The sequence below is a fragment of the Orcinus orca genome, chromosome 1 (genome assembly GCF_937001465.1).
Source record: "Orcinus orca chromosome 1, mOrcOrc1.1, whole genome shotgun sequence".
Lineage (NCBI taxonomy): Eukaryota > Metazoa > Chordata > Mammalia > Artiodactyla > Delphinidae > Orcinus > Orcinus orca.
In genome coordinates, this window is record NC_064559.1 from 192,472,366 (window position 1) to 192,612,489 (window position 140,124).

The 140,124-nt window shown below is 48.3% G+C and overlaps 4 protein-coding genes, 1 long non-coding RNA gene and 1 other non-coding gene across 22 annotated transcripts; 4 read left to right on the forward strand and 2 right to left on the reverse strand.

The window, feature by feature from the left end:
* Positions 1–432: 432 nt before the first annotated feature.
* Positions 433–12,665, forward strand: TRIM63 (tripartite motif containing 63). 2 transcript variants are annotated; one of them, XM_049703705.1, is made up of 9 exons: positions 433–734; positions 1,640–1,815; positions 4,630–4,798; positions 5,588–5,683; positions 7,080–7,313; positions 8,077–8,099; positions 8,421–8,545; positions 10,960–11,031; positions 12,083–12,665. In XM_049703705.1, the coding sequence occupies exons 1-9, from the start codon at positions 576–578 to the stop codon at positions 12,091–12,093; spliced, it is 1,065 nt and encodes a 354-aa protein (XP_049559662.1). In that variant the 5' UTR covers positions 433–575; the 3' UTR covers positions 12,094–12,665. The 2 variants fall into 2 exon arrangements, with proteins under 2 accessions (XP_049559662.1, XP_049559664.1); XM_049703707.1 differs by having other exon boundaries at positions 434–734; positions 1,643–1,815.
* Positions 12,666–15,857: 3,192 nt separating this feature from the next.
* On the reverse strand, positions 15,858–18,750 carry LOC117200196 (uncharacterized). The gene is made up of 2 exons (XR_004481676.2): positions 18,558–18,750; positions 15,858–16,295 (listed from the first exon to the last, which is right to left on the reverse strand). It is a non-coding gene; the product is annotated as an uncharacterized LOC117200196 (long non-coding RNA).
* Positions 17,963–99,239, forward strand: LOC101281308 (zinc transporter 2). Of its 14 annotated transcripts, none has more exons than XM_049703664.1 (21): positions 17,963–18,506; positions 18,991–19,102; positions 19,175–19,392; positions 20,112–20,258; positions 20,930–21,083; positions 21,827–22,001; positions 22,732–22,837; positions 23,260–23,413; positions 24,907–25,041; positions 44,002–44,100; positions 44,337–44,402; positions 62,269–62,410; positions 63,379–63,532; positions 64,310–64,406; positions 68,989–69,057; positions 69,439–69,580; positions 70,524–70,637; positions 74,566–74,657; positions 76,076–76,246; positions 78,950–79,104; positions 99,018–99,239. In XM_049703664.1, the coding sequence occupies exons 2-21, from the start codon at positions 19,068–19,070 to the stop codon at positions 99,149–99,151; spliced, it is 2,559 nt and encodes an 852-aa protein (XP_049559621.1). In that variant the 5' UTR covers positions 17,963–18,506; positions 18,991–19,067; the 3' UTR covers positions 99,152–99,239. The 14 variants fall into 14 exon arrangements, 12 of the variants coding, with proteins under 12 accessions (XP_049559621.1, XP_049559636.1, XP_033278410.1 ...); XR_007474395.1 differs by lacking the exons at positions 18,991–19,102; positions 99,018–99,239 and adding exons at positions 86,518–86,762; positions 87,791–89,046 and having other exon boundaries at positions 17,976–18,506; XM_033422519.2 differs by lacking the exon at positions 18,991–19,102 and having other exon boundaries at positions 17,969–18,506; positions 99,018–99,227.
* On the reverse strand, positions 28,024–41,993 carry EXTL1 (exostosin like glycosyltransferase 1). 2 transcript variants are annotated; one of them, XM_004266658.3, is made up of 12 exons: positions 41,746–41,993; positions 40,314–41,225; positions 35,369–35,459; positions 34,961–35,068; positions 34,008–34,127; positions 33,351–33,483; positions 33,045–33,151; positions 32,110–32,199; positions 31,311–31,397; positions 30,861–31,021; positions 29,520–29,694; positions 28,024–29,364 (listed from the first exon to the last, which is right to left on the reverse strand). In XM_004266658.3, exons 2-12 carry the CDS (start codon positions 41,084–41,086, stop codon positions 29,182–29,184), a joined length of 2,028 nt encoding a protein of 675 aa, XP_004266706.1. In that variant the 5' UTR covers positions 41,087–41,225; positions 41,746–41,993; the 3' UTR covers positions 28,024–29,181. The 2 variants fall into 2 exon arrangements, with proteins under 2 accessions (XP_004266706.1, XP_049559655.1); XM_049703698.1 differs by having other exon boundaries at positions 40,314–41,993.
* A 21,002-nt stretch (positions 99,240–120,241) lies between the features above and the next one.
* TRNAG-GCC (transfer RNA glycine (anticodon GCC)) lies at positions 120,242–120,314 on the forward strand. Its single transcript has one exon. It is a non-coding gene; the product is annotated as a tRNA-Gly (tRNA).
* Positions 120,315–133,412: 13,098 nt separating this feature from the next.
* Positions 133,413–138,962, forward strand: STMN1 (stathmin 1). Of its 2 annotated transcripts, none has more exons than XM_004266660.3 (5): positions 133,413–133,520; positions 135,131–135,203; positions 135,705–135,877; positions 137,826–138,017; positions 138,447–138,962. In XM_004266660.3, exons 2-5 carry the CDS (start codon positions 135,191–135,193, stop codon positions 138,516–138,518), a joined length of 450 nt encoding a protein of 149 aa, XP_004266708.1. In that variant the 5' UTR covers positions 133,413–133,520; positions 135,131–135,190; the 3' UTR covers positions 138,519–138,962. The 2 variants fall into 2 exon arrangements, with proteins under 2 accessions (XP_004266708.1, XP_049568320.1); XM_049712363.1 differs by lacking the exon at positions 133,413–133,520 and adding an exon at positions 134,397–134,482.
* The last annotated feature ends 1,162 nt before the right edge of the window (positions 138,963–140,124 follow it).

Genomic DNA, 140,124 nt, shown 5'->3' on the forward strand with positions numbered 1-140,124 from the left:
GGGGTTGGGGGTGGGGGTGGGGGGCGGGGATGGGGCGGGACCAAGGTCTTTAGCAACATGCTGTGCTGGGGATGGGCCTCATCTGGGGACAGACCTGATTTAGGTCAGTGAGAGGGCACCGGCTATTAACCCCACAAATCCCAGTGGCCCACTCCCTCCTTACCAGCCTACCGTGGGAGGAGACTAATTTTTGGAGGAAACTCTGGGTACCCAGTCCTGCCCCAAGCCTGTCCATGAACAAGCTGTTCTTGTTTACGACCCCCGTCCCAAGGGAACAGCGATTGCTCATCCTTACATGTGATTTGAGAGGCTGGTCTTTCGGGCCTGGAGGAAACTCAAGCCTCGCCAGCCGCTTGGCGTTGGAATTCTCAGCTGGTCCCTTCCTGGGGCTCATGTGACCAGGGTCCAGCTATAAATATCAGAGGGGCCACAGACCAAGGCAGAATTTGGGCTCCAGGAGAAGAAGGCAAAGAGGCTCCAGGCGGGTATTCTGTGACAAAGGCAAGACCCCAGATCTGCTTAGAGCGAGGCAGGTGAAGGAGACAGCCAGGTGGGTCCCCACGTCTCCTGACAGTATGGATTATAAGTCAAGCCTGATCCAGGATGGGAACCCCATGGAGAACCTGGAGAAGCAGCTGATCTGCCCCATCTGCCTGGAGATGTTTACCAAGCCAGTGGTCATCTTGCCATGTCAACACAACCTCTGCCGGAAGTGTGCCTGTGACATCTTCCAGGTCAGTGCTGGGCATGGCCTAGAACTGGGGCCTCAGGCAGCTACTCAGTTTTCCTGCAGTGAAAACTAAAAGAAAACTTCTCTCTTAGCCCAGGACCCTTCCAAACTGGGGCTGTTTTACCCCCCTCTGAAGTGAACCCCTGCAGAGGCCTCTGGAAGGGGCCGAGGCGGGTAGGGAAGCAGCTCTGGCTGCCCCATTCCTTCTCCATGACGTACATTTCCCCTCCCCACCCTGCCTGTAGCTACTCCACCCCTGTCCTGAGCACCGCAGTTGACTCTCCAATCAGGATTCCAAAAGCCTCAAGTGATAAGTGGGAGAGACAGGCGGAGAGGGGAGAGAAACCAGACCCTGGGGGCTGGAGCCAGCTCCAAAGTGGCAGGGTGCCCAGAGTTTTAGGAGGAGGGTGGCCGAGAGGCACTGAGCCATAGAGGCATCTTCCCCTTTGACGCTGTTCCCTCTATAATGTGGTGCAGGAGGGACTTCATCTCTCTAAGAAAAGAATGGGAGCGATGTGCATCCTGGTTGGGAGGCAGGCCTCAAAGTTCCCCAGAAGCACCTTACAGAATGATCTCTCACTGTTTTTTCTTTAAAGTAGCAGCCCTAGGAGCTGGCTCTAATTATATGCCCATTTCATAAATAGGCAAACTGAGGCTTGGAGAGAAAATGTTGCTCGCCTGAAGTCATTCAGAGAATTACTGTGACTTGAGCCTAGGTCTGCTGACCTCCAAACCTGTTGATTGCTTGGTTACTTCTCAGGTGCTCCCTGTGTAAGGAGGCTGGTTCTCTCATTTCAGGATAGGGGGCTTTAAGTCATCTTGGGGTGAGCAGGGGGAAGGATAGTCGGAGGTCAGAAAGGGAAGGAGTTGAGGAGGGAGCCCAGGCGTCACCTCTGCCCTTGTCACCAGCAGGCTGCAAATCCCTACTGGGCCAACCGGGGTGGCTCAGTGTCCATGTCTGGAAGCCGTTTCCGATGCCCCTCCTGCCGCCATGAAGTGATCATGGACCGTCATGGAGTGTACGGCCTGCAGAGGAATCTGCTGGTGGAGAACATCATTGATATCTACAAGCAGGAGTGCTGCAGGTCAGTTCACCCTGCAGCTGGGAGGCCATCCCCTCTCCCCAGCTCATCCTCTGAGCCCAGCTCTCCAAGGCCCCATCCTCCTTCATCTGCTCAGGATCCAGTCCCCTAGCTGGAAGAGCTATGCTAGCCAATCCAGAGAGCCATCTCCCTCTTCCCCAGGCAGGAACGGAGGCTCACCTTATCCCGCAGCCCTGGCTTTTAGTGTCACCCAGTGAATGGGAGGGGATGCAGACGTTAGGCTGTCCTCCTGGAAGATACTGAGACAGAAACCAGGGGAAAGATGAGATGTAAGAGGGAGAGAGAGGCACTGGAGCCAGCTAAGTGGCCCTGATAAGCAGAGAAGTCACCCAGTGAGAACATAGCCAGTTTCTCTATAGTGATAACACCAGCGCGAGACACTGGGAATTCTTCCTGCTGCTGCTTCATGACAATCCTGTGGATCAGCACGGCTTTCATCATCCCTGTTTCATGGATGAGGAAGCTGAGGCTCAAAGAGGTGAAGTCAATTACCCAAGGTTTCCCAGCTGACAAGTAGAATTGCTGAGACTGGGCCCAGTCCATCTAGCTCCAAGTCTCCCTATTTGTGAAATAGCCACTCATTCTCAGGCAGAATTTGTGCATGGTCGAAGTTGTACAGTGTTGGGCCTCAAACTGGGGAGAGACACAGCTACCAGGGAGATCTCTACAAATCAGGACATCCTGACAAGACTTCCAGGCTGCTGACCTCATGGCCCTTGTGGTCCCAAACCTTCACCAAGTGCCTGCCTACAGGCAGTGTCTGGCCCCCCAAAAAGGTGACAGACCAGTCCTTGCCTGAGAAAGCTCTGACCTGAGAACTGTGTTTGCTACTCTGACTCTGTTACTCATGCAGTGTAGAATACTGGGTAAGTCTTTGGGCCTCCTTTTCCCCTGTGTCCAGAAAGGGACAGTAAGATTTGTTATTGTGACTGTCATGTAGGATTTTGATGGGAAATGTTAAAGATATCAAATATTTATTGAGCAGCTACTGTGTGCAGGCACTGCACTAAGTATTTTCCGTGCATTATCCCTGTTTAATTCTCACAGTAATCCTGTAAACCATTCTTACCCTCATTTTCTGATGAGGAAATGGAGGCTCTGAAAGGTTTGTCCTAGGCCACTCAGCTAGCAAGTGGTGAAGCTGAGAGGGAGCCTGTCTGACTGACTGCCCAGCGAACATTCTTAACTGCTACTGCCTCTTATGTAGCTAGAGTTCAACACTACAAAAATGCAATGATATCGTTGATCATGATAATAATAATAATAAAATCAATATTGCACTAGAATAGTAGCCCACCCAGTGTCGACCTAGGAAGAGCATGTTGTCAAGGCCTTTCCACAGAGTTGAATGATGATGATAGTTATTGAGGGTCTGCTCTGTGCCAGGCACTGCACATTCAGTACAGACAATTCCTGCCATGATCCCAGTAGCTCTGGGATGAAACCAAGGCTCAGAGAGGTGAAATCATTTGTCCAAGGTCACAATGAGTAAGTGGCAGAACAATCTGGATTTGAACCCCGATGTTGGCGCCTGGGGCTGGGAGGATAGGCAACTGGGATGACAGAGGACACAAGTACCAGACCCTCAGGATCTTGCCTCACCTCCGCACCTACTGCCACCCCAGAGCTCCCTTCCCAGGGGATAGAGACAGGTGGCAAAGGGAGAGCCCTGCCATCATGGGGGGACCCTGGGCTAAAAGATGCAAAAAGGTAAGTCTGGAAAGGGGCCTATTTAAGACCCTGAGGGGACAAAAATGCCAAGGGTGTGATTGGCCATGCAAGGTTCTTTGGAGGGGAGGCACCGACATGATGGGGGACAGTCATTCTGAGCTGCCTGCTGTGTTAGGGGCTGGGAAAGCAGAGGTGTGTAGATGTGCTCTTGGCTCTAAATGAGTGTATAGTTAGCTGGGGCAGTAAGACCTAGACCCAAAAAATGGAATCTCGGGGAGGAAGTGACCCTGAGAGAAACACAGAAAACATGCCAGAGGCCCTAAAAGGAGAGAGAGAGACAAAGGGAGAAAGTCATCCTAAGAGTGTGTGTTTGGGGGGAAACAGAAAGAAGCGATTCTGGATCCTGGAAAGAATCTCGGACTGGAAATCAAGGCTTGTGCTGGGCCATTGGATGGCCCTGCGTTGCCCATGTTCTAGTTGTGTGACTTGGGGCACACATAATGCCTCTGTCTCAGAGCCTCGGGGCGCCTTCATGGCATGCTTAAGGATTTATTCTTTCTACCTGTATTTAATTACCACCTTCTCCATGCCAGGCACTGTACACTGCAGATTCAGGGGGTGAAGGGACTAGGCAAGTTTCCTGGCTTTGATGGAGACTACAGTCTGGTGGATTAAATATAGAATTCAATGAGGCCATGAATATAAATTGCTTTGCTCAGAGCCCAGCCTGCTGTACCCAAGAGCATGGGGACTATAATTAGAGCAAATGAACTCTAGCCTCCCATGCCCTGACTTGCTGGGTGACCTTGGGCAAGTCAATTCACCTTTCTGGGGCCCAGTTTCCTCTTCTTGAAAATGTCTCAAAATGACTCTGGGATTCTGCAATCCTTCCCATGTCCTGTACTGGCAAGGCCTAGGGCCAACTCCATCACTGGACTTTGAATCCTAGTCTTGGTGTCATTGGCTTCCCTGGTCCTGGGTCCTCAGAGGATGGAAAGAAAAGGGTTTGGGACAGCCCACCACTGAGAGCTTGGGTCATGGATCTGGGGTGGCCTCCTGGGGCTGGGGGAGGAGACAGGGACTCGAGACTCCCACCTCGTGACTTATGACTCTTCTCCACTTCAGTCGGCCCCTGCAGAAAGGCAACCACCCCATGTGCAAGGAGCACGAAGATGAGAAAATCAACATCTACTGCCTCACGTGTGAGGTGCCCACGTGCTCCATGTGCAAGGTGTTTGGGGTCCACAAGGCCTGCGAGGTGGCCCCACTGCAGAGTGTCTTCCAGGGACAAAAGGTGCTGACCCGAGCTACTTCCACCCCCAGCCCGAGCCTGCTGGACATATGATTCAGGATGTGGATTTGATCCCTATAGATCTGCTGAGCTGGCCTTTCGGGAATAGTCACCCTGGAGGGACTTCCTGCCCGCAGGGCCAGCAGCCCTTGCCTTCCCTGGGGAGGTGGCTGAACTCATGAGTTATACTTAGAGCCACTTGAGAGCATCTGGGTGTGGCCCCAAGAGAGAGGGCAGGTCCCAGGGCCAGGCCACCAGGGCCCTCTCTGGCCACGACTTCTACCACCCAGTGTGGTTTGGGTCCCAGATACCCCTCCCTGTGCTGGTCACCTCTCCCTGGATCCCTCTGCAGCAGGAGGCAGCTGAGAGTCCTCTCCCCGGGCCTCTGGGCCTGTGGGAGCCCCGCCATGCTGTACATGCAGTAAGCAATGGCTCCCCTTTCTATGCTCTTTCCTCCCCACCTCCTACTCCTCTCTTGATCTCTCTCTTCTAGAATTCTCCAACCTCTTTCTTTTATGGATCCCTCCATTCCTAGAAACAAGCCCCTCCTCTGCCAGCACGTTGCTGTGTATTTTGGGCAGCTCATTTCCCCTCTCTGGGCCTCATCTGTAAAATGAGGGATGCAGTATCTCTCTGATATTTTCTGCTCTGGAGCTGAGCTGTACCAGAAAGAGGCTCTTTCTAGCAGAGAGGGGAGTAAGGGTGCCGTTTTGCTGCCACGCCCCAGAGGGCAGGCCCTGAGACTATTTTTGTCTCTCTTCTCCTGATCCCCCACCCCTTCCTCCCGTCTAGACTGAGCTGAGTAACTGTATCTCCATGCTGGTAGCAGGGAATGACCGTGTTCAGACCATCATCACTCAGCTGGAGGACTCCTGTCGAGTGACCAAGGTGAGGGGAAGACTAGCTCTGCCTGGGGGTTCGAAGCCTCCCAGTGCAGCTTCGTCTCTGGGGTGTTCAAGCAGGGATGGTGGGGGAGGGACTGACTAATCAATTCATCCACCCATTCAACAAACGCTTCCCGAGGACAGCTGTGTGTCAGGCTCAGCCAGAGGTGCTGAGGATGTGGCGGTGAGCAAGACAGACCAGGTCCCTGACTTCAGGCAGTGTCCCACCAATAATTCCCAGCATTTGTTCAGCACTAGTAGCTTTTAGAACATTGTTCTCCAGTGTGCTGTAGACTAAAGCTTCTCAAACTTGAATGTGCATGCAAACCACCCTGGGATCTTGTTAAAATTCAAGTTCTGATTCAGTAGGTCTAGAATGAGGCATGAGATTCTGCTTTTCTAACAAGCTCCCAGGATTTGCCCAAGTTGCTAGTCCATGGACTACACTTTGAGTAGCAAGGCTGTAGAGGCAGAAGGCAACTTTTCTATCCCTGCAAAAGCACCCATGATTTTCCATCTCCCCTTGTGGGGACCTGGAAATGAGATGGGGGAAAGGGATCATTACGTTTCTGGTGGACAAAAGAGTTGTGTGAAGGATAGGTTTAAAGGAAGGAAGAGGGATGTTGTTATTACCCATAACAACATAATAACATAACAACATAATAACGGGGAGGGGCTCCCGGTCTGACAGAGGATACTAGAGCCCCCAGTCTGATGAGATGCTATTATTATACCTACTTCATAGGTAAGGAAACGAAGATTAGCATCAGTGTTGGACAGAAGGAAGCCTCAATGTGGAGGCCACTAGGGGAGGAGCAGCTTCTCCACCTCTCAGATGACCAAATGATGCAGAGCTTCCCAAATCTGGTCTTGGTCCTAAAATGGGAGGAAGACTGTGACTTGGGGAGGCCCACATACATCATCCCATCTGACCTTAGAGTCTCTACTTTTTTTTTTTTTTTTTTTGCGTACGCGGGCCTCTCCCGTTGTGGAGCACAGGCTCCGGACGCGCAGGCTCACTGGCCATGGCTCACGGGCCCAGCCGCTCCGTGGCATGTGGGATCTTCGCGGACCGGGGCACGAACTCGCGTCCCCTGCATCGGCAGGCGGACTCTCAACCACTGCGCCACCAGGGAAGCCCAGAATCTCTACTTTTGACGAAACGTGTAGCTTTTTCTATGACCCCAGCCTCCAAATGTTACTGGTGTACTAAGTGGCTGGGGAACCTTAGCAAAAGCTTTCTTCTTGCTAAGGCTTCATTTCGTGTTCTGTGAAATGGGGGTGCAGTCAATCTCCCCCAGCTTCAGACTTTTTATTCCCAGCACACCCATCCCAAGAAAGAAGCATTGGGGATAGGATGGAGGGCCTGCAGGATGTGACTCCAAGATTTCTGTCCCCAGGAGAACAGTCACCAGGTGAAGGAAGAGCTGAGCCGGAAGTTCGACGTGCTGTACGCCATCCTGGATGAGAAGAAGAGTGAGCTGCTGCAGCGGGTCACGCGAGAGCAGGAGGAGAAGCTCAGCTTCCACGAGGCCCTCATCCAGCAATACCGGCAGCAACTGGAGAAGTCCAGCAAGCTGGTGGAGACAGCCATCCAGTCCCTGGACGAGCCTGGCGGGGCCATCTTCCTCTCGGTGAGCAGGACCGGGAGGGTGTGGGCACTTCAGCTCCACAGCCCTGTCTGAGGGTCAAGTCGTGCTTCATCCCTGATCACCAAAGAATGTGCCCTTGGGCAAGTCATTTATTGCTCTCCAAGCCTCAGTCTCTCATCTGTAAATGAGCATGTAACAGTTCCTACCTTCTTTCCTCTTAACTGATTTTATGAGGATCATATAAAAGGATGTTTGTGAAATGGCTTTGCAAGCGGCAAAATACAGTGTCCACGAAGAGACGATTAATTGAGCACCTGCCAGAGGCCAGCCACTGAGGTGGAGACACAGATGAACGAGACACAGCCCTACCCTAGAAGAGCTTCTTGGGGGAGACATAAAAAGATCAGCTATAAGATTTTGTGAAGGAAGAGTAAAGTTCAATAAAAATTTCCTAAGCATGTACTGTGGGCCAGGCTTTGTGCTACACATTGGGTATAAAAAGGTGATTAGGTATCATTCTCATCTTGAAGATTTCAGAGTTTAAGAGGGTTTAGACTGATACCCCTAGAATCCAAGCTTCCTGCCAGGACAACGGGAGGGTCCTAGGATGATGAGCAAGATGTGTGCAGACGATGGACAGAGGGAAAATCCAAGTTGTGTTCTGCTGAAACTCAGGAGCGGGTCACAGCTGGGCTAGGGAACGGCACCAAGTGCCCATCTGCAGAGCCCAGTCACTGGTTTTGCTGATTTCCTGGGGCTACCCTTTCTGCAGTCCTAACCCTTTGCTCTTTCTTTTCCCCCACAGAGTGCCAAGCAACTCATCAGAAGGTCAGTGTCTCTCCGGGGCTATGATCCAAGGCCCCAGCTCCTTCAGGGCCTCTGACTTCTGTCCAGAGGGACTCGTCCTTTGCATTAGGTCTGCTGGGAGGGTCTCACCCCAGGATAGCTTTCCTGGCCTTTGCACCCCTGCTTTCTTGGACCATCCATTCTGCTTGTGACTGGAGAGGAAATACTCCATCCTCCAGGGGGAGTCGTGTGGGCACAAGCAGGCACACTGGTATAAGTTAGGGCTAAAACAACTCCTTCCTTTTCTGAGGCCAGAGATCTCACTGTGCTCCCACCCCACCCCTTTTTCTCTCTCCCCTACAGCATTGTGGAAGCGTCCAAGGGTTGCCAACTGGGGAAGATAGAGCAGGGCTTTGAAAACATGGACTACTTTACTTTGGACTTAGAGCACATAGCAGACACCCTGAGGGCCATCGACTTTGAGACAGGTAAGGGACTATTTTCCCCCAAAATCAGCTTCCCTCCCACTGAGCCCCACATAGAGGCAGATACACTAGCAAAGACGCCCAGATATCAGTTAAATTCATACAGCCAACTTCTGGATGAGCCCAGAGCCCACCACAGTGCCTGGTACATAATTGTTGCTCAATTAATTATGTATGGCTCTGCGTTAGGGAGGAACCTGGGGCAATAGAAAGAGCTTGGCAACTGGAGTCAGGCAGACCTAAGGTCAAATCCGATTCTACCACTTCTCATCCGTGTGGCCTTTTGGAGTCTCCCTCCACCTCTGAAGTTAGGAGCTTCATTTCCTAACTTTAAACTTAGGTAACAGGGATAGGGAGGGTGGGAGGGAGGGAGACGCAAGAGGGAAGACATATGGGAACATATGTTTATGTATGACTAATTCACTTTGTTATAAAGCAGACACTAACACACCATTGTAAAGCAATTATACCCCAATAAAGATGTTAAAAAAAAAAAAAACTTAGGTAACAAATGGGCCTACTGACAATGACCACCGAATGATGCTGTTGCAATAAATAAGATATTGCTTCAGAAGCCTTTGTAAGATGCTGGACATATACTAGTTATTGCCTAAAGCTAGTCTTGGCTTCAGCTTCTTGCTATAATCACGGACGCTCAGGCACCTTAATTCATCTATATTCTGTCCTTGCTTCTGTTTGTGATTACTCTTCCATAACGTACATATAATAATTGTAACAATATAACCATAACAATAATAAAGGAAAAATTATAAGAGAAAATGAGGCAACCAGATGGAGAACAAAGATTTTGATAGTTTGCTCAAGGTTACACAGTTGAAAGATAGCTAGTTAGCGATGAAGAAAGAGAGGGCGGATACAATTCTGCTGAATGTTGCATTTGTCTGAGAGGTGATGCTCCAGTGATCTGCTGAGAGAAAGAAAGAGGGGTAGAGGTTGTTCAGGAACAGGGAAGAACTGTGAGTGGGCTGGCAAGAGAAAGAGAAAAGCTTCTTGGCACCTCCTGCATCTGCTCTCCTGCAAGCTTTCAGACTCTGATGTGTTAAATCTGTTCCCAGAAGCCCAAATATACTCTCTTCTTGGGTAAGGACAAAATGCATCCCAAAGCTGAGATGTCAACGGACTCGGGTGTATCCACTGCTGTAGAGCATCTGCTCCACTGTCACCCTCCCTAAGCGAAGATATTCAAGAGTGGATCATACTATGTGAACAGTCCGACATTGTGACTATCTGCACTGCCTTCAGTAATCTCCCTGAGCCTCCGTGCCCTCATGGATAAATGGGGAGAGTACCCACAGCTACCATTTATCGAGCACTTTCTATATCTGGGGCACTGAGCCCTGGACGTGAATTTTGTTGTTTAATACAACAACTTTAAGAGGTAGTTCTCTTGTCATCTCCATTTTGTAACTGAGGCAATAAAACCAAGGAAAGGTGAGAGACTTGCAGAGGCCACATACCAGTAAGTGACCCCGCGCAGATTCCACCGAGGGCCTTCTGGGGATTTTATGAGGCAGTGCGTGTACAGTCCTTAGCACAAGGAAGCACATGGCACATAGTAAGTTCTCAGCAAATGCTGCTATGAGTAGTTAATTGTGATAATGGTTAAACCACCACAAAACCGTTCCCTGGGTTATGCACAGATCCCAATTGTCAGTTTGGAGGAATTAACTCTTTCAAGCCTCTCCCCAGATACTCTTGACAAATGCTCTGAGTCTGTAGTGACCCCTCAGGGCCCCCAAAGGCTTAAGGAAGTGGCTTGAGAGAGGGGGTGGGGAAGGGACACGTTCCCTGTGAGTAGAGCTTGAAGGCGATACCCCAGGATGGGAGATTGAGCACAAAGCTTGCGGCACAGTCACTGTCTGAAGCTCAGTTTCAGACACCTAAGGAGCAGATGGCCCCAGAAGGGCTTCACGCCCCACTTCCACGCCTCTGTAGGCTAAGGAATGCGGAAGACTGAAGAAGGAGCGCTAGGCAAGCAGATTTCAAAGGCTGAGCGGATTCCTTCAGAATAAGGATTCTGCTCCCTGAGAATCAAGGCGTTTTTGTCCCATTTTCCCCAGGTAAAGTTGATCTGTCTGAGAAATGTGCAGCGGTACACAGTGTGCTTCCCCGAAGGTCCCTCCAGTCGCAGGCAGATCAAGTGACAGGTGCTGCTGCTGCTGCGACTGGAAAAAGGAGGTCTTGAGCCTCCCTCGCTTGGAAGGGTGTGGGAAGAAAGGAGGAGGTTGGGGAAGGAGGACACAAGCCCATCACCTCCTCGGCCAGTGATGTCACCGTGTGGCCGCTTGACCCCGACTGGTTATGGAACGGGTGCTGTCTCCAGCCTGGATCTCCTTTGAGCCTCTCCTCTGAGACACCAGCCCCAACCTAATGCAATTGTTCTTTGTCACACACAGGTGAGGAAGAGGAGGAGTTTATTGAAGAAGAAAATCAGGAAGAGGAAGAGTCCACAGAGGGGAGGGAAGAAGGTGAGAAATCCGTCTCCCTCCTTTCATTCGTTCATTCATTCAGTGACAACATGAGATCCCTACTGAGTGCAAAGTGCTGTGCTTGACGGTGGGGTGATGTTTCTTGTTCCCTGTAGGGCTTTTAAACCTGTTAAGGTAAAGTCGTGTTCCCTTTACTCTTAGAGAACTCCCCCAGACTATTCATAATAAAAAGCTCCCATTTTACATCTAAGTGACCTTCCTAAACAAAAAGTGACACAGCGTAACAGAGGCAAAAGAGAGCACCCACAAGGCAGGCTTGGCCCAATGTTCAAAATTTTAGAAATTAGTTGTCAACATTTTTTAAATTAGTAGATTTTTTAAAGGATGTTTTGTTTTTGTTTTCTTTTAAAAGAAGAGTTCAACTAAGACTTTGGATTTTCACCCTGTCAAAATTTGGAAAGAGCTAACAACGCTGGGCTTGCCCTTCTCCCTAGTCTCAGAGAGCTGGCTCTGGGAAGCAGTTGCCTCCTTTGGATGGGACATCCAGCCCCACCACTGTCAGCCTGCCTGCTTGACCCATTCATGTCACCTGGCCCCATAGGTATCTGAGTTTCCCAACCTGACAGAGTACAGTTAAGGGCCTGGGTTCTGAATCACAGCTTTACCACGGACTAGCGGTGTGTTCTTGGGCAGTTCACGACTTTTCTGAATTTTGACGTACTCATCTATGCAAGGGGGCATACCAGTACTGACCTCAAAAGATTAGACTGTAATCAGGACTAAATTAGGTAATCATTTAACACGGTGTCTGGCACATAGAAACGTCATGTTTGCTAATGTTATTATTTTTCAATTCAAGTTATTATTGGAACTAAATTCCAATCCAGCTAAAAAACACAAAGTAGCCTTCTAGAGTCTTTTGCATTGGATCTGAAATCCATAGCATTTAGGCAGCTAAATTCTATTGCAATTTTAAACGGAAGAGGCCAGGCAGGAATTGGAGTCTGATAATTTTGTCACTGCATCCTGGTAAGCCCTGGATCCTCCTGAGGCCCTATCTCACCTTGTGTTTCTTCGTCTTTTTTTTCAGGACACCAGTAAGGAAATGGATGAGGGAGAGACCGTCTAGATGCAGAGAGACTGGGGAGGGTGGGGATGGGCCCAGCTACCTTGGTGACAGGCCCAGGGTGGGAGGGGTCAGGGCCCCCGGAGGGGCAAAGGGGAGGTGTGTCTTCTCTCTGCTCAGAGAGCAGGAACCAGGAGCGGGACCTCACCGCTGTGTCCAGCGTCATGAACCAGAATTGGAAACGTGCTTGAAACAACCACACTGGATACTTTTCTACGTTGGTGCAAAATGGAATATTTTGTACATTTTTAAAATGTGATTTTTGTATATACTTGTATACGTATGCCAATTTGGTGCTTTTTGTAAAGGAACTTTTGTATGATAATGCCTGGTCATCGTGTGATGGAAGATTGTTATAAAGAAGGGAAAGAAGCCAGGTTGATACAGCCACCCACTTCCTCTCCTTGGTGGGAGGGGCTCCGTAGCACTCACAGACCCAGGAAAGGATAAGGTACTGTATTTCAGTGTCTATTCCTGACATAAGGGACAGCGACTGAGTTCGTGTTACATGTTGTTTTAATAAATGCACAGCGCTTTCTTCCCTTTATTACCAAAAGAGCTGGGGTTTCATTCAGCCTTTTTTTCAGAGGACAGTTCAGGGTAGACGGACAGAAGGCCTGATAGGAAGAGTGCAGCAGGAAGAAGGCAGTGACGGCAAGCCAAGGTTTCTATCCCACCAAAGAAGTTGTCCTTTAAACCCGCATTTTCCAATGAGAACTGTGTGGAAAACTGGCCCTGAGAGGACCCTCCAGAAAAGGGTTCAATGCCTTATTTTCTGGCTCTCAAGAAAACAGAGCCTGAGGCAAAGAGTAAACACTTGAGTTCAGCTATGTTCCTAGGGCAGCCAGAGTGAAGGGAAGTGGAAGCAAGTCAGGAAAGGAGGGAAGCAAATACAAAGTATCGCGTTACCCAGCTGGCCACAGCTCCACCAGGAGACCCCTGGCTGCTTGCTCAGCCAAGGGAGATGCTTCTAGCAGGTTACAAAGAACAACCTGCCTCAAACAGTTCATCAGAGGGAAGAAGGGAGAGACCTGTCTGCTGGCTTCTTCCACCTCCCATCTCCCAGGACTGGAGTTTGCCTCCCGGAGAGTTAATGCCCTTGCTCTTCCACTGTATCACTTGGCCCTTTGGGCAGCTGCCGGGGAAGCTAGAAGGCACCTGTCAGCTGACCCTGCAGGTGGTGGGTGGAGCAGAGCCTCGGGGGGCCAGTGGGGTTGGGTGTGTGTTTTGTGTCAGTCTCAGCCTATCAGCAACCAATGTTGTGGTTAGACTGGCCCTTGTAGTTCTTATTATGATTTCAAGATGCCCTTAAGTACTAACCATCAGGAAATTCTGAAAAAATAAAGGTTTATTACTTACAAGATCTGCAAATTACATAGCATCCCTGGGGCCACGCAGTGAGTTCACGGGTGGAGAGAGGGAGGGAGAAAGCAAGAGCCTGGGTTCCGCTTTTATTGGGGTCTAGGGTGGGGGCCTAGGGTTTCAAAAGCTCACTCTTTATTGGTGAATTTAGAACATAAGAGAGGGAATTTAAATCGTGGGGAGTGGAAAAAAAGCGAATGGCTCAAATGGTCAGTTAGCAAAATCAACTAAGATCTCCAAAACAAAGGAGCCTCAGTGGGGAGATACGGCCTGGCTCTCTATCTAGTGCTGTGGCTGGCAAGGTGTTTATTAGAGATAGCCCTGAAGTGGTTGCCTCTTTTGAAATGGATGGCAGTCAAAGCTCAAGTCGGACACTCACATTACAAAAAAGAAAAAAAACCAAAACAAAAACCTGTCAGGGCTAACGGCAGGGGTGCTAGAGCTACTGCTGCCCCCGCCGCAGTGGTCACCATGGAGGCTCTGCTGGAGCCCAGATTTACTCCAGGGAAGGCCAAGACAGCCACCCGTGCTAGCGGATGAGGCGATGACCGCGGCTGAAGTAGCATCCAGGCTCTCCATGAACAAGGGGCCAAGGGGCTAGGAGAGAGGTGCAGCTGAGCGAACCTGAGGTGGTGCGTTAATTGGGTCTGAGACACCTCGGATTTAGAAATCTGAGGAACACTGCAGAGTCTGTCCCAACTTTTCGACATTCAGAACTCAGTAGCAACTTAAGGGCTCTGAGCAGTCCTGCCATAATGAAAGCTGTTTAACTTTAGCCAAATTACTGGTCCATCGAGTTCACGGTATTTGGAATACCATCTGATCTTTAAAGCTCTTAATATTTCTTGGTGGATTGACTATATAACCCAGCATTTCCCAACTTATTCATTCACATGACATCCTCCAGAACTAGCATTCTATGGAATTCACTTTACAAAAATGTTTTAAACCCTCACACTTCTGTCCATTTTCACTTCTGGGAGTTTTTCCAAGGCTAACTCAGTCCTTAACTTTGAATTTCAGGTAACCAGATTTTGTTTTCATTTCTAGTCCTTAAATTCTGAAGCTTAAATTTTTTTAAAAAAATTGTGTAACATATTACATACACACAAGTGCATAGAACTAATTTTAGAGTTAAATAAACTACTGTATAGTGAAATCCTATGCTGTTACTTAGCAGGTCAAGAAAAAGAACATTATATGTTTAACTGAATCACTTTGCTGTACATCCTAAACACTGTAAACCAATTATACTTCAACTAAAAAATAATAATAATAATAGGGACTTCCCTGGCAGTCCAGTGGTTAAGACTCCGCGCTTCCACTGCAGGGGACACGGGTTTGATCCCTGGTTGGGGAACTAATATCCCTCATGCTGCGCAGTGCAGCCAAAAAAGAAAAAGAAAAAGGAAAAGAACTTTATCAAACCCAAGAAACTCATCACGTGTCTCCCTCCTCCTGCTTGGAGGTAGCCACTGTCCTTTTTTTTGTTTTTCTACTGGACCACCAGGGAAGTCCCACCACTATCCTTTTTTTAACAATCACACACTTGCTTTTCTTCATAGTCCTAAATTATCCTCCTATAGAAGACTGAAGGAATTTGAGGCCGGAAAGTTAGAAGCTTTCATCACCTTGAAATCACAAGAATCAGGATTACAACCTGTCCACATTCTGGCTCCAGATTTCTTCTCCGGGTTACTGATCACATGTGAGATAGGCATGTCCATCCACTATCTTGTCACTTATCAGAGGGAGGAGGGAGGGCAGTCAAGGCTCTGTAGTCAGAAATTTGAATTCCAGGGAGATACCCGTTCTTTGCAGATAAGGGAATCTCTACTTTGCCACACAAACCAGAACACTTACGGTGGTATGAAGGGTTCTTGATCAACAAGTTTCTTTTAAGATCATGCTGTAAGGAAACTGGTTGCAGAGGGTTACTCCATGAACCTTGAATACGGTTCCATAGGCTGCTGCATTAGAATCACCAGAGGTTTATTTTCCCCTAAACCTTTAATTCTGGGAAATTTCAAACTTATGGAAAAGTAGAGGGAATATTAGAACATACCCTCCATACTCATCACTCAGTTTCAACAGTTACAGACACTTGTTTCTTCTCCATCATTACTCCCTCCCCACACTGGGATTATTTTAAGGCAAATCCCAGATATCATGCCCTTTTATCCTTCAATAGTTTAGATAAAGGTTCTTTTCAAAATCATAACCATTTATACCATAAAAAATGAACAATAATTTCACAATAGCATTCAACTCAGAAGTTTAAACAATATAGGTTCCCAGACCCCCTCCCCAGACCTACAGAATCAGATTCATTGTGGAATGTAGGTGTTGACCAAGATAAAAATGCACAACACAAAAGTTGTGAGTTATGTTTTATTTGGGGTCCTTACTAAGCAGCTGCTCCGAAGAGGTAAGGGAGGAACCAGGATATATATGAATTTTTTTTGCTGAGAAAAATATGTAGTCTGCTAATCACAAAAAACAGACATCTCAAGTTAATGACTTTAGTGCTTTCCTATGTAAGGGAAGATGCAAGAATCTGGCATCATTAAAAATTTTCATTACATGTGCATCTTAACTACCTAGGGGCCAGTATATCCAAAGCCCAGAATACTTCTTATTTTTTCTCCATCCTGAATTCTCCTCAGTGGCCGACTGTAGTAGCTAATGGCTTGATCCTTGTAGAACTGGAATGGCAGGAAACATTTTTTTTCTTTATAGGGAAATCTACATCTTTAGAATAAAATTGTTGAGGTCTGCAACTTGCTAGGTCATTAGCAGAGGACCTTCTGGGGATCTGTGAATAGAATACAAGTGGAGCAGTTTTTCAGTATATCAAAGTCTTAACTAATTAGTCAAACTCTTGCAAATCAATTAAAATGCATCCTAGAAAAGTATGAATTTAAGGGAAATTTGGCACAAAAGTTTTTATAAAATGAATATATGTGTCTGGATCCAATTTGGAAATCTCCACATATTGAGAATTTACAATGTGCTTTGCATTAAAGGGAACGAGAGGGACATAGATGACACACTTTTTTAAAGCATAAATGTTTTGCCCTCAAATAAATTATAAGATTAATCTGAGCACAGGGCAGCTGGAAACTACAACACGACTGAGATGGCCCAGCAAGAAACCCCTGTGAGCTGCACCTGCCTCACTTACTCTCATCTGACTAAGTGACCAGCTCTATATTTATGTACTTCTTTATTTCAATCCAATTCACAGGCTTTTAACTAAGTGCTCAGTAGGTGCTCAGAGCTAAACTAAATTGTAATAGAAGTATAAAATACATCCCAGCTCTCAAAGAGCTTAAAATCTAGTGGGGAGATCAGGTGAATATATGTCTGAGATGATAAAAGCTTATGTGGAGGTCCTCAGACTTTACTGTGCAGAAAATCCCCTGAGAATTTGTAACTATGTCGATTCCTAGGGTCTACATCCAGAGATTCTGATTCAGTTGGTCTGATGCGGGGACCCGGAACCTGCATTCTAACACCTTCTCCAGGTAACGCTGAGCTTGCTGGTTCTAAGAGCATACAGGAAAACCAGGAAGCCTGCGGTAAAAGTTGTCCACACTGTCCAGAGCAGGTGGAAAGGTACTCAGTGGGGACCCAATCTGGGCAGGCATGCCGCTGCCATCCTCGCTCCTTGCACTTAGTTTCCTAACAAGATGACTCCTGTCGGGGAGACACTGAAGGAGCCCCTCCTTGTCCCCAGTGGTGTGGGATAGGGGCTCACACCCTAGTCTCTTGTCTCTGTGAAGGGCCATAGCCAAGCTAAGGTCCCCAGGGCCCTTGATGATGGGGTGACTGGCCAGGGAGGTCCCCAGCCCAAAGCTCTTTTTAGGTAGAGGGCCTATCAGAGGCCCCTGCCCCTCCTCCCACCCAACCGCCGGGGGAGGGCGAAGCTTCAACTGGATGGGGGCATCAAGCCGGCAGGAAGGGCCGGCCGGCTTCCACCGGCGGAACACTACGCATGGCACCGTCCTGGGGCTCCTGGGAACTGCTGCGGGGCAGTGGAGAAAGGATGGTGTGGGTAGTGGTGTCAGCTCTGTCTAGATGGCGACTGCTGCTGAAGCGCGACCCTGCTCTGTGCAGCGGTGGAGATAAAGACGGCCACCCCAGATCTAATCCGAGCGCGCAAGACGGGAGGGACCGGCGCTGCTTCAGTGGCGAAGATGGATTAGTCAGTGCCAACCAGTCTTAAGGAGGGCTGCCGCCCCAGCCTGAGGGCAGGCATACCCCGCCCGCAGGAGCCCCCTGGCCTGAGCGGAAGAACATGGGGGTCTCGGGCGTCTGCAGCCTGAGAGTGGAAACCGATCAGTGGTTTCCTGAGGGCAAGACACAACCCCAGCCTCGGAGCCCTTATTCTGAGTTTAGGAGCTACACTTCTGCTCTCAGGGGACCCACAGCGGATTTCTACAAGGCGGGGCCCGAGAACTTCTCGGTGGGACACACCCCGCGCCGAGCCGGGGAAGGCGGCGCAGACTAGTCCCAACTCGGAAACACCAAGCAGCAGAGCGGGGGCGGAGGGGAGCGGTTAGGCTTTGTGTCGCAGGCCAGGTGGGCTCCTTGGGCCCCGGGGGCGCAGGGGACGGGGTTCTAGGGGTCAATGCCGGGGCCCTTTGCCGCCAGCTGCCCCCTCCCCCTTCCCTGCGGGCTTTTGCACACGACGCGCGCGCTTCACACGGGGTAGCGGGGACCGGGTAAAGCCAGCGGGAGCGGGGCGCCACGGCTGACGTAGTGGGGCAGCAGCGGTAGCAACAGCGGGACGACCCCTCGGCAGTCTCGGCACGGCCAGGCGGGAGCGAACTCGCGGCAGAGCGGGCGGGCGAGGGGCTCACGCGCCGGGGCGGCGGGAAAGGCGCGCAGTGCCCTCCCGGCAGGTGAGTGCGCGCCGCGGAGCGTCCCGCGCGCAACTTCCAGGGAGTACACGGCAGGGCGCGCGAGACCGCATGGAGGCCACCGAGAGGAAGCATCTGTTAGACGCCAGGCTTGGAGCCAGGTAAGGCGAGAGCCTGGGGAGGGGCGGGAATTTGAGTGGCATCAGACCCACCTCCTCATTTGCTATCCTGCCAGTGGTTGGTTTGGACGGCGGCTTGAACTGGGACCACACGGGAGGGGTGGGATGAGGTGAAGGAAGGAAAGGGGAAATGGAGCCTGGGCACGGGGATCATCCCTCCCCTCTTGTGGCTGAGCACAGATCCTGACCCCTGCGGGTTAGTGGGGAGTGCGTGCCTGGAGCCTTGCCCCGGGGCCAGCACTTTGCCCGGGGGCAGCCCCGCCCTGGGAGGCCCGGTGTCCCCAGACCGTGAGAAGGGGAGATCTGCTCTTCTCCCTGAGTGTAAACTCTCCTCCTTCTCCGCGCTCGGCTGGACCGGCCCAGCCCTTTGGCCAGTTCCCAAGGTCTTTGCCTCCTCCAGGCCCTGGGAGGGATGGGGGAGGAGGGAACACGCCGAGCCAAGACTCCTGAACTGGTTGTTCCCCAGCACCCCCTGCAAAGAGGGGCTTCTGGTCACTCCGCAGAGTCTGTCGAGCTTGGAGTATCCTTAAGCTCTTCTTCCAAATGGGCACATGGGAACAACCAGGCCCCGCAGAGAGGTAAGACTGGAGTCAGCCTTCTTTGCTCCCATCTCAGAGCTGAGCCTCCCCTCACCCTTCCTCCTTGGACAGGTCTTACAGATCTCTGTGGCAGGATGGGGCTGGCAGGATTCCTCTGTCTTCACCTGGCCTGGACTTGCAGACCGTTGAGCTGGCTACCAAGAGCAACCATTACTGTCATGCCCAGACGGGTCCTGGCAGTGACTGCGACCTCAAGAAGAAGAGGGCGTGGCGCCAGCTCTGTGTGGCCTGTGCCTTCTGCCTGTTGTTCATGATTGGGGAAGTCGTTGGTAAGGACTTTTTTGCTAATTAAATGAAATTGGCACATGGGTAGTTTGGATGATCCAAAAGGCTTTTCTCCTGGATGTTCCTGTAGTATTAATACTAAGAGCTCCATATTTTATATGCACACTGTCTCATGTAATCCTCACAACAACCTTGCACTGGCATATGGGTGCTGTTAGTCTCCTTATTTTACAGATGATGAAATTGAGGCACCATAAGGTTTAGGAACTTGCCCAAGATCACACACAACTAGTAGGTCAGGGAAGACCTGAGTGCCTGGAAGGAAGGAGCATTTACTGAGTGCCTGCTATGCTTTCCAGGCCCATTTTGGTTTTTTGTTTTTGTTTTTTGTTTTTGGCCATGCCATGCGGCTTGTGGGATCTTAGTTCCCCGACCAGGGATTGAATCCATTCCGAGGACGCAGTGAAAGCGGGGAGTCCTAACTACTGCACCGCCAGGGAATTCCCCTACAGGCCCAATCTGAACTCAATTTTCACGTTCACCCTCTACGTAGATTTTGCTAATCCCATTTCACAGATGGTAGAAGTTGAGGCTCAGAGAAAGTAAGTCACTTGCCCGTGGTGACACAGCTAATGGTGCAGAGGTCTGGAATCCATTGTCTTTCTCCAGAGCTCATGGTTTTCCTGCTGCACACACACTCTGGGAAGTTGGCTCCTTGGGGAACTGATAAGGACCCTCCACCCTCTTGGCCCTGCCCCTGCAGGTGGGTACCTGGCACATAGTTTGGCGATCATGACAGATGCAGCCCACCTGCTCACTGACTTCGCCAGCATGCTCATCAGCCTCTTCTCCCTGTGGATGTCTTCCCGGCCAGCCACCAAGACCATGAACTTCGGCTGGCATCGAGCTGGTAAGGGCCCTGGTTGGGATGGGGATGGAGTTGGGAGAGGGGGTAGGTCAAGATCAGGTTCTTAGGTGGGTGCACTGGGTCCCTGAGTAAGGCCAGGAGGGTGATTTGGGTGGGGGAAGAGGATGTCAACCTTGGCTTCTGTCCTTTGGGAGCTCCCAGTCTGATGGGGGAGCCCTGGTCCCCTGTTCCTCTGGGAATTCCCACCCTGCAGGGGAGGAGAGTCCACCTTCCTAAGAAATGAAGTGGCCAGACTTCAAGAATAAATGACTGTGCATTAACTCTGCACATAACTACATGGATCAGCTCTAGGGGGAGGGGAAGTTCAGCAAAGCCTTTTGAAGTTCATCTCTGCGCTGCATTGTCATTTTCCTCTTGGTGGCAGATGGCCCAGCCTCTGTTCCTCAGAAGCCTTAGTTTGCCAGCTGAGCAATGGGTATATATTTTAATGAGTCAGCTTCAACAGAAAGGGTTGACCCAGATGATTTCTTGAGTTTCTTCTAGCTCAGATGTTCCCAGATGTATGAGTGGTGGGGTAAGGTGCAACCACACCAGCCATAGCTCCAGCAGAGCCCAGTCGGACCCAGGCCCAGACTTTGTGGGGACGAGGAGGAGGCTCCTTAGCCTTAGGGCCCCATGCTAAGATTGGTATTGGGGGCCGGGTTCTTCCTCAGAGATCCTGGGCGCCCTGATCTCTGTGCTGTCCATCTGGGTCGTGACCGGGGTACTGGTGTACCTGGCGGTGGAACGGCTGATCTCTGGGGACTATGAGCTCGAGAAGGGGACCATGCTGATCACGTCGGGCTGTGCTGTGGTCGTGAACATCATGTGAGTGTGGCCTGGGTTCCCTGTGAGTCTTTCCCCCTCCCACTTCGCACATGCATACCTACATGCCTGCCCTTGCTAGGAGGAGGTGCTGCACTCCAGGATAGGTCGCAGGATCAGAATTTCCCTAGTGGTCTGAGCTCTGGCACCTGGAACACCTGGGTCCTGCCTGAGACCTAGGGCAAGGCCATCGGGAGCTGTAAACCTGGGGCAGCATCAAGTTCCCACCCCATACAAGTCAGTGAATAACCAGAGAGGCTTCTTACCTGTCATGGGGAGGGGTGAGTTTAGTTCTTGCAGGAGCAGGTGTCCCTAGGGGCAGAATCCAAGTCCTTTTTCAAGGTGATGTGCCTGAAATTGGTCTCAGTGAGAGGCAGGGTGTGTAGAGCACCGAGGTCTCTTTTGGGTTCTCTCACCTTTGCTCAGTGGCCTTGGGCAAGCCACTTCCTTCTCTGGGCCTCAGCTTCACCATCTGTGACATGGTGAAGGCCCCTCTATGGGGCTTTCCTGCTCTGAGACTTGGCACTGGGGCATCTTTGTGCCCAGATTCAGCCTGGCATTGGATGGAGTGAGCCCCTTCTCCTGTTGGTACTCTGAACCAAGGCCATGTGGGTTGGGCTCCTCACGTGGCCAAAGGGATCATGCAGTCTGGGGAGGCCAGTCCTGATGGGGGCCTCTACCTGGCTGATTTGAAGCCTCTATCTGCTACCTCAATGAGCCCCTTGGCCTTGTCTCCACTTCTGTAGAATGGGATTGATTCTTCACCAGTCTGGCCACGGACACAGCCATGGCCATGAGCACAGCCACGACACCAGCCAGCAGCAGGAGAACCCCAGTGTCCGAGCTGCTTTTATCCATGTGGTTGGAGACTTTCTGCAGAGCTTGGGCGTTTTAGTGGCAGCCTTTATTTTATACTTCAAGGTTAGAGCTGGGGACACAGGGAAGTGGGCCGGGTGGGGAAGGGAGGCTAGATCATCTGGAGCTAGAATCATTTCCAGATTCTAGCTCCCTCCCAGCTCTGGGCAAAAGGGTAGGAGAGGGAAGGAACATTTATCCAACACCCAGTAAGTGTTAGCACTTCTGATCTTGATAACAACCCTGAAGGGGAGGTGGTGGTGTTTTCTGCAGCTCAGAAAGGCTCAGGGACTTGCACAGCGTCACCCAGCTGGTAAATTGTGAAGCCAGATTAAAACCCAGGACTGTGTGCTGCCTGGGCATTGCCCATCATATAGAGGCAGTGTGGTGTAGTGGAAAGAGCCAAGGGTTGGGTTTGAAGCCTGGTTCACCCCTTGCCAGCTGCATGATGTGGAGTGGGTCCCTTGCTCTAATTGAGCCTCTGTTTCCCCATCTATAAAATGGGGATGTTGGACCAGATGGTGCCTAAGATTCCATTTAGCTCCGTCCGTGTCTCAGCCCCTTGGGCAAGGAGGGGTGGGAAGGTGCAGTGCCTTATCCTAAACTGTGGTCTGTCCTGCCTGTCCTTTTGGACACAGAATAAAAGGTAGAGAACTGGGAGGCAGGGTCAGGGTGAGGTTCATGCCCACCCTGCAGAGAGAGCCCCTCTCCGTGACTTAATGCTGGGTGGGAGCAGAGAAGGGAGGCTAAGGTGTTGGGTGGTGAGCCCCAGCTCTGCCTTGCCCTTTTCCTGTAGCCAGAGTACAAGTTTATAGACCCCATCTGCACCTTCCTCTTCTCCATCCTCGTCCTGGGGACAACCTTGACCATCCTGAGAGATGTGATCCTGGTGCTGATGGAAGGTAACCTGGGCTTGGGGCTCCCTTTTTGCTCTTGGCTCTCCAGCTCTAATATAAGTTCAGGGGTGTGTGTGTGTGTGTGTGTGTGTGTGTGTGTGTTGGGTGTAGGGTGCATCCCAGCACATTGGCGGGGGGCCATGGTCTGGAGCCTGGCATAGGTTGGAGAACCTCCTGGGGCCCCGGGCTGATCTTGGCATTGAGCAGGGCCCTCAGGTGTGCTTGTTTCTGGAAATGTTCTCTGGATCGTCCTTTCCTTCCTCTTACCCCCAAGGGTGCCTCCTCCCTGCTGGGATGTGTCCTCCCTGCCTAGGCAGGGGACTTCCGGCTGGTGTCTGTAGCACCTGGCCCTCCAGTCCTTCCTCATGTTTCCTGAGTCTCCACTTGCCTTCCCTTGGGGGGTGAGGTTTATGTTTCTCATTGCACAGTGGGGTCGGGGCGGGGCAGACCGAGGATCAGAAAAAGACAGTTGGTGTTGGACAAGACTGCGGAATCCACTGCAGCTCAGGCCTTCCTTTCTGAGGACCCCACCTCCAGAGGACGTGGCAGGGCTTTGATTGGTGGCAGATGGTCTGCCCTGAGGTACCGCACGCATTCACCCAGCTTGCTTGTGCTCAGGATCTTGGGTCATAGGTCTCTGTGTGGTCAGGGTTGGTCTAGATCCTGATTTGGGGTCAACAGGAGTGCTTGGCTGCAGGTCAGAGCTTTTTCTCCAAGAATGTGACTGACCCAGATGAAAGTGATGATCAGGATTCCCTATGTGGGTGCAGGGATCCCCAGGTTCCCTTCTTTAAAAAAAAAAAGTTTTTTATTTGCAGTATAGTTGATTTACAGTGTTGTGCCAGTCTCTGCTGTACAGCAAAGTGACTCAGTTATACACATGTATACATTCTTTTTTAATATTCTTTTCCATTATGGTTTATCCCAGGAGATTAGATATAGTTCCCCGTGCTATACAGTAGGACCTTGTTTATCCATTCTACATGTGATAGTTTGCACCTACCAACCCCAAACTCCCAGTCCATTCCTCTCCCTCCCTGCCACCTTGGCAACCACAAGTCTGATCTCTATGTCTGTGAGTCTGTTTCTGTTTTGTAGATAGGTTCATTTGTGCCATATTTTATTTATTTATTTATTTATTTTAAAGTAGGTTTTTTTTGTTTTGTTCTGTGTTTTAATTAATTTATTTTTGGCTGCGCTGGGTCTTTGTTGCTGCACGCGGGCTTTCTCTAGTTGTGGCGAGCGGGGGCTACTCTTCCTTGCAGTGTGTGAGCTTCTCATTGCGGTGGCTTCTCTTGTTGTGGAGCACGGGCCCTAGGCGCGCGGGCTTCAGTAGTTGTGGCACGTGGGCTCAGTAGTTGTGGCTCGTGGGCTCTAGAGTGCAGGCTCAGTAGTTGTGGCGCACGGGCTTAGTTGCTCCGTGGCATGTGGGATCTTCCCAGACCAGGGCTCGAACCTGTGTCCTCTGCACTGGCAGGCGGATTCTCAACCACTGTGCCACAGGGAAGCCCTCATTTGTTTATTTTTGTTTTTATTTCTGTTGCCTTGGGAGACTGACCTGAGAAAACATTGGTACGATTTATGTCAGAATATGTCTTGCCTATGCTGTCTTCTATTAGTTTTATGGTGTCAACGTCTTTAAGTCTTTAAGCCATTTTGAGTTTATTTTTGTGCATGGTGTAAGGGTGTGTTCTAACTTCATTGACTTACATGCAGCTGTCCAACTTTCCCAGCACCACTTGCTGAAGACAAAAAAAAATTTTTTTAATAGAGCATATACTGTGGGACTAGGCACTGTTCTAGGCACTGAGGATAGGGTGGTAAACCAAACAATTGTCCTGCTCGCATAGTTTCCACTTCAGAGGGAGAGACAGCAAGAAACTAACAAATAAGATCATTTCTGACAGTGTTAAGTGTGAAAAGGAAAATACAATAGGGTGAGATGATGGGGGTCATTTGGGAGGTGGGGGCAACGTCAGGCCAAGGAGGTGTGAGTGAGGGGACATTTGAGGAGCAGGAACAAGCGTGGGTGGGAGGGCGCCCTTTCCTTCAGCCCCCGTCCCTGCCATCCTCAGGGACCCCCAGGGGCATGGACTTCATGGCTGTGCGGGATCTGCTGCTGTCGGTGGAGGGGGTGGAAGCCCTGCACAGCCTGCATATCTGGGCGCTGACTGTGGCCCAGCCTATCCTGTCTGTCCATGTCGCCATCGGTGAGTAGTGGGAACACTTGGGGTGGGTGAGAGAGAGGCAGCGGGAGGCCCGGGGCCATCCCTGATGGGTCCAGATGACCCCAGATGCTTGCAGTGCCCATGCATTGGACCTGACCCCATGCTGAGTACTTGACATACATTATTTCATTTGGTCATCACAGTCCCATTTATAGATGAAGAAACTGAGGTTGGGGGGTGGGGGGTTATAAGGTCACTCGCCCAGGCTCTTACAACTAATCAGTGGCAGAGGAAAGATTCCTAGCCTTAAAGCCAGTGCTTTTCCTGCTCTTTCAGGGTTGTGCCAGGTATGGGAACCAGAGGGTTGCCTGGTACAGGAGTGAGTCTGGGGGTTTCTTGATGTTCATCGTCCCCTATCTTGTTCTGCTGGGGGTAGGATATGAGACTGAGGCTCCTCATCATTCCTAAGGGCCCAGGAGTGAGTCATCGGCTCTCTGGTGCCTCCCCTCATGTGTCCTCTCTGCCCCCAGCTGGGAATGCAGACGCCCAGGCTGTGCTGAAGGCAGCCAGGACCTGCCTGCAGGGTAGGTTCCACTTCCACACCGTGACCATCCAGATAGAGGACTACTCTGAGGACATGAAGGACTGTCAGTCATGCCAGGGTCCCTCGGACTGACTGCCTGGCCAGGCACCAACTGGGGCATGGACAGGCCTGCCGACGGCTGGACTGAGTGTCCCCCAGGCCCAGCCAGGACTCTGCCTACCCCAGGTGGGTTATAAACCAGGTCACTCTCCTGACTGCTGCTCCATGTTCAGTGTGGAGGAGGCTCGTCCCACTCCAGGAACGGGCTCTTCCCCGTCTCCCCCATCTGACTCCCGCCAGCCCCAGGATGGGAACTCTGCAGGTGTAAAGCTGGTGTGACCCCACTCTTCCAGTTCCCGGTGGGGCAGGGTTTGGGCCTCATCCTCAGCTAATGCCGCCCTACCACTAGCCTCTGGAAAGGCAGTGGGGCATAGTGAGGGGTGACAGAGGGGAGACTCATTGTCCCCTCACCTGCCTGCCTCATTTCCCATTTTCAGTCTGTCTGGCCTTTGCCTTATGAATCCATAAAGAAGCCCTGGGACAGAGCCCCCTTCCTCTGCCTCTAACAATATGCTACAAGGAGGCCATGGGGAGTTGGGGAATTGTGAGGACTCTGCACACTCATACGGGTCTCCCCTGAGATGGGGAGCCAGGGGGCACCTGAGGCTGATCTGTGCCTGAGTCATTTCACTGAGAGCCAAATGTTTCCTTTTCGTGGAGGTAGGGGGCTTCTGACTAGGTAAGGACCTGCTGGTTTCCTCTTTCTTTATTCCCCCCACCTCGCCAACGCCCAGGAAGCTGTGCCAACACAAAGGTGTGCTGGCGGGAGAGGTGGAGGTGGGCACAGGTTTCAGCTTGGGTCCCCCGCAAACAGCCCCACAGGCCCCGGGCCACTCCTCTTGCCCTGATTGTGTCCCGGGGTCGGGGAGCCTGACACTGGGTATGGTTGGGCCAGCTCTGTTGTCGGTATGGCCTGGCCTGCTCAAAACTTGGGGATGGAGGACACAGAGGGTACAACCTGAACAGGAACCCCTGGCTTCCTGAGGTCTGTGTGAAGATTCCTGAATTAGGAGGTGGCTTGTATTTCCAAGATGAAGCCGGGGGACCTGTCCCCAGTCTCACAGAGGAGGCAGCATGCCCAGTCATCAGGTGGCTCTGATCTAGTGGTCTGTCTCTGCCCTTAGGCAGGTCAGCGCCCCTCTCGTCTGCGGACAAAGAATGTTGACACCTACCTCACAGGGTTGTTGTGAGGACTGCAACTAAAGTCAGCTGAGCATATGGTGGTTGTGGGAGAGTGGGTGCTTTTATCATCATTCTGGAAGGATGGCCTGAGGGGCCAGGTGGGCTTCCCAGCCTCGGGGGGCAGCACTGGGTTTGTCTTGACTCTGTCCTGACCCACAGCAGGAGGAGGAGGGGTTGGTCACTCTGAGCCTCTCTCTTCCCATCTGTGAAACGACCTGTTTGTGCCTTTCCAGTACTGTCATCCAGGGTTGACAGGCTGTGATCTAGGTTTGAGGGTTCTTCGGCCCCTTCAAGTCTGTGGGAAGTTGTGCTGGCTTGGAAGTGTGTGTGTGTGTGTGTGCGCGTGTGTGACTGCTGGTGGAGCGCCACTCCACCCCAATCTTAGGAATCAAATTCCTCCCTCCCCCCAGCCATGGCAGGCCGCAGGAACCTGGATCCTGGGCTTTGCTATATTCCAAGTCCTTACACACCTCTCAAGAGACAGTCATTGCTGTCCTCCATTTTTACAGATGAGAAAACTGAGGCTCAGAGAGGTTGAGTCACTTGCCCAAAGTCCCACAGCCCTAGGCCTCCCCCTACAGCAGGGGCTGGGGACCTGCTCTGGGCTGCATATTGGTACAGTATGAGACCTTGGGCCTGGCAGCCCACAGGCAAGGCCATGCCAAGGTAGTTCAGTATTCTGGGTGCTGCAACTGTGAGTGGGGAGGGAAAAGGTGTCTCTTTCCCTCAGTTGGGCCTGGCACTTGGAGTCCTCCCCACTCTGGGAAGGCTGCCTGGGTTGCAGCTGTGTGCTTCCTCAACAACTGTCCTTGACTCAGTGCCAGACTGTCTTCCCTCTCCTTAAACTCCCAGTCCCCCCTCCATCTCAAGAATATAGCAGCCCCACGCCTCCCCAAAGAGCCTTCTCTGCATCCCACGCTGTGACTGGCTCTGGGGATGACCTGAGTCATCCAGGGGCCAGAGGTCAAACAGGAGGATGGACGTGGGAGGCCTTGGGGACACCATGTTCTGGCCAGAGAGCTAATCACTAGTCACGGGAGTTTCCAAAGCTGCGAGGCCATCAAAGCAGAAAAACACCGGATACCCTGGAGCTGGTTTGGACCCACATCCCCATTCCTCTAGAGTGGCCCCAGCTCCCAGGCAAGACCTGAGTCCCCCTCCCCCCGCGCAGCTGCTGTAGAGGTATTTATAGCCTGAGCAAAGGGGCAAAGACACGCGCTTTATTTCGGAAGTGATCATTCCAGTTCCAGGTGGGTGAACCCAGGAGAACCCAGCGTCCCCTCCCCCTCTCCACTCTCACCACCTGGTCGCTCGGGACCTCCCTTGCTCCCACACAGCCCACCTAGAAATGGCCCCTTCTTAGTCCTAAGTGTGTGGGCCAACCAGTTTTCCGACTTCAAGCTGCGCACCACCAATCCCGACGTCCCCACTCCCCCTAATCCCACCCGATGGGCGTTTCGAGCTTCCTTCCCTTTCCGGGGGGAGGGAGCGCGGCGCGGTGCTGACCACTAGTGGTCCAGGCTGGTAATGCAGAACGACGGCAGTGCCTGAGCCGAGGGGCCCGGGCCCGGGCCCGGCAGGGCCACCGGCGTTCCCATACCTCCCCCAACTGTGCTCCGCCAGGTAGGGAAGGGAGCCCCGAAACTGGCTCCCTGGCACTTCTCTGCTCTATTATTGGGGCGCGAGGGCTGCGCCCAGGATTCTGCGAGAAGCTGCTTTCCGGCCGGACTAAAAACCCGGGGGTGGGGGGTGGGAGGTGCAGTTTTGTGTCTCACTCCGCACACCCTGTCCACACCCCCGCCACTGTCGCCACAGAGCCAGGCATGTAGTTGATGTCACTTCCGTCTACCTGTTCGTCAAATATTTGTGGCGCACCTGCCAGGCCAGAGAGACGAGGACACGGCCCTGCCCTCCCGGGACTCCCGGGTCAGTCCTGGGGCCTGACGATGTACCTTGCGAGGCAGCATGAATAGCGTCGGGACTAAGGGACACACCCGGCTGTGAAAGCGCAGAGGATCCAGGGCGGGGGTGGGGGTCAGGCAGCTTCGTGGAGGAGGCGAGGATCTGAAAGAGAAGTAGATGTCAGCTCGGCAGAGAAGCCAAGAAAGGCATTCCAGGCAAGGGGTCTGCGAAGGCAGAGGAAGGGCCCCAGAGGCAGCGACGTGGGAACTGCCACTAGCGCCTAGGCTGGTGGGTGGGGGGCGAAGCGGTGGTTGGCCAATCGGGTACTGCCGTGCTGGCTAAATGGCAGCCTTGATTGGGTCTCCAGATACCGCAAGGGAGGAGGCGGAGCCTCCCCCCTCCCCTGAGGCAGTTTGCAGCGACCGCTGGGAGCCGGGCCGGGGTCTCAGTCCCTCCTAGGGCTTCTCCAGGCTGCGATACTTCTTACGCAGCACGGACACCGGGTCCTTGAAGAGCACGGGGTCCAGACGGAGGCGAGAAGATACCAGGGGCATGTGGCCGAACCCTGCCGCCATCTGGTTGATGCAGTTCTGGGCTGCGGGCTGCGGCTCCTGCCTGAGCCCCGGACCCCCAGGCTCCTAAGCGGGGCGGGGAGAAATGCGTTGGAGGGCTTCTCTGTCCTCGGAACCCCACCCTACCCCCGCCTCGTGCAGCAAAAAGGGTTAGGGTTAGAACGGGAATCCCTTCCCCAGCCGGGGCCCTCCCAGTGCCGACCACCCCCCTAGATCCTCACCAGTGGAGGCGGTCTGGCCTCCTGATGCCACATCCCATAGGGCACCTTGATAGGGGGCAACTTGGTGACGGATGCTACTAGGAAGTTCATCAGGACATCCACACAGGTGGGTGCCTCATCTGCCAGGGTCCTCAGAGCCTTGGGCAGGGAGTGGGTGAAGAGGGTGTGGTAATACCTGGGTAAGGAGGGAAGAGCGGGAGAGGCTGTAGCCGAATTCAACGCCCCCCCCGGCCCCATTCTTCTCCCTCCTGACCTTACTCTCCCTTTGACCCCAATTCCTAAGCTTCTTGTGAAAGTCCTGCTGCCTTTTCAACTGAGCTCTGGCTGCCTCAGAGAGCTCCCACCCCAAGTATGCACCACTCTCCACTACTCTGTGCTCTATGGCTTGTCTGCAGCCAACGGTGAACTCCCTGCCACCTCCCTCACTGCTCCTTGGGGCCCCCTTCCCTGGGCTCTGAAGTCTGAACTCAGAGCCAGAATGAGGGGAGGATCAGCTAGTTCCAAGGCCATCAAACATGGCAGGCCAAAGACCAGCTTCAGGAAGGCTGTGGATTCACCCACCCCCAAATCCAAACACTGTCCATATCCTCTGCATGGCTCTACTTAAAATACAACTAGCTGCTGGGCTTCCCTGGTGGCGCAGTGGTTGGGGGTCCGCCTGCTGAGACGGGGGATGCGGGTTTGTGCCCCGGTCCGGGAGGATCCAGCGTGCCGCGGAGCGGCTGGGCCCGTGGGCCGTGGACGTTGGGCCTGCGCGTCCGGAGCCTGTGCTCTGCGGCGGGAGAGGCCACGACGGTGAGGGGCCCACATGCCGCAAAAAACAAAAACAAAAACAAAACAACAAGCTGCCATTTGTTGACTATCTGTGTGCCAAGGACTTCACGTATTTTGGTTTATTGTTTTTTGCGGTACGCGGGCCTCTCACTGTTGTAGCCTTTCCCGTTGCGGAGCACAGGGTCCGGACGCGCAGGCTCAGCGGCCATGGCTCACGGGCCCAGTCGCTCCACGGCATGTGGGATCTTCCCGGACCGGGGCATGAACCCGCGTGCCCTAGCATCAGCAGGCAGACTCTCAACCACTGCGCCACCAGGGAAGCCCTTCATGTATTTTTGTTATTTGATGATCATACCAGCCCTGTGAGGTGAATACACTTTACAGACAAGGAAACTGAACCTCAAGAGAGGTGAGGAGACTTGCCCATCACAGCACCGGGAAGTGGCCTTGAACCTGGGTCTCTGAGCTCTCGGCTGACTGCTGTGTCCGCTCCCACGCCACCCTGCTCTTGGTTCAAAGGAGGGTTCTCTGGCCCTCTGAGCCCAGCGCCGGGGCTGGCGTCTGTACCTATGGTAGAAGGCAGCCGAGGTGAGAACCATGGAGAATTCGTTGGTCCTCTTGGCAGTGTAGCCCCAGCCACCACGGGCTTCATCCCAGAAGTGGCTCCACGTCAGAAAGCCGACCATCCTCTCTGGGAAGCTCTGCCACACCACAAAAGCGAAGTCCACCTGGGGAGACATTTAAGTAAGGTGTGAGGAAGGACGTCCTGCCCAGTCAGGAGCCTCCCGAGACGTGGAGGCAAGGCCAGCCTGGCTGAGGGGACTCAGGGGAGAGGAGAAGGGAGCTAGAAAATTTCCAGGGGATGCTTAGGGGAACTTTCCCCACTGGGAGCTAGAAACAGTGCTTTTGCAGCTAGGAGCTGAAAAGTCCTAAAGCAGGAGGCTCGACTTCTTGATCTCTGGTCATCCCAGCTCCCGGGGTCTGAGGGCTGCCAGGGCTCCTCTTGGGAGTCCTCACCTCACTTGTGGAAAGACTGCTATGGGCATCCAGGCTGAGGATGGCATCGGTGCTGATGGCACTGTATGGGAAGAAGCGGTCACTGACCTGCAGGGGGAGGGAGCGGAGGGCAACTCAGCCGTAGGACCCCCTCCCCAGGCTCCCATGATGAGTATCTGCATATCTGCTAAGCAGGAGCCCCTGCAGACATGGTGTAGAAGGAAGAGCAGTGAAAACAGCAAGTCTGCCCGGAACTCGGACCTGAGGACCTCATTTTCCCTCTCTGGACTTCAATTTGCCCTTTGGTAAAATGGGCAAATTGGTATCTAGGGCCCTTCCAGTTTTGACATTTCAGGATTCCTCTATTGTCACATTAGATGTTCACCTCGACCCTGGTGAACATCCTTCGTTTGAAAGAAACAGGTCCGGAGAGATGAAGGGACTTTCCCAGAACGGCACAGGAAGGCAGGTGTGTCACACCAACCCAGGTTCTTGGAAGCCACCCCTTCTCTCCTGCCCAAAATGCTGCCACCTGCCCAGGTTTCCCCTCTATCCCTTACCTGAGACAGCAATGTACTCTCTCTGCCTTCCCTCATCACACAAAACCCCAGTTCTCTGGAAGCACAATTCACAAGGGCCAGGGATGGAAGAGAATCATCTCTATTAGGCCTGCAGCTGAAACCCATGGTCTGATTTCTCCAGGCCCAACTTGAAGTCCAGCTTTGGCTCAGGCCCAAGTAAATCACACCGTGTATGTCCTCCCCAGATCTCAGGTTTCTGGGGGTGAGCCCACCCTTCCACATCCCTCCCCATCTCTCACCTTCCTGTGCCCATCAATGACTGTCAAGGGCACTGCTGTCTTGGGCCACCTGGTTGGGGGTGGCTTCTCACTGCTCCAGAGAACCAAGATCTGGAAGGAAAGGGGGATGTTCCTGAAGTCTGGGTCAGAAGGCCAGGGTGTGTGTGTGGGGTGTCCCAGGAGTAATCTTTCTCAGTGTGGAAGCAGTTTGGGAGAGCAGCTGTATATGTGAGTTTGGGAGGAGTTTAGTTAGAGCCAAAGTCCTTTCATGACTGCCCTGTTTTTGCCTCTGAGCTTCCGGAAGGCATGAATTCCAGTGACACGAAGGTAGCTACCTGTAGCATTAGAACTCAAGTCACACCTAGCCTGGTCCCTGACCCCATGCTCCATCCCCATCTTCTCTCAAAGGTTTTCATTCTCTTCCTCCTGCTCCTTTGTCATTCCCAGCCCAGTTCAAATGTCCCATCTTTGAAGCTGATCCGTCTGCACCCTGGCTGAGCTAACTGCTTGTCTCCTTTCCAAGTACTCTCAAGAGCCTATCTGGCTTCTCTGGAAATGATATTTGACAGTCTGTGTGCTGGGAAGTGCTAACTGAATATGAATCTGGGGCAGAATCCTTTCCTACTTTTTCTCTGCATCCTCAGCGTCAAGCCCAGGGTGCTCAGAAAAGGCTGGATGAATAAAAACAATGCATGTATGTTTACTTCAACCTCCACAAGAGGCACCTGTTTTTCAGGTGGCTTTGTCAGTTTCCATGAGGGAAGAGGGGACAGAGGTGGGGGAAAGGAACTAGAAACTTGAGACTGAAAGAGGAAGGCAGCAACGGTACTTGAAAATCCTTCCCGTGCCTCCCCCCAAAATGTGTGGTTATCCTTGGCATCCAGATGTCTTCAAGGGCTCTGCCCTGTCTCGCCCCCATCCTGGATCCCGGCACCCCAGCTGGCAAGGGGGCAGACCTGGGCACAGTGCTGGGAGCCTGCCACAGCCTGGATGAGCTTCAGGGGGGGCTGGCCTGGAGCCCCCCCCCAAATCAGGGCGCTGAACCTGCCCAGAGGACGAGAGCCTGGAGGAATGAGACACAGGCTATTAGGGCGGGAGGGGACAGAACCCCCCGAGAATGACCTGAGTTGGGGACTTGGGGAGCCAGAAAATATGTGGGAGATTTGGGGAGGGGCTTGCTGGGGCTCTATGGTTGAGGCTGGGGCAGAGACTTGGGGAGAGTTGATGAGGGGACTTCAAGTTGTCCCATCTCTAGGGCATACCCTGTTGTAGGTGGTAGAAGGGGAAGTCCGAGGGGCTTGGGGAGAAAGTGGGCAGGGCCAGGATTGCCCCTGGGGGCCTGTTCCATAGTAGCGAGGGGTGAGCAGAGGGTCCAAAGATCCGGTCCTGAATAATCTGTGAAATGAGAGAAGGCTGTGCAGAGGGAGCGGCCAGTGTGGCCATGGGCGGGGTCTGAGGAAGTGAGGACCTGGTGCCGCCCCACACCTCACCCTTCAGGAATCTGGGGAGGGTAGCATCTGCAACACCAGATGGCTGGGGACAGAAAGGTTCAGAAGTCCAGGGTAGGGGGTCACTCAGTGATGCTGTCTTCACTCATGGCAGATACCACTAACAGGTCATGACATTTTTTCCGGACCCAGAATCCCTCCCAACATATGCCCCAGGCAACCAATGCCCATCAGCTGGAGTTGGCACATGCTTTGAAATCTGTCTGCTACAGATGGGGAAACTGAGGCCAAGACTGGAGAAGGAACTCATCCAAGAGCTCCGAGCCAGGTCTCTGATTCATCCCAGAAGCATCTTCAAGGGGGAAGCCCAAACACCAGGGCAGAGGAGGTGTCGGAAGAGAGGGGCATGGAGAGGGGCAGGGATGAGGCAGACCCGAACCCCAGAGCCCCCATCAGGTGTATCCCCCTCACCTCCAGAGTGGTATGGACGACCTTCTCCACCGAGGAGAAGTAGGCATCCCATAGAAACTGGGTCTGCTGACGCAGAGCAAGGACCCGTGTGAGGGGCATCTCCTGGAGGGCAGTCAGGACCTGGGGCACAGAGGGAGCAAAGGAGAAGGCATGGGGCCCTGGCAGGCCCTGACTCACCCTGGGGTGGGGACAACCTAGGTTGGAGGTCTGGGAAGCAGAAGCCCGCTCCCCACATTTCTCCAGGTGGGTTGGCAGCTGCCAGCCTTGGCAAAATCCTAGGTAACTTAGCAGTTAAGAGCTCAAGGGTCACACAGAGCTGAGTTTAAATGCCACTTAGTAACCGTGTGACTGTGGATGAGCCACTTAATCCGTCTGAGTCTGTTTCCTCATCTGTAAAGTGGGAACAATAATGGTGCTTGCCTCGTAGGGTGGCTGTGAGGATTAGATTAGATGATACATATTAAGGGCTTAGCACATCGTAGAGGCTCAGTGAGTGGAGGCTATTCCTGTTAACTTCTTAAACCATTCTCACCTCTCAGGGGATTCAAGGCCCATGCATATGTTTTTCAGAGCTGGGCAAAATGAGTTTCATCAGATGGAAAAGTCACTCTGCATTTTGCTTCCCCATCCCAGGCTCCATGTAGGCACTCAGATTTTGGATTTTTTGTGGCTTTCCTTTAAACTAGGTATTTAATCAGTCATGGACCAGTGGGGTTGAGCCCATGGAGATCATCTGGTCTAACTTATCCCATTGTACAGATGGGGAAACTGAGGCTGAAAGAGGCTGAGTTCTTGCTCTCAGAACCCTAGAGGCTTGGGGCTGGGCGCAAAATCATCAATATACACAGGTGGGGGGTAAGAATGAGGACCGAGACCAGCCTGGGGGCCGGGATCCCGGGGTCCTCCCATGTCCCGGGTCTAGTCCCCACCCCATTAGTAGGGCCCTGAGCTACCTGAAGTGGGAGCCTCTCGTCAGCTACAATGGCCGCCTTGGTCCAATCGATGACCTCAGAGAAGGGCAGCTCCCAGCGAGGGCTGAGAAGCACAGGGATGCAGCCAGCCTGGGGGGTAGGGAGGTCACTGGGGAGCCCAGTCCCACCCTGCACACACTCACCCCTCCTCCCTTTTCCAAGTCAGCAACTTCTGCATTGGGGGCAAGGGATACAGAGGAGAGAAAATTGGGGGGTTTTGGGGGGGTGTTCTGCAGAGGGTGCAGTGAATATGGCTGTAGGCACATCTGAGTCCCAGAGTAAAGGAGTGGGCAGCTCACCAGCCCTTCCCATTGGCCTGGGCCCAGACTGCCCTTCCAGCTCAGGAGTGTAGGGGGACAGGGATGGGGGATGCCCAAGTCGGGGTTGTACCTGCAGGGCTTGAAGGAAGTGTAAGACATCAGGACTGCGGCCAGGGATGAGGCAGAAGGTGGCGTTAGGTAGCGTTGCCCCAGGGTGGGTCCTAAGGAGCACAGGAGGGGGCCCTGCACCCAGGAGACCTGAGACAGCTGCCCCTCAACCCCCTGACTCCCCTGATGGCCCCCCAGCCCTCCACACTAACAATCCCAAATTCACAATGTACAAACCCACCACCATGTTCTCATATGTTAACAGACACTCTTGCACACGCCCAGCCATACACTGCCCCTCGCCCACAGCTGGGGTAGCAGCTCTAGCTCTGCCGCTGCCCTTGGTGGTATTAGACACCTCCCTTCTCTTCTTAGGACCTTGGTTCCCTCGTTTGCAAAATGGGAGGTGGTGGGAGCTGACGTTTCCAAGGCTGGTCTGACTTGGGCAAGCACGCGTTTGCCCTCCCACCTCTTGGCCTCATGCAGACTTCTGGGCGGCCCTCACCTGAGTGGCCTCCATGCCCTGCCCTCTCCCCGTCCTCAGAGCCCAGGCCCGTGAAAAGCTCTTCTGTCAGGAGGTGGGCTGGGCCCCCAGCCTGGAACCACACAGGAAGCCGCTGCCCAGAGGCCCCCTCGCCCAGAGGACAGGCCTCCTCTGTTCCTCCCACCTCCCCCCACCAGCCCCAGGGCCACACTCAGGCTGTGTGTGCCTGTTGGGGGGAGGGGTAGGAGTCACAGCCTCCTCAGAGCCACCACCCGGGAGCTGCCCAGTCAGGGAAGGAGTGCCCATGACCTGGCTACGGGGTGTGTGTGTGTGTGTGTGTGTGTATGTGTGTGTGTGTGTGTGTGTGTGTGTGCAGGACTCCAGGGCTCACAGGCCTGCTCAGAGTGGGACTGTTGAATAGGGCCTAGAGGGTTCCAGGACCCTCCTCAGCTACAGTCTATCTGGTCCTGAGTCTGAACCTTCAAGAAGCAATCCTAGGAGTACTTAGCCTCTGGACCAACCCTCATTGCACAGATGGGGAGACTGAGTCTCAGAGAGACCCGAGGACTGGCTCAGGTTCTCAGAAAGGGCTGGGGCAGAGCTGGAACTGGAACCAACGTGTGCTAACTCCTGGCCCCAGGTTATCTGAACCACCCCAGACCTGCTGCCCAGGGGTCTCCCCGAGGACCCAGCCTCGTTTGCCCGATGCTCAGGTGTCCCTCCAGGCTTCTTCTGGAAAAAGCTACAAGTTAAAAACAGGACACCCTCCACCTCATTGAGAGCCACGGCACCAGCCAGCCACAGCCCTCTCCTCCTCCCCCAGTAAAGCCCTAAGGGACTGAAAACCCTTAAGTTTAAGGCTTCAGAGAACCCAGAGCCAGAGAGCCTGCTGGATACACTGTATCAGTCAGTCCTCGTTAACGTCTACTGTTCCCTCTGTGTCTTTGTACCTCCTTCTCTCTCAGCCTGGAGCACCCCTTCCTGCCTTGCAGCCCGAAGAATTCCTCCTACTCGATCTTAATGTATAAAGTTCAAATATCGCCTCCTCTGGGAAGCTTTCCTTGGTCTCTCCAGAGATGGCTCCCTCCTCTCTGCTCCCACAGCCCTTATGTGCACTGCAGTAGTAACGAGCCGGGCTAACCTTTACTGAGCATGTCCTTTGTTCTAGGTGCTTTACATGCATTGACTCACTTCATTCTCACAGCAACCCCATGAGATGGGAGGTATGTGCTGTTAATATTCCATTTTACAGATGAGGAAACTGAGGCCTAAAGTGGTCACACAGCTCTGAAGTAGAGGAGCCGGGCAGGCAGCTTGCCCACCCTCTCTCTGTTTAACAATGTGTGTCACACCAGTGACTTGTCTGTCTCTCTAATAAGACTAAGCTACTTGAGGGCTGGGGCTGTGCCTCCCTCATCCAGTATCCCCAGGGCGTAGCAGGGCACCTGGCGGAGTATGGGCACTCAGTGGGGGCTAAGTAAATGAATGCTCAGTGTGCAACAGAGGAGAGACCCAGGACCAATGGACTAAATGTTTGAAAGGTCAGTTTCGGCACAAATTCTAGTAATGGAGCTGGCTGAGAATAGCCAGTGGGTGGCCTTGGGAGGTGGTGAGTTCCCCATCAGAGGCTAGACGAGCACCTCCACGTGTGTGTGTGTGTGAGTGTGTGTGGTAGAAGGGATGGATCTCGTTGTGATTGCTGATGATTTGTGACCCTGTAAAGTGCTTGGCATGGACTTGGGGCCTCAGTGTCCAAGGCTGCTATCAAGGTGACTCCACCCATGGCCACAGGCAGGGCTGCATTGCGACTTCCAGTGCCCTGCATACTTTGGCCTTTGCAGTCCCTCAGCCATAAAAATATAAAAATTATATTCGATAACTGTGTTGGTATAAGAATGAACATACTAATATTATATATGAAAGCATTTTCTTCTATTTAGAAGTTCACTTTTTTCTTCTGATTTTCAAAGAAATGAGAACATTTTCATGGGCCCCTAAAGTATCATGGGCCCTAGGCACTGCGCCTCGTGTGCCCAGTGGCGACAGGCCAGGGGACCTTAAAACATGCATTAAATTTATGTAAAAAAAACCCCCAAAGCAGGGGAGAGCATATACACCTGTTTATATACACCCAGAGTACCTCAGAAAAGACACAAGAGAAACTAGAAAGGGTATTTGGCTCCAGGAGGGAAAACTGGGTGGCTGGAGACAGGGTTGGGAGGGAGTTTTTACTGTATACTCTTTTGTGCCTTTGGAATTTTGTACCATGTGAATGAATTCCCTATTCATAAAAATAAATAAATAACAATTTAAACGGGTGGAGGCTTATTCTAAAGCAATATGAGACTGTTCAGTGAAGGTGGAAAAATACGGGCTTTGGAGCCAGAAGCGTGGTTTAATCCCAGCTCTGCCGCTTCTGAGCGCCTGATCCGAGCAGTGAGGGAGGCTGGGGTGAACCGCGGAGCTTGTCACCAAGGCCCTTGGCTGGCTGCCTCCACGCCTCTGAGCCTCAGTTTCCTGTTCCCTGAAATGGGGATCATAACACTTCCCTTGAAGGGTGCTCGAGAGGATTAGCCATGAATTATGTAAAACGGCGGAGCAGGGTCTCCCCAGATGCCCACTTTCTCCCCTCCTCCCTTCCCCCAGCGGAGTGAATGTGGGACGGTGGCAGCGACCTGAATCGCCTCTTTCTCTGGCCGACACTTGTTTATTCAGGCCACCTTCCGGGCGCTGGCCTGTGGCTGTGGGCCTCCCGCTGTCTCTGTCCCTATACTTGACTAGCTGCTCAGGCGGCTGCCTGGCACGTCAGGGAAACTGAGGCTCCAGCTACTCCAGAGATTACAAGTCCTGTCGCCTGCAGGTGGGTTGAGGCCAAAGACAGAAAAGCTAGAAATTCAGAGGACAGTTAGAGGCTGTCAGGCATCACACCTTGGAAATACACTTATCAAAACTGCTACTCAGAGGGTGGCCCACGCCTATTAGAAAACGTTGGCCAGTTCTGGCCAATTTGGATTCAATCAGTAAACATTTAGTGAGCGCCTGCCTATTGTGTGCACTCCCCAAGTTTCAGTTTCTCAGAGAAGTTCAGACTGAAATAACTTTTATATTCAGCAGTAACCGACTGCATTTAGCTGTAACTAAAGTCAGCTGAAAGAAGAACTTCCTGAAACCAAGAATGGCTAAGTGCCTAATCAGAAGTAAGGCCAGGCAAGGTGAGCGGAGAACCTTGTCACCAAAGGTGAGCTCTGTCTGAGTCTGGAGTTTGAGGTACCTGACGGGATCCGCAGCTTTTTGGGTGATTGTCGAGGATGCCTGCTAGGGATGGGTCCTAGCAGAAGGGCCATGGGGACTGAGGGGCCTTTCTGCTCTTACCCCTGGCTGCGGGGCTCCCTGGAGGCCATGTGCCTTCAGGAGGTAGAGAGATTCCATTCCCACAAGAGCCCTGTGGCTGAGAAAAGCCCCAGAAGCCCCAAACAGAGGCAAAAACGGAGCTTGGCCATGTGGAGAATTCCTGGGAGGGAAGTGGAGCTCAGAATAAGCCATGTTGTTCTAGCAAAGAATAGGGAGATACCCGAGACAGGGGACAAGGGAAGGATTCTAGAGTGACAGGTTCCACCTCCAGTCTGCCCAGCCAGACTTTGGATACTGCTGGCCTCCTGGGGGCTGCACAGGGGTTGGGGTGCTTAGGCGTTAACTGCTTTACCACCTGAGATGTGTCACCACCACTAGCCCAGGTAGAGAGAAGTTTCTAAGTGAGCTCTCCATGTCCCCATGGGTCCCCATGCCTCTTGTATATATTCAGGCACTCTCACTGGTAGGAATTCTTCTGTAGGTCTGACTTAATTCATATTTGCTATAACCAAAGCCTGTTACCTCGAGAGGTTAATCCCGGAAACTAGACATAGGAGCAGCTTCCATCTGTGACCATGGCTCTGAGGCATTTGACAGGACTGATCATAAACTCTTGCTTAAACCCCAGAATTCTGAGGCTGAAGGCTTTGGAGCCAGGCAATCCTGGATTAAAATACTGGCTGTGCTCTTTGTGGCTGGGTGGCCTCAGACAAGTTACTCAACCTCTCTGAGCTTTAGTGTCTGGTACACCAACGCTTCAAAGATAAAGATTAGTATTATTTTATTATAATCATTTATAAAAAGTGCTTAGCACTTAGTAAACACTATAGAGTTGTATGTTAAATAAAATATTAGGGAAGGAAGGATTGGAATAAAAGAAGAAGAATAGGAGTGAGTCATGTTTTATGCTTTTAAAGATCCCCAAGGAAGAATTCCAAAACCTTCCCTGGACACCTCATGCAGCAAATCACCATCTCGGTGGTCGTGTTCTCTGCTCTCTAGCCTGATTCCCTCCTGCTGCAGCTGAGCCCTAAGTTTGCCCATCTCAATCCTGCCCTCTACCCTGGCCCCTGGGCTCGCTCCCATCACATACCCTTCCCATCCAGCCCCCAAGGGGCGAAGCTCCACTTACTGCTTGGGTCCACGGTCCTGTTCACAGCGCCCATCCCAGGGGCAGGCAGAGAAGTCGGTGCCTGCCACGTGCCACCTGCCCCCGTCCTCTGCCAGGGCTAGCAGGGCCACCCCGGGGCGGGGGCTGTGTTGCCGCAGCTGGCCAGGTGCTCCACCTCGCAACGGGTGGGCTTCAGGGAGAAGCGGGAGGGCCACGTCAAAGCCGGGCCGAAAGGTGTCCACTGTGGGACTGGCCTCGGCCACCATCGCCTGTCCCAGCTGGAAGGTCCGGGGGCAAGGGGCTGGGTGGAGACTGAGGACCAGGTGGTTCCTGCCCCCATCCCACTGCGGGGGCACCGGGTCGCACTCTCCAGTGGAGGTGTCCGGGCTGAGGAGGAGGAGGAGGCAGGCCTCAGCAGCGCTGAGCGTGTGGTAGCGGGAGCCCTCGACGGAAGCCAGGATCCTGCGGCGAGTCTCAGAGACGGGTCCAGCCGCTGGGTACACGAATACCTTGAGGCCACCGCCTCTGCATTTCGAGGTGTCAAAGCAAGCCCCCCAGTTGCAGCTGCCGCCACGGAGGGCTTGAGGAGGTCGAGGGCCATCTTCCAGGAGCTCCCCAGGCTTGGCGAAACTCTGCAGGAGCTCTGCGTCCAGCCAGCGGGGCCAGCCTTGAGGGGCTCCTGCCCGGGGGCTGGTGGGCACTGCCAGGCGGAGAAGGGGGAAGAGTCCCAGCAGGACGAGGAGCCAGGAGGCCAACAGTGCCAGCCAGAGGGACTTCCGTCTCCACGACTGCATGTGGCCACCCACAGCCAGGGCTGCAGGAAGCAGGAGGAGCGGGGGCCTGAGTGTAGGCCTCTGGGACTGGGATCCACCTTCTAGGTCAGCACCCTCATCATACAGATGGGAAGACTGAGGCCCATCGAGGGCAGGCTGCCTGTGTAAGATCAAACAGCAAGTCACAGGCCAGGCACCGGGAGGCCAGGTAGGACCCAGCTCTCTGGCCCTGCCTTCCTGCGGTCAGGACTCTGCTTCCTCGGCCTTTGGACAACCAAGCCAGCCTTTGCCCTCCCAGCAGGGCCCCCTTCCCCTGGCGCTGCTCAGGCTGATGCAACCCCTGTCCAGACTGCAAGGCAGTGTCCTTCTGCCCTCCTGGCTGCACCCCCTGACCTTGGCCTCAACGGAGAGGAGGGCCGTCTGCCAGGCCATGGGGGACCCATGAGGGTTCCCACAGGAGGCGGCTTGGCCGGGGTGCAGGGCTGGGTGGAAGCAGGGCTGGTCTCCCCTATCCTCCCCCTGCCTGAGCAGCCCCAGAGCAGCCTGGCCACACCTGTGCCCACTGGCAGGCACTCCTGGGCTGTAGGCCCTGCAGCTGGTGCTTAAATTAGACCCTGCATCCCATGTGGGCTCTCAGAGTCAGCTGAGGTCAAGGCCTGAGTGCAGCCAGTGGCCCCTACCCGGGGGACTGGGAGGGCTCTGGGTCCTGGTCCTCTCCCACCCTCCCACTGTCCTGGCTCAGGCGGCTCGGCCCCTCCTCCCTCCAACGCTAGTAGCTGGTCCTGCACCCTCTGGCTTGGAGCTATCAGGGTGCAGAGGCCAGGGACCCCGTGCCAAGCCCCTGCCCCATGGTCCCCAAGCCCCGCTGGTGTCTTGCGTCCCCTCTCAGGGCAGCATCTGGCCAGTCTAGATCTCTTTCCTAGCGGCAGCCTGGCTCCTCCCCTGCCAGCCCTGATTCGCTCCTGGCTGGGAGGCAAGGTCTCCACTTAACCCCTTCCAAACCTGTTTTCTGGATTGCTATTAATAATAACCCCCAGGGCCCACACCTCACAGTTGGCCTTGAGCTCTCACAACCTCTGTCTCTGAATTCTCACATCAACCTTCCAAGGCCAAAGTTTATCACTGTTGTGTTTCCTATGGATGAGGAAAGTGAAGCTCAGAGAGGGGATGGTATCTCATAAGGTGACCCAGCTAAGGAGTGGCAGGGTGGGGATTTGAACCCGGAGCTCCTGACCTGAGTCCTTAGAGCTTGCCACTGGTCGCCACAGATGCGGGATTCGCTCCTGGCTGGTAGGCAGGCTCTCCACTTAACCCCTTCCATCAACAGATAAGTGAGGTGTCAAGGGGCTGGGGGGCTGGTACTGGGCAAGGTGTTCCCAGCTATTCCCAGGATTGGTCCCTCTTCCTTCAGCTGCCCCGCCCTCACCCTCCACCAGTCCTATCCAGCTCCAGCTCCAGCTTTTTCAGGCCCATTTGTGGCACCTTACACTCAGGCGCACAGGTCAGCCCTTGCCTGGAGCTCTGTGGGAAGGGTCTGTAGGACTGGATGCTTACTCCAGTTCATATGGGGAGTTCCTTCTGAGGGTGAACGGACTCTCCATTAGTCCACACCCCACTGAGGGTTTCCCCCCCTGCTCAGTTCTTGGGTCTGTGCTCTACGAGGGAAGTCAGGAATGGGTGATGTCACCCACTGAGGAATCGCTGAAATGATGAGCGAGAGAGACTCTGCCTGCCGGAAGCCCCAGTCTGACGAAGGCAGCCACAGGGAGCCCGGCAGACCCGGAGTGGACTCTGCTTCCACCTCTTACTGGCTGGATGATGTTGGGCCTCTGCCCCCTCTTCTCTAGGAAGGCAATAATAATATCTGCCATGAGACAGTAGCCTGGTCAAAGCTAGGCCTACCCGGTGGGTGTCCCTCAACAAGTGGCAGCCTCCTGCCTTCTTGCCTTCCTCTGATGTCAGAGGGCCGCTGATCTGATGAGGGAGCTACCATGGGAATGTTATCCTCTCAGTGGGCAGCCAGTCTGGGGTGGGGCACAGTTCATACACCCAAGAAAGTCCTCAAAATGGCCAACAGAGGGGGAATCTGACCTCCTTGCTCTACAGGGTCAGTCACTAGGTGAGGGGCCGACTTTCCTGCGCACATCGGGTTCTCTCCCGCGAAGAGGGGCCATTGCACGTGCTGCTCCTGCCTTTCACCTTCCTCTGCTAACTCCTTCTCACCCTATGGGGATCAGCCAGGGCTCCCTTCCTGTAGGAAGTTTCCCTAGCTATCCTCCGGCTGCGTTACGGAGCTTCTCTAGGTTCTCATGCCATTTCTTCATCCTCTGTGCCTGTACTCATTCATTCATTTATCCAGCAAATACTTAATGAGCACTAAATATGGGCCAGGTTTTGTACCAGGCACTGCGGATGCAATATTGAAGAACAATAATAGCTAACATTCATGTTATACTTAGTATGTGCCACGCATGGCTCTGAGTGCCAGTGCATTAGCTTATTCAATCCTCTCTTGTGAGGGCTTTGAGGGAGATACTATTATTATCCCCATTTTCCAGATGAGGAAATGGAGGCCCAGGGAGCTTAGGTAACTTGATTCCATTCCCCCCACACCTCAGCCTGGATTTAGACCCAGGCCATCCGTTCCTTTAACTTCTGCACCATTCCACCTCCTGAGCTAGAAGCACAGTCCCACCCTCCCAGGCTCACTGTCCCAGGGAAAGAGAGACCAGTAACCAAGCAATTACAGGACGAGGGAAGGGGGACTGTGGGAGTGCTCAGAGGGGCTGGCTAACCCAGGGGGCCATAAAAGGCGTCTGAGGCAATGACATCACTGCAGCTGCCTGTGTGGGGACAGAGAGGAAATGGCAGAAGTGGAGGAGGGTCAGCTTTTCCTACGGGTCACCCCACAAGTCACTCTTTCACTCATTCCACAGCTACTTAATGTGCCACTGCTGTGGGCCAGCTGGGTCCTCAGGGAGTGATCTGGTGGCGCTTCCTTTCCTGAGAGAGAAAATCAGCAATGAACGTAACAGATAAGTAAAATATCTCACTTGATATTTGGCAATGATGCTCTGGAGAAGGGGAGGGCCTGCAATGTTAAATGCAACGTTAACTGTTAGAGGTAGGCCTCCCTGAAAAGCTGACCTTTGAGGTGAGGGAGTGAGCGGGGGATGTTTCTAGGGGAAGGTCATTCCGCCAGGGCACAGGCTCTGGGTGGGGAGTCTGCCTGCCCTGCGCAAAGCCCGATCTAACCTTGTTTCCATAGCACCGCTCGGACTCCAGCTGAGAGGCTGACACAGCAGCAGAGACGAAGCAGAGAGCCCCATTGGACCAGGTGAGTCATGCAGGTGAGCCCTGATGGTGGTTTGGACCATGGGTGAAAGGGGTGAGAAATAATTATTTTCTGCATATATTTTGAGCCAGGGAAAAACAACAGATTTGCTGACGGGTTGGATGTGAGGTTGGGCGTGAGCCACAGGCAAGATGGAGCTCCCGTCAACTGAGATGAACTGAGCGGGGAGCCAATTTGGGGAGGAAGGTCAGGACTTCGGTTCTGAGGCTAGGAGTTGTGTTCCATTCATCTTTTCCTTTTTTAAAATTAATTAATTAATTAATTTTTGGCTGCATTGGGTCTTCGTTGCTGCACACGGGCTTTCTCTAGTTGCGGCGAGCAGGGGTTACTCTGCTGCGGTGCGCGGCTTCTCACTGTGGTGGCTTCTTGTTGCGGAGCACAGGCTCTAGGCACGCGGGCTTCAGTAGATGTGGCTCACAGGCTCTAGAGCGCGGGCTCAGTTGTTGTGGCGCACGGGCTTAGTTGCTCCGCGGCATGTGGGATCTTCGCGGACCAGGGCTTGAACCCGTGTCCCCTGCATTGGCAGGTGGATTCTTAACCACTGTGCCACCAGGGAAGCCCCCGTTCATACTTTTAATTCCAGCATTCATATAATAAATGGCCAAGAAATGCTTGTTGAATGAGTGAATAAATGGATGATGGACAAAGTTGGGAGGGTAGGAGGCCAAGGCCAGCTGGTGAGGGGCTTGCGGGGACCCTGATACTGTTCCAGCTCTCCCACCGCCGGCCCTGAACACTCTGGCTGGCTCGTGTGCACACCCACACTTGCATCTCTACACAAGGCCTCTCCTACTTTCATGTCTGCAGGGGGCCAGCCGGGGCCTAGGCTTGTCCAAAAGTGAGTCACAGAGTTGCCCTGGGCCTTGGATGGAGGAAGAGGAGGCAGGGCATCCTGGCAGGCAGGACTGCACTGGGCTCATCCTAAAAGTACATCTCTGGGCTCTGCCAAGGGCTCCAGGGCCTCCATCGGGCTCTTTAGGGCTCATCAAAGCCTCCAGGAGTTCCCGTCCCATACTTGGGCTCTGATCAATGGGACAGAAGCCAACACTTTGGGGAGAGGGGAGCGGGAAGGGCAGGAAGGAGAGGACAGCCGTGAATAGGAGGAGGAGGAAGAGAAGGCCTGGCGCCTGGTTCAGAGGCTTCTGGGATGAGGCAGAAGCCTTGCTTCCTGCAGGGCAAGGTTGAAGAAGGCCTTTATGTGGATTTGAGGATAAGGAGGTGCTCTGGACGGCATCCCGGAGCTCTGAGCACTACGGTGTTTGTTTCATTGCCATGGTGGCGTCACGCTGCCTGGGGGCTGCCTGAGCGTGGGGTTTCTTCCTGCCTGAAGTGCCAGGTGTCATGCAGGCCAAGGTGCCCAGGTAGAAAATGGGCGCTAGCATCACTGTTTGATCTGAAGTGTTCCCTCTTTGCACCCTGAGTCTGCCTCCCTCCTGGCCTTCCTCCTCTGGGTTTGGCCTGAAATCTCCAGAAGGACTATATCTAGTCTCCCAGGAGGAAGGGGCCTGGAGCCCTGTATAGTGCTGTGGTTAAGAGCACTTAGCAAGCTTGTGTTCCTGTGCAAGCGACTTTACCTCTCTGTGCTTCTGCTTCGTCATCTGTAAATGGTGGTAACAGCTCCTTCCTCAAAGGCTCGCTGGGAAGAGGATTACGTGAGATCGTGAATGTTTAGCATTCAAAACACCATGCCTGGGCGACTTCCCTGGTGGCGCAGTGGTTGAGAATCCGCCTGCCAAGGCAGGGGACGTGGGTTCGAGCCCTGGTCCAGGAAGATCCCACATGCCGTGGAGCAACTAAGCCCCTTTGTCACAGCTACTGAGCCGGCGTGCCTAGAGTCCGTGAGTCACAACTACTGAAGCCCGCGTGCCTAGAGCCTGTGCTCCGCAAGAAGAGAAGCCACTGCAATGAGAAGCCTGTGCACCTCAACGAAGAGTAGCCCCCGCTCGCTGCAACTAGAGAAAGCCTGTGCACAGCAACGAAGACCCAGTGAAGCCAAAAATAAATAAGATAAATTAAAAAACACACTAACAAAAAACACCATGCCTGACCCTCAGGCACCTAACAAATGATGTCCTCTCTCCCACCTCAGGCCCCAGGGCAGTGAGATGACTTGCACAAGGGGCATCAAGCTGTCCATCTGGGTAGATTGGGACCAGGACTTGGGTTTTCCTTCCTGTGCCTGTGTTCTTCCTGCTGCATCCCCATCTCTGTTCTGGAAGAAAGAACACACTCGGAGCTCCAGGACGCAATCACCGTGGAAACCCATCTGCTTCGTCTTATCTGCTGCTGTTTTTTCCTCCCTCTCTGAGCCATCTGGGTGTCTCACTACAGAATTAGCAAGAGCGGGGGCTGGAGGCTGCGGGAGACTCTGGGGTTTCAGCTCTCACTTGCTGGAGCACAGATAACCCCAAACTGTGGTGAATCCCCCACAGGGCCCTGCAATATCGGTCCAGCTCCAGCTAAAGTGAGTCTGCCCCTCTAGGCACCACCAGCATGCAGAGCGGACAGATGCAGGATGCAGTTGTCTGCCCACAGCGCCAACTCACACCTGGACCCCACCTGGGGGAGGGCCAGAGGAGCAGCCCAGGGGACCCGGGGAGGGGAGTTGGGGAAAGCAGGTCTGGCCTCTGCTTCTCCCCCAGGCACAGCTTGTGACCTTGGACAAGTCACATCCTTTTTTCTGGGCCTTCCATTTCTCACTCTCAGCCTAACATGGTAGCAGGACTAGGCTTTCCAGAGCAAAAAGGTCTGGAATTCTTACTCAGAAGTAATCCTGATATAGGTTGCAGGTCAATCCTTCCCTTTCCCATCCTGTCAAGACTTGACTTTGTTAAGGAAAAGTATACGAACTTGGAAGTGAGGCAATGGGGCGACTGCTTGACCTTCGTCTGTCCATTGGGGCATCTTCTAGCAAGCCCCCGGGGGTCATGTGACTCCCTATGTATTAGGATCCAGGTATTTTATAAGCCTGAGAACTAAGATGCTAACTTGTAGAAAACAGATAAGATACAAAGGATTTTTGTCCAATAGTGATACAAATGATTTCTGACCAGTAGAGATCACCCTGAAGATTACAGGCATGCACTATAGGGCATTTGCCAGTTGGGAATCTGACTAGCAATCTTATTTCAGCCTTCTCTGTGCTTTGCTGACTATTATCAATGAGTCCTCTGAACCAGCTTTGTCATCCTGAGAGTTTCCTCATGAATGAGTGAAATACAACTTTGACAGGTGCTCACTACGCATTTGTAGAATCATTTTTTTTTTTTTTAATATTTAGAAGACTAAGAGTTGACAGCTCACTGGGCCTCATTTTCCTCTTCTGTAAAATGAGGAATTCGAGGGAGCGGCTTACAGATTTGCTGACCACGTGCCAGGCACTGTTGAGCTCTTTATTTATTTATTTTTGGCTGTGTTGGGTCTTTGTTGCTGCGCTGGGGGGCTTTCTGTAGTTGTGGTGAACGGGGGCTACTCTTCCTTGTGGTGCGCAGGCTTCTCATTGCAGTAGCTTCTCTTGTTGCAGAGCATGGGCTCTAGGTGCGCGAGCTTCAGTAGTTGTGGTGCACGGGCTCAGTAGTTGTGGTGCACAGGTTTAGTTGCTCTGAGGCATGTGAGATCTTCCCGGACCAGGGATCGAACCCGTGTCCCCTGCGTTGGCAGGTGGATTCTTAACCACTGTGCCACCAGGGAAGTCCCTGTTGAGCTCTTTATATCCATGATTTCATTTAAGCCTCACAGCAAAACTGCCAGGGCAGCTATTCACCCCCTGTGAGGTTAATGAGGTTCAGAGAGGTGAAGTGATTGCTCCAAGCCTTCACAGCCAGGGAGTAACAGAACCTGGATTTGAACCAATGCATCACAGGTTGGAGGGGCACGCTGTTTCCTGCTTCACAGGTTTATTGTGGAGTGCCTTGAATGAGACAACAGGTGGGAAAGTGCTTGGCAAACGCTACAGGTATGCACACATGTGAATAATCATAGCCACCCCTAGGCTATCTTCTAACCAGCCACACCTAGACCTGGCCCAGGGGCTGGTCTCCCCTCCCCTGGGAAGCAGGCCTCTGCTTCCTGCAGGGTGGGTTTCTGTTATCCGGAGAAAGTCAGAGGAGACTGAGGTGAGCAGGCATCTCTGGTCCAGCCCCTCACAAACAGGACACCTGCTGGAAACCACAGGCTGAGCTCTGAGCTCTGGCTGTTCCTTTGGGGCCTGTATTCCTGGGCCAAGGGTTCAGGGTAGGGGCTAGGGGACAGCAGATTTGGACAGGCCAAGTAAAGTCGATTTCTAACCCTAGTTCTGAAGTCATTCTGTGCCATCTTTCTGAATATTTCACCTGAATTAGACCCTCTCTGAAGGCTCCAGAAGCCATGCCCAGTCTCCCCTGGTTTCTGGAGCCTCCCAGAGCTGCCCATACCTGGACACGTCCACCTCAGCCCTGGGTGCCAAGTGGTTAATCATTGGGGCCAGCCTGGCAAATGTTTACCTAGCAGGCAGGCTGCTTGGAACCCCAGGTAATTGACAGCCTGCTTTCCAAAGCCAAGGCAGGAAGATTTATTTGTCCTCTCCTTCCTCCCCAGGGATGCTGCTTGGCGGAGTAAACAGCTTTCAGCTGGCTCTTTGAGGAGATGCTCAGCAGAGGGGTGGGAGCTGGGGGCAGGGATCAGGCCCAGAGGTGGGCCCCGAGGAGGCGTTGAAGGGGCCTCAGACCCATTTTTCTGGAGTCTGGGCCCCACCTCGGGAGCCTGGCTTAGACTGGCATTCCATAATATGTGATAATTATTGCTGTAATTGAGGGAGCCCCTGACATACATCGCCTCATTTAATTCTTACAAGCACCAGAAGATCGAGGGATTCTTATCTCTGCTTCCAGACTAGGGAAGGGGGATGCAGAGGTGAAATCAGTTGTCTAGGGCCACCCAGCTAGTGAGTGATAGAGCTGGGACCAAACTGCAGTCTGTTTGACATCAGATCTGCTGGGCTTTCTGCTTTCCCTCAAGGAAGTAAAGGCTATCAATTTGTTGAGAACTTACTATGTGCCAGGCACTATGTTGGACACTTTGTTTCAATCTCTAATCCAGAAGTATCTCCTAGAATCCCTTTACTGTGCCAGTAACATCAAAAGAGTGAGATAGTACAGTTCATAACTGGGGAAGGAAACACAGGCGTGAACCCCAGAAATAAAATCAGGATGGGCTACGATTGCCTCTTGTAACCTAAAGGCATCCTCATTGGATGTCTATCAGGTCCTGCAGCCCCGCCTCCATACAGACCCTGATGTTAGCGGGCTCCCACTCCCCTGCACCCTCCAAAGTCCAGGCCACCATCATTTTGCACCTGGGTCATTGCATTGGCCTCTGGTCTCTGCTTTCCTCTTGTCTCACTAAAACACTGTCTCCTCACAGCAGCCAGAGGATCTGTTAAAATGTAAACCCCATCTCCCCTTGGCTGTAACTCTGTATTAGCCATGTCTTTTTAGTTTCTGTGTTTTGATGTTTCGCACCAGGGCCTTGCTGACCCTGGAGGGACTGCCCCTCCCAGGGTAGCCAATTCCTATAGATAGTAAAAACTCACCCTTGAGCTTGCCTTTCAAATGCAAACTACCCAATCCAGAGCCTATACCCCAGCACCTCCTCTACTGGGCTCTCACACTCAGGGCCACTACTCCCCTGATTTATGCATCACAGGGTCAGGTACCAGGCAACTGGAGACAGCCTCATGCCCAGAGCCCACTGAAATTATTAATCCAGCCAATTCTAAGACTGCTTGCGGCCTCACGCACTCCTCCCATGGAAACCACAATCAAGACCCTTGCCTGTGTTTTCCCCTCCCTCCCGCTGCCTCCTGACCAACCCTGGTGCTTCCCCATGTGCCCCCCCCACCGCCCCGCCCTGCCCCAGTGGCATGGTGCGCCTCCTCCTCTTGGGTTCTGTGAGTATAATGAACTGTCTTTCCAATGGCAGTTGTCTCCTGGTCTGTTGGCCTCACTGTACCTAAATAATAATAAAACCTATATTTTGAAACAAACTCCCCCAGTGGCTTCCATCACACAAGAACAAAATCCAGGCTTCTTTCCACAGCTTAGAAGGCCCTCCAAGATCTGGGCCCTGCCTGCCCTCAAGACACTGTCTCCTGCCCCCCTCCCCAGACACTGTGCTCCAGACCCAGCAAAGCCATTTCCCCCTTAGGACCTTTCACCTGGCTGTCCCCTCTGCCTGGAACGTTCTTCTCTCAGAGCTCATCATGGGTGGCTCCTTATTGACATGCAGGGCTCAGTTTACATGTCACCTCCTCAGGGAGGTCTTCTCTGAGCACTCACCATCAGGGAAGAGTGATAGCTAGCACTTCTTGGGTGTTTTCTATGTGCCAGGCACCATTTTATGTCCTTTTCATGTATTCACTCTTTGAATCCTCACAACAACCCTATAAGGTAGGTATTATTATTATTTCCATTTTGCAAGTGAGGAAACTGAGGCTCAGAGAGTTCAGGGACATGACCAAAGTCTCACAGCTAACAGGCAGGAGAGCTGGGATTCAGATCCAGCAGCCCATTTCCAGAGCCTATACTCTGAACCACTGCACCTTATCTCCTGCTGCAGAGTAAGTTTACAATAACTATTATTATTACTATTGTTTTGAATAGAGGCCAGGTTTTACCCACCTGTGTTCTTTAATCAAATTTGAATTCCTTTGGGCAAGCCAATCACTGTCAAGTTTGCCACAGTCCCTCCTGCTCCCTACTGTCTTACACCAATTTACCTGACTTGCTTGGACCCTGAAGGCATTCATGTTTGCAGCCTCCGCTCTGGGTGCCTCTTATTCGCTCATTCTTTTAACCAACACCCACTGTGGCAGATGCTGTGCTAGGCCCACAGTGATGAATAAGATGGCATCCATGCCCTCAAGGAGCCATGGTCCTGTTCAGAGGAGACAGGCACACAGGTCACTTCACTGCATTGTTATGTGTGCTGTTATGGGGACGCCAGTGAGTGTTAGGGAAGCACAGGGGGATTCAGCCAGGAAGGATTTCCCAAAGAAAGTGACATCTCTGCTGGGTTTGAAAGATTAGACAGAGAGCAGACCAGGAAGACGCAGCACAAGCAAAATGGAAAAAGCACAAACAAATGCAGAGGTGGCTGAGTGCATGGCTGTCTAGGGATGAGCTTGTCACTTTGGATGAGAAGGAGGAGTGAATCTGACAGGCTGAAGGAAGTTGGTCCAGACCTTGAAGGTCTTCTGCACTTCTGGAAGGACTGCAGCTTTTGTTGTGGAGCCTGACAGCAGTCCGAGGAGGATTTTAAGCAGGGAATGACATGGCATTGTTGATAAGGGTTCCACCCCACCACACCCCCATTTTCCCCAACCTCCCTTGAGAACTTGGTACCCACCTAGCCAGCTTGTGTTCTGCAGGCTGGTGGGCCTTTACCAGGCATTTGATGGGCTTGTTGATAACAAGACTGAGGGCCTGGAAGAGAAGATTAAGAGTGGGAATTCAGGCCTCCCTTGGCTTCTTGGTGTCCCAGAACTGGCCTAGCCTCCGAGAATCATTTTTGATGAGAGATTCTGAGAAGCAGGCCATTGCCAAGGCCAAGTAAACTCCCAAAGCCATGGAAGGAGCCAGAAAAGAGAAAGAGTAATGCCTTCACCAGTTTTCCCCTCCCAGGGGCGGGTGGGCAGAATGTCCAGCCTCTTTGTTTGTAGGAAGCCCCCTCAACCTGGCCTCCTTCCTCTGGGCTCCATAGTCTTTGCTCCTCCCAGCTGAGGCTCTGGTGACTACCTCGGGGTCAGGGTGGGGTGGCATCCCTCAGCTGTTTATTTAGGCCCCTCTCTGAGAGGGGAAATGCTGGAACAACTCTAGAGACCCCGACTCCTATCCTTTCTCTCCAGCCAAGGGCTAAGGCAGTAGAATATGTAGATCTGCATTTTGGTCCTGGATTTTAAATTTTTGTTTATTAATTTTTCGGCCATGCTGCGTGGCTTGTGGGATCCTAGCTCCCCAGCCAGGGATCGAACCTGTGCCCCTTGCAGTGGAAGCACGGAGTCCTAACCATTTGACCTCCATGGAATTCCCTTTGTCCTGGCTTTGCCAGTCTTTAACTATAAAACCTGGGTAGGTCTCCTGGCCTCTGTGAATCTGTTTCCTGACCTGCAAATCAGGAATGGTACTACCGATGTCTCAGAATCTCTGTGTCAACTGAACGAGATAGGGTTTGCCAAGCACTTGGCACAAACATGATTCTTACCAGTGCTGGACACTAGCAGCTGGAGTTCATCAGGGGGAGGGTGGCAGGGATGGAGTGTCGTGGACATTGGATGGACCACAACGGATTCAACACATGTTTCGGCAGAGGAGACAGCACTTGCAAAGGCATAGAGGGTGACAGGGCGTGGCACAGTTCGAGAATGTTATGTCCCCAAGCACTTTTCTGTGCTTGGAGCAAGGGGGTGGCTTGAGTTCCCCCAAAAGCAGACCCTGAGACTTGGGTGCTCGTAGTCTATTTGGGAGGTGATTTCAAGAAGCAGAAGTTAGAGCATGGAGAAGACACAGGGAGGGGAGCACTAATGTGCAGCTTAGTGCTGTGAGCCCCTGGGCTCAGCTCCCCATGGAAACTCAAGAGACAGTGTGAAATGCACCTCAGAATCATCCTATCTAAGGATGGGGAGTCATCAGCTTCCATCATGGCCGAAGGTTGCCCTTGGGGTGGGTAGCACATGCCTCTCCCTTCCTGGTTCATAGATGCCTAAGACAGCCCTCGGGCAAGGAAGCAGACACAAGTGGGACTTTGAGTGCAGAGGCTCTCAGCTGCTGGAAACCACCACACACGGGGGCTCAGAGAAGGGATGAAGGGCTATGAGGCTGGTATCCACATTGTCTGCTACTACCTCTTTGAGCCTCTGTTTTCTTGTCTGAAAAATAGAAAGAATATGACATACTTCCCAGGAGGACTAAATGAGGTAAAGGATTTGGAAGTTGCTAATGACATGTCTGATACATAGTAGATAATCAAGAAATGGGAGGTATTAGGGCAGCTGAGCTCAGTGGTAGGTTGGGCTCAGCTCAGATGCCAGCTCCTCAGAGAATCCTTCCCTGGCCATCCTACTGAGAGTAGCTCACTCCTTTTATTCTCCATCAAAGCATCTTATTTCCTTTAGAGCACTTAATGGTATGCAATTATCTTGGTTATATGCTCGCTTATTATCTGTCTCCCCTCAACAGAATGAAAGCACCATGTGGGTAGGGAATTAATCTCTCTATTCACTGCTTGATTTCTAGTGCTTATTACTGTTATTATAGTAACAATAATAGAGTAGGACAGTTATTGTTCTTGATCTTTATTAAGCATATACACTCTACCTGCTAACAGGATGTTAAAAGAGGATTCACCCAGACTCCAACTGGGTCCCAATGAGATGACAGGAAACAAAAAACAGTGGCTCCCTCTGGGGGGGTGAGTGATTGAAAACAGAGAAGAGGCATGAGACAAACTTTTGGGAGCATTGGAAATGTTCTACATTTCAAACTAGGTGATGGCTATATCAAATGTTTTTTTTTTTTTAAAAGGTTGAGCTGGACAGTTAGTATTAGTGCACTTCACACACTTTGTTGTATGCATATTATAGTCTGATTTTAAAAAGTGTCATCCACCAACTTCAGCATGTAGTGGGGAGAAAAGGAAATCCAAAGCTGGTCACTCATATGCCAACTTAAAGTAACTTAGCAACAAGGTAAATGCTGGAGTGGGATGGTAGCCAACCAGAAGAGATCCTTGAACTGTTGGAGGATGGGATCTATAATGAAAGCCTGGAAAATCAACCACTTGCTGAAAACTTAAAGCGTTTAGGTTGTTTATCCCCCAAAAGACTAGATTGGAATGGAATGCAATTGAACTCAAGTATTTTATTTTGCAACAGGAGTCTGGGCCCAAGGTAGATCTTCCTAACAGTGACAAAGGAGGTAAAGGAGGCTGTGACATCCCTGTCCCTGGGAAGTTTAAAACTTAGCTGGCCAGCAAACATCCCCAGTATGGCCTAGTCTGGGAGTAGGAGACAGAGAAACAAACTCCAGCTGTCCCTCTCAGGACCAGGGACTCTAGTTAGTCCTGGGTAATCTGGGCCAGCTGCAGAGCACTGATTAATAAGCCAGAGAACCATCTCTGATCTGCACTAACCATCTCTGATCTGTTCTGCCGTCACCACCACCAACCACAGCTTTAATTAAATTTGGGGCTTGATTACCACACGCGGTGCTGCCATCACTCTCTCCTGATGACTTTATCTTGGTTCCTGGAAGGATGGTGGTGGTGACAGTGTCAGGAGGAGAGGAGAGTCTAAAGAAGCCTGAAGCATGGGCTTCCCTGGTGGCGCAATGGTTGAGAGTCCGTCTGCTGATGCAGGGGATACGGGTTCGTGCCCCGGTCCGGGAGGATCCCACATGCCGCGGAGCGGCTGGGCCCGTGAGCCATGGCCGCTGAGCCTGCGCATCCGGAGCCTGTGCTCCGCAACGGGAGAGGCCACAACAGTGAGAGGCCTGTGTACCGCAAAAAAAAAAAAAAAAGTGTGGAGGTAACAATGAGAACCTGCTACATCTTGAGACTGGTGAGGAGGTGACCGTAGCTGGGGGCGGGGCAGGGCCGAAGAAAGGCGATTCCTGTCAGAGGACGCCAGGAGCAACACTTCAGAGCACGTCGTGGTGATGGGTGGGGGGGTGCAGTTTGGGGAGGACCTTGAATGCCAAGCTGAGAAGTTGGGACCTTATTCAGCAGGTAGTAGGAAGCCTTTGAAAGTTTTTTTTTTTTTTTTTTGTGGTACGCGGGCCTCTCACTGTTGTGGCCTCTCCCGTTGCGGAGCACAGGCTCCGGACGCGCAGGCTCAGCGTCCATGGCTCACGGGCCCAGCCTCTGCGCGGCATGTGGGATCTTCCCAGACAGGGACACGAACCCGTGTCGCTGGCATCGGCAGGTGGACTCTCAACCACTGCGCCACCAGGGAAGCCCTTTTGAAAGTTTTTGAGCTGCCAGGATGATCCAGTTTTCTTATGGAAGTTTACAAGACTCCTGAGGATGTGGTCCTGCCTCCCTCCTCAGGTGTGCCTCTCTATCCCATCCCTCACACTCTGTGCTCCAGCCAGAGTGTAAAACATTCTTCATACTCCCCGTACTCTTGGCTAAGTCCTATTCCTTCAGTTCTCAATTTTAACATTTCTCTAAGATCTCCAAGAAACCTTGAAGACACCATCCCATTTCTCCCAAGCCTGGGCAGGTGCTGCCTTTCAAGAAGGCTCCTATAACCCCTCGCGTCTTCCCCATTAGAGCTCGTATCACCGTGTAATTCTTCATTTGTCGGAATCCTCCGCTGGACTGTGAATTCTTTCAAGGTTAGCGACAGTAACTTGTTCACCAGTGTGTCCCTAAGAATCAGCATAGTGTCAGCAAAGTGAGGATGGATGGAGCGGCTGGGGCCGGAGGGGCGGGGAGGAATCTCTCAGGTTCCTCTCAGTTCTTGGCCATGAGTTTCTGAAGAAGGACAATGGAATACCACAAGTGTGAACAGATAGTAAGGTTGGTGGGAAATGCGCCCTTAATTTGAATGATCAGTCTTATACTCTCACTGGAAGCACAATGTGGAGAACACAAAACAAGCTCACGGGCTTTCCTGCTGGCGCAGTGGTTGAGAGTCCGCCTGCTGATACAGGGAACACGGGTTCGTGCCCTGGTCCGGGAAGATCCCACATGCTGCGGAACGGCTGGGCCCGTGAGCCATGGCCGCTGAGCCTGCGCGGCCGGAGCCTCTGCTCCGCAACGGGAGAGGCCACAACAGTGAGAAGCCCGCGTACCGCAAAAAAAAAAAAAAAAACCCCAAACAAAAAAAAAACCCAAACAAGCCCAGACCTCCTCCTCACGGCCCTGAGAATAAAGCAAAGCCCAGGTTATCTCCAGGCACGCCCAGGAATTATTTGAGGAACGGTGAGGCGGAGGGTTACTAACCGGGACTATAAACAGTAACCCTCCGCTCGGGCTTTGTAATCGTGGTGGCGGCTCCTCGACCACCAGGGGGAGGAATCACACCGCATTCCGGACCTTGGGCGGTTTCACACCAAGACGAGGGGCCGTGTAGACCTCTGGGAATCGTAGTCCTGGGGGGCGGGTCGTAATGTGCAACCTTGCGCGGTGCACCTCGGAAGTTATAGTTCCGGACAGAGAGGCGGGAAATGGTTTTAAGCGCTAATTTCGAGTCTAGAAACTACAACTACCAAAGGGCCACTGGCTCCTGGGCAGTTTCTCGTTTCCGTCGAGTTGACCATTTGGGTTGCTTCTGAGAGGTCAACTTGACTGGGTAAGTTTGATTGGAGAAAGCTGCTATTCTGGACTGAGGGGTGTAAAGACTTGCTCATATTCCAGGTCGGTTTGGGGGGCTTTCTCGTCTTAATCCCAGACTAATCCACATTAGTCCTTTATCTTTTCAGTTTCCTACTGAAACACCTCCAATATCCGCCCTCACCCTTTATTCTCCCACTATCCTCTTGCTCTTTCACTCCCGGCGCCCCTGGAATCCCACGGTGAGCTCTCTCGTTCGGAGCCCACAGCCCCACCCCGAGCCCACGGCATCACCTCTCTGAAACGTGGCCTTCTTTGTGCTCCACACTTTTTATGTGCTTCACTCTTACCCTCAGTTTCCTGGTTTTCATACTAGTGAAAGAAGGGTCGCCATTCCTTCTTTCACAATCCACGGAAGTGCCCAGGACTGGAAGTCAACCCATAATACGAAATGGAGATGACAGTTGCTGTCTCCGTCTTAGCTTGAGGCAGTGTTGTGGAGCCAATAAGCTAATATGTGTGAAAGTGTTTTATGAACTGTAAAGCCTCCACAAGCGAGAGATTATTTTTACTATAATTATTAATGCTCTGAAAAACTCTTATCTTGGCTCCTTTTATAGCTCTGTCCCCTTGTTGCTCAAACCTGCCCCTGAGCACTTGGTGTCTCCATTCTCTGAGAGCAGGGTGTTAGTTCCTCACTTCCCCAGAGACCACAGACTAATGAGCTTTAAGACTCCAGAGAGCTTTGTCTGGAAGGAAGCCCCAGAGAAGTGCTTGTCTTGGACTCTGTCCTGAAATAGCCAGTGATGAAAAGTCCACACAGCTGGCCGAAGGGTGGTCCCTGAACACTGGAAACGGGGCCCCAGCAGGAGATGGACAGCTGCAGTGTAAGCCCTATCCGTTCCCTCTGGGCTCTTCTGGGCCTGTTTAGTAGACGCTGGTTTTGGGAGGGATGTCTCAGACTCGAAAAGGCCAGGAGGAAAGAAACCATTTTATCAAAGGGTTTAATCCAGAAAACCACAAAAATCCCGGAAAAAAAAAAAGCTTACCTGGGTATGAGGAAAGAGAGACATAGCATTGTTAATTAATTCCTAGCATTTTATGAGCACTTAAAATGTACCAGGCCCTAGGCAATATCACTTTTCTTATTAATTTTCACTTATGAAATGTCCTCATTTTACTTATAGGGAACTTAGGCTGAGAGAGGTCATGTAGTTTGTTATGGTTATAGTACCTTCTATATGTCAGGTGCTTTACATACATTCATTCAATCCTCATCAGCAGCTTCATGAGTGATTTATTATTTCTACCATGTGGAGAAGTTATCAGAGGCTTAGAATTGAAGGCCCTTGCTCAAGGTCACACAGCCAGTTAAGTGATGGAGGTGGAGTTCAGACTGTCACCAAAGCCTTTTTTTCCCCCACTATACCATATAGCCTAATTTTTAGATCAAAAAGACAGAGATTAAAGAATTGAGAGGGTTTAAATCAAAGCCAAATAAAGCAAGCATTTTTGGGGTCCCTACTATGTGGAGAAAGCATGAGGATAGATGGTTTGGACTCCAAAGAAATGTAAAACACAGTCTACCTCTGTAGTATATCTGAAGAGATAAGGCATACATGTGTAAAAAATTAAGTAGCATTCATTGGATAAACTGACTGTTGAGACCAGTTATATGGAGGGCACTGCATTAAGCCTAGTAACTGGCAGGAACATGCTTCTAGGTGGCCATGGGGATTAAACCAAGTGGTATCACAGTCATTATCATTTCATTAATATGAAAATGGTGGGCTGGAATACCATATACACTCAGTAAATACTTGCTGCATGCACACGTCTGAATAAAAGAAAAATCCTGGGTACCATCTGCACCAGAGGTTCTTGAACCTTGGGGATCAGAAAGCTTGGGAAGCTTTATAAGCTAATTGACCTCTGGCAATGGGGGCCCTAAAACCTATATTTTTGAAAAGTTTTCCAGTTGATTGTAATAATAGTTTCAGGAACTTCTGATCTAGATTCTACGTGGACCACTTATTGGAGGCAAGTTACTGATTGAAAACTGCTAGAATACGTACTAATTCAAGAGCTGTCCTGAGGCAGCCTGTGATCGGTTATCAGGTGAGGGAGGCAGACAGTACTCAGAGTTGAGAGGAGGGAAGGTTGGAAGGACTGGGAAAGCTTCACAGAGGACCAGAGATTTCACTGGGCTTTGATGGTTGGGACAGGTTTGGATGGGTAGAGAGGCCTTTAGGCAGGCACCACTGCAAATTGTTTAGATAAGGTGAGCCAAAGAAGGTAGAGACACCTGGGCTGATTTCCTTGGAGAATTCCATGGCATTTATTAGAAATAACTCTGGATGCTCGGTGTGGATGTTTCTTAGGCAAAATTTGCAAGTCAGATTGGATTTTCCCATCTTCCCATTCTACTTGTGCATCAGTCAGTATGAGCCCAGGGAATGCAGATTCATTTTCATGTTAGCCTCACTCTGGCCAATTAGCTTCTTTAGTTTTTATTTATTTCCAAGTTTAATTTAGTTGATGACCTTCCCAGAAACTTTCCAGGACTGCCAGAGAGTTGTGCTTCCCTTCTGTTCTCAAGTGCTCTCATCCTGATTCCTATCTCACGTAATGTTCTCTGTTCTGATTAAGACCAACATCTCTTCCTGTAAGAAGCTACTATCATTCTGGTCACGCAGTGTTGAAACCTGACTCATCTTTGGCTCTTCCCTCTGCCATAACTCCCCAGATCCACTTAGTTGCCAGATCCTATTGTTTCTACTTTTCACACAATCAACAAATATTTCCTGGATACTTCCTAAGAGCCAGGTACTACACTAGGTGCTTTAAATGCATTATTTCATTTTATCTCCATAGCAACCTTATGAGGATGGGTAGCATTCCCATTGTACAGATGGGGAATCAGGCTTAGAGTGATCAGGTAACTTGCCCAAGGTAAGAATGCTAGGCAGCGAAGGAGCTGGGCCTCAAACTTGGGTCTTTCAGACTTTATATCTCCCATGTCCACGACCTCATTTCCAGAGTAGATTCCAACTCCTTAGCCTAGCACTTGAGGGACTGCTACCCTCCAAATCTGGTCACATCGTCCTTTCTCACCTTGCATCCATCACAGACTTCTCGAGGTTTCTCAAGTGTGCTTTCTCACCTCTGTGCCTTTGCTCACACATTCTTCTACTCGAAAGTCAATCTTCCCATCTTCCCCTGCCCTCCACTTCCAAGCTAAAGGAGCTCTCTTTCTTCTTGGAACTCCCACAGTATTTTGTCTGACCCACTTTTATGGCAGTGAGAACTTGCCGCTGCTTCATTGTCACGTGGGTGTCGTGTCCTGTGCCCCCTGCCAACCCGCCGTGGGTCCTCTGTACATTTGCCTTCAAGGGGAAAAGGTCAGGGTCTGAGACTAAGCAGCACACGTTCAGCTTCCTTTTGGCTGGATAGTCCACTGACTGCCTCAGGGGCTTAGCTTCTTTTTAAAATGAATTAGGTTTATTTTTAAATTTGCTTCAGAGAAACAAAATGAAGAAGTCTGTAGTAGAAAGAATATCACTTATTATCTTCCAAAGTTAAATAGAATGACATTAGTATTATTGCTTGTCTAATGGTTTTCCATTAGATCAGACAATTGGAAGCTGGCAGTGAGGAGATCTATGTGTTATAATAGTTCTGGTGACCTTGAGCAGCTCACTTAACCTCTTGAGCAGCTCTCATAACCTCTGAACCTTGATTTCTTCATCAGTAAAGCTCATTTATATACTGGGCTGAGGGGGGTGGTGGTGCAGAGGATGACTGTGAGGAGAAATGATCTCTAAGTTCTCTTCTTGCCCAGGCATGCTTTGACCTGAACTTTCTGATCCATCCCAGAGCATCTTAAAGAAAGCAGAATAATGTAATGACTGAAAATGTGGCTCAGGACTCAGTGTATCTGTTTAGGTGCTTTTGGTTCAAGCAACAGAATCTAAACCCAGTTGGTTTAAATAAAAAAGGGGATTTATTGGCTCTTGTAACTAGAAGGTCTAGGACTGGGTCAGGTTTCAGGTACAATCTAATCCAGAGATTCTTACAGTCTTCACAAATATGACTGTATTTCTTTATGATTCTCTCAGCTCTGCCATCCTCCACAAGTAGCTTCATCCACAAGGTAGCAGAGTGGCTGCAACAGTTCAAGGCTTCATATCCGCACATCACTCTAGCTCAAAACAAGAAAGAACTTTTCCACCCTCAACCATCAAACCAAAGTCCTGGGCTTTACTCTGGTTGGACCAACTTATGTCATGAGCCCACTCTTCATCCGGATACTGATGGGGATGCCAAGGGATGATTGGCCCAACTCTAGAAGTTAGTGAGGTATCAGCCCCACCCAAATCACTTCTGTGTAGGCTTCTGTGTAGGAGGGCAGGATAGAGTGGATATCAAGAAGTTTGATCACATTCTCCACTGTCACAGCCACACTGCCCGTGATCAAATTCTGGCTTTGCTAGCTATATGTTCTTGGGTAAATTACCTAACTTTATTAAGCATCAGTTTCCTTATCTGTAAGATGGAATAACAATACATATCCCAGAGGATTGTTGTAAGGATTTAATTAAATAATATATGTATGTAAAGCACTTGGTGTAGTTCCTGGCACAGAGTAAGCGTGATGCTGCTGTGATGATGTGATTGAAGAGGGACGGAGAGCAGTGGCATTAACCCCAATTTAAGAAGCAGCCAAGTTACAGGAATGTTTTCTAGTCAGAGCATGCACACCTGCCATGTTGAAGGCTCCTGTTTGATTTTCTGCCCACATTATACTCTTCTGTATCTCTACCCCTTTCTGCTCTTACATTATGTCCTTTCTAGAAATGCTTTCCTTCTCCCCTGCCTCTAAAATCTTCCTTATATTTCAAGGCCCAGCATAAGTGCTTTTATAGTTAATAGTTTCGGTCAGTGATTTTATATGTATGTAACTGAGTCTCCCCATGAACAGGATCAGTGAGGGTTAGGAGCTCAGGTCTGGATTAGACAGACCCGAGTTTGCCACCTACAAGCAGTGTGACTTGGGGAAGTTATTCAACCTCTTCATGCCTTAGTTTCCTCATCTGTAAAACAGGGTCTAACCCTCAGTTATTGAGAGAATGAAATGACGCAATGTATGTAAAAAGCTTAGTTCAGTGCTGACACAGAGTAAATAATTGATGGTAGTAATTGTTATTCTTAGCTTCATGAGGACAAGGTCTGTGTTATAGTCCATGCAGCAGTAACTGCTGTGCTGGGCACATAATCAGATAAACACTTGTTAGTGGGTTTTGAAGCGTATGGAGGTTCTCTTTCCTTTTCATGACCATCTCCTTACCTCTCCACCACCAACAACAGAAAAAGCAGCCCCTAAACCTTAGTAAAGGCAGTGTAGCAAAGTGGATGATGTGGAAGATTGACTGAGTCACCGGCGGGAAGGAGGGGTGGATAGGGGTGGCAGATGACATGAATAAGCAACAGGAAGCTGAGAGGAAACCAGCAAGAGGCTGTTCTGTGTTCCACCCTCCAGCCATCAAGTTCAGCCACGGCCCAAGTCGTTGTTCAGTTCAACTGGTGGTGAAATGGGGGTCAACCAGTCCGTGGGCTTTCCACCTGTCACGGGATCCCACCTCGTAGGCTGTGGGGATGTGATGGAGGGTCAGAGTCTCCAGGTAAGTGTCTCCAGCACGTCTCCGCTGCTTCTGTCTGCACGGGACTTATCGATAGTGAGTCTGATGCTGCAATTCCAGGTGGGGGGAAACTGAGTTAGAGCTGGTCTGGATTTGGGTGTAGAGCCCCTAGGTCTCTTTTCCCTGACCTTTTTCTTCCTCTTTCCAATTAGAAGCATCTCAATAGACAAGAGATTATGGGTTCTTTTTCTGGCTCAGGGGAAATGGGGCCTCTAGCTTCAAAGGTAGCTCTCAGATGTCTTGAGAGCAGATGCCTGATCCTGGAAAGGTTTTGGATCTCATCTTAATCTGAGTGTATGAGAGGAAGAGCAGCGGACCATGTGCCATTGACCTTTGACTCCCTGACCCGGGTAGGAAGATAGTCTCCTTTTTCTCCTCTCCTGCCTTCGTCTATTTCCCTCTGGTACTTTGGTTCGGGACTTTCCCTCCATCGGTTCCTAGGTTATTCTCTGCTGGCCCTTGAACTCCCCCCTCCCTTGTGAGAGGCACATACTTCCTGGTAACCTCTCACCTACTCCCATGTAAAATGAGTGTGCTGCTGTTGCTTCCCAGGGGTCAGCCTGGAGGATTGTCCTGGGTGACACACCAATGCCACCCCATTCAGCATGAGGGCTAATCCCTCGCTCCTGGGACTCCTCCAGGCCTGGGCTCAGGGCCAGATTTAAATCTTTTGATATCTCAAGCATTGGGAATATTGTAGTACCCCTCAGACGTAATTCAAAATACAGTTGGCTGTTTGAAATGACATAAGCCTTACATGTATGCTAAACATAAAATCGCTTCTTTCTGGATTTTCTGAATACAAAATTCAGGTATATGAATTGAAGGTGAAGTTTCCCTGTTTTGGTGCTTTGCCGGTGCCCCAAACACCTGCTGAATGTGTCTGTTGGGACATCTAGCCATGCGTGGGCTTCTTGCTCTGAGCTGCTGCTCTCTTTCCTTCCTTACAGGGGAGCTTCTTTCGACTCTTCTACCCCTGCCAAGAGGCAGAAGAGACCACAGAGCAGCCCCTGTGGATTCCCCGCTATGAGTACTGCACTGGCCTGGCTGATTACCTGAAGTTTAATAAGCGCTGGGGAGGTTTGCTGTTCAACATGGTTGTGGGTAAGATTCTCTCCCAGCTGCTTGATTATGTTCCTAGGAGATCCCAAGGCAGACACAGTATATTACAGTTTGCTTTGCCCAGCCCTTTTGTAATGGGGCATCCATTAGCCAGTGTGGTATGGAGAGGTGGAGAGAATTATGTACATAAGAGCTTTGGTTATAGAATTAGACTGTCTTGGATTCGAATCCAGACTTTATCATTTACTGTGGGGCTTGGGCAAGTTACTTAAATTGTGTCTGAATATCTGATGCTTTTGCGGGGTTATAGTGTAGGACGTATGTAAAACATGTACTCTAGTGCAGTGCTTGGGATATAGAATGTGTTCCATGGATGGTGGCTATTACTCATTTATCCAGCACGTATTAATTTCACTCTGTGCCAGCTATAGTGTAGATCAAAGAAACATTCTTAACTGCCAAGGAGCATACTGTCTCCTGCAGTTGCCTCTCTAGCTCCTCCCTCTTCTGGGTCAGATGACATTGAATCATCCCCTTTCCCCAAAGGTCCCACTGTTAGGAACTCTACCCACTGCCTTGGCATCTCAGGGACTTAGTCTGTAAGTTGTTCAGTACCTCCCCTTTGGATTTATCTGCCCATTTTCTGTTGTGTTTATGCTTGCTAGGGGAGAAAAGGGGAAAGAATAGGTGATTGATTGTCCTGGGCTGCTCGGGCAAAAGGTGGTTCTCCTGAGAGGAGGGCCACATGTCCTCATCACACCTGTGCCCAGGCTGCCCTTCGCATTCAGCCGGAGATTCTATAGCCCTTGTCTCTGCTAGGATCTTGTCGCCTGCCTGTTAGCTGGAATGGCCCCTTTAAGACAAAGGACTCTGGATACCCCTTGATCATCTTCTCCCATGGCCTGGGAGCCTTCAGGTAAGAGCTGCTCTGCCCCAGACCTTGTCATATTCCTTGCCTGGTTGCAGCTGCTGAGTCTCAGCTTATTCTCAAAGGGCAGGGAAACGCGTGTTTCCATTTGTCAGTTTTCTTATCTACCATGTGCTTCATCCCAAGGCACTGGGTCCACCTTCTCTAGAAGGCCTTCCCCCAGGCCCCTTTCACCCGGTGGAGCCTTTTATATCCTTGGCTTCTCATGTTCCAGCATTTATATAAATACTTGCTTTTAGCTTTCTTCCTCTATAACAGCCTAGAAGTACTAGAAGGGGCTTGAGCTTTGTGGTCAGAGAGTCATTTATTCCTACACTGAGGGCACCTCAGCCTGGGGCACTGGCATAGTGACGAGGAAGACAGACTCGTTCCCGCTCCCGTGGAGCTTGCAGCCTCAGCTGTAAATCTCAGCCATACCACTGCACTCTGTGAGCTCGGGGCTGTGGTAGAACTCTCTGAGCCTACATTTCCTCATCTGTCAAATGGAATGCTGCTCCCACAGTGTGGGTTATGAGGACTCAGACAGGCACCTAATAGGTGCACACGCCTGCCAGTTTTCCTCTCTGTCTCTCTACGTGGAGGATCGTGGGGTGATGAACTGTAAGATCTCTTTCTCCAGATTTCGGGAAACACTGATCCAAGTTTTACAAGTCAGTATCCATTCAGAATTCTCCCCATGAATTCTGGTTTTTACACCTTGGTGTGTTATATACATAGCTTAATAACTGTGGTATATGCGTTCTTATTTAAGCTTGTGAATATTCTCTCTGTATGTTCATTCATCAACGTATGAGTCTAGTTTATGTCCCAGAGTGTTACACAAAGGCATCTATTTTTGCCTTTTCACACCTCCCACCCCCACCCAAACCATTGTCCACACTGTAGCCAGGCAGATCTATTTTAAAACCAGATATGATCTTGTCATTCCAGCACCTAGAACAGTGCCTGGCATATTGTAGATGCGCGATAAATATTTGTTGAATGAATGAATGAATGTCACTTCCCTATCTAGATCTTTTTTTTTTTTAAAAAAAATAAATTTATTTATTTTTGGCTGCATTGGGTCTTCGTTGCTGCGCGCGGGCTTTCTCTAGTTGTGGTGCGCGGGGGCTACTCTTCACTGCGGTGCGCGGGCTTCTCGTTGCAGTGGCTTCTCTTGTTGCACAGCACGGGCTCTAGGCACACGGGCTTCAGTAGTTGTGGCACGCAGGCTCAATAGTTGTGGCTCGCAGGCTCTAGAGCACAGGCTCTGTAGTTGTGGCGCACGGGCTTAGTTGCTCCGCGGCATGTGGGATCTTCCCGGACCAGGGCTTGAACCCGTGTCCCCTGCATTGGCAGGCAGATTCTTAACCACTTCTGCCACCAGGGAAGTCCGCTATCTAGATTTTTTTGTTTGTTTGTTTTGCGATACGCGGACCTCTCACTGTTCTGGCCTCTCCCGTTGTGGAGCACAGGCTCCGGACGTGCAGGCTCAGCAGCCATGGCTCACGGGCCCAGCCGCTCTGCAGCATGTGGGATCTTCCTGGACCGGGGCATGAACCAGTGTCCCCTGCATCGGAAGGTGGACTCTCAACCACTGCGTCACCAGGGAAGACCCTATCTAGATCTTTTTAATGGCCCTTTGAACTTAATTCAGCTGTTGTCATTGGCTTACCTGAATGCAGGTCCAGGACAAAGCTTCCAGCCTTGTTGCTTGCTACTTGCCCTACTCCAGCTCTCCAGACAAACAGCCCTAAAGGCACTATGTTACTTTCTGCCTCAGGGATTTCATTTGTGCTGTGCTTTGTGGCTGTTCCCTTTGCCTGGAATACTTGCTGTTCTCCTCTCTTCCTCTTCCTCCTTTTCATCTTTTGCCTGGCTAATTCCAAATTACCTTCAGGGTCTTAGTTTGGGTGTCACTTTCTTAGGGACACCTATCCTGACCCCTATATTATATTAGGTTAAGTTTTCCCGTGGTGTGCTTTCATAAGTACCTCTCAATACTTAACATACTTGTAATGAATTAATTACTTATGTGATTATTCTTTAATGTTTGTCTTTTTAACTAGATTGTAAGCTCCACAAAGGCAGAGACAATGTCTGTCTTCTATCTTTCCCAGTGCCTAGGGCATTACCTGGAAAATAGTAGTTTCCCAATGAATATTTATGTTTTGCTAGGTTCCGTACATTCAGCAGGTATCTGTTGAGCACCTGCTCTGTGCCAGCTCCTTGGCATGAAAAGAAGGTGGGACATATAAAGATAAACAAATCAAGGAATTTGCATCCACTAGAGGAGACTGAATATGGATTCACATAACTGTAGCACATGGCAGGAAGTGGAGAGCAGGTGTGGAGATGAGGCTAGAAAGGCAGCAAGATGGTTTTCTTTTTTTTATTAATTAATTTTTATTTTTGGCTGCGTTGGGTCTTCATGGCTGCACGTGGGCTTTTTCTAATTGCGGCGAGCGGGCTTCTCATTGCGGTGGCTTCTCTTGTTGCGGAGCACGGGCTCTAGGTGCATGGGCTTCAGTAGTTGTGGCACATGGGCTCAGCAGTTGTGGCTTGCAGGCTCTAGAGCGCAGGCTCAGTAGTTGTGGCACACGGACTTAGTTGCTCCGCGGCATGTGGGATCTTCCCAGACCAGGGCTTGAACCCATGACCCCTGCCTTGGCAGGCAGATTCTTAACGACTGCACCACCAGGGAAGTCCAAGAAGTTTTCTTATTCAGTAAATTTAGTACCTGCTATGTGCTATGCTGGGGTTGGGTATGCAGGAGTGAACAAAATAGAGACCCTGCTTTCAGATTGTAGTCTAGTGGGGAAAAGAAGCTAAGAAATATTATTTCCTAAGCTGACAGGTATTTTATAGAGAGAGCAGGTGAACACATGACTTTAGAGTGGTCTTTTTGGACTAAGAGTCTGTATTGAGGCCTCAGATCTCAATAAACTGGGGTGAATCAGTTATAAATACTCTTCATTAACCATAGGGAAATTCCAAGAAAAGGGGCAGGGAGGTAAAGGGACATGGTTTCCTCTTGTTGCATCTGCGGTTAATTCAGGATCTGAAATCCTTCCCATGAGTCACAGACCTCTGGCTTCCCATCCCAGGGAGGAGTATATATATTTAAACACTACCTAGCCATTTTAATGTGCCTCTGTCTCCTTCGGTTCCCACACAGTCCTGTGAGGTACGTGGGGAGGGGGATGCATATTTTACAGATGAGCAAATAGGCTCTGAAAGGCAGACTTGTCCAAAGTTACAGTTTAAACTGGGAAGGGATCAGAAATCTCTGGCTCTCAAGTCCAGTTCTTTGCCTCCCTGAGAGAAGTGAGAAGGTGAAAAGAAACTTAAGACACTGACTTTCCGCATCAGTTAGGATCTGAGTAAGTTGTATTTCACAGAAAAACCCCAAGCAATAGTGACCTAAATAACATAAAATTTATTTTTTGCTCAGATAAAAAGAAAGCTAGAGGTAGACAGAGCTGATATGATAGTTCTACAAAGCTGTCAGAAAACTAGACGTGTAGCTTCTATTTCTAAGGGTATCTCATGACCCAGGCTGCTTTAGGTCTAACCATTACATCCGCAGTCTATGCAATAGGAAGGGAGAACTCTCCTGAAAGTTCTATATAACACAACTGCTTACATCCCATTGACTAGAGCTGCTCTGTCCATTATTGGTAGCTTCTAACCACATGTGCATATTGAACATTTGAAATATGGCTGGTCCAAACTGAGATGTGCTATAAGTATAAAACACACATTGGATTGCAAAGACTTCATATGAAAAAAAAAAGAGAATGTAATAAAATATTTCATTAATTTAAAAATTTTGATTATATGTTCAAATGATGATGTTTTGGCTATATTGGGTTAAATAATATATATTATTAAAATTAATTCTACCTCTTTCTTTTTACTTTTTAAAATATATCTACTAGAAAGTTTTAAATTACTTAGGAGGATAGCATTATATTTCTATTGCTGGGCTAGAACTTAATCACACAGACAAACCTGGCTGCAGAGAGGCTGGGAAATGTCATATTTTTTTACATGACAATGTCTTCAGCTGAAAATTAGATTCTATTATTAAGAAGGAAGGGAAAAATAGGTGTTTGGAGTAGGCAATTAGCAGTGTCTGCCCATATTTTTTCTGGAAAGTTGGAGGACAGACCAAAAAAACCCACATGTTAAATCTCAGATGCATATTTGCATATTAAAGAAATAGCCAGAGTCCCTGTCCTCAAGGAACTTACCAACTAAGTTGGGAGACATACAATATATAGACAATAAGAATGCAATTGTTTGAAGTAGCCAAACTATTGGGGTTGGGGGTGGAGGAGATGTGTCAGTGTATGGGGTTGAAAAACATGGTGGATTGACTTGCACATGCTCCCTGGAGGAGGACACTGGAGCCTTGGTGAGAGCAGGGGTATGCTGGCTGGAAAAAGCTTCTGGGCCAGGGCTGCTGCAAATGAAACTTCCTCCATTCCATTTTTTGAGATGGCTACTAGCAGAGCATGGTTGGACTAGGGGCTAAGGGTAGGCCATTCTTTTGATCACTTCTCTCGGTTCCTTCCTGGATCTGTAGGACACTGTATTCAGCCTTCTGCATGGAGCTGGCCTCCCATGGCTTTGTGGTTGCTGTACCAGAGCACAGGTGAGGGATGACAGTCACAATGAACCATCATGGGTTGGGTGCCTGCAGTGGGCTAGGGTATAGGCTAGTTCCCTATAGATATATTATTTCTAGTCCTCACAACACTATGCAAGGTAGGGGTTATATTCATTTTAAAGGTGAGGAAACCAAGGTTCAAAGATGTTGAATAACTTGCTGAAAGTGACGTAGCTGAATTGGGGTTCAAACCCAGGTCAGTCTCCAAAATCCACATTTTTTTCTACTCCTATGTGTGCCCCCGATCTTTTTCCCTATTAGCTAAAGGATAAACTAGAATGTCTTGGCTGAAAAGGAGGATTTGGTAAAGGGGAGAAATAAGTCCAAGTGTCTTCTGGTTTCTCTCTGGTGGCACATGTATTGCAGGGATGGGTCAGCTGCAGCAACCTGTTTCTGCAAGCAGCCCCCAGAGGCGAACCAGCCCAACAGCGAGTCACTGGAGGAGGAATGGATCCCCCACCGTCAAACTGAGGAAGGGGAGAAGGAATTCCATGTTCGGAATTGCCAGGTAGGCTTATGCCAGTGGGGAGGGAGAGTAACTAAGCCTGTCCTCCCTATAAAACACTCACTAAGAAGACTTTGAACTAACCTCTCTTGAAATCTTAGTCATAGTGGTTCTGAGCTTGTCACATCAGAGAAATGAGGTATTAATCAAGACTCTTACAATCGCAAGTGACAGAAACCCAACTTAAGCTTGTTAGGCAAAAAGGAGAATTGGTTGGCTTATATAAGCAGACAAGGGAAGGGCAAGACTGCTAGTCCCAAATGCCATTGGGACTTGTTTTTCACTCTTATCTCTGTCCCTCTGCTGGTTGGTCTCATCTGCTAACTGGCTTACCTTATGAGGTTGCACATGTTTGCCCTCACCATCTGAGGGAATAGGGCTGTTTTGGGGTTGTCCCCAACTTCTACCCCAAGGTGCAAGATGAAAAATCCTGGATAGAGACTCCGAGGCTGGGGAGAAGTACCAAAATACAAAGTTCCTATCCGAAATACATTGCTAAATTTTTTTGGGGAGGGGCAATCCTCAAAAGTCAGGGTTAACGGGAGAAGTAAGGGCAGGTGAGTGCTAGGCAGACAAAAACAATAGACATGTGCTATAAGTGGGCAAGTGGAATCCAGTACTGGGTTGATGATAGGAACACTTTTGTGTCCTTTTGTTGTCAGAGTGCTTTCATCTGGCACACTGTATACCCATATTATAGCCCTGTGTACCACGGGTAGGTAGGTAGAGTCTGAACAGCAGGGCTGACTTCGTTGTGCTCTTAGGTGGTGCTTACATGTGTGGCGGTGAGGGAGCTAAGCCTTTCTCAGGGTGTGGGGACCACAGTGCTGGATGAGATGTGCGTGGGCACATCATCTCTGCGTTCTTCCTCGGCCCTGTAGGGGAGCGAGACCCCCGCTGGATGGTTGTGCGGTATTCCAGCTCCCACTGGCACTGTCTATTGCAGGTGCATCAGAGGGTAAGCGAGTGCCTGAGGGTATTAACTGTCCTGCAAGAGGCCGCTGCTGGGCAGACTGTCCTCAACACCGTGCCTGGCGGGTTGGATCTGATGACCTTGAAGGTATGGCAGCAGTTGGTATGACCTGGAGCACATTTTATTCATCAAGACTTTCTTGCTTGCAAATAACAGAAGCCTAACTCACTAGCTTAAACCAAAAGAGAATTTATTGGCCCAACTAAGTAGGAAGACCAAAAGCAGATTGGCTTCAGGCCAGTATGGCTAGATCCAGGGTCTCAAACATTGTCATCAAAGTTCTGGCACTCTCTCCCTTCTCCTGGCTCAACTCCACTCTGTGTATATGGGCTTCATTCTCACCAGACTCTCTCCATTAGGCAAGAAAGGTGGTTGCTGGCATATTCCAAGCCTGCATCTCAACGCAGCTCCAGACCTCAAAGGAAAAGAAACTCTGGTAGCTTTCAGCAATCTGGAAAGGCCATGGCCTGCTTGGGTCACATGCCCCTTCTGGGCCAGTCACTGTGCCAGAGGAATAGGGTATTCTGGTTGGCCTGCCTACATTATACACCCACTTCCGGGTCAGGGGAACTTGAGCACCAGGACTGACGGCCCCATGGGGCCACATGGGTGAGGGAGTGATGGTTTGTTCCGCAAAGGAAGAGCTATGGCGCCGCATACAACGTGTGTTGTCTACTGCAGGCTCATTCCTGCCTTTAAAGGAATCCCAAGAATCCCCCAGGAGGAGAGAAACTGTCCCCCACATGGAATTTGGTGCCTATGAAGGCACATTTTCCTCCCCTATCCAGTCCTTTCCTCTGTAATTTCAAAAGTAGCTCAGGCTTTATTTAGAGGACCAAGAAATCACACAAAAGCATGAAGGAAAAAGAAACGGAATTTTTCGATATTTTGATGTTTGTCCTTCCAGTTCTTTTAAGATGCATTTTTTAAAAAACAATAATGTTGGGCTTCCCTGGTGGCGCAGTGGTTGAGAGTCCGCCTGCCGATGCAGGGGACATGGGTTCGTGCCCCGGTCCAGGAAGATCCCACATGCCGCGGAGCGGCTGGGCCCGTGAGCCATGGCCGCTGAGCTTGTGCGTCTGGAGCCTGTGCTCTGCGACGGGAGAGGCCACAACAGTGAGAGGCCCGCATACCGCAAAAAAACCAAAAAAACAATAATGTTACTATTTAATACAAGCTGTTTTGTGGCCCTATTCTTCATTTAGCAAAACAGTATGAATGTCACATGTCTTCTTATTCCAGTTAATATTTTTCTATGGCATGATTTTTTTTTTTAGGAGTTTATTAATTATTTAATTAATTTTTGCCGTGTTGGGTCTTCGTTTCTGTGCAAGGGCTTTCTCTAGTTGTGGCAAGTGGGAGCCACTCTTCATTGTGGTGTGCGGGCCTCTCACTATCGCGGCCTCTCTTGTTGTGGAGCACAGGCTCCAGACGCGCAGGCTCAGTAGTTGTGGCTCATGGGCCTAGTTGCTCTGCGGCATGTGGGATCCTCCCAGACCAGGGCTCGAACCCGTGTCCCCTGCATTAGCAGGCAGATTCTCAACCACTGTGCCACCAGGGAAGCCCCTATGGCATGATTTTTAATAGCCATGTAATATTCCATTGTATGAGTGAGAATGGTATATACATATATATATAAATACATAATAATTACTCCTTTATGAGGACTTCCTATGATAAGAGCTCTTTTCACAAACATATGCATTGTTATCTCTTTACATAGAAAGAAACCAAGGATCTAAGAGGGTAAGTATCTGCCCAAGGTTACACAGCTAAGCAAGTGGTAGAGTCAAACTTTAATTTGGGGCTTTTTGCCTATGCGATGTGCCCCAAAGCCTCTTTAGAAAATATCTTTTAAAGGCTCTGGAAAAGTCTTCCAGGAAGAAGCATCAGCCTGAATGGCCAAGAGGTAAGGCAGGACCTGAAATCTAGAGAGCTTTGCCTGCTATATGGTGTATGTCATCAGTCCCCACCAGATAAACAGGGCCAGGCACCACAGTTCAGGCCTGTGGGCCTGTGGGCCTGAGACAGACATCGGGGGATGGCGGGCTATGTGTAGTTGGATTAGTTAAGAGGCAGCCTTTTGGAGAAACACAGAATGAAAACAGCTAAGTGAATTTTCATCTATCAGATTGAGCAAGATCCAAAAATTGATTACTCACCCTGTCGGCAAAGCTGTGGGGAAGTAGCCTCTGCTCCGTTGCCAGTGTGAGTGCAGATTGCCCCATGCAGGGCAGTTTGGCAATAGCTCTCAACAGCACGAATGCACTTAGTGTTTGACCCGGCAATGTCCAATTCTGGGAATTTATTTTACACATCCCTGCACACATGTAACATGATGTATGTACAAGGTTATTCATCCCAGTGTTGTTTGTAATAACGAAAGATTGATAGTATCCTAAATGTTCACCCATAAGTGACCACAGCTGGTTTAATAGATTATGGAACAATGGATGTATTATTTTGGATAATACTAATTGCTATAATACGTAAGCCCCAAATCTCAGTGGCTTAACAAAGAGAAATTTATTTCTCTCCCACATGATCCAGGCTCCCTTCTTCTAATCGCTCCACCCTCTTCCACCTGTGAAACCCAACTTCACCATGTACGTTAAGCCAGGAGTGGGAAAGAGCATGGAGGTTTGCATGGAAGAGTTTTTATAGACCATGCCTGTAAATGGAGATAATCACTTTCATATTCTATCACAAGACCACTATCGCTCACATCAAGTCACAAGGCCACATCTAACTGTTGGGAAATAGAGTCTAGCTGTGTGTCCAGGAAGAAGAACAGTTTTGGTGATCACTAGCTGTCTGTACCATGGTGAAATCAAATGTAGCTGTAAAAAAGAATAAGGAAGCTCTTTATGTACTAATATTATTATGTAAAAAAAGTAAGTTACAATATCACTTGTGTAAAAGGGGGGAAAGTATATATTTATGTTTACCTGTGTAGGCATAAGTAAGCTCTGCAAAGACGCAAGCAACTTACCTGTCTGGGTAGGGAGTGGGCAACTGTGTGGACAGGGAATAGGGTAGGTAGGAGACTTCTCTATATACTCCTGATTTTAGAGTTATGTAGATATATTAACTTATTAAAAAAGCTGAAGAAACCTTGACCAATCCAAAGGTACTGAGCAAAGAGGGGAGAATTTAGATACAAAAACTTGGGATAGAAGTTGGGAAGAGCAAAGGACAACATGGGTTCAGGGCAGAGGCTGGGCAGCAAATCCTGGAGAGATTTTTTTGAGCCCCTTAGGAGGCAGCTGCAGTGGTTTTTTATATAACCATGTCCTGAAGGCTTCTGGGGACAACCAGAAATAGATGCTTGCAGAGCACGTTAGAGCGAGCAGGCTCACTTTGCTAGATAAAAGTCAGGACAGATGTCAGAGGAAGTAGAACCTGAATTGGTTTTGGTACAAGCAGTCCTTGCTTCAGAGCAAAGTGGAGGGGCAGTAGGAGCACCCCCATTCTGTACTTGACTTGGAGCACGTGTCATCCATCCCGCTGGTTGGATTGGTTATAAGGCAAGGATCTAAATAAAGTGAATTCTTATTCTTTTTTTTTTTTGGCCGCACCATGCGGCTTGCGGGATTTTAGTTTCCTGACCAGGAATCAAGCCCTGGCCACCACAGTGAAAGCACTGAGTCCTGATCACTGAACCTCCAGGGAATTCCTGAGAGTTCTTATTCTTAACGTGCTCTTATACTGATAGGTCATATAATTTCTGTTTATTCATAGATATTTGAATATCTACCTCATCCAGATATTATAGGTGGCAAGATTATTAAAATAAAGATGAGAAATGTGGTTTTCAGAATTCGTGCCTACAGAAGGCTGTTCAGTCCAGGGATGGCCTGACCCGTTGGTCTCCAGTGGGCAAGAGACACTTAATACCGTGGTTTTGGAGGTCTCTCCCACTGTATCGTGTTTCTGCATCATTGTCTCACTGTTTCTTCCTCTTGCCCTTGAAGAGTTCCTAAAAATGCACCCCTGTGTTTCTGACCTTTCTCAGGGCAGCATTGACGTGAGCCGCGTGGCTGTAATGGGACATTCATTTGGAGGGGCCACAGCTATTCTGGCTTTGGCCAAGGAGACCCGATTTCGGTGAGTTTCCCAGTGATGCTGCTGTTAGCTCCACACACCATACATTCATTCAGCATGTATTTTGTGCTAGGTACTGTTTTGGGAGGTGGGGATTCAGTGGTGAAGAAGAAAGCAAGGTCTCTGATTTCATGGAATTATATTGCTGTGGGAGGAGACTAGCAAACAAGTAATCAAATCCCTGGCACCCAACTGCAACAAAGAAAGTAAAATAGGCTAATAAGCTGGGGTATGTGGACGCTTCCTGGAGAAAGTGACATAAGCTAGACTCAAAGGCAAAGAAGCCAACCACATAAAGGTCTAGGAGAAGATCATTCTAGGCAGAGGGAACAGCTAAAGGCCCTGAGGTGGAAAGAAGCTTGCTGTTTCAGTGTGGGAGGACCATAGTGAGCGAGGGGGAAGCGATTCAAGGTGTAATCAGGGAGATAAAGAGGGGCCCGGTCATGGGGCCTTCTGGCCAGAGTAAGGAAGTTAGATTTTATTCTGAGTATGACAGGAAACCACTGAAAGATTTTAAGTATAGAAAAATCTTATTTACATTTAAAAACCACTATGTGAAGAGTGGGTTGTAGCAGGATAAGACTGGAAACAAGGAGGCTAAGTAGGAGGCTATTTCAGAGTGAAGGTGAGAGATGAGGGACTTGCTTTAGGATGGAGGTAGTGGGATGGAGAGAAGTGAAGGGAGTCAGGATGGGTTTTAGAATTTTCAGGACTTAGGTGAAGGAAAGAGAGGAATCAAGGTTTTTCATCTGTGTGCCCATCATTTGAGTGGAAGATGATTGTTCTTTATTGAGATGGAGGAGACTGGAGGAGCATTGGGGGTGGGGGATAGTAGGATGCTAATCTTAGGGCCTTAGTTTTGCCCTTGGTGACAGAGATTTCTGCTGGACAAACTGGCCATGACTTTGAGTTGTGGCAACAAGGAGGCTTTCCCTGACGTTCCTGCCACGTATGCTCTGGGCTTACTTAGCAGCTTGTGCAATCAGGACACTAAATTGTATTTTGCTACCTTGTGTGGTTCTATCTCCACTGCTATTCTGGGAGCTCCAGGAGAGCAACAACTGTGTCATTTATCTCTAGATCCACAGCACAAGGCTAAGCACATAGTAGGTACTTGATGAGGTGAATGAATGAACTAGTAAATGAATGAAGTGCCATTCTGTGTGACTCAGGTCAGCTGCCTGAGAGTAGATCCAAGAGGAGGAGGAGGTCTGATCCTTGTTTTCAGAGAGTTTAAAAATCTAGAAGGATTTTTGGTGACAGGTAAAAGTGATCTCTATCCAAGATCCTAACTGAAGGGTATGGGCCCTGGTTCCCCTTCCTGGCTTTCTGAGCTTTTTACCCCGCCGAAGGGAGAACTACCCTAATTGTTCTTGCTTGAGTTTCTACGTGGCAGTTCCACATGTCTGGTCCTGTTGCAGGTGTGCTGTGGCTCTGGATGCTTGGATGTTTCCTCTGGAACGTGACTTTTACCCCACGGCCCGAGGCCCTATATTTTTCATCAATGCTGAGAAATTCCAGACAATGGAGAGTGTCAACTTGATGAAGAAGATTTGTGCCCAGCATGATCAATCCAGGATCATAACTGTCCTGTGAGTAAACTCCAAGATCATGATCCCCAGTGGCCTCTCCATTTTCTGCTCAGCTGTGCCTCCCGTAATTTCCTCTAAATTATCCAGAAGTTCTACCCATTGATAGAATACATAAATACCTCCTGAATTTCAAAATCTTAATTCCTTTGGAATTTCATATCTGTCCTTCTTTAACACTTAGCTCTACCTGCAGTGATTTATTCACTAGCTTATATGACTTTATGACAGGGTGTTATGGGATTATGTGTTAGAGAGGAAGAGGTGTGGGTCTAGGTGGACTCCAGGAATCTCTAATCTCATTTGGGAATTTTACTGAGTCTTTTGAAGAGTATGGATATAGTAGACCTTTGACACTCACAAGATGGATTTTTAGAGACCTTCATGAATACCTAAATTCAGGTATCTTCCATGAACCATCTATTCTCTGCCTGAGAGAAACCATATTCTCTTCATTTCCATCATCAACACTGTCAGATGGTTTGATTTTAGGAGGCATTTTTCACAGAGAGAAGATTTTGAGTGACTTTAAGAAATGAACTTTAGGGCTTCCCTGGTGGTGCAGTGGTTAAGAATCCACCTGCCAATGCAGGGGACACGGGTTCAAGCCCTGGTCCAGGAAGATCCCACATGCCGCGGAGCGACTAAGCCTGTGTACCACACCTACTGAGCCTGCACCTAGAGCCTGTGGGCCACAACTACTGAGCCCATGTGCCACAACTACTGAAGCCCACACGCCTAGAGCCCGTGCTCCACAACAAAAGAAGCCACCGCAATGAGAAGCCTGCACACTGCAACAAAGACTAGCCCCTGTTCGCCACAACCAGAGAAAAGCCCACATGCAGCAACGAAGACCCAACACAGCCAAAAATAAAATAAATAAAATAAAATAAATAAATTTATTTAAAAAAAGAATGAACTTTACATAGGAAGTGGCTTAGAGCTACAGGTGCAGGACTAAAGTCTCACTGACAAGTCTCTGACTTGGTCCTGCCCTGTACTTGAGCCAAATAGCCCACATGATTCAAGGATCCCAGGTCCTATTTCAGCGAAATGACAAGTAACTACATGTCATGGCCCTATGGACTCATTCAGGTGGTTGAAATGCCAGATCCAAAGCCTGGACCGCTAGGGGTCTGCTCAGTAGGCCATGGCTTCTTCCCTTGCCCATCTTGGCCCAGGCTGTCTTCCTTGGGGCCAGCCCCTCTCCTTTCATTTTGATTTCATGGCAGCAGAGGACTGCTTGACAGTTGCCCTAAGCCATTCAGATCCAGGATAACTGTGACCTCTGGAGGGGAGGGAGAGCATTTGGGAAGGGGTACACAAAAGCTGCGGATTTAGCTCTGTTTTTTTTATTTTAATAAATTTATTTTATTTATTTATTTTTGGCTGCATTGGGTCTTTGTTGCTGCACACAGGCTTTCTCTAGTTGTGGAGAGTGGGGACTATTCTTCGCTGCAGTGCACGTGCTTCACGTTGCGGTGGCTTCTCTTGTTGTGGAGTACAGGCTCTAGGCATGCGGACTTCAGTAGTTGTGGCACGTGGGCTCAGTAGTTATGGCTCACAGGCTCATGGGCTTAGTTGCTCCGTGGCATGTGGGATCTTCCCAGACCAGGGATCGAACCCATGTCCCCTGCATTGGCAGGTGGATTCTTTTTTTTTTTTTTTTTTTTTTGCGGTACACGGGCCTCTCACTGTTGTGGCCTCTCTCGTTGCGGAGCACAGGCTCCGGACGCGCAGGCTCACCGGCCATGGCTCACGAGCCCAGCCGCTCCGCGGCATGTGGGATCTTCCCAAACCGGCACACGAACCTGTATCCCCTGCATCGGCAGGCGGACTCTCAACCACTGCGCCACCAGGGAAGCCCTGGCAGGTGGATTCTTAACCACTGCGCCACCAGGGAAGTCCCTGGATTTAACTCATGACGATATATTATTTCTTAAACTGAGTGCTGGATACTCAAGTATCCATTATATTTTTCTTTATACTTTCTCATGTACCTTAGATAATCCCTTTTAAAGTCAGTTTTTCTGCATGGTATCAAATAGAGTTTAACATTTAAATCTTCCTTCCCTTATTGAATTGACTAGTAAATTTAGTTATGAGTAATTTAGCTAGAAATGAACCTAGTGAGAATTTCACCTTCAAACTAAGTGCATTTGATGTCAAAGGACTTAAATTCTGATCCAGAAACACTCTTTTACAAGCACTTGCCCTAACTTTTCTGATTACTTAAAGGCAAGTTATTTCTTTTTCCTGTTTACTTTGTGTACAGTTCTGAGCTAAAGATGGAGCTGATAAGTTTTGTGAATGTTCAGAAGTCACTGGGTAAAAACCATGGGGTGACAGTTTATAATAACGTGGGAATGGCAGGTGCTGCAGACCTCGCCTCAATGCCCCATCCGCTGTCCAGCTGACTCCGCCTTTTCCCTGCATAGTCCGGCCTTATGGTCTAGGAGTTGAAGCAGCTTTGAAGCCAGGTATACCTCCTTTCAAATCCTAGCTCCATCTCTTACTAGCTGTGTGAACTTGGGCAGATCATTTCTCTCCTCTGGTCTGTCAGAGGAAAATACTTCCCTTGCAAGATTGTTGTGAAAATTAAGTGAGATAATGCATGTAAAGCACCTTGCACATTGTAGGTGCTTAAATATTTATGTGCCCTAGCCTCCAGAGCCCTACCAGATACTTGTTTTTCTTTTCTTTTAGTGGTTCTGTTCATTGGAGTCAAACTGACTTTGCTTTTATGGCTGGTAACTGGATTGCTAAATTCTTCTCCACTCAAACCCATGGGAGCTTGGACCCCTATAAATGTCAGGAGACTGTGGTGCAGGCCATGTTGGCCTTCCTGCAGAAGCACCTTGGTAAGGAGAGAACTGGGGCTCGTGGGGCAGCTGGTGGGGGGGGTCTCTTAGATTTCCCTGCACAGTGGTCTATACTGACATGTCTTGGATCAGTGAGATTTATGGCAAAATGTGAATGAAGGAGAGAGTTACATAGAATTCTAGAAAGAACACATAGCTGAAAGTTTGGAGATCCTGATTCTGTCTCTACCACCTGAATGACCTTGGCCTAGTCATTTAACTTTTCTGAGCCTTGGTTTCCTCATTGTAAATGGAACATTCACCTCTCTCTACTCCACTACCTCTGTTCTAACTCATTAGCACTCACCTTATCTGTGTTGTGGAGGAGGTTATGACGATAGAAGATGGGCTAAATTGTGGAAGTGCTATTTAAAAAAAGAAAAAGCATAGAAGGATGATGACTAATGTCATAAAGTACAGGCCAGCAAATGGCCAGACCTGTAGAGGTCTTTGGTCCAGCCTCCCACCCAGAGAAGACATCCTCTCATATCTTCCCTGCTGTGAGGTCACGCAGCATGGAGAGTGCGCTGCTCTGAGGGTCAGCCCTCTCCGTCACAGGAAACTTCGGTAGTTTTAAGAATTGATATTCTAGTTAGGCTTTTTTTGGTTACAGGGACTAGAGATCCACTAATTTACCTCAAGAAGGAAGGAGAGTTTGTTTATGAGAGTACACCTGGCCAGGCAGGGAAGGGAAAAGTTAACAGGAACCGAGGTAGCTTGTAGGACTGACTCCTCTCTGTCTCTCTCTTGGGCTCAGTCTCTCTGTCTCTTCCTCTCCTGACATCTCGTTTCTCTTTGCTCCGGTCTGCATTTTTCCTCTTTCTGCTCTGTACTTTTACTCTTGCTGAGATCATCTGCATATTCACTGTTTCTGCTTCCTTATCACTTCGGTTGGCTTGAACCCCTTGCGGCTTGTCCTCTCCCCTCGTGGCATCCTCTCGTCTTCCGCTCCCTCTGTTCACCGCCATACTTCTGGGATTTCTTAGACCAGATTGCCAAGAGAAACAACTGGGTGGTACCAGCTCATCTTTACGGGCCAAAACACATTGTAGGCCACTGCCCAACACGGGCCCAGAGCTCTCTTGATCAGAGGTCCCTTTCTGATCCAGTCAGAATGGAGTAGGCTACCATTATCTGTGCAAGGCTGATCCCTCAGCAGGTGCTGGGCGGTAAGGCAGCTTCCTTCAGAAGGGAAGTTAGGTTTGACCTAACTCTAACCTAAGACCAAGATCTGAGTCTTTGTAACTCCTCCCCACTTGCCCTGGGTATGCCCTCAAGAGCTACCCCGAGAAGCCTCAGACCCCTGTACATGGCAGCTCTTTAGATATTTGAAGTCACCTATGGTGTCCTCTCTGAGTTTTCTGTTCATTAAGCTAAATGTGCCTGGTACCTCTACCTGTTCCCTGTGCAGTTTCCCATGGGGCCATTTATTTCCCCCTTTGGATGTGCTGTTTGTTGGTGTGCCTTTTAACATGTGCTGCCCTGACTTGAACACGACATGCCAGATGTGGTGTGGCCAGTGCCTGGTACAGCAGGACTGTCACCTCTGAGCTCTGGACCCTAGACTTCTCGTTGGATGGCCTGAGTGTATTAACCTTTCCACCAAGTGCCGAACAAATCTGATTTGGATTGACTTTGCTTTTAAAATGTATCTGTCCTATTTCGAATGTATTGACTTTTTGAACCTAAATTTACATTTTAATATTTATGCCTGTTCATTTCATCTTGCTCATCATGAGCCATTGTGCCAGCATGGGTTTAGAGCCTTTAGGGTTAATAGAGACCTTAGAACATCATTCTTTTTTTTTTTTTTTTTTTTTTTTTTGCGGTACGAGGGCCTCTCACTGTTGTGGCCTCTCCCGTTGCGGAGCACAGGCTCCGGACGTGCAGGCTCAGCGGCCATGGCTCACGGGCCCAGCCGCTCCGCAGCATGTGGGATCTTCCCGGACCGGGGCACGAACCCATGTCCCCTGCATCGGCAGGCGGACTCTCAAACACTGCGCCACCAGGGAAGCCCTAGAGCATCATTCTTATCACTTGGTAGGAGAGGAATGGATCCATGTCTCAAGACTTTAACGGGGCCTGATTACACGGTGCTCAGCCCACTTTCCCCGTTTCCTCTTGGGCATCATATCATTAGGGACGAGCTAAAGATGACAGGGGAGCCCACCATGGCATGATTGCTCTCCCTTGAGTAGCAATGTCCATTGAGCTAAGATACTCACTATTGGAAACCAGCAGAAGATTAGGAGAGTCTTAGATTGTAGCAAGATTGTTGAGGACGTGCTTTATGCCAGGCCTTCTGCTAAGTACTTTGGTTACGTTAGCATGTATAATCCTGCAGATGGCCCTTCCTGATGGGTGCTTTTATTATTAACTCCATTCTACAGACGAGGATACTAAAGCTTAGAAAATTTAAGTAATTCATCCAAGGTTATCTGGTTAGTAAGTGGCAAACCCGAATGCCCCCTAGGCTGTCTGATTCGAAAGCCCAGGTGCTTCATTGCTGCACTGTTCTGGCAGTGGCTCTGCTGACCCAGGGATGCACTGAGTCTTCGGGAGACACAGAGGACAGGCCCTAACTCAGACGGAAGGGAAAGGACAGCTAGGAAAGGAGGCTCCCTAGACAAAACGATGCTTGTCTTTAATGTTAGAGATGAGTAACGCTCACTAGGCAGGGAGGGGCCAAGGGTCTTCTAGACAGAGGCACAAAGACTGGTGTGGGCTTGGTCAGTTTTGAGAAGCTGTGTTTAGTGTATCTGGAGTTCAGGATAGTGAATTGTTGGAAGATAAAGGTAGAGAAGTGGGCAGAAACCAGATCTAGAAGCCCATGTATTTGCTGAAATAAGTTTGAATTTTTAAAAAAATTATTTAATTTATTTTTTATTTATTTTTGGCTGCATTGGGTCTTCGTTGTTGCGTGCGGGCTTCCTCTAGTTGTGACGAGCGGGAGCTACTCTTCGTTGCGGTGCACGTGCTTCCCATTGCCGTGGCTTCTCTTGTTGGGCTCGTGGGCTCTAGGTGCACGGGCTTCAGTAGTTGTGGCTCGCGGGCTCTAGAGTGCAGGCTCAGTAGTTGTGGTGCACAGGCTTAGTTGCTCCATGGCATGTGGGATCTTCCTGGACCAGGGATCGAACCCATGTCCCCTACATTGGCAGGCGGATTCTTAACCACTGCACCACCAGGGAAGTCCCATAAGTTTGAATTGGGCTGTGAGTGTCCTTGGTGGGTTCTAAGCAAGGGATTGTCATGATTAGACTTGTGTTTGTAGTCTGGGTGCATCATGGAGGATGCGTGAAATGGCTCAGGTTGAGAGCTGCCCAGCAAAGAGCCCAGCTAGGAGGCTCTTGCAGTATCCAAGTGATTAAGAGATAAGACAGTGAAAAAAGGCAAAGGCTCTCAGCTTGGGGTAATTAGTTTTGCAAAGAGAGAAAAGCTTTTTGGTGGCCATTTCCCACAGTACATTGTCACGTGGGAAACTAAGATAGGTTGTAGGTGGCTCAGGTGAACTTCTCACCACTTCTAAAAAATACCTCTGAGAGCACATGTTCCGCTGACACAGGGATTGTGTTACCTTCTGTTAAGAAGATTGGTGTTTCTTTCATATGAACTACATGCAGCTCCTGTCTCCAGCTACTCATCCTCCCTCCCACTCTGCTGGAAGACCATTTCACACTTTCTTCTTTCTCTTCAAAGCTCTAACACCTTCCCCCCCATCCCGTCTCTCAGCTGCTTAACTTTGTCTCCCACTTCACTAAGAAAATGGAGGCAGTCAGTACCTCCTCAAAATCCCAACGCTGCATCTACCTACCTTCTTCTTGCACATACTCAGCTTTCCGTCTGGCTCCTAGAGGTTCCTACTCAAGTTGTCTAACTGGGCCAACCCCTCCACCTGCACGGTGGATGTCACCCTCTTTGATCTGCTCAGGATGATTGTGTCAGCAATTTTTTCCTCTTTACCTTAGATCATCAATTTTTCGCCTCTGCTTGTTTATTTCATGCTGAAATTTCTCTTGAAAAGAATCTGTCTTGACCCACACTTTGCCCCCCAGTTACCACTCTGTTTCCCTGTTCCTCATGAAAGCAAACTCCTCACAAGAATGTCTTCACTTTCTCTGATACTTCTCTTCCCGTTCTCTTTTTTTAAAATAAATTTTGGCTTGGAGACTTTTTTTTTTAAGAAGATGTTTGGGGTAGGAGTTTATTAATTAATTAATTTATTTTTGCTGTGTTGGGTCTTTGTTTCTGCACGAGGGCTTTCTCTAGTTGTGGCAAGCTGTGGCCACTCTTGATCGTGGTGCGCGGGCCTCTCACTGTCGCGGCCTCTCTTGTTGCGGAGCACAGGCTCCAGACGCGCAGGCTCAGTGGTTGTGGCTTACGGGCCTAATTGCTCCGCGGCATGTGGAATCTTCCCAGACTAGGGCTCAAACCTGTGTCCCCTGCATTAGCAGGCAGATTCCCAACCACTGCACCACCAGGGAAGCCCCCCATTCTCTCTTGAACCTACTCCTGTCAGCCTTTTGCATTCCCAGTCCTCCATGAAAACTGCCTTTGTCAAGGTCACCGGTGACCTTCACAGCACTAAATCCAGCGGTCACTTCTCATTCCTCACCTCACTGGAAACTCAGCAGCTGCTGACAGAGTTGGTGACGCCCTCCTCTGTGAAGCCCTGTCTTTACTTCCAAGACGTCCCCCTGCGATTTCCTCCCCTCTCAGTGTCTGCTCCTCCTCCATCTGCTTTGCTGCTTCCAGGACTCAGGGCTTGGACCGCTTCTCTACCTGTATCTCCTCATGTCATCTAGTCTCATGGCTTTAAATGCCATGTCTGTGCTGACAACTCTCCAGTTTATGTCTCCAGTTTGATCTCGCCCATGAACATCAGATTTATATAACCCACTACTCAACATCTCGACTTCTTAGGGACGTCACACACAAGAACAGCTTTCAACTGCAGTCTTTCCCTCCTCAGTTAATAGTGACTCCATCCTTCTAGTTACTCAAACCAAAGTCCCCATTCTTTTCTCTTACACCTCCCATCTAATCCCTCAGAGAATCCTATTGGCTCTACCTTCAAAATACAAATGGAAAGTAATCACTTGGGACTTCCCTGGTGGCGCAGTGGTTAAGAATCTGCCTGTCAATGCAGGGGACACGGGTTTGAGCCCCGGTCCGGGAAGATCCCACATGCTGCAGAGCAACTAAGCCTGCACGCCACAACTACTGAGCCTGTGATCTAGAGCCTGTGAGCCACAACTACTGAGCCTGTGCTCTAGCGCCCGCGAGCCACAACTACTGAGCCCACGTGCCACAACTACTGAAGCCTGCGTGCCTAGAGCCCGTGCTCCGCAACAAGAGAAGCCACCGCAATGAGAAGCCCGTGCACCACAATGAAGAGTAGCCCCCACTCGCCACAGCTAGAGAAAGCCCACGCGCAGCAATGAAGACCCAATGCAGCCAAAAATAAATAAATGAATAAATAAATTTATTTAAAAAAAAGAAAGTAATCACTGGTCACCACCCCAATTACCATCCTGTCCAACTCTTCTCTCACTTAAATCACTCTAAGAGTTTCCTAACTGATCTCCCTACCGCCATCCTACACAGTCCTTTCTCAATGAAGCAGCCAGAGTGATCATTTCAGAAAGGAAGCCAGATCTTGTCACTCCGCTGTTCAGGATCCTCCAGTGGCTCCCATTTCTCTGAGAGACAAAGCCAACACCCAGCGTCCCTCCTGCGGCTGCTCCCCGGGCCTACTTCACTGTCGCTGCACAAGCCTCCACACCCCAGGCACACTCCCGCTTCACACCTTTGCACTGCTGTTCCTGCTGCCTCAAATGTTCTTCCCGTGTAGTCTCATGGCTCACTCCCACCTCCCCATTTTTGCTCAAATCTCACCTTCCTAGTGAGACTCATGTTGACAATCCTCTTTAAAATATTGTACTGGGACTTCCCTGGTGGTGCAGTGGTTAAGAATCTGCCTGCCAATGAAAGGGACACAGGTTCGAGCCCTGGTCCGGGAAGATCCCACATGCCGCGGAGCAACTAAACCCATGTGCCACAACTACTGAGCCTGTGCTCTAGAGCCCGCGAGCCACAACTACTGAGCCCGCGTGCCGCAACTACTGAAGCCCACACACCTAGAGCCCATGCTCTGCAACAAGAGAAGCCACTGCAATGAGAAGCCCACGCACCGCAACGAAGAGTAGCCCCCGCTCGCCGCAACTAGAGAAAGCCCACGTGCAGCAATGAAGACCCAACACAGCCAAAAATAAATAAATAAATAAATAAACAAATTTATTTAAAAAAACAAAAAACAAACCAAAAAACCATTGTACTGTCCCTTCCTCCTGTCACCCCCATCTCCCGGCCACCAGCACTGCTTCTGTCTGGCTCTCATTTTTGCCACAGCGCAGCTCACCTTTTCATATCCTATGTAGTTTGTTTTGTTTGTTGTTATCTCTGCCTCCTAGATTGTGAGCTCTGAGAGGATGAGGGTTTCTATTTGTCTGTGGCTGTATTTTTGACACCAAGAACAAACCGTGGCACATAGTGGTGTGCTCGGTAATTTTTGTATTAATGAATGTGTCGCTCTGTTTGCCGAGGACCTGTTCCATGCCAGGTTCTTGGCAGGGCCCTGGGGATCTGAAGCTGAAGGAGAGTGGTCGCTGCCTTCTGTCCCAGGTTTTTTGTTTGTTTTGAACAAAAACACCATTTGCCTGCTCAGCTGTGTCCTACTCCCTCAGCCTGCGGCCTTGGACCCTTTCTGACTGTTCTCGCCAAGTCATTAGATCCATCTGCCTGTGGTCCCAGGGCCCTCTGTTGAATTGTACCCGGTGTTATGCTGCTTCATGATGTTGCTGTCCTATGCCCTTCACTGACATGGCCCCGCTTCCACATTCGCTGGTTGGCGTGTGAAGGATCTGTTTTTGCTCAGCAATATCTGTGGGCTTGGAACTGGGCTTTCCACTTTCTCACCCTTTCTGACCGGGGTTTGAATTCTGTCTCTACCACTCACCATCTGTAGTGGCTTTGGACAAATCAGGTAGCTTCACTGAGGCTCAGTTTCCTCAACTGTGAAATAGGGCCAATATGGTACTTAACACATAGGGATATTATGAAAATTAAATGAAACAATGCATGTTTAGCAAAGTTCCTGGAATGAGTTATCCTTCAATAAGTGCTACCTTCTGTTATTATTATCGTTACTGAGTTGTTATGGGTTGAGCAAGTCATTTATGAAGCACATGTATGAATAGTAGTTGTCATTATTTCTTCCACCATCACAGCCACCGTAACCAGTCCTTTCAGTATCCCAGGTGCTCCCCTCCCTAGTATGGCCCACTAAACCCACGCTAGCTACTCTTTGATGTAACCTTACAACCGTTTACCTAACCTGGATTTTTTCTCATTCAGACCTGAACGAGGACTATGACCAATGGAACAAACTCATTGAAGGTATCGGACCATCACTAACCCCAGGGGCCCCACAGCATCTGTCCAGCCTGTAGGCACAACGGGTCATTTGTGAAAGGTCACTGAGCTGAGTTCCCATTGGGGGCCTACCCAGGGACACCCGTGTCCTCCTACCAGGAGGTGGTCATCATGACCCTTCTGCACAGATTGAGAGGATGTAATCACACTGCTGATTGGATAACCGGGTACTTGGATCTTTGACTTGTTGATCGTAAACTCATGTTGGGACTTGGGTCACTCACTGATTGGCAAACTGACTTTCTGGGGACTGAGCCCTGATGGTGTGGGGAACAAGCAGTGGGACGGGGCAAGGGAGGACCCAAGCCCCAGGCTGAGTACTGTGAACGCTGTTAACCCAGCCAGCTGACTCCCTCATCTTGGGCCAGTGTGGCTTCTGCAGTGGAAGAAATGGAGCCAAAAGATGGAGGGAAAATTCCCACTGTCCGGACCTCTAGCCCAACCTGCTGCTATTTCTTCCTCCCCCTCCCCCTTCTCCCTCCCCAGTGTTGCTTGGTGAGTTCTAAACGCTTTAGGTAGCTCTCTAGGATATGGACCACCATCAGATTTTCTGTTTATTTTCAAGCCTTCTCACTGCATGAAACATAGTCTCAGGCATTTAGTCAGGATGAAGTTATACTTGTGAGCCCGTGGAAGGGGCAGACAGCATTGTCCTGATAGCATAAGGAGAGAGGCTGAGGGACAACGGGTACCTCAGAAGCTCTGAATGTCTTAGAGTTTTGCTGAAAATGTAGCTTGACAGGAAACAACAGACGTAGGTTGGGGTGGAGAAGGGAGAATAACATTGTTAAGTAGCCATTTGATCAGGCCCTCACCACAAAAGTGAGGGAGTTTGGTCAGTTCGAATTCAGGAAGCCTTCCCTAGAGAGAAGTCTTAGGAACACTTTGGTCTTGCCTCTTACCTCAGATATCGTGAGCCTCCAACTTGCTCAGAATCAGGGTGCTGTAGTTGTCTTCTGGCTCTGAGGCCTTAGTCTCAAATTTAAGTCAAGATATAGGTTGAATTTCCATTCTGTTCCATTTTTAATATGAATGATATTAATACTCATGTTTGCCTAATGATATGTTTGCCTAGAATATTTTCTGTATTTAAACTGCATTACAGCAAGATGGGGAGCCATCTGGAAGTAACTTTTCCTTCTGTCTTTCTTTGATTGCTTACCACTTGTACCCATGTGGAAAAAAACTTCGAAAGGAAAGGAAGTCTTCCTAGTGATCTAGTTCAAAGCTGTCTGGGAACATCAACCTGAAACACCCCTCCCCACTACTCTAGACCTCTCACCTTGGCCCAAGTAGGGCACCCCAGAGGAAGCAAGAGCAAGAGGAAATGCGTCTCTATGCAACAGGGCCAAGGTCAGTGTCACCAAAGCAAGCTGGCACTGTCTCCCATCTCTCAACAGCTATTCTTTCTCAGAGGTGAAACACCAGATCCATTGAGGCTGTGGACCTACCTGGGGAGGATCTGTGGATTCCAGTGAGACAGAGCATAAGGAGAATATCGTTAAAGCCCTGGCTCTAGAGTTCTATAGCGTGGTTTTGAGTCCAGGCTTCACCACTGCTAGCTGGGTAAATTTGAGCAAATTATGTTCTCTTTTTAGTCTCAGTTCCTGCATTTCTAAAATGAGGATCTGCATTCTGAATAGTTAGGAGGATTAAGTGAAAAGATGTATAACCCATGGATTATTTAAAAGTATGTTTCCTACTTTCCAAACATGTGAGATTTTCCTAGTTACCCTATGGCTGTTGTTTTCTAGCTTAACTGCTTTTGGTCAGAGAAAATGACCCACGTGGTTTTCATTCTGAGACTTGCTTGTTGCCTCAGTGTGAGGTCAATTTTGTAAATGTTCCATGTATACTTCATGAGGCTGTACATTCTCAAGTTGTTGCCTCGCTGTTTTTACTCAAGAACACATTATGGATTTCCATCCATGAGAGCACATACAGATATATTGGAGGGCCTTTTAACCCCTAGACAGGGACCAGAGCCCCTCAGCAATCACAGAACCAGTAGAAGCCATCCCTTGTGCCTGGGGCTGGTTCTGCAGACGCTGAGAAGTCAGTTCTGACAGCATTAGAGCGTGAGACCCAACTTCTGCCTTAGACCCATAAATAATGCAGGTATATTTTGTGAAGACCTGGACCCTTCCTAGAGAAAGAAGTTGTTCGGAAACTGGATCCATCTCCTCTGTTCAGTTCATGTTCTGGTAATGACTCATTTATCTGATGTCATTGGAGTAGGTGAATTTTCCTCACTGAAAATTATCCTTTAAGTCACACAATATTATATTAACTATAATATTGAAGGGTAATTTACCAAAAAGATAATGCACACACTTCTTAATGTGATCTGACCTCATTTAACTTTTTAGAATGTTTCAATCAGGATAGATTCAATTATACAGTAGTAACAAACAATCCCAAAAAGCAATAAAAGTTTATTTCTTGCCTGTGCTTCTTGTCCTCTGTGGGTCAGCTCGAGACTCTCCTCTGCATCATTTTTTTGCGGTACGCGGGCCTGTCACTGTTGTGGCCTCTCCTGCTGCAGAGCACAGGCTCTGGATGCGCAGGCCCAGCGGCCACGGCCCACGGGCCCAGACTCTCCGCGGCATGTGGGATCCTCCCGGACCGGGGCACGAAACTACGTCCCCCGCAAAGGCAGGCGGACTCTCAACCACCGCGCCACCAGGGAAGCCCATCCTCTGCATCATTTTTATCCTCACTTGGGGAACCAGGCTGGCAGAGCTGCCATTATCTGGAAATGTTGCCATTGGCCATGGTGGAACAGGAAGAGAACATGGTGAAGCACCCACTTAGCCCTTAAAGCTCCTGCCCAGAAGTGACCCTCATTATTTCCACTCACATTTCATTGGCCAAAACTAGTCATCTGGCCGTACCTAACATTCCATACCATCCCCAGAGAACAAAAACACCTGTGACCAGGTCTAATGCCAGCGCAGTGGCGCCCTGTGATCTGTGAAGATATGGAGAGCTGTTTGCACCTACACTGCGTGGCTCCCAGCTGCTGGCCTCTTAGTTCTTTTCATTGCTTTTCATAGTTTGTGTTGTCTCCCTTGTGGTCAGCCTGCCAGCCATTACTCTTCACTGCCTTGACTGTGCCACCCCCCAGCAGCTCTCCCTGTTCACTTCAAATTTATACTTCTGATCAGCCATGCTATTTACAACTGTCTCAAGTAAAACTAAATAGTCACTGAGAGAGGGCTTTAGGGTTGTTCCTGCAACTAGAATGCACTGCCTTTAGTGCTTAGACTTTGTAATCCTTCCTTTGACTGCTCAGAGGGGGTATCACAGGCCTTTGGTCTTTTGTCCAGTTTTTTGTTAGCTTCCAGGGAATCAAAGGGCACCAGTTAAATGGCCTTTTAAATAAGCAAGGTAATCCTGCATATTAATTGACATGTGCTGATAAATTGCATTCTAGTGAATCCTTTCCGAAAGCAAAGAAGATGTCTTGGGTTTCTTTTGCATCTTCTTGTTCCCCATCCTGTTATAGGACCGTACCTGTGGAGGCATCCTAATGGTATAGGTATATTGTGAAGTTTCTGTGCACAGAGTGGTGTGTCAGTTAGGAAGGATGGTAAGTAAATACAGGATGGGATGAAATTCCTCATCCCTCCCACTTCCTGGACGTGTCAGGCTAAGACTGATTGGGTTCTTGTTATGCTCTCAGCACTCCCCAAGCCCCTTGCCAGCATGTGTCCTGATACAGCTCCCTTGCTTGCCCTTCTTCAAGAAGACTACTGGGCTCTTGAAATGTCAATTGATGGATTCCAACTCTATGTCTTGGCCTTGTGGGGAACCTTCGTCTGCCCCCTTTTTCTTCTGGGGCACCACTTACCCCTGGGCCTGCAAAGTGACAGAGGGACAGGAGAGGCCCATACTCTGTACATGGGATGTAGGAAGTCAGTAGGAAGCTCACTTCTGTCCCATCACAGCCAGATGCAGAGGCGAAACGTCCCTGGCCATAGCTGCATGGAAAACGGTATTATCATCATCGTAATAGCCAACATTTATTGGGCCCTTACTGTGTGTCCCAGACTGTGCTCAGAGCTTTACACGCATCATCTCATTTGCTGTTCACAGTAAGCCCATGAGGTCAGGTGGTATTAGCCTCATTTTATGTATGAGGAAACAGAGCCATAGAGAAGTGATTTGATCAAGCTCTCACCAGAAGGAATTTGGCAAAACTGGAATTTAGGCATCAAAATCCAAGCTCTTAATCACTGGGCCATATGGCCTAATAGATACACTTGGTTTTGCACCTTCCCCATCTCTTTAAACTGTCAGGTTCTGGACTTCCCTGTTGGTGCAGTGGTTAAGAATCTGCCTGCCAATGCAAGGGACACGGGTTGGAGCCCTGGTCCGGGAAGATCCCACATGTCGCGGAGCAACTAAACCCGTGTGCCACAATTACTGAGCCTGCACTTTAGAGCCGGCAAGCCACAACTACTGAGCCTGCATGCCACCGCTACTGAAGCCCGCACACCTAGAGCCCATGTTCCGCAACAAAAGAAGCCATCGCAATGAGAAGTCCGCGCACCGCAACGAAGAGTAGCCCCCGCTCGCCGCAACTAGAGAAAGCCTGCATGCAGCAACGAAGACCCAACGCAACCAAAAATAAATATAAATAAATAAATAAATTTACAGAAAAAATAAACTGTCAAGTTCTGAGGAGTGTAATTTCATGAGATTGAATCAAGAAGGTCAAACTCTCCAGCAATTTCTATATGACTTGTATTGAGATTCAGAAATATCCTGAGTGCTACTGAGAGGTGGGTTTGGGGGAGAGAACTGAGCTTTGCCGAGGACTGTGGGCCAGGTGCTCTGCTGATTTGCCAGATGAGGAAAACAGTTCAGGGATGAAGAACATGGTCAGAAATCAGACAACTCCACCGCTATTAGCCCTGTGACTCTATGCTAATTTGTTCACTTTTATGAGCTTCAACTTCCTCATGTGTAAAATGGGAATTCTGGTAGTATTTACCTCTTAGGGTTGTTTTAATAATTGAATGAAATAATTCATGTTATGCGCTTAGCACAGTGTCTATATTAAGGGCTTAATAATTAGCCATCACTAGTATTGTTTTTTTTTTTTTTTTCCTCACGGGCCCAGCTGCTCCACGGCATGTGGGATCTTCCCGGACCGGGGCACGAACCCGTGTCCCCTGCATCGGCAGGCGGACTCTCAACCACTGCGCCACCAGGGAAGCCCCACTAATATTGTTTTATTTGGTCCTCCTTACATACCCATAAGGTTAGGTATAATCTGCCCTTGTGCTGAATGGCCCCAAATGGTCTCGGTCTAATTCCTATTCCAGCTTCTCCAGTTTCAGTGAGTTTCCTCACATGAAGCTTGCTAACTGCCACTCAGCTACTACTGTCGTGGGAAGGTGGAGCTAGATGGAGAGAGACAGTTTTTCCATTCTTTTCGCTCTGATCTCCCTGCTCCTCACATCAAAAAATCAAAATCCACACCACAGTTCTAGCTGTGCAAGTTCTCTTCACCACCAGGGAGAGGCTACACTCCTAGGTTCTGGTTTGGGTTTTAATTTCACACCCTATCATCCGAACACACACATCTAAGCACCAGATGTAAACTGAAGGTCCTGAAATGTTGAGTGGGAGACTCAGAGAAGGTCTGTGTAGAAGTTGGCCAAAGGGACGAGGACCTGGGGATAGGGAGTTTGTTGTAGAGGCTAGTTTATGAATTTTTGTCTGCTGCCTTTGAGTCTGAGGTCAGGGGGTTAAAGTGCCCCGTGACCTCCTCAGGAGCAACTCCCAGGCCTGAGAATGGCCTGTGAATGACCTCTGCACAGCTCTCTCCCTCGCTGCCATATCCGCTGCCATATCCGATTCCTGTGAAGTCCTCTTGTTTCTTCCCTCGCCATGGTGCTCACGCCCAGCCATCCTTTCCATTTCACTTGAGTTTAGTCCCTCCATCAACTCACCCTGGAATAATTTTTACAGCCTCCTGGACTCGAACCTCTCTTTTCCCTTGCATTCTGCCGCCAGATCTACCTGACACACCTTTTTTTTTTTTTTTTTTGCGGTACGTGGGCCTCTCACTGTTGTGCCCTCTCACGTTGCGGAGCACAGGCTCCGGACATGCAGGCTCAGCGGCCATGGCTCACGGGCCCAGCCGCTCTGCGGCACGTAGGATCTTCCCGGACCAGGGCACGAACCCGCGTCCCCTGCATCGGCAGGCGGACTCTCAACCACTGCACCACCAGGGAAGCCCGACACACCATTTTTATAACAAAATACCGGGCTGGAAGTGTGGTCTAACAGAAAGATGACCAAACTAGTTGTCTGGCGCCCCGGGTTCTTGTCTTGACTCTCTCCCTGTCCCTCACTCTGTGACCTGTGTGTATGCTTTCCTCTCATGACTTCAGCTTCCCTATCTGCCAGCTGGGATATGGGGTGGTGGTCGAGTCTCCGTCACCGAGTTGTCAAGAATCTACAAGATTCCCTTTCCTCTGTAGAATTGCATCTGTGCCCCTTGCTGTCTGTTCTCGCCATACCTCTCCTGTCCTCTGCTTCTTTACCATGCATTTTTCTTTTTCCCCTTAATATGCCCACCCATCCCCCAAACAAACATGCATGCCCTTTCTCGTGATGTTTTTATGCTTGCGGGGCCTCCCAGCCTTGTTTCTGTGCATCCAAACACCACGATTCGTTTAGGCCCATTTCGAGTTCCACCTCGTCTACGAGAGCCTTCTTGATTAGATTCAGCTAACATTTGATCTCTTGGCCTCCTGCTCCCCAAGAGACATAGATTCTGTGCCATATTTAGTATTTCACTTTATTACACTATTCCAGGAGCAGGACCCATCTGTTGGATGGGAAAAGCATCCTCTTGTTGACTGACATGGGGAGCAGAGATTGCTGTCCCCTCCCCACATGCCCCCATCAGCAGGCTTCTTGTTCCCCAGCCAGACTTGGGAGCAGCTGGTGTTCGTCCAGCCCTCAGATGTCTCCAGCTGCTCCTGCTTCCTTTTTTTTTTTTTTTTTTGGTTTTTCCCAGATCCCAGCTGTGGGGCCCAGGGCAGAGCCCGTGACAGAGCGGCCAAGGGCAGGTGGAGTAAACTGAGATCCATGGACATGTAGCATTTGAGAGTTAAAAAGAGGGCAAAACTGAGCACAAATCCCACCAGTGTTGAATGAAGGAAAGTAGTTTGCCAGCTTATTTTTCCCATCTTGCTTTCATCTAAAAAAAGAAGCTGCTCAGAAATACAGTCCTCAGCCTGCTAAACCAGATGGTCCCTAGATGCTCAGCCTGCCAAGTGTGCATGTATAATTATTCATTTTCATGGAATCACACCCAGGTCTGAATTCAGACACTGACACTTTCTTTTGCCATTTGATCTAGAGCCAGTGAACCCTTCTGAGCCTTTCTTTCTTTTTCTGTAAAATGGGGTCACTAGGGTCTGCCTTGCCCACCTTGGGATTTTTTGGGGGGAGAGGGTTTCAATATAAAATGTAAGCGCGCTTTGTAATTTACAAAGCACTAGACAAGTATATGTTGCTGTTAATAATAAAAGGGCCATATTTTGTTTTTGCCATAGCGTGCTACTACTTAATAAGCACTTGTTCTGTGCCAGATACTGTGCTAAGTGTTTTACCTACCTTGTGGCATTTAACCCTAACAACATTCCTGGAAAGAAGTGCATGTTGCCCATACAACAGATCAGGAGAGTGAGGTTCACAAAGATTTGCTAGTCCAGCCATAGTCACTGGGCATGTATGTAAGTGCTGGAGCTAGGAACCTAAACTTTTGGGTTCCAAAAGCAGTGCTCTTAATTCCTGTTCATTCCTATCTAACAAAAAGAAAGCAGTTCTTTACCCTATGGAAGCTAAAATACCCCACAGTTTGATCTCCAGTAGATGTCCTAAGCAGTTGGGTCATGCAAAGAGTCATTCCTGTTGAAGACCTGACTGAGTCCTAACAGTATACCTTGAGTTGCTTTTCTAGCAGTAGAGGTAGCCTGGTTCCATCCATCCTTCCATCCATCCATCCATCTACTCATATAAAGTTAACAGTTCAGGTAACATATCTATCAGTACTGTACTCTATAAACAATGGAGCCAACCAGCTGGCAGAAAAAAAATTTTAAGTCTCTAACCCACATATTGTAGATTCATGATTTTCAGCTCTAGATGCACATCAGAATCACTTTGGAACTATATAAAAATACAGATGCCCTGGCCATGTCTCCAGAGACTCAGAGAAGCTCATTCAGAAGGAATAATGTGGGGACCAGGGGTGTGTGTGTGTGTGTGTGTGTGTGTGAGAGATAAACTCCAGGGGTATTTCTGATATGCAAGGGTTTTGAAAACCCTTGCTATGGTTGAACACTATTAGCCTATTTTACCTTCATTTATGGATCAGGAGTAATCGCTAGCTGGAAATATAGAATCATTAAATTTTAGAATTGGAAGAGCCCTTACATCTTTTGGTCCAAGAGGAAACCAAATCTCAGAAAAATTCATCAGGTAGTTGCCAGACTTTTAAATCCAGATCTTTTGACTTCCAGTCTAGTGCTTTAGATACATCCATGGGTAGCAGGGTTTTGTCGAATTATTAAGAAAATCCTCAGGACCCATTCACCATGACATCCATCATTTCCAGCCACCATACCTTGGAGTTTTTGTAGGGAAGGAGCCTGGACTAGACTCAAATGACCGTTCTCATATGTGTTCATTCATTCTATAAGTGTTTACTGAAGCCTGCATTATGGCTGGCCCTGTCCTCCTGGAACTGGATCTAGAGGGCAAGAAAGGCAAGTCATAGGAGGGCCCCATGTGATGAGTGCTATAATAGGGAGTGTATCAGGCTCAGAGGTGGCACACGGTGTTTGATTCAACTTCAGCAGAGGAGAGGCTAAAAAGTCTTCACAGAGTATCATATACTTGAACTTGTCATTTGTATTAGTTATCTATTGCTGTATAATAAATTACCCCCAAATTTAGCAGCTTAGAACAGCAAACATTATCTCACACTTTATGGCTCAGGAATTCTAGAATGGCTTAGCTGAGTGGTTCTGGCTTAAGATCTCTCATGAGGTTGCAGTCAAGATGTCAGCTGGGATTTCTGTCGTCTGAAGGCTTGACTAGGATTGGAGGATCCACTTCCAAGCTGGCTCACTCACATGGCTGTTGGCAGGAGGCCTCAGTTCCTTACCACGTGAAGCTCTCCATAGGGCCGCCGAAGACATGGCAGCTGGCTTCTCCCAGAGCAAGTGATCCAAGAGAGGATAAGGTGGAAGCTGCAATGTCTTTTATGACCTATCCTTGGAAGTCATACTCCATCATATCCACACAGGTCAGGCCTATTCAGTGTGGGAGGGGACCACACAAGGGCATGAATACAACCAGGTGGGGATTATTGGGGGCCATCTTGGAGGCTGGCTGCCTTGTTGTTGAAGACGAATGGAGTTTTCCAGATAGATGAGGGAGAAGAAAGGCCTTCCAGACAGAGGAAATAACATGTAAAGGCACAGAAATGTAAACATTAGAGCAGAGCATGGTCAGGACATTGTAATTGGCTTGGAGAAAACAGGTGAGAAATAGGGATATAGGGGCGCTTACTGAAGAAATCAAAGAAGGCCTTCTATGCCAAGTGAAGGAGTTAGGCCTTTATCAGGTAGACCAGTGGTTTTCAGATGTTTCTGCATATTGGAATCACGTGAGGAAATTTTAAAACTTCCAATGCCAAAGCTGCACCCGTATCAATTAAATAAGAATCTCTGGGAGTGGACCTGGACACCAGCAGTTTTTAAAGTTTCTCACTTGATTCCAATATGCAGCCAAGGTTGAGAAGCAGTGCAACCTCTGCTCACCTAGGAAAAGAAACTAGAAAGAACTAGAAAGAACTAGAAAGAAAAGAACTAGAAAGGCCCTGTCATCAGTACTCACCCCCTCACTCAGGTATTGTACGTTTCATCATCTCTACCAACAAGTAAGCAGAAATATCTAAACTTTAGCAGCCCCGAGTAAGTTCTCGGCATCCTAAATTGCCTGTTATTTATAAACTTCCAAACCTACTGTCGATGCCAATGTTCTTAGATTAACATAAGCACTCTAGAGGGGTTTTTTTTCTCCCCACTTAACACTGTGTCATATATGCATTTCTGCGTGGTCCTCACATCCAACAGTCTGAGGCAGTAGCGTGTAAAGGTTAGGGGCACGGCCCTCCGAGTCGGATGGACCTCTGGGTTTGAGTCCTGAGGACATCACTTATCCACTTGTTGGGTGACTTAGCCTCTCCAGGCTTCAGTTAACGCATCTGAAAGATGGTGATAACGCCTACCTCAAAAGATACTTGAGGATGTTAAATGAGATCATGTGTGTCAAGACCTCTGCCCCGTGCCTGGCATGTAGTTAGTGTTTAATAAATGTTTGTTATTATTCAGCATTCCAAATGGCATTTTAACACTCTGTTGCATCAACTCTCCCCCGCCTCCCCTCCCCCTCCCCGAGTCTGCTTAGCCGTTCTCTCCGTTGCCAGGGTATTTGAGCCATTTCTAGTTGTTTTTAGCTATAATATTATACATTTCTTTGTAGAAATTGGTGGGGTGTTTTTTTTAAAGTTATTTCCCTAACTTATTAGGTGTGGAATCTGAAGATTGGAGAGGTAAAGTAACTTGTCAAACAAAGGTCATACTGCTTTTTAGTGGCAGAGCTAGGACTAGGGACCAGGTCCCAGACACCCTGAGTCTTAACCGTTTGTTCTTTCTACCCTGCCACCCAGCCCCCATACTCACTGGAGACTTGAAGCCTGGCCCTTCTTGACTTCTCTTCTCCAGGCTGAATGAGTCAGATGTCCCATTGTATCCTCTGACACCTCCTCTCCCACCCTTTCATCATCTTAGAGGTCCCTCATCATCCCAGTATAATTGGAGCAGCGTCTCTGCTCATCCCCTGGGGAGTGGGAGCAGACGATGACTAATGCTTTGGAGACCCGGACTCATCTCTCGGCCCTTCTGGATCTCTGTTGGTTGATGTTGTGCCGTCAGATGGGGATGGGGATCCTGTCTGATTCAGACATACCCCTCCCTCCTACCTGGACTGCTGTCTGACTTCACCAAACCCACCTTCTCAGAACAGTAGAGTTTAAAGGGACCAGAGAGACCATTCTCTATCCCAGCCCCTGTTATTTTAAAAAGTGAAGAAACTGAGGCTCAGCGATACAGGTTGATCAGTAGCAGATCTGGGACTGGAACCCGAGCCTCCTGACTTCCAGTGTGGTGTTGGGGAGAGGGCACTGGAGCCAGGCAGGCCGGAGTGTGAGTCCCAACTGTGTGAACTTGGGCAAGTGAGTTAAAACAATGCTCAAGTTCCTTTTCTGTAAAATGGCGATACCCAGCTTGAGGATGTTACAAGGGTTAAATGAGATAATGAATGTAGAGAATGGAGCACTGTGTTCAGCAAATGGTAGTTATTAGGTACAGCACAGTAGTTATTAGGTATTAGGATTTAGAGCTTGGGCTTTGGAATCAGAGAAACTATTCAAATCCTAGACACCCACTTATCAGCTACGTGGTCTTGGACAACTTGGTTTAAGGAGATCTTGCGTTAACAAGAGCTAGTACTTGCTGAGTTTCCTTTTTCCAGGCATTATGCCAAGTGCCTTAGAGATATTATCTCATGTAACTTTCCCAACAATTTTTTGAGATAGGTAACGTCAATATTCTGATTTTATGAATGAAGATACTGAGGCATGAATCAATTTATTTTCTGATTAATCTCTAGTTTGAATTCTTTTCTGCCAAACACACCCCTCTTCTCTCCCTCAGTGCCTAAGAATTTTCTCCTGCCTTTGAGCTTTGGAACAGGCTATAGTCTCTCTCTCTCTCTCTCTCTCTCTCTCTCTCTCTTTTTTAAATTTTATTTACTTTAGGCTGCGTTGGGTCTTCGTTGCTCTAGTTGCGGCAAGTGGAGGCTACTCTTCGTTGCGGCGTGCAGGCTTCACATTGTTGTGGAGCAAGGCTCTAGGCACGTGGGCTTCAGTAGTTGCAGCACGCAGCTCGGTAGTTGCGGCACGTGGGCTCTAGGGCGCACGGGCTTCAGTAGTTGTGGCACACGGGCTTAGTCGCTCCCTGGCATGTGGGATCTTCCCAGACCAGGGATCAAACCCGTGTTGCCTGCTTGGCAGGCAGATTTGTAACCACTGTGCCTCCAAGGAAGTCCTCAGGCTATAGTCTCTTAAATGTCACCCCCTTCTCTTCACCGAGTTATTTTCCTCTACTCTTTCCAGCATTGCTGCTAACTCTCCTCCTCTAAGAATCCTACTCTGTAAGCCTCATACCAGCTGCCCCAGCATCTTCTCTCTCCTGTCTGCTGTCAGCTGTGGATCTATTCCTCAGGTTTGTTAGTTTTATTTTTCTTGGTATGTATCTCCTATCCAGGTCCTCGTGGTGCACTCTGGTTCCCCCTTAACACAAAGCACTTCCCACAGGACAAATGTCCCTGGCCAATGCAATGCAACCAACATCATACCTGCTTGTGTCACTGCTGGACCAGGTGCTGGGTGCTGTCCTGACCCTTGAAGCCAGGCTGACAAATCATATACTGCTTACCACTGCTCCACAAAAGCGAGACTCAGATTTCACACCCAAAATGTGCAAGTCTGAAAACATGAGTGCTGGCAAAAATGCGGAACATTGGACCACTCCTACCCTTCTGGTGGGACAACCACCCTGGAAATATAGAGTCGAAGATGCTCATATCCTCCCATCAGCAGGTGGTATATGTCTAAAGAAATCCTTGCTCACACATACCCGTGTACAAGGAAACACATACAAAAATGGTTCTTGCAGCATATAAATGTTTCTTCATAACAAAAGTTATTGCTTCCCAGAAAGCTCCAGCTAGAGTTTTTACAAATAATGAAAATACTGAATTTTTAAAAATCACACTTCATTAAATGTTTTATTGTGGTAAAATAGATATAACATAAAATTTACCATTTTAACCATTTTTAAGTGTACAGTTTTGTGATATTAAGTACATTCAGGTTGTTGTGCAACCCCAAATCACGTTTTTTAATGTGCATATGTTTAAATATCTAGATGGTAGAACCTAGTAAATTAGGAAATACCTATGTTATTAACAAAACATTAAATGGCCAATATTTTCATTCACCTTAGCATTTAACTGCCTCTTTTTTCCTGTTGACATAATAGAATGTGTTGTTATTTTTTTTCTCTCTGATTCTGTGCTTCTATTTTTTCCAACTTTAAATTATGAAAAAATTCAAACAGAGAAAAGCTAAAATAAAAATACAAGGAACACCTTTAAATCCACCACCTGGATTTAATAATACGGAGGCTCTTCTCATTCTTCTTCAGTTTATGAAATGCCACCTTCATAAGTCTCTAAGGTTAGTTTCCCTCTTTCCTGTCTCCCATTCAGGTCCATTTCGTGCTGGGATTCCTTTTCCATTTTGCCAGATTATGTGTACTTTTTTGAAATGAAGCATGAGAGGGAAACTTGTAGGACCTCAATCTTGCGTATGCTCATTTGGCTGGGGAAAGAATTCTAGGTTCAAATTCATTGTTTCCCTCAGAACTTTGAAGACCTCACTTTTTTGTCTTCCAGCATACAGTATTGTAGGTAAGAGGTCTGATGCCAATCTAAGTCTTGGTCCTTTATTTGCAGAAACTTTGGAGGTGGACCTTTATCCTCAAAGGTCAGAAACTTCACCAGTATGTGCCTAGTTATGCATCTCTTTTTGATCGAAAGACATTTATGAATAAAGGACTTGGTTGATTGGTATACACAGATAGCCGGTTTAGGTTTCCTCTGAAGCATGTAAGTTTTCCTTTCACAGAGGATCTCTTTCCTGAGTGGGAGGTCTGACCGTGGGCTCTGACAAGCGGGCAGGGCCTGTCAGTAAGAGGCTTCTCTTTAGGCAGTCTTGGGATCTCCATAAGTGCCAAAATAAAGAATGGAATAATGTGTTAGGGGTCTGTTCGTTGCAACTGACAGAAAACAGACTTGATCCAGTTTAAGCAAAAAGAATTTATCGGCTTAGGAAGTTTGAAGTGGGGTTGCTGACTGCATGGTGGCAACATGGCTGCCAGCAGCCCCAGATTCCCTTCATCCTTACGATCCATGATACTGGAGGAAGATCCTGAAGATGTTCTCTCCAGGGACCATATTGTTAGACGCCACGGAAGGAGGCTGACTCTGCTTGGATTCTGTACCCTCCTCTTGGACCAGTCACGGTGGACAGGAGTTAGGTACCGAAATTGGCCAGGCCTGAGCCGTGGCCCACCTCTGATGCCTGGGGCAGGCGTGGCACTGTGACTGACTGTTCACAGAACCATGGGATGGCAAAAGGGCAGGCAACCTCCCAAAGGGCAGAATTCCAGGCAGATGGACACCCATATCCTCATAGGGATTCTAGGGTATTTCATTCCCAGATGGAGTCGTTTCTTTCTCTTCTGGGGCCTCTGGCTTTTTCACTTGGGAATCCTCCCTAAGATCTCTCACTTTGTTTAGAAAGTACTTCCAATACCTTTAAGCAGATTTTAAAGCAGCCATTCAACCATGGATGCATGGAAGTAGCACTATTCATCTGAGGAAATTTACCCTAAAAACCAAATCATTAAATTTGTATATATTTTTTACTGTCAAGTGACACATGTTAAGCAGACATCCTCAATTGCACTCTGAGCCCCAGGCAATGCCAGCTCTCACCCTTGGAAATCAAGGACGGAGAGGGGCTCAGAGACATGGTAGAAGTCAGGAATGGAGTCAAGGTTAATGATGGAATGAAAGTCAGGGGTAGGGTGAGCATCAGATGGAAAGTAAGGGTTGGATATGTCTTTTATAAGCGACTTGATAGTATTTAAATGGTAATTTTATATTTTGACTCAATTCTATCAAAATGTCTCCCATGTCAAAATGTCCGCCATATCAATTGGCTTAGCCACACTGCCCTGCTTTGAAGCACAGTTAGACTGAAACTCAGATGGCTGACTCTCAGGCCAGTACTCTTATCAGATAGGGCACGGTCTCCTGGCAGATTAGGCTTACGCCGGGGCAGGACAGATTCCAGGCCCAGACTCTGCCCTCATTTGTCTCCCACAGGTCACTGCCTGAGCAGTTGGCCTGAGCAGACGCTCCACCCATCCTTTGTCTCACTCCCCACACCCCCTTCCTCTCCCTCCTGGGTTGCAGATCTGGAAGGTGAGTGTGGAACAGGCAAGGGTGAGCTACCTGGCTGCTTCCACTCCCAGCCCCCAGCCCCAGCCCTTGCCACTCAGTCTCTCTAGCCTCCTTGTTTTTGATAAATAAAGCTGAGGCCCAGAGGATGCCCTCACTTTCCTGCTGCACCCAGTTTAAGCTTGGGAGCTGCAGAGCCTGTAAGACTTCCTCTAAACTTCTTTGGGTGGCTGGGAAAAGAGGCCACAGCCCCTGGATCCCGGGGCTGGAGCCCAGGTGTAAACAGAACAATTGCCTGCCCAGAGAGCAGTCCCTCTTCACTTTAGGGTTTTAGCCTTGAATAGCTATTTTTATTTAGTTATGTTTTTTGTTTTGATTTCCCCTTTCCCCCCCACCCATGTATTTTCCCACACCTCCCCCTGCCCAGCAACCCCATTCTTGATTAAAAGATGCTGTCTTAGTCAGTTCAGGCTGCCATAACAAAGTACTGTAGGGTGAGAGGCTTAAATAACAGACATTTATTTCTCACAGTTGCGGACGCTGGAAGTCCAAGATGAAGGTGCCAGCTGATTTGCTTCTGGGTGAGGCCCTTCCTGGCTTGCAGACAGCTGCCTTCTCTCTGTGTCCTCACATGGCAGAGAGAGAGAGAGCAATCTCTCTCTCTCTCTTCCTATAAAATCATTAATTCTACCGTGAGGACTCCACACTCATGATCCTGTCTATACCTGATAACCCTCCCAAAGGCACCACTTCCAAATACTATCACATTGGGAGTTAGGGCTTCAACATTCGGGGGGAAGATACAAACACTCAGTCCATAATAGATGCTTATTATAGAAAATTTTGAAAAATACACAAAAATAAAACAGAGGAAAAGCACAACATACTCTACCATCAAAAGATAGTGTTAGAGACTTCTAGCATATTTCCTTCAAGTATTCCTCAACAATTACATTATTTTTTATTTTATTTATTTATTTATTTATTTATTTATTTTTTGTGGTATGTGGGCCTCTCACTGTTGTGGCCTCTCCCATTGTGGAGCACAGGCTCCGTATGCACAGGCTCAGCGGCCATGGCTCACGGGCCCAGCCACTCCGCGGCATGTGGGATCTTCCCGGACTGGGGCACGAACCCGTGTCCCCTGCATCGGCAGGTGGACTCTCAACCACTGCGCCACCAGGAAAACCCTATTTTTTATTTTTTAAAACTATTTATTGGCTTCCTTGGTGGCGCAGTGGTTAAGAGTCCGCCTGCTGATGCAGGGGACATGGGTTTGAGCCCTGGTCTGGGAAGATCTCACATGCTGCGGAGCAACTAAGCCTGTGCGCCACAACTACTGAGCCCGCGTGCCACAACTACTGAAGCTCGTGCACCTAGAGCCTGTGCTCTGCAACGAGAAGCCACTGCAATGAGAAGCACATGCACCGCAACGAAGAGTAGCCCCCACTCGCTGCAACTAGAGAACGCCCGCATGCAGCAATGAATACCCAACACAACCAAAAATAAATATATAAAATAAATTTATATTTAAAAAATATTTATTTAATTTATTTTATGTATTTATTTTGGCTGCGCTGGGTCTTAGTTGTGGCATGCTGTATCTTTAGTTGAGGCACGCAAGATCTTTTAGTTGTGGCATGTGGACTTCTTAGCTGTGGCATGTGGACTTCTTAATTGCGGCATGCATGTGGGATCTAGTTCCCTGACTAGGGATCGAAACTGGGCCCCCTGTATTGGGAGTGCAGACTCTTACTCACTAGACCAGCAGTCCCCAACCTTTTTGGCACCAGGGACCAGTTCTGTGGAAGACAATTTTTCCATGGATGCGTGGTGGGGTGGGGTGGTTCAGGCGGTAATGCGAGCAATAGGGAGTGACGGGGAGTGATGGGGAGCGACGGGGAGCAATGGGGAGCGATGGGGAGTGATGGGGAGCGGCAGATGAAGCTTCGCTAGCTTGACCGCCACTCACCTCCTGCTGTGCGGCCCGGTTCCTAACAGGCCTCGGACCTGTACCAGTCCGAGGCCTGGGGGTTGGGGACCCCTGCAATAGACCACCAGGGAAGTCCCAACACTTACTTTAAAATATATATATTATACATAAAACTTTGTGTCTTATAAACATTTTCCCGTACTAAACAATCTTTACATTTTATAATATTTATGTATTCACCATTTTAAATGAGTGAATAATATTTTACTCCGTAACTGTACTATAATTTATGTAAGCAATCTCCTAATGCTGGATGCTGAAGTTGTTTTTACTTTTTTACTGTAAAAATTAACGTCGTTTCTTGTGATGGAACTATTCTGTCTTGACTATGGTGGTGATCCCACAAATCTACATGTGATAAAATTGCATAGAACTAAATAAACACAAATGAGTGCACACAAAATAGTTAAATCTGTCGATTGTTTGAATGGTAATTCCTTGATTATGATTATACAAGATATTATTGCCATAGACTGAATGTTTTTGTCTCCTCAGAATTCATATGTTGAACCTAATCCCCGTTGTGATGGTGTTTGGAGGTGGGGCCTTTTGGAGATGATTAGGAGGATATTCAGGAGGGAAGAGTCCTCATGAATGGGATTAGTGCCCTTATAAAAAGGACACCAGAGAGTTCCTCCTCCCCTTCTACTATGTGAGGACACAGTGAGAAGACAGCCATCTATGAACCAGGAAAGGGGCTCTCATTAGACATGTAATCTGCTGGTGCCTTGGTCTTAGACTTCCCAGTCTCCAGAACTCTGAGAAATAAGGGTTTGTTTTTTAAACCACCAAGTCTGTGGTATTCTTGTTCTAGCAGCCCAAACAGACTAAGACAGTTACCACTGGGTTAAACTGGGGAAGGGTATATGGAATCTCTCAATATTATTCTGTAAAACTGAATGTTAACCTAAAAATTAACTCAAAATAAAAAGTTTTTGAAAATCCACTATGGTCGACATCTTTTGTATGTACATGTGTACATCTCAACTCCTAATTATTTCCTTAGGGTAGATTCCTAAGAGAGAAATTACTCAAAAGAAAATTGAGTAGAAATAAGAGCTCTCAATCACAGCACATTGAGGTTTATTGGCTATCACCCAAGAAGCTGCATGGGCATGGAAAACTGATCTGTATGTCAGCAGAGGGGGGAGGGATTAGCCATACTCACAGACTGTTCTACAAACCCTGAATGCCAGTGTACTAATTTACAAGGAGAAATGTAAGTGGAGGGGACTAGACTCTCCTTTCTCTCCCCGTAGACCCTCCTCTGGCAGAGCCATGTTATAATCAGAAGATTGATTGGTGATATGGGTGCAGTCAGAGCCAGGGGAATTAGGTGACATGATCAAAATGTTCAAGATATCAGGCCAAGGCCTGCTACAGCCCTGCTACATAGTAGGGCTAAACCACTGCCACCAGGGACACACAAATGGGTTCCTGGGCCAGGGCACCCTTCACTTAGTATGTAGTGCTCGAGTGGGGACATCCTATGTTTGCCTCTATAACTCTCCACTTCTGTGCTCCCAAGGTTTACTAAGCCCTGTTCTATACACTACATTGTCTCTTTAGTTGTGTGAATATATTCTAGCGAGTTATAGTCAAATCTTGTTGGCCTGGGAAACCGTCTGTTTCTTTAAGGCACTTGTCCTTGACCCCTGGCTCAGTGGCCCTCTGGAAGGCTCCAATCCCCTCTGAAATTGTATGCAAAATGTTGAGTGTATGGTCAAATGTGCATTTTTCTGGAGAGAGAGTTTGTTGTGTTTATCGGATTTTCAGAAAAGGATATTAATTTAATAGCGAATGTCATGTGGTCCCCAGGTTCCAGGCCTGGTAGTGAGGGTTTTACATACATTATCTCATTTAATCCCCCCTGAGGTTAAGAAACTTCCCCAAGTTATCAGTTGGAGCAAGTTAAAGAACTACTGCTTTAAAGTGACTTCGTGGGAATTCCCTGACAGTCTGGTGGTTAGGACTCGGCGCTTTCACTGCTGGGGCCTGGGTTGGATTCCTGGTTGGGGAACTAAGGTCCCGCAAGCCTGGTGGCATGGCCAAAAAAATAAATAAATAAAAGTGACTTCATAAATCTCTTCTCTGGTACAGTCAGTGTCTGTGCTGCAGGGAAGTCTTATCTGCACACCCCACCCCCGCCCTTATCTTCCTAAATGAAAAAAAAGTTATTGGCAACAAGCATACACATGATCCATACCAAAGCTGTGGAATGGCTTTGTTGGTTCTTCCTAGAGACTGAGCTCTGTTGTCCGCCCAGCATCTCTAGTTACCTGTTTTATTTTCTTATACACAGATCCCTGTGTGCACTCAAATTAACTTGTGAACCAGCACCTCGTATCTGCATCTCACCCACTTTGACAGCTTGGATGCCAATTTCTCCTATAAATCCTTTTCTTCCAAAAAGCAGGCCCGCTGTCTGTTTATTCTGTCGGAGTCTAGAACCTTCAGGTTTTCTAAAGGACCATTGGGTTGCTTTTTATCAAAAGTGGAATGCATTTCTGCCCACTTTCCAATAGAAAGTCAGGCAAGAGGTTATTCAACATTCACTTATTCACTGAATGATTCACTCATTTTCCAGACACTGTTCCAAGGTGCTAGGGATATGGATAAAGATCTTTGCCTTCCTAGAGTGGAGGTTGTATGGGAAGGAAACAGACAGTAATCAAATAAACAAGTAAAGATACAGTAGGCCAGATGCTTTTAAGTGCTGAGAAGAGAAAGAAAATAGGGGGACTTCCCTGGTGCTCCAGTGGTTAAGACTTTGCCTCCCAATGCAGGGCGTGCGGGTTCAATCCTGCTCGGGGAGCTAAAATCCCACATGCCTTGTGGCCAAAAAACCCAAAAAAACATAAAGCAGAAGCAATATTGTAACAGGTTCAATAAAGACTTAAAAAAAAAAAGGTCCACATCAAAAAAAACCTTGAAGGAAAGAAAGAAAATAGGGACAGGGCATAGAGAGCCCCAGGAAGGAGGCAGTGTGTGGTTTACTCTGGGTGGTCAGAGAAGGCCTCACCGAGAAGTGGCAATTGAGCAAAGATCTCTGTGGTGTAGCAGAGAAAATGTGGGTTTAGGGGGTCAGACAGGCCTAAGTTCAGATCTTGGCTCTGTCCTTTTTATTGTGTGACCTTGGGCTATACACTTACCCTGAGCTTTAGTTTGTCCATTTACAGCAATGCAAGTAAAAGTACCCATTTTATCACGATGTTGGAATGAAATAATATATATAAAGGATCTGGCACCAGAACTATACATGGGAACCACTGTCATAGCATTTGCTAGATGACAATGAGAGTCCGTTCAGTCCAGGGTTCTCTTACTTTTGGAGGGTCTCACTTGGGTCTGAAGGACCAAGGAGTGGGGCTGGAGTCTCCGTCCCTTCCTGAGTTCTGTACCAAGATGGGGTATAAATTTTCTCCAGGGATGATTTAGATGAAAGTCACTCTGCAGCAATATGAACACTCCTCTCTGAAAAGAGAAGCTCTTCATTTGTAAGAAAGACTCCTCATATTTCTCTCTTCTCTCTCTCTCTGAGAAGGGTGTGGTCTCCAATCTAGTTCACTGATTGCAAAAACCTGGGCTGATTCAACACACTTGATCTCCTTTCATCTCTCTACCACTTGCTTAAAATAAGAGCGCATTGCTATTCTGCCCACGGGCTGCATCTAAATCATAACTAGGTTGGGTGTTGAATACATTTTTCCCTCTTCTGTTAAATACCATTTTCATCTGTGCTGAGCCCACAAGCCCTGAGACGACAGTGTCTGCTTTAGCGGCCCACACGTGGGCCTGAGGGAATACACGGGTGTTGAAGGACCCCTCCCTAGCTCAGAGTGAGACCCCCTCCTAAGACCTGTTTGTCTCCCACCGAAAATCCTCCTATACCTGCAGCTAGCCAAAGCCACCTTCCAAGCTGTCACCAGTTCCTCCTTCTGTCACCATCTTTCATTCCTTGGTGAGGGTAAGAGGGCTTTGTGAGTCTTTGAGTCTCTAGTTTCTCCTGCAAAGGCTTGAATCTAAGCACCCGCTGGACTCAAGCCGCCCCTTTTTTTGACTCTTGTTATAGGAGATAGAAAATTAGCAAAATGAGGAATTCAAGGAACTCCAAAAAGCAGTTTCATAAACATGAATTAAAAGAGACACGACTTCTAAAAAGAATTATGTCATACTCTAAATTCAGCCTGAAACTCATGTTTTTTCATCTCTGATCTTCTCTCTTCTGAGCTTTAACTCCTCCCACGTACTTCCTCTCCTCCTCCTTCCCATGAAAAGGGTCAGCATTATTGTCATCATTTGAACAGACAATCACATCAGCCCCACCGGGGAGGGAGTCAGTGACTTGGTCCAGATGAGGATGTGAGGCTTCCCGGAGGACCGACAGGATCCTGAAGTGTCCCTTGACTGCCTCATCATTTTAATCACTGTGAATTTTTCCTTTTCAGTCAGGCTCCATGCACTTGTATTAAGAAATCCTTGCCCCACCATTGCAGACATCAGGTATAAGGAAAGGAAAAAGGGTAAGTGGCCCATTCTGCTTTGAGAGAACTGAAGGTAACTGGGAAAGCCAAGGGTAAGGGCCCCAGAGAGAGTCAGGAATACAGGAGAGAGGATCAGAGGCAGCCTCTGCCTCTCAGCTGGAGAAGTGGCACTATGAAGGAAAGGGTTCCAGCAGTGGAGGTGGATGGCATTGAGCCAACTACAAAAATGGCAAGAAAACAGACTCTGAAGCTAGTCATCCTCTATGCAATCCTGATTCTGCTATTTCCTAGCTGTGTTGTCCTAGACAAGTTACTTTGCCTTTCTGAGCCTCAGTTTCCACATCTGTAAAATGGGAATGATAATATTTCTACCTTGTAGAGTCGTTGTAAGGAATACATGAGATGATACATAAGAAAGTGCCTAGCACAGTATACAATAAACGGTAGCTATAATTATTAAACGTCTACCATGTGCTAGGCACTGTGCCAGTTACTGGAAATACTTGAATAAAGCAGATTTCTCACCTCTGAGGAGTTTATTTTGTGGATAGGACAGGCAAGTAAATATTTACCAAACAGTACAATAGGAACGGCACTGTCTATAGCTTTGGAATAGATCTCCCTGTCTCTAGGTGAAGTTAATTGTGTGGGAACAAAGACTGAACTCATGACCTTAATAATGGGAACATAAAAAAAGAAAAATAGCAGATAGCAACTGCCTATTTCCAGGGAGAGGGTATAAAATGTCGCGGTAGTCAGCCATTTCATTTTATGCTCTGCGAGGCCTTATAATATTTGAATAACTGAAGAGGTGAGTGTGGCTTTTCTGGTGCCTTAATAAAAGTAATTGTCCCTAAGGCCCTGTGCCTACCAACCCCTACCCCAATGAAGACCAGCAGGGTCGGGACTGGTATGTTACAGACCTCCCACCCACATCTTAGAGGGGAAAATAAGTAGCAAGATGGCCAAAGGGTAATCTGGGAAGAGGCTGCTGCCCGGAATCTGGTGAACCTATTACCTACCAGTAAGTAGATCATTTTTATGAGGTCAAGGAATTTAAGAAAATGCCTTTTTGCAGGTTTAGATTGAAGTGAAACCCTTTACCCTGCCCTTTCCCCAGCTGGCTATAGGGCAGTGACAGGAAAGGCAGGAATGATATGACAGAGGGCAGCTTGTGCCAGTGACTTCTGCTTAAACATAGAGCTCCGAGGCCATGTCCTGGCACAGGTCTGAACTTGAGGCCTTGTCCACCTTGCCTTGTATTTGCCATGTCACTTTTGTTTTTCCCCTCATATGCGTATGAAACAGAGAATAAATTCTCTTACGCCCTGGATGGCCACAGATTCTATAATCGCCCTGTGAAGAAGACACGTGCCACTTCTTAGGAACTGAGGCTCAGAGAAAGTAAATGACATACCCAAGATCCAATAGCTAGAAAGTGGAAACCCCAAGACTGGAGCCCAGCTCTGCTGGCTCTGGGCCCAGTGCTTCCACAGTTTCAGATGAATTCTTCCTTGGGCTGTGCATTTGGGCTTTTGCTAAGAAGGAAAGGTTCCCCGCAAAGGACCAAAGGATCCTTAGCCTCAAGCTGTCTTCCTTTTCCTGACATCCCTTTTCATGTGGGACATGAGGAAGCCAGTGGTGGCAGTGGAATGAGCCCCAGCTCCAGAGTCAGGAGGTCAGAACTCTCCTATGACTCTGTGCCATCTCTCCTGTGACCTTGCGCAGGTCACTGTACCTCTCAGCATCTTGGAGTCCTTGTCTACCAAAGGGACTCATATTCCTCTCCCTGCCTACCTCTTGGGTATGATGAGAAACAAAGTAACAAACAATGTCAGAAATGCTTTGAGAGTCTTAAAAACATGCTAACAGATGCAAGGCATGATTCTGAACATCTTCACACAAAAATGAGGGCTGGCGGCCCTCAGATTGTTTCTTTCATTCATTCACTCAATGCTGGAAAAGTGTTTATTGAATACTTCCCCTGTGCTAGACACTGTGTTAAGTACTGGGGACCCAAGAAAATCCCCAGGCTATGAGGAATTCAAAGGGAGGAGACACAGATCTAAACAAATAATTGGCACATAGACGTGAGGGCTTTTAAAAAGATGTCCACAATTGGGGAGACCTTTTACTGAGGTGTCCAGAGGTGCTATGAAGTTTAGAGAGTGGTACCGTGAGCAACAATTAGAGCCAGAGAAGGTTCCACATAAGGAGAATGAGAAGGAGGGTTCTAGGGGTGGGGATGGAGGGGGAAGGGCAGAGGAAACCATGTGCACATGGCATGGGGGAGTATAGTTTAGTGTAGCTGGAGCACAGGGTATCGGAGGGAAGTGTAGTGGCTGTTTCTCATTGTTGGGATGGAGCCTAGCGATCACCCTGGGGTTCTCTTAGGTGTGTATGTCTGTGTGTATTGGCTGCAGGAAGAAGCCCACGTAAATAAAATTCAGCGACGGAACTTCGTCATGAGATTCCACGGGGAGAGGGGAGATTTTTAGGAAACAATCTCAGCTACTAGCTGGACATGCTCTGGATCCCTAACCTTCCAAGTCAGTGCTGAGCTATTCAGATTACAACCTGAGCTCCAGGGTCCCACCCTCTCCATGAGCACCTCGTGTTGGTGGTTGGTGGTTCCTGAGAGACAGAGGGTCCAGTTGTATTGGTTTGCTTCTGACCGATGTAACGCCCCATCAGGCAGAGTTTTGAGCCCAGCCACCGTGGTACGAGTTGGTTTCCATACTCGGGCCCAGCATACATCAGGTCATCCCATCCTTGGTTCAAGCAGAATTGGTTTTAATCATAATCCACTACAACCTTATGCAGAGAGAACTCCTCAGGACACCTTCCTCAGGGGTACTATGCGTGGGGCAGGTACTCAGCTTTCCAGAGCTCACCTCCTGGATGGTATTTAATCTGCATAGACTGCATTGTCTATTCTCCGAGCCCTTTTCAGTTGTGACATTACAGTCTGTAGCTGCCATTTCATGACTTTTTCTCTTCCTTAATTTATCTTGATTTTGATCCAATTTCTCCTACGAGAGCTTTGTGGATTTCTCCCTGAGACAGAGAGAGTGGAGACTTTAGTGATCACAAGTCCAACTTACTTCACCGATGGGGAGAGTGAGGCCCAGAAAAGGCAACAGACTTGCTCAAAGCCGCACAGCAAGTTAACTGCAGGGCTAGGCCTAGAACAAGTCCCTTGACTCAAGTCAGATTTTTTGGTTGGTGCATAAAGGTACTTCTGTGCTATTGAGGTGTTCAGGAACCCACCTGCTGTGTACGAGGCAGTGGGCTGGATCCTGGGAAGAGGCAGCCATATAATCCCTGTCCTCTAGGAAGCTTATAGCCAGGGTGTCGGAGCACAGATAGAAAAAGATAGCTGTCCAATTAAAAATGGCCCTGGAGGAAGCCAGGCAAATTAGGAGGTTAGGCAAATTTTACTATGCCCAAGGGAGAGGTCTGTAAACCTCTGAACACCTGCCTGACCCTCCGTGATGTTCTGAGAAAGGTGATCATCAAGATTTTTTATGTTTCAGGCTTCTGAGAACCAGACAGGCGACAGTAGGCCTCCTGGACCCAGCCATAGGCCAGCAAAGAGCAGTGAGGAGCCTGAGGGAATGGAAAGGGGTAAGACTGGGGACCTGGGTGCAAGTGACCTGTCCCTTAAGCCATCTCTTTTTGCAAATCCCTACTAGCAGCCCAGAGCAACTAGGGAGAGGGACGGGGTCTCTGAAACACAAATCACCAGTGATTACAAGGCCACTGGGCGTAAAGGCTGTCTTTCCTCTCTCCAAGGGGATAAGATTTATAAAGGATAAGTAGTGTGTTTTTATCTAGCTGGCCCAAGGTGCCGCCCATGCAATGGCTAGAGGATGCTGTCAGAGGCAGGGAGTGGCAATTGACTGGTTTCCAGAAAGGCAAACTAAAACCCAGCTCCAAGGTAAGCTCCGGAGCCTGGACCCTGGCAAATTAGTCTTTTGGCCTGGTTGCCATGGAGACAGACAGGCAGCAGCTGCGCGGGAAGAGGGACCAGCAGCTTCACCAACATCTAGGATTGAGACAGCCATGGTGGGGGAGGGGCTCGGCACCGCCCTCTCTCCCCCAGATACAGAGGTTCCTGTCTGCCCCCCAACATCCAGACTCGCAGGATCTGGTGAGTTGCCAGGGTCACAAAAGGAGACATGGCAGCGCTGGCTCCCGAAGCCCCAGTTTTCTGCTTCCAGGCCAGTGCCCTCCCGCTGCCCCACAGTTGCCTCCTGCTCAGCTTTTGGAGCAAACAGACCTTCCAGCGCTGAGCTCCTGGGCCCCGGGAGGGTCCCCAAGCTCCCTCTTTGGAGGGGATAAGTCATTGGAGGTGAATCCCAGAGTGTTCGCCACCAGAGGCCAGTTTGGCCCCGTGCTCTGTTGCTGTCTCTCTGGAAAACCTGGCAGGGGCTGTGACCAGCCATTGTCTGGGAAAGGAGCTTGAAGCTGAGCCCAGAGGGAACTCGGTAAATGATGGGGTTTATTGTTCCCTCATTTGACACTACACTGATATCATTAATTTGTGGCTTCAAGCCCTGTCCTCCCTAACCAGGAGGAAAGAGTCCTGGCTCTCCCCTCCTATGGGTTATTTCTGGAAATTGAAGGTAGGAGAGAGGGGGCCTGGGATCCAGATCGCCCAAGTCCACTTTCCCTGCAGAGCGGCTAGGAGGTCGTGTCTCAGCGTCTCGGTTTCCTCAGAGGAGAAACGAGGCTGGTGTCCTGGTGTCATCTGGGGCTTTGCACTCCTGGGCATTGCACGTGAGCAGGGTGGTCACCTGAGAATAGAGCCCTAGTGAGGAGGGACAGCAGAGAGCTGGGGAAATGCAGAGGCTACTGCCTACCAGGAGGGCTTTTGATATTGCCGTTTTAATTATGGAGGTAGTTCATGGGTGGGCATAATTAAAGAAAATGTCAATGCCAAGGTATATAAAGTACACTGAGAAAATGGCCCATCACCTTAAGTCCCAATCCCTCATCCCTGCTGGAAACTACTGATAATTTTGTTGTGTATCTTTTCAGATCTTTCTCTATGCTTATACTTTTGCCCCTGTTATTATTATTTTTTAAATCACACGAATGCTATGAGAACACATTTTATAAAAGATGCAAACACCACAGATAAATGTAGAGTCAAAAGGAAAAGTGTTCTTTTAGTGTATTCCCTTCGCCAGAGGCAGTTACTGTTAACAATTTAATGTCCTTCATATATTTATGTCCAAACACAGAGTTTCAGCTTTCCTTTCTTCAGCATAAATGCAGTCATAACATCCATATTGTTCTCCAAGTTGCTTTCCCTGCCACAATAATATGTTACTCTGCAGATTTTTTTTGATGTTGGTTTACCTACCCCATTCTCCATAACTGCTGCTTCATATTCTGCATTATGGATGTTCTGTACTTATTGAAGTGGTCTCCTTCGATAGATGCTTGCATTGTTTATGATCTTTTGTTATTAATAATAACACTTTGCAAGCCTGTGCATCTATTTATGCAGGGTTTATTTCTAGAAGTAGAATTGTTGGGTTACTATGTCTGTATATCTTTCATTTTTCTAAATACGGTGGGGATTTATTCTTAAATTTTGTTTTTTAAAGATTATCTAAGACATAGATGCCCATTGCAAAAAAGTGGGTAAGTATACAAAGCTATATAGGGGGGAACAAAGTCACTCACAGTCCCTCCACCCAGCAGTTATGGCTGTCTACTTTTCGGCAATTATTGTCTATGCCTGCTATTGTTACAGTGATCAGAGCATATTGCATAGATAATTTTCCACCTGGTTTTTTTTAAAACGTAATGCTATAAGCATTCTCCTACGTCACTAAAATATTTTTGTAAACACCCTTTCTGTGATTTTATGACAGTATTATATGTACATACCATAATTTTCTTTTCTCTGTTGTTGGACTTTTTAAAAAAAATAAATCTATTTATTTTTGGCTGCGTTGGGTCTTGGTTGCTACTCACGGGCTTTCTCTAGTTGCGGTGAGGGGGGACTACTCGTTGCAGCGCGTGGGCTTCTCATTGTGGTGGCTTCTCTTGTTGAGGAGCACAGGCTCTAGGCACGCAGGCTCAGTAGTTGTGGCACACAGGCTCAGTAGTTGTGGTGCTCGGGCTTAGTTGCTCCGCAGCATGTGGGATCTTCGCGGACAGGGACTGAACCCGTGTCCCCTGCATTGGCAGGTGGATTCTTAACCACTGTGCCACCAGGGAAGTCCCCCGTTGTTGGACTTTTAAGTTGCCTACATTTTTCTCACTATGATCACACCTCAGTGAATATCTTTTTGTATAAATATTTGTGTAAAATCTAATAATTTTCTTAAGCTACATTCCCGAAAGGAGAATTACTGGGTCTAGAGGTAGGAATTTTAGTGAATCTATTTTTTTAAGTTGAATTTTGAATTGCTAATACGTACACATGGTAAAAGTTCCAAAGGTACTAAAGATTACACAATGAAAAAAATGTCTTTCTCCTAATTGGTCCCTCGGCTGTGGTTTTCCTTCTTAATGGCAACACTATTACCTGTTTGTGTATCTTTCTTCTGGAAAAAAAAAATGTATATATATATATTCCTCTTTCCATATAAAACTTGTAGCACATCATATACATACTTTTTTCTCTTTTCACTTAATATTTCTTGATGATTGTTCCATATGTAAAATAGAGAACTGCCCTATTTTCTAGAAATACTACATAGAATTTCCTTAAATGGAAATGGTTAATCAATTGGTACATTGGTACATTTTTAGGTTGTTTCCCATCTGTTGCTATTCAAGCAGTGCAGTAATGAATGTCCTTCCGTGTATACCATGTTCTCCATGTGTTAGTGCATCCATCTGTAGAATAGATTCCTTTAAGCAGAACTGCTGGGTCCTAGGGAATATGCATTTTACATATTGATAGTTATTGCTATCTCTGCAGAGGGTGACCATTTCCTCATTAAAGGGTGTGGACAGTTTTTTAAGCTCTTGATTCAAATGGCCAAACTGCTTTCCAGAAAAGTGTTACCTATTTACACTCTCACCAGCAATACAGTGTCCTGTTCACTCCTCCCACTGAGTAAAAATAGTATGGTGATGTTTGCAGTGTTATTTTTTCAAAAGGATTACCAAAAGTAAGCAAATAGTTACTTTTTAATACTTTTTTAAATAAAATAAATTAAAAAACAGGATCTGGGAGAAATTCCTAATCCCAGTTTTGCCACTGTGTGCGTGAAATTACTCATCCTCTCTGAACCTGTAATGTCTTAGAGTTTTCATGAGGAGGAAATGAGATAATACACCTAGTACAGTGCTTGGCACATAGCAAGGGCTCAAAAGGTGGTAGCTAAGAAGAAACTTTTGTTAAGGAAAATTAACAAAAAATTCCAGCCCTCCAAGTAACCCCAACTGTGAGGGGAAGGGAGCCTTCCAGGCTCTTTAAGTGGCCTGGGCGGTGCCAGCTTTGTTCTTTCCCTCAAATTATCCCACTGATCTTTCCTGCCTTGGGGAGGAAAAAGGAAATCTGGCCACACCAGCTCCTGGGGAGAAACACCCCACGCCAGGACTGGCTCTTAAGAGGGGCTGGGGTCCGGGACCTCACCCAGCTTCACCGGATGCCTCTCGGAGGAGCCCAAGCAGAGTTTAGTCGTCGCCCTCCCTGGAGGTCCCTTTCGCGGAGCTGACACCCTGATCGGAGGCTGGGGAGAGAGAAGTGCCGGCCCAGCCTTCCATTGCTCCCTCAAAGCGAACGGCAGACGGCCGCTGCCCGTGCTTCGGTGGGCGCGGCTGGGAGGTCCCGGTGAAATCTCCTCTGTGCCGTTCTCTGCGGCTCTCGCCCCCTTCCAGCCCCTCGGCCGCCGGCTGCAGGCCCCGCCAGAGGCAGCCCACCCTCTCCGAGGTGCTGCAAGTGGCAGGGAGGTGTCGCCAGGGCTTGGTGCTGGATGCTGCGGTCCGGCTTGGCGAGCCTCTGCCCGGATTCAGGGCGGCCACTGTGGGCTCCACAAGCCCGGCGAGGCTTGGCCGCCCCCTCCTCCCAGAGGAGCTGCTGCCCTGAAAAAACAGGCTGCTGGAGACGCCATTTCTGGTCCCACCCTGTGTCGGCCGAGGAAGAGCCAATCACCATCCTTGTGTGCAGCTCTGAAAACTGCAGGTAGAAACTGCCTCGGGTGGGAGAAAAGATCTGCAGGGCGAAGCCATTTTCTGGGAGGATTTGCAATCATTTCTACTCACAGTATAATCACCATGCTGGAGAATTTTAGCCATGCCGTCCCCGCCCACCCCCTTACACTGGGGTCTTTCCTGGATTTTCCAGGGAGAGCTAACAGGGGCAATACGGCGTGGTGCAAAATTGTGCCTCGGGTACCAGCTGAGGAGGGGTCTAGCCTTGACCCTGAACTTAGCCTGTTCCGTGACTGTGAGAAAGCAGTACAGCCCCAGGCCTAATTCGTCTCATTTAAAAAAATGTAGGGAAGGAATAATATAAGACAATGTCAAGGATTGGTGGGGTTGTGGGGAAATGGATTCTCTCGATTTGTCCTTATCTAGTAAAACCGAAAATATTCATACCCTGTGCCCTGACAATTCTCCTTCTTGGTTTCTACCCTGGAGAAATACTTGTACATGTATTCAAGAAGGCTGTCCATTGCACGACCATATCTAATAACAAACCCTTGAAAACAGCTCACTGGCCATGAATAGGGAAAGTATAAATAAAATAAGGCCCGTATTCATAATGAGTCACTATATTGCTGTTAGAAGGAATAGATTAGATCTATATATGCAGAGACGTGCATAGAGTTCAAAATCTATTAAGTAAAAACAGTTGTAGAATAATGTATACAACATAATACGGTTTTTGCAACATATCAAACAGAACTGTGGGTTTTCTGTATCTTCAAACATATGTAATAAGAGAAAATTTTTTTTTTAATGAAAGGACTGAAAAGTGACTTTCTCTAGGGAGAGGGGCAGAGAGTTGGGATAGTGAGTGGAGGTGAACAGGAACCTCAGCTTTCTTTGTAAATTCTAATTTTTTTCTTTAAAAAAATGACAGTGCATTCCTATATTAAGGAATTTTAATTTTTATGTATTTATTTATTTATGGCTGTGTTGGGTCCTCGTTTCTGTGCGAGGGCTTCCTCTAGTTGTGGCAAGTGGGGGCCACTCCTCATCGCGGTGCGCGGGCCTCTCACTATCGCGGCCTCTCTTGTTGTGGAGCACAGGCTCCAGACGCGCAGGCTCAATAATTGTGGCTCACGGGCCCAGTTGCTCCGCGGCACGTGGGATCCTCCCAGACCAGGGCTCGAACCTGTGTCCCCTGCACTGGCAGGCAGACTCTCAACCACTGCGCCACCAGGGAAGCCCTATATTAAGGAATTTTGAACTGCATATTCATAAAGAAGACACTGGAAACAAATGTCAAAATGTAAACAATGGTTTATTCCAGGTGATGGGAAATATGTGTTATTTTCTTCTTTGTACTTTTTGGGGTTTGTTTTAGTTTTTAAAAATGCAGGGATAGGGCTTCCCTGGTGGCACAGTGGTTAAGAATCCGCCTCCCGATGCAGGGGACACGGCTTCGAGCCCTGGTCCGGGAAGATCCCACATGCTGCGGAGCAACGAAGCCCATGCGCCACAACTACTGAGCCTGTGCTCTAGAGCCTGCGAGCCACAACTACTGAAGCCTGCGCGCCTAGAGCCGGTGCTCCGCAACGAGAGAAGCCACCGCAGTGAGAAGCCAGAGCACGTCAAGGAAGAGTAGCCCCCACTCCCGACAACTAGAGAAAGCCAGCGCGTAGCAGCAATGACCCAATGCAGCCAAAAATAAGTAAATAAAATAAATTTTTAAAAAAGAGAGATCTAATGCTATTTTATAAGGAAAAAGAATGCAGAGATATTTGTACACCAGTGTTCATAACATCATTATTCACAATAGCCAAAAGGTGGAAACAACCCAAATGTCCATCTAAGGACTAATGGATAAACAAAATGTTGTGATAGAATATTAGCCTTAAAAAGGAGGTAAACTCCGACATGTGCTACAACATGGATGAACTTTGAGGGCATTATGCTAAGTGAAATCATCCAGCCACCAAAAAACAAATACCATATGATTTTGCTTATATGAGGTACTGAGTAGTCAAAATCATAGAGACAGAAAGTAGAAAGATGGTTGCCAGGGGTTGGAGGGAGAGGAGAGGGGGAGTTATTGTTTACTAGGGATAGAGTTTCAGATCTACAGGAGTTATGGGAATGGATGGTGGCGATGGCTGCACGACAATGTACGTGTATTTATTTATTTATTTATTTTTGTCTGTGCCGCGTGGCTTGAGGGATCTTAGTTCCCAGGCCAGGGATCGAACCCATGCTCCCTGCATTGGGAGCATGGGGTCTTAACCACTGGACCACCAGGGAAGTCCCTATGTGTTCTTCAACAGAATTAAAAAAAAAAAATTTGTAAAAAAAAATTCAGTAGAAGACATAGCTATTTAACAAAATCCTATCAGCCATTCCATCAATCTAGTAGAATACATCATCAAATTTAAGATGTTGTCAACTGCAGAATGCACCATTATTTCATGTAATACCAAGAAAGAAAAACTGGTACCAGTTAAACTCTGATATCAACCGATTAAAAGACATCCCATTCCAAAGATGGTAATTTTTAAAGTGCATCTTAGATTCAGTAGAATATAGTAAGCAGTTTATACACTAAATGATCACCTTTTAAAATCCACCTGCAAAGTTCAGATTGGTTTTTAACTGTAGCACACCTGTCCTTTGTTTTTTGAACAGACTGTGTTTGCAAACCATCTCAGAAAAATAAATGGTGACTTGTCTACCTAAAAAAAAAAAAAAAGGCAGGGAAGGGGTTCAGGAGTGACTGTGTGACCCATCAAATCCCTCAGCTCAAGAGCCTGCGATCCTGTGATTCTAGTCATCATCCTTAAAGTCCTCGCCCTACCCTGAAGGGCTTTCAAGGGCCCTGGTGCTCCAGCCTCCACCCACTCCGCAGTCTTGGGTGCAGTCTCACCAGTTGAAGCCGGAGGGCTCCAGCCAGGGCAGGCCACTTGCAGTTCACAACTGTGCTAGGCTCACTCTGTCTTCTGGGCACTTATTTGTGCTCTTTCCTCTTCCTGGCACCACGTTCCCTTCCTCTCAGCCTGCAGACTTCCTTCAGGTCTCCCTAGTTCAGCTGTCCCTATCCCTAGCAGGCCTTCCCTGCTGTCCCTCCCCTGCCTAGGTTAGCCGCTGCTCCCTGTACCCTCTCAGTACTCTGAGCTGATTGCCATTTACTGTGAGCTCTTGGGACCAGGGACTTGCCTTCCTCATTACTGTACTCCCAGGACCTAGCGCAGGGCTGCCATCTCAGAGTTCCTTAGTGACTATCTGGTAAATGAATGTCCAATTAGGATCAAAAGCAGCAAACTCTTCTCAGGCTGTTTCCTGGTATTCATTCTAGAGACTCTGAAGCTCTGGGGGTTCCACTTGCATAAGGTAAAGGGCAGAACCAGGATTTGAACCCAGACTATGGCCCCAGAGCCCACACTCTTAACCACTATGCTTTAAGCCCCTAATGCCTCAATTTGTTCATGAACAAAATGTGTACAGAGAGCCTACTATGTGTCAGGCACTGTTCTATAGTAATAACGAAAACGGACACAGCCCCGATTCTCACGGATCTTACATTCAAGTTGGTGGTGGAGGAGAGACAGAAATAAATACGTGTATAATTTGCCTATTTGTGATAAGAGGGAGGGAATATACAGGACAATGGGAGGAACAGGTTGGAGGGTGGGGGAAGATCAGGAGTTCAGTTCTGGACACACTTAGTTTGAAACACCTAAGAGACAACCAAGTGAAGATACAGAGTAGGAGTTGGATAAATGTCTAGAGCCCAGGGTGTAAGCCTAGGCTAGATAATACAAATTTGGAAATCAGCAGCATAGATGGTATTTAAAACCATAGGACTGGGACTTCCCTGGTGGTCCAGCGGCTAAGACTCTGCATTGCCAATGCAGGGGGCCCAGGTTCAATCCCTGGTCGGGGAACTAGATTCCACATGCCACAACTTATTATCCCATGTGCTGCAACTAAGGCCCGCCACAGCCAGATAAGTAAATAAATAAACAATTAAAAAAATAAATAAATGAAAATAAAACCATAGGACTGGCTGAGATTGCTAGGGATGTGATTGTGTATAGAGAAGAGGTCCAAGTACTCGGTCCTACCATACTTAGAGGTGAAAGAAATGAAGAGAATTAGCAAAGGACACTAACAGGGAGCAGCCAGGGAGGTAAGAGGAAAACTAAAAGAGTGTAGTACCCTGCAAGCCAGGGAATAAAGTGACTCAAGATCAACAGTGGCAAGGATGACGGAGACGTGGAGTCGGCCATTGGGTGTGTAATGTAGATGTCATTGGTGATCTCGGCAAGCAGTGTCTGTAGACAGAGGTGGAGCACGCACCTGCATGAGGAGGGTTTAAAGAGAAAAGGCAGAGAGGAGTCGGAGACAGCAACGAAGACGGCCCTTTTGGAGCTTGTCGTTATAAAGGCTGAGCAGGGAAATGGGGGACTCTGGAAGGAATTATCGGTAGGTTTAAGGCGGAATGAATAGCAGCCTAGAAATACGCTGATGCAGGGAAGACGGATGCAGGAGAGGGATGTGAGACAAGTATGGGTCCTAGGTCCTCCTCTTCATACTTCTACCCCTCCTCTTTCTCCAGCTTTGTTTCCCTGGGCTTTCTCCTGCTTTCTTCTCCTTGCCCCACTCTCTCTTCTTGTCATGAGCCACCACAGTCGACTTTATCTCTGCGAGCATGCAGTGCAGCAATTCACTCTTTCTGGAAAGTTAGCCAGGTTTTATCTTGACCTTTCTTCCTACAAAGCAGTACTCCATCAGGCCACTAAAACAGGATCTTTTCTGTCCCACATGAGGATGACCACCAGAGGCCCCAGGAGCCTCTCCTTCTGCCTGTTGTCATATACCACCGGTACGGTTTGCCTTTTCTTTGGTGTGTATCTTGTGAACCCAGCTGAACTGTAAGGACCTTAAGGACAGGGACTCCACATGATGCTTCTTTGGGTCCCTCATGATACCTAATTGGGTGTTGTGCAGAGTATTCATTTACTCAACATTTATTGAGTACCTGCCGTGTGCTGGGATCTGTGCTAGGTGATCCAGATCAACAGTCCCTATCCTCAAAGAGCTTGTGGTCCAGACAGGAGGCAGACGTGTAATCAAATAATAGCAAATAAAATGTTGAGTGCTGTACTAGGGAAATGTAGGGTGCAGTGGAGGCTTAGAGAAGGAAGAGGTTAACTACATGGGGGATGGACAGGGAAGACTTCAGGGGGTCTTCCCTGGGGGTGGCAATGAGAAAGCACTTGAAAGATGGCCAGGAGTTTCCTGATCAACTGGAGGAGAGAGGGTATCAGGCAGAGGGAGAGTGCAAAGTCACGGAGGTGTAGAACAGCACGGCATGTTTGGAAAAGGACAGGTCTTTTGATATGATGGTACAGTGGGGAGGGGCACTGCAGGAACAGTGGTGGGAAAGGATCCTGGAGAGACAGAAAAGAATTGGATTGTGGAGGGCTGTGTGTGCCAGGCTAAGGAACTTGGCCTTAATCCCATAAAAGGGAAGGATGGGATCAGACTTTTAGAGAGAACCCCGTGGTGACTGTGGAGTAGAGGTTGACTTACTTTTGGCAGTCATGGTATTAGAAACAGTTTACTTATATTTAATTAGATGCCGATATTTAAAAATCAGGCGGTTTCACAAGAAATCCTAAATTCCAGCTTCTCTAGGCACACATTGTTCTATGATAGCCATCAGCCAAAGCTAGGTGGGGACCTTCTGTTACGGATTGAACTGTGCCCCCCCGAAGATGTTGAAGTCCTACCTGTAACCTTGAAAGTGACCTTATTTGTAAATTGGGTCTGTGCAGATAGATGATCAAGTGAAGATGAGGTCACCAGGACAGGCCTTAATCCAGTATAACTGGTGTCCTTATATAAAGGGGAAATTTGGACACAGACAGATGCACGTAGAGGGAGACAATGTGAGGACGTGGGGAGAATGCCATCTATAAGTCAAGGAACAGCTGGGACTACTAGAAGCTAGAGGAGAGCACAGTGCATTCTCCCTCCCAGCCCTCAGGAGGAACCTGCTGTCATCTTGATTTTGGACTTCTGGCCCCCAGAACCGTGAGATGATAAATTTCTGTTGTTTAAGCCACCCAGTTTTTGGCACTTTGTTAAGGCAGCCCCAGGAAAGCAATGCTCTCGCTTAGATGGGGCCCGCACTCTCCAGTGATTTGAGTTGGTAAATGCCTATGCTGGGAATGGATTCGAGGAAGGGGACGGACTGAAGACCATTTAGTAGGTGGTCTGTGGAGATCCAGTAAAGTGGTGGGGAAGGGGGAGCGGTCGGTGAGAGCTCCGCAGCGCTAGTGCTTACTGATGGATGTAGGGCTAAGCAATAATCCCAGAAGGTCTGTAAACCAGCTCTGAGTTCCAGAGCCGCATCATCTGCTTTTCTTTCCCTCGTGTATTTTCTCTTCCACAGCATCCCACCCTTCTCCACCTGACGCCTCAGCCACCTCCACCTTCCGGGCTTGAATTCTACTCAGTGTATAACTTTCACCCTGCCTCAGAATGGGTGTGATTTCAGCAGCCTTCGTTTCAACTTCCTGTGACAGCTGTAACCTCAGTTCTCACTGAATTACTAAGACTGCTGATAAATGCCAACTGCTTGGAAGTTTTTATAAGTAACTAGGAATGTGTTTTGTGCCAGGCCATGGGAAAATGGGCTATGGAATGGCCCAGAAATTTAATGAGTTAAAAGTAACGAGTCAGGAATTCCTTGACAGTCCAGTGGTTAGGACTCGGGGCTTCCACTGTGGGAGGCCCAGATTCCATCCCTGGTCAGAGAACTAAGATCCCGCAGTAGCTGCGCAGAGCGGCCAAAAAAAAAAAGTAACTCCCTGCTGTTTTTAGGCCTATATGTGTCCGTTTAAGAAAAAGACTAGATCTAAGATGAAAATCACCCTCCCAGCCCCATGTGGGAAGAACGGTTCATTTCCCTGTTCAAAGTCCCAACAGCCTAGCAGAGGGTGAGTGCTTCTACCTCACCATCCCCATGCCATCGCCAGCTTTCGTGTCATATTTTGATTATTTGGAAAAGGTTGATTGGAAGGAACAATAGAAAGCGACCTGCCCACCCCCCGCCAAGCTTCCCCACTAAAAGAAATGTCACTGGCTAAGGAAACAGGATGCTACCTGCGAGGCGGTATTCTGAATAGGATCCTGGAACACAGAAAGGACCCCAATGGAAAAATGGTGAATCCAGTTAAAGCTGGCCATTTGGTTAATAGTGTTGTACCAGTGTTAATGTTTTAGTTTGGATAAATGGACCATGATTATGTAAGATGTTAACATAGCGGGGAGCTGGCTGAAGGGTCTATGGGAACTCTGTGTACTACCTTTGCAACTCTCTGGAAATCTAAAATGATTTCAAAATTAAAAGTTTAAAAACAAGTTAAATATATATATTTAAATGTCTCTGTGATAATACTGGTCCAGAATATACCCTTAGTTATGCTGTCTGACCCTCAGCCCTAAGTGTTGTTTAATGGCCAAAAAGACATCAGCCAGATGATTTGGCATTTGCCGACAGTCTATTCATGGCACTGTAAGGATACCAAGGCAAAACCATATAGAACCCTGCCCTGAAGGAGTTTACTCTCTAGTGAGGGGGACAAACATATGTGTAAATAGCTACAATACCTGGAGAGAGTGTGGGGATCAGAGAGATTGATCAAGACCTTGAAGGTGGAGAGAATTTCAATAGAGACAAAGGCCAAGGACTCAAGGCTGGGGGTTGGTGTCAGCAAAACGTATAGGTGTGTGACTTTCCAGGGAGATGGGAAGAGTCCAATAAAGCTGAAACTCGGAGGGGTGGGGGGAAGTGGGGAAAGAGGTCTTAGAGACGTAGAAGGACCTAAGCTCAGTGAGGAGGACAAAACTCCTTTCTATTTTTAATATATAATTGTTTTATCATTAATAAAAGGAATATATGTTGGAAAATCCAGACTATTTTGCCCCCAGAACAAATATTTTGGTGCCTTTCCTTCATTATATTTTGTTCCTTGTCGTTGAGCTCATACTATACACACAGTTGGGTAGCCTTTGTTCATTTGTTTCATTTAGCTTAATATCACGAGCCTTTCCCCATCTCATTTAAAAAGAATCTTAAAGCACAAAGGGAGGTCACTTTCCTCTTAATGCAAGAATCCTTCTTCACCATCTTGGTGGCTGGCTGACAGATCTTTGTCTGGACACCTCTCCTAGCCAGGATCTCATTCATTCTTTGAGACATCCATTCTATTGTTAGCTAAGTCCAGTGACCACAGAGTTCTTCCATGCATCTTAATTGTGCTTCCCTCCAACTATCCCTTTTTGAAGATGACAGATCTTCAAATACATCAAGAATCAAAGAATTTCAGGGTTTAACTGATCTTGAGGTAGGTTGCAGTTGCCTCAAATGCCATGCCAAGGACCCTTGGACTATAGTCCAAGGGAGTCATCACTTTTTTTTTTAGGTTTCAGGAATTTTTATTTTTCTCATGTAATGTGCCCCAAAGTTTAATTCATCAAATGTTTTCAAGCAGAAAAGTCGTGATCAGAGCTTTGCTTGATGATAGCTGTCACTTATTGAAGGTTTATTAGGCATGAGACATAATGCTAGATACTTTACACATATTATTTTATGTAGTCCTGACAACAACCCTATGAAGTAGGGGAATTCTCCCCATTTCACAGATGAAGAAACGCAGGCCCCCAAAGAGGAAGTCACGTGCCCAAGCTCACACAGTAGTAACTGAACAGTACCTACAGCATCATTTAAAGCACAGATTCAAATTCCTGCTTGTGTAACCTTGGACAAATGTCTAAAGTTCTCTGGGCTTTCCTCCCCCCATTCGTAAAATAATAGGGTTAGGCTGATAAAACAGTTTACAGTGAGAGCTCAAAACACAGACTTGGAACCTGACTGCAAAATGTCTGTGCTTCTCTGTGTGTGGACTAGTTGGTTAAGTGACAATCTCTTTGCAGGCCTGCTGCTAACATTTGCCAGACCCAAGTCAGGAGTATAAAAGGGAAGCCCATATACCTTACGTCTAAGCATTTAAGAGTTATAAATCGAGCTAACAAACCATTTTCTAAAAATATATGCTTTATCCTTGTACTTTGACAAGTATACCTCCAAAGTAACTTAGAAAGCCAGGTTTTGAGTTGAGAATTCTTGGGTTCCTGGGAGTTCCAGGTCAGACTGTGGCCGAGCTAGATCCCTTCTCTTCCTATTTCTGGCTCCTGTGTGCACTCCCTACCCCCCAGCCCCCATGTGCAGGATTTATCCACACCCCTTACGAGCAGCCAGCCTACAGGGGTGTACTCATTGGCAGGGAAGTTTTGCCCTTGGGAGGATAGACCCAGGGAAGGGGCTGGTGCAGTTGCTGAAAGTGGACTCTGGCCATTTGGACAGGGAATTCTGGAGTCCCGGTTCCCAGAGTATGGTCTAGAAGGGTGCCCAGGCTCGGGGTGGGCATGGCTCCTTGGCCCCAGGGGACTCCTCGCCTATGAAAATGGGCACAGCTGGAGGAGGGTCAGAGTGAAGCCCTTTAAAGTGCAGGGCCTAGGACAAGGACCCTGTTGACAAGTCTAGGAAGATACTGTCTCTTTGTGCCTTAGTTTCCTTTAGAGTGACCAACTCATCAGGGTTTGCCTCGGGCTTTCACGGTTGTAGCACTGAAAGTCCTGAATCCCAGGAAAAACCCTTAGTCCCAGGCAAACCGGGACAGTTGGCCACCCTCACTTCCTCATCTTTATAATTGGGTTAATAAATCTCATAAGATTGTTCTGGGGATTAACATGAGTTAACAAACATGGAGTGTTTAGACCAGTGCTTGCCATGTGGTAAGCAGTCTATAAGTATGTTGGCTATTATCATTTTTTTCAAATTTCTTTATTGTAGTAAAATATATATAACATAAAATGTACCATCATAACCATTTTAAAGTATACAGTTCAGTGATATTAAGTACATTCATAATGTACATAATATACAACCAACACCACCATCTATCTCCATAACTCCTTTCATCTTATAAAACTGAAACTCTATCCCCACTAAACAATAGCTCCCTATTCCCCCTCCCCCCACCAGCCAGCCCCTGGCAACCACACTTCTACTTTCTAGCTCTAAGATTTTGCCTACTCTAAGTATTTCATAAAAGTGGAATTAGGGACTTCCCTGGCACACCAGTGGTTAAGCCTCCGCACTTCCACTGCAGGGGTCACGGGTTCGATCCCTGGTCGGGGAACTAAGATCTCACCGCCACAAAATGTGGCCAAAAAAAAAAAAAAAAGAATAAAAAGAAAGTGGAATCAAACAATATTTATCTTTTTTTGACTGTCTTATTTCACTTAGCATAATATCCTCAAGGATCATCCGTGTTGTAGCATATGTTAAAATTTCCTTCCTTTTAAGGCTGAATTCATGTTCCATTGTATGTCTACACCACATTTTGTTTATCTATTCATCTGTCAATGGATATTTGAATTGCTTCCATGTTTTAGCTACTGTGAATAATGCTGCTATGAACATGGATGTACGAATATCTCTTCAAGACCCTGCTTTCAATTATTTGGTGTGTATACCCAGAACTGTACTTGCTGGATCATATGACAGTTCTATTTTCAATATTATGATGAACCTCCATACTGTTTTCCACAGTGACTGTACCATCTTACATTCTCACCAACAGTGCACAGGTTTCCAATTTCTCCACATCCTCATCAACACTTATTATTTTCTGTTTTTTTGATAGTAGCCATCCTAATGGGTATGAGGTGATGTCTCATTGTGGTTTTGACTTGCATTTACCTCATGATTAGTGATGTTGCTTATTTGCCATTTGTACAGGTTTTTTGGAGGAATGTCTATTCAAGTACTTTGCCCATTTTCTTTCTTTTTTAAAAAAACTTTTCATTGAGGTATAATTGACATATGACATTATGTTAATTTCAGGTATACAACATCATGATTCGATATTTGTAGCAGCAAAATTGTTACCATAATAACATCTAATTAACATCTGTCACCATACATGTTACAAAAATTTTTCTTCTTGTGATGAGGACTTTTTAAGATATACTTTCTTAGCAACTTTCAAATATGCAACGCAGTATTATTAACTATAGGCACCATGTTGTACATTACATCCCCATGACTTATTTATTTTATAACCGGAAGTTTATACCTTTTGACCTCCTTCACCCATTTCACCCTCCACTCTGGCAATCACCAAGCTTTTCTCTGTATCTGTGAGCTTGTTTTTTGGTTTTGTTTTGTTTTGTTTTAGATTCTACAGATAAGTGAGATCATACAGAATTTGTCTGACTCATTTCACTTAGCATAATGCCCTTAAGGGCCATCCCTTGGCCCATTTCAAATCAGGTTGTTTTGTTTTGAGTTACAGGATATTAATCCCTTGTAAGATATATAATTTGCAAATATTTTCTCACTTTCTGTGGGTTGCCTTTTTACTCTGTTGATATTGTCTTTTGATGCACAAAATTTTTAATTTTCCTGAAGTCCAGTTTTTCTTTTGTTGCCTGGTGTCACACTAAGAAATCATTGCCAAATCCAACATCATGAAGCTTTTGCCCTATGTTTTCTTCTAAGAGTTTTATAGTTTTAGGTCTTATAATTAGATCTTTGATTCATTTTGAGTTAATTTTTGTATATGGTGTGAGGTAAGAGTCCAACTTCATTTCTTTGCATGTGGCTATCCAGTTGTCCCAGCACTACTTATTGAAAAGACTATCCTTTCCCCCATTGAATGGGTCTTAGCACCCTTGTCAAAAATCATTCAACCGTATATGCAAGAGTTTATTTCTAGGCTCTTTATTCTATTCCATTAGTCTGTATATCTGCCTTTATGCCAGTACCACACTGTTTTGACTCCTGTAACTTTGTAGCAAGTTTCTAAATCAAGAAGTGTGAGTCCTCCAGCTTTGTTCTTGTAGCTACTATCATTTTAAAGGTTCCATTCTATTAGAAAATGCTAAGTTTCTATAAGTGGAAGCTTGAGTGAGAAAGAGGGAAGAGTTGAGTTTGACTGAGGTTTTAGATCTGGAGGGCAAGAGTCTAGCAAAGCCTCTAGCAGAATGGGGAAGTGAGGTATGGTTGGTGGGAAGATGTTAGTTCAATGTGGGTCTTATAGAATTTGAGGACCTTATGGGGCATCCATGAGGAGATGTCCTTTAGGCAGCTGGAAATGTTTTTTAAAGTTCAGGGGAGAGATGGAAGCTCAAGAAGGCAAATAGGGAGTCATCCCCATAAAAGGAATTGTTGGAGGAAGGCATGGAGGTAGATAAGAGGGATGAAGGTTAGAACATAGAGTGAGAAGATGGCAGGGGCAGTGACATCTAGGCCCCGTTCCACCTACACATTTAATGTGTGTGCATTTTACCATATTTTGTTGACTCACATATGCCATTTATTTTTAAGATAGCATTATTTTATATGCCACTAAGAAAATATGCTGTCAGCAATTATGACCTGGTACTTATGGACTATGAGCACACTGATTTCAAAGATACACAAATGTGGGGGAAAATACATCTTAGAATGGATTAAATAAAATATATGCCAGCCACTGTGTCAGGCATCATGGAGAGGGGAGTGGGATACAGCTATGAAGAAGACCCTGCCTTCAATAATCTTCCAATCTCATGGTGACACCTGCAGATACTTCTACCACAAGACTGATTGAGACAGTGATACAGTGCAGGCACCAGAGCTGTTCTGAGATCAGCTGCTGCTTTTCAAGTATTGAGAGGAGTTATTAATATAGACAGAACTGACAGCCATGTCTTTCCTGGGATTTCTAGTCCTCCCCCTCCTTTTCCCTAATGCCTGAAATTTCTAGGAACAAAGCCTTTCCATCCTTTTTTTTTTTTTTGCGGTACGCGGGCCTCTCACTGTTGTAGCCTCTCTCGTTGCGGAGCACAGCCTCCGGACGCGCAGGCTCAGCGGCCATGGCTCACGGGCCCAGCCGCCCCGCGGCATGTGGGATCTTCCCGGACCGGGGCACGAACCCGTGTCCCCTGCATCGGCAGGCGGACTCTCAACCACTGCGCCACCAGGGAAGCCCCATCCATTTTTTAATGAACTGAGATAATGAATTAAAACACCATTGTTTTGTGGTGGGTGTTGAATTGGTACAACTCCTATAAAAGGCAATTTGGAACTATCCAAATTACAAATGTGTTTGCCCTTTGACCTAGCAATACCACACTTTCAGATATACTTACCCACATGGAGAATGCCATATATACTAGCTTGTTTATTACAGCATTGTTTGAAATAGCAAATAGTTGGGAATAACCTAAGAGCCATGGATGGGGCACTGGTTAACTAGATTATGGAACATTCATACATTGGATCCCAGATCCAGGAAATGCTTGATGTATGAACAGGGAAAAGATCACTGATATGTACTGTTAACTGAAAGAATGCTAAGTGCAGAACAGTTACAGCAGACTACCATTTTATTACGAAGTGGGGAATAAGTATACATAGCTAAAATTTGCTTATGTACGCATGGAGAAACCCTAGGATACATAGGAGACTGATAACAAGGGTTAAGGTTGGGGAGGTGTAAGTAGAGAATCTGGCAGATGGGGATAGAGAAGGGAGGAGGACTTCCTATACTTTATTTCTAAACTATGTGACTGTGTTGATCTATTCAAAATGTTGCATTAATTGAATTTTTAAAAATACCCCATAGGAAGAGTTAAGCCAGTGACAATGATTCCCACCGAAAGGAGAAAGTCTACTAGTCATCATTCATTCAGTTATTCAGTAACCTATAGTAATCAAGAAACTTCTCTAGCAATAATGGTTAACAAGTCTCAGCACTGAGATGTGCCAGGCATTGTGCTAAGCACTTTCACATACATTATCTCATTTAATCCTCACCACCTCTATCTGGTGGAGGTGTCCAGCACCAGAAGAGGAAGCTGAGGATGAGAGAAGTAGTTCTTGCCTAAAGTCAACTGCAAACATCCAGGCCCCACCATCTGGGGCCAGGCTCAGTTCTGGGCAGGCACTAAGGATACCGAGACAAGGACACAACCCCTGCCCTCGTGGACTTAGTTGTCTAGTGAGGGAGACAGACAAGTAAAATAGCCGATTCACAGACAGGTTTTGAACAGGAAAAGGAGTGTTAGAGCACGATGCCTAAGGATTAGGGGACAAAGGAAACAGTGAGGCTGGGGACAAGGAGAAAACCTCTCCCACGACACCCTTTTGCCGAGGACAGGCCCTGTAAGCAGCAGTGGAACCTGGAGGCGCCTCTGTGGCAGACAACCCTGCAGCCTCAGAACCAACAATGAACAAAGGCTGCCGGTGCTCTGTAAGAACAGAGCAGATCTGACAACAGCCCAGCTTGTTTGATCAGTGTAGACATCCCTTCTGCACTTTGAAGCCTGAAGCGCTCTCCTTTAGCTGTCTACACAGATCAAATAAGCTGGATGGCTGCCATATCTCTACTTCACTTTGTGTTAAGCCATAGTCGCAGCCAGCTCCACAGCAATTCGACCAAACCATCTGAGCAGAGGCAAAAATAATTCTCATGGGCAAAGACAGACAAGTCCAAGATGTGAACATTAACTCCTTGCTGCCACTTCAGGAGGGAGTGGATTTTGAAGTTAGTTTTAGGAAGCTTCCGAGAAGGGGGCTTCTGCCCCTCTCCAAAGTGAAATGGCAAAGCTGTTTCCTCTCCTTACAGTCTGAAGTCCTTCCTATTCCAAGGCTCATACATGAACACTCATAAGAGTTGACAATTGGGACTTCCCTGGTGGTCCAGTGGTTAAGACTCCGAGCTTCCACTGCAGGGGGCATGGGTTTGATCCCTGGTGGGGGAACTGAGATCCTGCCTGCAATGCGATGTGGCCAAAAAAAAAAAAAAAAAGAGTTGACAATAGATAGCTGTGGTCTAGTTCTTAGAAAAGCAGCCCCATCCTAAAGAATAGGATCATCCCACCGGACACATTTTTATTCACAGGATCATTCTGGGGGAAACCTTACTCCAGCCCCCTCAAGTCATCAAGCAGCAGTGGGGATCTCAGGAAATCCTTGTCATAGGGGCTGGCAGGGCCAGGCTTCTATCAACAAACCCAGGAGCCAAGTGGCATCGTTAAAAAAAGATTAAAAATCTACATGAGTTCTAACATCTTCATTCCTAGCTGTGGTTTCCATGGAAATAGACATCTGCTCCAGGGAGAAAGAAAAGGTGGGGGGAAGCGGTATAAGTGCTTTAAAATAATCAGTGTTTTGAAAGATTTATTTTTTTTTCTGTCATAACATTAATAGTCAGAAATGTGAGATTTTTGTGGCAATTTCTTGTATTAAAAAAAAGTGTATCAAATGGGTGGGACCTTCCTCTGCAAACCTACAGATCAAGTACAAAGACTTCAAGATAAAGGCTGGTTCAGGGGATAGCAGACCTCTTGGCCTTGGGTTTCTTGCTTGTGTGTGTTGCCTGCCAATCTGTCACTTTTCAGTGAGCTCTTATCCCCACTCCTCTTCCTAACGATTTCTGAGATTTTGCTCAGAAAATCTGAAAGATGGAAACACCTGGCTGTTTGGTGGCTAAGTTTGGTCTGAGAGGGAGAAGGCTCTCAGGGTTCAGAATCTGAATTATTCCTGGTCCTGCTCACATGCTAAGGGAAAACCACTTAGACTGGGGGCGGGGGAGAGGCCGACCCCACACAAGGACGATTGTTGGAGAAATGCTGCAACAAGCATATTTCAGGCATCAGTGCATTGCTAATTGTTTGCTTTGTGTGGTGTGTCTGCTGCCTGTATGATCCAGTTTTCCTTGTCTCAGGCACTCTGAATTGTATTTAACTCCAGCATATCCCTAGTGACTAGCTGGACATGGGGAGTCTTTAAATTAGGACTCCTGTTTCAGCAAACTGGGTCGTGTTTGTTTCTTGGTTTGGGGAGGCGGAGCAATAAAATGAAGGTGTCCTTTTGCCTAGTCAGGACCTCAAAGCATGTGCTTTGGTGGAATGACCACTACCGAGGACAGAGCCTTGGTCGGGGGAATGGGAGAAGGGGCTTGGGAACCATGTTCATTTTATTTATTTTTCCTCTGGCTTTTCTGTGGTAAGAATGAGGCTAGTCGTTCTAAGATAGCCAGGGTCAGACCAATTTCCTTTGTGTATCTGCTGTGCTTCTGATCTATCCAGGGCAGGGGGAACCGTGACCTTGTGGCTTCTTTTGTTTTGATTCTTTAAAAGGGACCCCACCGATCAGGGAGCACGTGCTTCAAGAACAAAAGCAACACTTAACTGCAGTCTGTGTAGTAGTCTAGAACTGCTATTGCGCTTCCTTCCCTATCATCCGGCAAAAGGCTTGGCAGAACAGATGGGAGCCTGCATTTAAGCCGAGTGACTTTGTTAGACCAAAGGAGATCAAATTCCAGAGCCTCTTGCTTTCCCCCCACAGGTCTCTGGTCACCAGCTCAGGGACCCTAATATGGTAGCGAGAACTCACACAGTGAGTTAAGGGCCACGCCCGTGCCCTGTTAGGGCTGAGTGGGTTAGAAATTATGATGATGTCACAATACAGGTGACAGATGGGGGCGTCGAGTGGCATTGTCCTGTCACAAGGGCTTGGGCGTCTTAGGTGGCGTTACAGGGTGGGGCACCGAAGGGGCAATGCGCTGTCCGAGTGCTGCCCTTGGGGCGACGTGGGGCAAGTGGCTCAACAGACACGGAGTCCAGGCGGCCACCGTCTGAGAGGTAGAAAGGGACCCTGCCCCGCCCTTTTCCTAAGGATGGGAGAACTGGTTCAGACCCAGGCAGGGTCACCGCATCACCCTCTTCCGCGGCCAGACGACCGTCCAAGCCCCCAGCTCACACCTGGAGACACCGCCAAGAAGCCCTCACCCCTCGCATTGTCCTTCTGTCCCGCCAGCCTGAACTACACTTCCCGAGGTGCTCCGGGGTCCCCAGGGGCGGGGCTCACTTGGGCTGTCGGGGGTGGGGAGGGGCCGGCACGTGCCGCCTCTCTCAGCCAATGCGGAGCCCTGCGGGGAGGTCACGTGCCGCTGTTTGGCGCTTTTGTGCGCGCCCGGGTCTGTGGGTGCTCAGAGTGTGGCCAGGCGGCTCGGACCGAGCAGGTGGGTGCGGGGTTCCAGGAGGAGGTGGCGGCGGCGGCTGCAGGCTGGGGGCAGCGAGAGGGACGCGGCCGGAGGGAGGGGCAGGGTCTTGGCAGCGACCCCTTGCTGGAGGGCGGCGGGCGGGGCCGCGGCCCCAGAGGGGCTGGCGGGCGGGGATCGCTCCGCTTTGTGTGTGGCTCGGGCGGAGCCTCGGCTTTGTCCCTGCTCCCCGGGGGCGCGGCCGTGGTGGGGAGGGGGCGCGGCCGTGGTGGGGAGGGGGCGCGGCCTGCTGGGCGAGCTCGGTGCGTTAGCCCCGGGAGGTCGTCGAGGAGACAATAGGGGGCGTAGGCCCTCGTTTGGCCCCCACCTTCCTCCTGCAGGCGCAGCCCCGCTGGGGTCCCCATTGTCTGAAGGGGCGGGGCGGCGCCCCCAGGGAGCAGCGCCCGAGAGCTTGACACCCCATGAGAGCGCTCCAGTCCTCATGGCGTGGGGCGCGGACCGCTTGGGTGGCGGCAGATTGGGAGTGAAGGAAAGAGGTGGTGAGCCGATGGTGGGGTACCCCACGTTTTTTTTCCGGGGACTGCCCCACCCGCCCAGCTGCGGCGAGGGTGGGGGCCGCCGCAAGGTGTTTTTGGCGGGAGTTGGTGGGGGCGTCCGCACGGGGCGAGCCCGGGAAGGGCGGAGTTACCCGGATAGGACCGTTGGCCCCGCCTATCCCGCCCCTTCCCACGCGCGCGGGCTCCGGGGTGTTATGAGTTCGGGGAGATTCGAAAAGGCGCGGGGAGGAAGGGGGCGGGGCCAGAGGCCGGAGTGTAGGGCATGCTCTGATTGGTCGGGGGCGGCCTGCCGCTCTTCCTCGCTTGGGCCGGGGCCACGCCCACCCTGGATCTGGTGCTGAGTCTAATGCTCCGCCGGGGTTAGACCGTGTTGCTGACTCGGATTTTAAGTTCCAGGTGTTGAGACCCTGTATTCCTACGGTTTTGGTACTAGTCTGGGGTCTACAAGAATCATGACCTTTAAAAAAAATCAAGGGATGTAGAATTTTTCATGAAAAATTCTACACAAGGCAGCAACTATTGTAACCTAAAACCTAGAGGTTCATAAAAACTAATTAATGTTACCAGCTGTTGGACAAGGAGCTTAAACCGCAGGAACAATGGGAGTTCGACATTATTGGTTAATATTAGCTTGGGCGTTTTGTTTTCCACATGGCAGACACAGACAAAGCAGGGTTGGGTATTTCATTTGCACAATGAGTTGTAGGCAGTGTTAAGATGGCTCCGGTCTCGCTAGGCGTTGAACCTGGAATATCTTCTCACCAGGGGGAAAATATAGGGGAGGAAAAAATCTTGTGACTTAAACTCCGTCTAATTTAAAAAATATAAGTATTTTTTGAACAGGCAAGCTCAGTTAACTTCATCTTCTGCAACCAGCGTTCTATTCAATTCACATTTTCCAGTGTTGGAGTATTTTATGGATTTTTATAATTTTCTAGTTAATGATGTCTTATTTAATTCCACAGTAGTGATTTTTCTGACATTGATTTATATGGATGTGATTTGAGGTCCCTTTGAATCGATGGCATGGAAATGCAAAGAAATTGATCGCATGCTTTTGAAAATCGTTTCCAGGGTTTTCCTTGCTAGTGGATTGTGTAGAATACACTGCCAGTCTCTTGTCTTCTGTTCACCATGGCTTCTTCTGGTAGGTAATCTATTTGGAAAATCCGAAATTGTGATGGGCTTCTAATTTTAGGAGATGGCTCAAGTCTTAAGCTTATAATTTGGCACTTGTGTTTTGGTCTTACCAAAAAAAAAATCTATTTTATAAATCAGAGAATAATTAAAAAAGAAAAAAATATTATTACTTGAATGTACTGAGAGCTCATAATTATTGTTTCATTATTAGATGATTTGGCTTGGTGTAAAGCAAAATGTGGAGTTTTGCATAAGTCTTTGTTTTGTTCAGGGAAATGATTGTCAAATACTGATATCTTAGAATGGTATTTATTAATCCAAAAATGTTGAGCTTTGTTTTTCTGGGAGGTGGTATTTAGATAATAATTTCTTGCCTGTAAACACAGCTGCTTCATCAGCCCTAATTCTATTCATTAAATTGATTTGGTTTTTAGAAAACGGTAGAACAGTTTATTAGAATAGGAAAACTCCATTTTTCTGAATATATTATAAATATGATCAAATCCAGATATCCAGGTGAAGGAACTGGAGAAGCGTGCCTCAGGCCAGGCTTTTGAGCTGATTCTCAGCCCTCGATCAAAAGAATCTGTCCCAGAATTCCCCCTTTCCCCTCCAAAGAAGAAGGATCTTTCCCTGGAGGAAATTCAGAAGAAACTAGAAGCTGCAGAAGAAAGACGCAAGGTAAACATCAATTCACAGAAAACAGGATATTTATTAATGTAATATGGCAAATCTGTGTTATTTTTATAAGAGGAGGAAAACAGAATTGTAGCCAGATGGTGATTATAACTGTGAAAATTACATATGCCAGTGGTGGGAACAAAATACCAGCCATCATTTATTGAGCTCCTATTGTGTACCATCTCCTTTACTTACATTCTCCTTTTCTACAGTGACCCTAGAGGGTAGGTGTGGTCTGAGATACTAGGTTAGAAAATGGTCTCAGGAATGTTGTCATTTTTCTGAGTCACATAGCTAGTGAGTATTGGAGCCAGAATTCAAGCCTAGGTCTGCCTGAAACCAAAGTTCATGCTTCTCATGCTTTCTTTTTGAAAAATAGATTTGTTGGTAGATGATTCTTTTTTTGTCTCTTAAGGTTTGGGGTTTTTTTGTTTTGTTTTTTGGGTTTCTGTGTATGTCTGTGGTTTTTTTGTTTTGTTTTGTTTTTTGAGAGCTGTACAATAAAAACATTTTAAATTGCTAGTTATGTGATTGTGTTGCTCAGCTGGCATACTGGTATTGTGGCAGCTATTATCTAAATACTTCTGTTATAAAGTAGCTATCTTTAAAAAGAACTAGTCAGAAAAGTCAACAAATATTAATATGCTTGTTATAGAAAAATTGAGAACCGCAGAAGTTTATAAGTAGGAAATTAAAAGTATCCGTTATCTTACTTCGCAGAAATAACTATTGTTAACATTTTGGTGTATTTCCCTCTATTAAACGTTTCATTAAGAATTTTACAGAAATTCTCATTTAGTCCCCCTTTCCAACAACCTTGTTTGGGGTAAGTGGGTTTAATTTTAAAATTAGAGGAATGAAGGCACAAAAAGGTGAAGTAGTAACCTGCCTACGACCAACACAGTTAGTGTTTTGAAGTCTGGTACATGTAACCACACACATACACTTTGGGCCCCTTTTTAAGCTGCTGTAGCATGTGCTGTGCACCTTTTGGTGCCGCATGTTTTATGTATGTGTGCTGACCCACTGTCAACATGGAATTATTTCCCCAGGAAGAGTGGCTGTGTTTGCAATGGTGTTTCATCTCCCACCTGCTCTTCTTTTTAGTCTGAGTTGATGGAGTTTGATGGAGTTCACTTAGTTTGAGTTCATGGAAGAGATGTAGCCAAAGGCTGGACAGAGACTTTTTTTAGGAATCAGTGCTGGCCCTGTAGTCATTAGTCTGCGCTTTACATAGTAACTGGCTAAATATAGTGAAACTCTTATCACGACTGGGATTTTGAAGAAGAGAATTAACAGAACTAGTGGCAGATGCTCTGAAGTTTTCATGCAAGTTGATGCTTCCAAACACATTGGAATCTGTTTGGCAATAAGCTATTCTGAGTCTGTTGAAGGAGGCACACCGTGGTAACAGAGCTCCAGTGGTCTGGAATTTAATGCAGCTTCCACAGAAAAAAGCTAATAAGCCTTTCCTTGAAACAAATCCTCTGACTTAAATAGTAATCTGGAGGCTTAGTCTTAAATTTTCTATCATTGCCATGTATTTTCTTTTTATCAATATGGTTACATTTTTTATAATGACCTAATTTTCTTTAGGTAGCCTTTGAAGTTAAAAAACCAAAATTCTTTACAATAAAGTGTCATTCCTAAGTGCATGTCACTCAAGTCATCTTGATACCATTAAGCAGTAAATCTTACGAATATTTCCTTAAGGAATAATTGGGCAAGAATCTCTGAACAAATACGGGCAGTCTTCCAAAGTAAATACAAACACTAGAAAAAGAATATAATTTTCACGGTATTTTGATATGGATAATTCAGGTCCTGACTTCAGTATTATTTAGAGATCTAATTTTCTATCTTCAATCCTCAATTAATAATTTCTTTTGTGATTTTTAACTACGCTAAGTAACATTTCAGAGCGCCTAGCCTGTTAAATCTTTTCCAGTCCCATGAAGCTGAGGTCTTGAAGCAGCTTGCTGAGAAACGAGAGCATGAGAAGGAAGTACTTCAAAAAGCGATAGAGGAGAACAACAACTTCAGTAAAATGGCAGAAGAGAAGCTGACCCACAAAATGGAAGCCAACAAAGAGAACCGAGAGGCGCAAATGGCTGCCAAACTGGAGCGTTTGCGAGAGAAGGTTGGTGTCTCTTCCTGGCTTTGAGGGGCTTAAGAGCTTGAGGTTTGATACACCAACGAAGTGGCTTGGACTCTCTGCCTTGATCACATGTGCTTGGTGTCTTTGTCATCAATTTTGGGGTTAACATGTTAAATCAGAGGCATCTTATATTAAATAAGAAGGAATATTCACCAATTCCCAGCATAATTGCACATTCTTTGGAAGAGCAGTAGAAGGCTGAATCATTAGGTTCCATGAGTGACCCAGGAAGTTCAAAGATGATGTCTTAGAACTCTAGTTATGTGATTCCCATAATATATAATTATATAATAATAGTATATTATTATATATGTTATATAACATACTTACTGATGCTGATTTGGGCCTCTTGGGGGTGTGACCTGGCAGGCTTTTTTTACTTGACTGATGGTATATACTGTTTCTTTACAGGACAAGCACATTGAAGAAGTGCGGAAGAACAAAGAATCCAAAGATCCTGCTGATGAGACTGAAGCTGACTAATTTGTTCTGAGAACTGACTTTCTCCCCCTCCCCTTCCTAAATATCCAAAGACTGTACTGGCCAGTGTCATTTTATTTTTGCCCTCCTGACAAATATTCTAGAAGCTGATGTAGGACTGTATAGGTAGATCCAGATTGTATGATGTTGTTTTAGGGGCTAAAGGGGAGAAACTAAAAGTGTTTTACTCTTTTTCTAAAGTGTTGAAGTCTTTCTAATGTAGCTATTTTTCTTGTTGCATCTTTTCTACTTCAGTACACTTGGTGTGCTGGGTTAATGGCTAGTACTGTATTGGCTCTGTGAAAACATGTTTGTGAAAAGAGTATGTAGTGGCTTCTTTCAAACTGTTAGATGCTGAATATCTGTTCACTTTTAAATCCCAATTCTGTCCCGATCTTAACAGATGCTACTGTACTTGAATGGTTAATAAAACTGCACAGTGCTGTTGGTGGCAGTGACTTCTTTCTGTCCAGGTAATAAATTGTCCAGTGATAGAGACCCTCCTAGTTTATATTTGTTCCAGGTGGGGCCTTTAGGCTGGCGGAAATACCCAGCACACACATCACTGCGAGGTCTCTGCCCTGGAGTTTCTCGCTCCAGAGTCGTATGCATTGTCTTCTTCCACAATCGTCACTTTGTTGTGATGCCTCGGCTCTGATCAGCTGTTACGATAGTGTTTCAGATGTTTATTGGCAAACAGGCATTTTTTGTTTCTGTGCCCCCATTAAAAAGGCAAATGGTGTTTCTAGAGAATAGTTCAGAGAAATCTTAAGATCCTAGTTAGATATATTTGATGGTTTATTTGCTTTATGTTACAGCTGGGGGTGGCGTGAATCCTAATGCTTTCCTGCCATAGGAGCCATTTCTCAAGAATCAAAAGAGTAGTAAAACCTTGTGGACCACTATAGCAGCCCTTATGCACTGAGAAAGGGAACCTTATTTTCTGGAGCAGCATTGACTTGGGTGGTGAAGGTTGGCAGTTGCTTCATCTTGTATCCAGAGGTTACAGTGTTCACAGTTGTCAAGGATTGCCTCTCAATTCCGGGAAAGCCTTTGGCAGCTTTCCTAGGCTATTTGGGAAATAGCCTTAATTACATATGATTATTTGCTTCTCAGACATCTGTGGAAAAGCTCTTGGAAGCCACGCTCCTTGAAAGTTTCCAGGATGACTGCTAATACTGCAGTGGGGTCTGCATGTTGCCATGCTTATGCCTCTGCAGCTCTTGATTTGGGTTTCACCAAACTTAGAATAATAGCCTACCAACCTTTCTTCTATGTTGTTAGGATTAAGTGAGTGTGTGTGTGTGTGTAGAGCACACTTAGAACTGTATTTAGTGTATATTTAGCACTATATATAAATAACTTTTTAACCAGAGGCTAGTGAGTGAGCTAAGTATATACTCTTGAGGTAGAAATGACTATGAAGCTTTTGTATGCCTTGAATTGACTTATAAATTTACAAGGTGATCAATTGTAGGGGTTCTGAAAGAAGGCTGAATTTAAAGAGTCATGACCATGTAGGGCAAACAGGAAAAGGATCAAGTGTAGTTTGGTTAATGATGGCAATACCTGAACACATAGGCAAAGGTGAGGCTTGTGTGCATATAGT

What these genes read in the sequence shown, in the direction of transcription:
- TRIM63 (XM_049703705.1), top strand. Translation starts at nt 576, where the DNA reads ATGGATTATAAGTCAAGCCTGATCCAGGATGGGAACCCCATGGAGAAC. An exon ending in GCGGGGCCATCTTCCTCTCG is followed by an intron (nt 7,314 to 8,076) that starts GTGAGCAGGACC and finishes TTTCCCCCACAG; the next exon opens with AGTGCCAAGCAACTCATCAG. An exon ending in GGCCATCGACTTTGAGACAG is followed by an intron (nt 8,546 to 10,959) that starts GTAAGGGACTAT and finishes TGTCACACACAG; the next exon opens with GTGAGGAAGAGGAGGAGTTT.
- LOC101281308 (XM_033422519.2), top strand. Translation starts at nt 18,457, where the DNA reads ATGGAGGCCACCGAGAGGAAGCATCTGTTAGACGCCAGGCTTGGAGCC. An exon ending in CATGATTGGGGAAGTCGTTG is followed by an intron (nt 19,393 to 20,111) that starts GTAAGGACTTTT and finishes CTGCCCCTGCAG; the next exon opens with GTGGGTACCTGGCACATAGT. An exon ending in CCTTTATTTTATACTTCAAG is followed by an intron (nt 22,002 to 22,731) that starts GTTAGAGCTGGG and finishes CTTTTCCTGTAG; the next exon opens with CCAGAGTACAAGTTTATAGA.
- EXTL1 (XM_004266658.3), bottom strand. Translation starts at nt 41,086, where the DNA reads ATGCAGTCGTGGAGACGGAAGTCCCTCTGGCTGGCACTGTTGGCCTCC. An exon ending in CAGGACCGTGGACCCAAGCA is followed by an intron (nt 35,460 to 40,313) that starts GTAAGTGGAGCT and finishes TGTGCTCCTTAG; the next exon opens with GACCCACCCTGGGGCAACGC. An exon ending in TCGTCCATACCACTCTGGAG is followed by an intron (nt 33,484 to 34,007) that starts GTGAGGGGGATA and finishes CTCATTTCACAG; the next exon opens with ATTATTCAGGACCGGATCTT.
- STMN1 (XM_004266660.3), top strand. An exon ending in CTGCAGAAGAAAGACGCAAG is followed by an intron (nt 135,878 to 137,825) that starts GTAAACATCAAT and finishes AATCTTTTCCAG; the next exon opens with TCCCATGAAGCTGAGGTCTT. An exon ending in TGGAGCGTTTGCGAGAGAAG is followed by an intron (nt 138,018 to 138,446) that starts GTTGGTGTCTCT and finishes GTTTCTTTACAG; the next exon opens with GACAAGCACATTGAAGAAGT.